Here is a 141631-nt window from a genome sequence, read left to right as displayed (position 1 = left end):
TGTATTGCCCTTATTGTGACTTTGTTCTCAAAGCCTCCTTTCTGAAACTGAGAGGAGACGAAAGAAGCGAAAACCAGATCTGTACTGAACAAGTGAAATTGACTGAAGAATGGAGTCTTAAAATAGAAACTTACATATAGATTAATCAAAACCCTCTATTATTTATCTTGTTCAAAAAAACAATTATTCTACTGTTTAATTTCTTCTGTAGAGGTGTAACCTAGGTTGGGCCACCATGGATTTGCGCTTCCCCTTCTCGCCGGCGGAGGTTGCCAAGGTCCGGACGGTCCAGTTCGGCATTGTCAGCCCCGACGAAATTGTAATTTTCACTAATCTTGATTCATTTTCTTGAATTGTCTAGGTTTATTTTGAGCGAAATTGATTTGGGTTTTGTTTCTTGGTTTCTTGATGTAATTGCAGAGACAAATGTCTGTGGTGCACATTGAGCATGGTGAGACTACGGAGAGAGGGAAACCAAAGCCTGGAGGGTTGAGCGATCCTCGGCTTGGGACGATTGATCGGAAGATGAAGTGTGAGACGTGTATGGCTAACATGGCTGAATGTCCGGGGCATTTTGGTCACCTTGAGCTTGCGAAACCTATGTTTCATATAGGGTTTATGAAACCTGTTCTTAGTATCCTTCGGTGTGTCTGCTTCAATTGCTCGAAAATTCTGGCGGATGAGGTACTTTGATGGACTTCAATTGTTAGGTTGAAAGTTTGTGTACAGTGAAATTGTGTTCTTTGGTTAAGAAGGATTGAATTACTGATCATATGTTTTTCACTACCTGGTTTGAAGTTCATGATGTTAGTTTAGTTATAAGTGGGTAAACCATTAAAATCTGGAGGTTTGAGGTTTGCCAGGGGAGGTTTAGAAACTAGCTGAACAAGTTTCAAAAGCTTTGGTAGAGCAGTATTTTTCTATTACATCAACATGACCCTTTTTAGGAGATAGCTTCTATGTACTTACTAGTTAATCAGTATTTGGTAGTTCAGTGACTTGTATTTTTCTGGAAGGTTGCAAATTTCGTCATGCCTTTTTATTTTTCCTCCTGTTAGAAGGGAGAGAGATGGGATGTTTTTATCTAAAAAGTAGTCAAACTCACTCCCTTTTGATTGTTTATTGAACAGTGAAAATCGGATTATAATTCATGTATAGAGGTGATTCTAAAATTAGACAGCACTTAATGGTCTTACTACATTTCCTTACGGTCTCACTGATGAATGAAGAGGAAAAAACTTGGTCTAATCTTGACGTCTCATAAGGAAGGAAGTGGTCGTGTCTCTTTCCATTATTTCTGATACTCAATGTAGCTTTGGGATGGATACTTGAATCTGTGGGTTTTCTGATTTTGTGCAGGACGATCCCAAATTCAAGCAGGCCATGAGAATCAGGAATCCTAAAAACAGGCTGAGAAAGATGTTGGATGCTTGCAAGAACAAAACAAAATGTGAAGGAGGGGATGAAATTGATGTACAAGGTCATGATACTGAGGAACCTGTCAAGAAGAGTAGAGGTGGCTGTGGTGCACAGCAGCCAAAAATTTCAATAGATGGTATGAAAATGGTTGCTGAATATAAGATGCAAAAGAAAAAAAGTGATGATCCGGAGCAGATGCCAGAACCAGTTGAAAGGAAGCAACAACTCTCTGCTGAAAGGGTATGTGCATGTTTACCTCAGGTGTTCTGATTTGCTTGGGACGACCTCTCATTGGGTGTATTATCATAACCTCATAATGTAGGTGTTGAGCATTCTGAAGCGGGTAAGTGACGAAGACTGCCTCTTGCTTGGCCTAAATCCAGAGTTCGCTCGCCCAGATTGGATGATTCTTCAAGCACTTCCCATACCACCACCACCTGTTCGGCCTTCTGTGATGATGGATACTTCATCAAGGAGTGAGGTATTCATTTTCCTGTTGAGGTTCTAGAGCTTAGTGTACTGTTGCTAAAACTTTTGCTTTATCTCTACTTTCTTCTGTTCTTTAATTCTAGAAAATTGTGCCAGTTGGATTACCTTTTTCTGTTAAAATTTCATGTAGGATGATTTAACACATCAACTGGCCATGATTATTCGTCACAACGAGAATTTGAAGAGGCAGGAAAGGAATGGGGCACCGGCACACATCATTTCGGAGTTTGCACAGTTATTGCAATTTCATATAGCTACGTATTTTGATAATGATCTGCCTGGACAACCAAGAGTATGCTGATTCTCTCTTGAACATCCTTTTCTATAACTGTTAGATCCTTTGAGACTTCAATAAGTTCTAATTACTGGCTTTTACTTATTCTAATTTGCAGGCTACGCAAAGATCAGGTAGACCTATTAAGTCAATATGTAGTAGATTAAAATCAAAGGAAGGTCGGATCAGAGGCAATCTGATGGGCAAAAGAGTAGACTTTTCTGCTCGGACAGTGATTACCCCCGATCCAACTATTAACATTGATCAATTGGGAGTCCCATGGAGTATTGCTCTGAATCTCACTTATCCAGAAACAGTGACACCATATAACATTGAAAGGTGTTTTTTTTTTGTTGTTGTAGAAATGAAACCCCACACTCACCACCCCATTTGAAACAAGAAGGAAATTGAACTATATATGTTTGTGCTGATTGAAGCTGGGTTTTTCACACAGGTTAAAGGAACTTGTTGAATATGGACCTCATCCACCTCCTGGTAAAACCGGGGCCAAGTATATAATTAGGGATGACGGCCAAAGGCTTGATCTTCGATACTTGAAGAAGAGCAGCGATCAGCACCTTGAACTAGGATATAAGGTTTGTTTCTTTCAATTCCAAGTAATTGAGGGGCTTTTGATGTCTGTGTAGCTCCCTAACATCCAATGCTGCCAATGCAGGTTGAGAGGCACTTAAATGATGGGGATTTTGTTCTCTTCAATCGGCAACCCAGTCTACATAAAATGTCTATTATGGGACATAGGATTAAGATCATGCCATATTCAACTTTCCGCTTGAATTTATCTGTCACTTCTCCTTACAATGCTGATTTTGATGGTGACGAAATGAACATGCATGTTCCGCAGTCATTTGAAACCAGAGCAGAGGTGCTGGAGCTTATGATGGTCCCTAAGTGTATTGTTTCACCCCAGGCAAATAGGCCTGTAATGGGTATCGTCCAAGATACCCTTTTAGGTTGCCGCAAAGTTACTAAAAGAGATACCTTTATAGAAAAGGTGAATCTGCATGTGCCATTTCATAATTCTTTATCAAATCTTTCATGATTTTGCATGATCTAGTAAAGAATGCTCACTTTCGGTTTGCAGGATGTCTTTATGAACATCTTAATGTGGTGGGAGGATTTTGATGGGAAAGTACCTGCTCCAGTGATTCTTAAACCAAGGCCACTTTGGACTGGAAAGCAAGTTTTTAACCTCATCATACCAAAACAAATAAATCTTTTAAGATATTCCGCATGGCATAATGATTCAGAAAAAGGATACATAACTCCTGGAGATACTCAAGTTAGAATAGAGAAAGGGGAGTTGCTATCTGGTACTCTTTGCAAAAAGACCCTTGGGACGTCCACTGGAAGTCTGATTCATGTTATATGGTATGCATTTTCAGAATTTTGTATTTCTATAACCCCCCCCCCCCGGGTCTTGACTGCATGCACTCAGGGATGGCTTTATGTGGAACCCTAAATACTTTTCGGACAATAACCGTCTTGTGGCACACTGTGTGGGGCTTGCTTTCCTCCTCCTGTTTATCTGCGGATGCTGTCATTAGTTGAATGTGAGGTGGATGAGATGATAGCTGCAAAACATGGGCTTTATAATTATGTTACAGTAAGCAGAGTCATTGTTATTTTTTCCGTAGTTAACTTTGCCTCTGCAAACAGGGAGGAGGTTGGGCCTGATGCTGCTCGGAAGTTTTTGGGACATACACAGTGGCTGGTTAATTATTGGCTTCTTCAGCAAGCGTTTAGCATCGGAATAGGAGATACAATTGCTGATGCTTCAACCATGGAGAAAATTAATGAAACTATCTCGAATGCAAAAGCCAAAGTCAAAGAACTTATTAAAGCTGCTCAAGAGAAGCTGTTAGAAGCTGAACCGGGGCGAACTATGATGGAATCGTTTGAGAACAGAGTGAACCAGGTACTTTTTGTAAATGGACATCCATCTTTTCCTGTTCCTTTTGTGTGATGACTTTTTAATAATGTTTTCGTCGTAATCTTAGGTGTTAAATAAGGCTCGTGATGATGCTGGAAGCAGTGCAGAGAAGAGTTTATCAGAGAGCAATAATCTTAAAGCTATGGTTACTGCTGGGTCGAAGGGAAGTTTTATCAACATATCTCAAATGACTGCTTGTGTGGGGCAACAGAACGTTGAAGGAAAACGTATTCCATTTGGATTCATAGACCGTACTCTTCCTCATTTTACCAAAGATGATTATGGTCCGGAAAGTCGTGGTTTTGTGGAGAATTCATATCTCCGGGGACTGACCCCGCAAGAGTTCTTCTTCCATGCTATGGGTGGTAGAGAAGGTCTGATTGATACTGCTGTGAAAACTTCTGAGACCGGGTACATTCAGAGGCGGTTAGTGAAAGCCATGGAGGATATCATGGTCAAGTATGATGGCACTGTTAGGAATTCATTGGGGGATGTCATCCAGTTTCTGTATGGGGAAGATGGGATGGATTCTGTTTGGATTGAGACACAGAAGCTGGATTCTCTGAAAGCAAAGAAAGGAACATTTGATGACATGTATGCATATGAGATCGATGATCCTAACTGGAACCCAAGTTACATGTTGCCAGAAGCTGTCGAAGATTTAAAAGGTATTCGGGAGATTCGTAGTGTGTTTGATGCAGAGGTCCAGAAACTTGAAGCTGATAGACATCAGCTTGGGACAGAGATTGCTGTAACGGGTGACAATTCTTGGCCTCTTCCTGTTAACATTCAGAGGCTTGTCTTAAATGCCCAAAAGACATTTAAAATAGATTTCCGGAGGCCCTCTGACATGCATCCTATGGAGATCGTGGAAGCTGTTGATAAGTTACAAGAGAGGCTTAAGGTTGTTCCTGGTGATGATTATCTAAGCATGGAGGCTCAAAAGAATGCTACTCTTTTCTTCAATATCTTGCTCCGTAGTGCCTTGGCTAGTAAAAGGGTTCTGAAGGAGTATAGGCTTAGTCGAGAGGCTTTTGAATGGGTAGTTGGTGAGATAGAGTCTCGCTTCTTGCAATCCCTTGTGGCACCAGGAGAGATGATTGGCTGTGTTGCTGCACAGTCTATTGGTGAACCTGCCACACAGATGACTCTTAATACATTTCATTATGCTGGTGTGAGTGCCAAGAATGTTACTCTTGGTGTGCCAAGGTTGAGGGAGATCATCAATGTTGCCAAGAAAATCAAAACACCTTCTCTTTCTGTGTACTTGAAACCTGAGGTAGGCAAAACAAAAGAGAGGGCCAAAACTGTCCAGTGTGCATTAGAATATACCACTTTGCGGAGTGTTACTCAAGCCACAGAAGTGTGGTATGATCCAGATCCTATGAGCACCCTTATTGAAGAGGATGTTGAATTCGTCAAGTCATACTATGAAATGCCAGATGAAGAGATTGACCCTGACAAAATCTCTCCATGGTTGCTTCGCATAGAGTTAAATCGTGAAATGATGGTGGATAAGAAACTTAGCATGGCTGACATTGCGGAAAAGATCAACCTTGAATTTGATGATGACTTAACCTGTATTTTTAATGATGATAATGCGGAAAAGCTGATCCTTCGAATTCGTATTATGAATGATGAAGCTCCAAAAGGTGAGCTGGATGAATCTGCTGAGGATGATGTATTCCTTAAAAAGATCGAGAGTAACATGCTTACAGAGATGGCTCTCCGGGGTATTCCAGATATTAATAAGGTGTTCATAAAGAATAGTAAGGTGCAGAAGTTTGATGACAATGAAGGATTCAAAGCAGAAAATGAATGGATGTTGGACACTGAAGGTGTAAATCTTTTAGCTGTTATGACACACGAAGATGTGGATGCAAGTAGAACAACAAGTAATCACTTGATTGAAGTTATTGAAGTTCTTGGTATTGAGGCAGTTCGTAGATCACTGCTGGATGAGTTGAGGGTTGTCATATCTTTTGATGGGTCCTATGTGAACTACCGACATTTGGCCATATTGTGTGATACCATGACCTACCGTGGTCATTTAATGGCCATTACTCGTCACGGTATCAACCGGAACGATACTGGTCCCATGATGAGATGCTCGTTCGAGGAGACAGTGGACATTCTTCTCGACGCTGCTGTATTTGCAGAGTCAGATCACCTGAGGGGTGTAACAGAAAATATCATGTTAGGTCAGCTTGCACCAATTGGCACAGGAGGCTGTTCTTTGTACCTCAATGAGGAGATGTTGAAACAAGCTATTGAGATACCATTACCTAGCTACATGGAAGGTGGTCTTGAATTTGGCATGACACCTGGACGTTCACCTATCAGTGGAACCCCGTATCATGATGGAATGATGTCTCCAAATTATTTGCTCAGCCCAAATATGCGGATGTCACCGATTACAGATGCTCAATTTTCTCCTTATGTGGGTGGCATGGCTTTCTCTCCCACTTCATCCCCTGGTTACAGTCCATCATCCCCTGGTTACAGCCCATCATCCCCTGGTTACAGCCCGACCTCTCCAGGATACAGCCCCACTTCCCCCGGTTACAGCCCCACATCTCCTGGTTACAGCCCCACTTCCCCCACTTATAGCCCCAGCTCCCCTGGCTACAGCCCGACAAGTCCAGCATATTCTCCAACCAGTCCTTCATACTCACCCACATCACCCAGTTATAGTCCAACATCTCCAAGCTATAGCCCAACCTCGCCTAGCTATAGCCCAACATCACCTAGCTACAGCCCTACTTCTCCGGCATACAGCCCCACTTCTCCGGCCTACAGCCCCACTTCTCCGGCATACAGCCCCACTTCGCCATCTTACAGCCCCACTTCACCTTCTTACAGCCCCACATCACCTTCATATAGCCCCACCTCACCCTCTTATAGTCCGACTTCTCCATCATATAGTCCGACTTCTCCTGCATACAGTCCTACCTCCCCTGGTTACAGCCCAACATCTCCCAGCTATAGCCCAACATCACCATCCTACAGTCCTACATCACCAAGTTACAATCCCTCGGCGAGATACAGCCCCTCCCTTGCATATTCGCCAACCAGCCCGAAGCTGTCTCCTTCTAGTCCATACAGCCCGTCATCTCCAAGTTACAGGTAAACAACCTTGGTTTGATACATGTGTCTTGGATTCTTCTGCTGAGACAGAAAAGGTTCTTAAGTTGGTTCTGTTTGGTAATAATACAGTGACTTTAGTAGCGCCTTAATCTTCTTAATTAGGTCACTTTACCTAACTTATATCTGGTTTCAGCTTCATAATAACTAGTTAGTTTCTGAAGTTGTTGGGTTTTTGTATTGGTGGATTCCAGACCGGCTCTAGATATATTACTAATGATGTGATTAAATGTGGTCTTGTGTTTGCAGTCCCACATCACCATCGTACTCTCCAACATCTCCATCATATTCTCCTTCAAGCCCAACCTATAGTCCCAGCAGGTAAGTGATGTGCACGGGTTTCTGTATTTGATTTACTGCCTGAAATCTTTGTGGAACTTATATTGTTCCTCCTTTTTAGTTTCAATGCCTTTAGCTGCATGTTGCATTTAATGAGCACTATTACCTGATCTTTTTTGAAATAATTCTCTCTTTTTTTTGCCCCCCCAAATCAGCCCATACAACAACTCAGGTACAAGCCCAGATTATAGTCCCAGTTCTCCCCAGTACAGGTTAGTTGGCTTTTACTTCTCTAGAACGTCTTGCAGTGTGATTTATGTTCGTTTCTAAAATCTATTTTTTCTTCAGTCCAAGTGCAGGGTACTCACCAAGTGCTCCTGGGTATTCACCATCATCTACTAGCCAGTACACCCCACGTGTAAGTGAGAGAGACAACAAGAGTGTCAAAGATGACAAGGCTGGTTGATCATTAGGGAATAAAGTTGTATTTACTTTGCACTTTAATCTTTCAGTGGGGCCTAAACTGGCTTATTAGTCATTACTGTGCTTTCTGAAGGCGTAAGATTGCTGTATAATATTTTTCGAAGAACGCAGGTTTTGTTCTAGTTTCTGGGTTTCTCTCTTCCAGTCTAGAATACTTTGGGATTATATAGATGCAGAAAACGTGGTTCCTACTTTTTAAGTAGTCTGAGAACTTTGGTGTTTTCGAATAAAAGAAGATTCCAATGGTTACTCTTTTACTGTTTCTGATCATTTTATGTATAGACTTGGTCGTCTCTTGTGTTATACTCTGCTGGAGAGAGAGAGTTGTGGGAAGGCACTTTGGTTAAGATAACAAGTGAAAGAACATCCAGATGTAGATGAGAGTGTTGTTTTAGATATACAGATGTTTTTTCTTCTTTTGATTTTCGTGTGGGATAGATAATCTAAACAAGTGTTGTTACTCTAGCCCGGTTAAACTGCTGACCCACATGAAGCAGCAATGCAAGTGTAACAATACATTGTTTGCAAGTTGGAATATATATATGAAATTCGTTGGAATTTGAGTAGTGCCACGTCTCGCGCAATTAGTTGGATTACCTGACTCACGCAGATGCCTAGTTAAATGTAGAATTCTCAAATGAAGTATTACTATTATTTATGTCAAAATCAAAGGCAGTTACGTGGAAAGCGATTATATTGTCTGCTTTAGAATTAAGTGAAGTAACAGGTAACCTGTACTACCAAGAATTGGATTGTGCATATATGTTAATTTTTTATTAGATAGATTGTTCTAATGAACTATTAAGAGACCTGACATGTTTTTTTTTTTTTTGGTTGGAAACATCACTGTTTGCATATAATAACTAAAACTAGGAGAGTAGGAGATGTCGTTGTAACTCTTTAACTGTGGATATTTTGATAAGGTGGACAACCAATCACTGTCTTTCATCATGAATTTTATCACCCAACTGGAGTGACATTATTGTTATCGAGCACCCCCACTAAAATGTGTATTCAAATCAATAATTAATGATGAGCATTCTTGTTTTACGAAAATATTAATATTTTTATTTACACTAATGAACTTGTTCTAATTTACACTTGCGAACAGATGAGATGATTAATAAGCAAAAAAAAAAAAGAAAAAAAAAGAAAAAGGAGTTGTTCTAATTTAACTTTTGGTCTGTAAAGTAGAGGCTTTAAGTGTTGCTATTAGAAATGACAGGAGAAGGGAAGAATATTATCTACTTTACTTGTTAATTCATTTTGGTTTCTGTAAAGCTAATACTTATTTAGCCTCTACACTAATATTTCTTTAGCTACAAGAAAGTTAGCCACACACAAATCTTGATGATCGATCTCCACAAAATTGGTCCAATAGAAAATGTCGGCCGAACCATCTTACGTCAAATATTATCATAAAATCAGTTTCTACAACCACCAAATCAATGATTTTTCTCTCTCTCAAGATGTGCACACCATAAAATTCCAGAAATATACAACTTTTATAAATAAAAATAAAATAAAAATGCGACTTATATGCCTTCTAAATTAACTATGATAATATGCTGCCGTGTGAATTTAGTTTGTTATGTACTCTTATTATTTGTCTAATGAAAAATGTTTTTAGTTTTATCCTTTTAACTTGTCTAGTTAAATATTATAAGAAATCATACTAACATGATATGTGAAGTATTTTTCTTAAAAATTATCATGGACTACTTTAATAAATCAGTAAGTTTTAAGTTTTACTTTACTTGTTAGTCATAAATGCATTTAGTAACTGTATTGTAAAATAAAAAAGGCATGTCCTACCTAAAAATTATAAAATAACGTCTTAATATGTAACTTTAATTACTATAAAAAAATAACGATGATAAAACCTATATACGATTCTTTCTGTGTCATATTACTTTATCTTGTTGATCTCACATACTCCTTAAATTTTTTATTTAATCAAAGGTATATTTTATTAGATTAATTTTGTTAATGACTATTACTATTTTATAGTTATTTAATATTGAAAATAGTACATGAAAAAAGTTTTTCTTTTAAATTAAAAATGAACAAGTAAAATAAATATTATTTTTGATATAAGGGAATAATATGTCGAGATTCTAACATACGATTTTACCTCCCTTTTGCTAAATACAAGAAAAATATTCAGTTCCAAATTTTCAAAATGTGATTTTGACTTTTTTTTTTTTTTAAAAGAAATATTTTCAATTACAAATATACTTTTTTTCCCCAAATAAAATGTCTGCTTGATCCCATTTGTAAATGGTACTCTACTAAATCTTTGGTTATTATTACAAAACATATATAATCTCTACTTTAAATGGCAATACCTTAACAACCTCCACCGCTATGGTGTCTAAAATCTCAGCAAAAGGCAACAACTTGCAGTTATTCATTCATCACAACGTGACCCCACCCCATTTTCTCTTCTGCAATTTCTATCTTCAACACACCCTTTCTTCTACTTCTTCTTCTTCTTCTTCTTCTCTGTGAAGATGGCAGAAAATTCATCTCAGGAAAACTTCATCTGTTTACATGGAGATTTGGAGCTTCACATCATTCAAGCCCGTCATTTACCCAACTTGGACTTAACTTCTGAGCGTATACGCCGGTGCTTCACCGCCTGTGATGTCTGCCGGAAACCTCAAACTGAATCCACTGCCGACGACGGAAACGGCGAACTACCCAATGTGAAAAGCACCGACCAGAAAATCCACCACCGGAGCATAATCACTAGTGACCCATATGTTACTGTGTGTGCACCCCATACCGCTCTTGCCCGTACACGTGTTCTACCCAATTCACAAAACCCTGTTTGGGATGAGCATTTCCGTATCCCTTTAGCACACCCTATGGACTGCTTGGACTTTCGCGTTAAAGATGATGATGTTTTCGGAGCTCAAGTTATGGGTAAAGTTACAATTCCGGCGGAAAAGATAGCCTCCGGTGAGGTGGTTTCCGGCTGGTTTCCCGTAATTGGCGCTTCAGGGAAATCTCCAAAACCCGACACGGCTCTCCGGTTATGGATGAAATTCGTTCCATATGATACAAACCCATTGTATAAGCGAGGAATTGCTTCAGATCCTCAGTATTTAGGGGTAAGGAATTCGTACTTCCCATTGAGAAAAGGGAGTTCAGTGAAGCTATACCAAGATGCTCACGTTAGCGATAAGTTTAAGCTGCCGGAAATCCAGTTGGAAAACAATACAACCTTTGAACACAACAAATGCTGGGAAGATATATGTTATGCAATTACAGAGGCTCATCACTTGATTTACATTGTTGGGTGGTCTGTTTTTCACAAAGTCAAGTTAGTTCGAGAGCCCACCAGGCCATTGCCGCGCGGTGGTGACTTGACACTTGGTGAATTACTTAAATATAAGTCCCAAGAAGGGGTGCGGGTTCTGTTGTTAGTTTGGGATGATAAAACTTCCCATGATAAGTTCTTTATTAACACGGTATGGATATTTAAACTATTACTTACTGATATCTTTGATAAACTATATTGAAGTAATTTTGGATACTTTATTGGCTGTTATTTTAAGTATGTGCTCAGATAGCTGTAAGATAAGAATATTGTCTGAGTGCTGCTAGTTGTTATTATTTTAATGGTGTGCTCAATTTACATTATAATGAATTGTTTTTCTCTATTTGCTTTCAAATGACTGCATCATTAGTTGTAGTTCTTGTTGGTCAATCTCACAATAGTTTGAGATGGCATTGGATGCAGGCGGGAGTAATGGGAACTCACGACGAGGAGACCAGGAAGTTCTTTAAGCATTCCTCTGTAATATGCGTTTTGTCACCACGTTATGCTAGCAGTAAGCTCAGCCTTATCAAGCAACAGGTTAACTTTCATAACCATTGACGCATTTGTTAGATTATATGTACTTTGAGATCTTCTGATCATTGAATTCTCTATGTGCCTGTGAAGTTATTGCCCCTTGAACCATGCCTTCAATAGTTTGCGTTCAGAATAAGGCGTTCCATTTGATGGAGGGTGTTCTTTCTTATGACTTTGTAGAAATATTCTTATAAGTTTGCGGAAGAAAGATAGGGATCAAGGAAGAGCTTGGTCTCATCAGAAAAACATAAATATGAATGCTTGCCTTCTGTGGCTTGACAAAATATTTTCATGAATGAGTGGAATAAAGTACTCCCTCCGTCCCATTTTATATAAGGTACTTTGATTCGACACGGAGTTTAAGAAAGAAAGGAAGACTTTTAAAACTTGTGGTCCAAAATGAATGATAGAAATTTGTGTTGCTGTAAATCATTTCATTAAGGGTAAAATAGATATTTTATAGTTAGATTGTTACTTTATATAGAAATGTGTCATTCTTTTTGGGACTGACTAAAAAGGAAAGTGAGTCATATAAATTGGGACAGAGGGAGTAATATAATTCTTCTAAAGCAGCAGTACTTGAAGTTTTAATGGGCTGTGTGAAGCTATATTTTGTGTGGTCGGCATAAATATTCCCTTCTGAGAGTCTCTTCAATCTTTTTATGAAATATAATATCAATTACGCCAATTTCCTTACCTCGGGATTCTTTATTTCCCCTCTACCAATATTGCAATGAAGTGATTTTGTGACCTGAATATTCTTGCTTCCAGGTAGTTGGAACCATGTTTACACACCATCAGAAGTGTGTTCTGGTTGATACACAGGCACCCGGTAATAATAGAAAAGTAACAGCATTCTTAGGAGGTCTGGATCTCTGCGATGGTCGATATGATACACCTGAACATCGCTTATTCCGTGACCTTGACACTGTATTTAAAGACGACGTTCATCAGCCTACATTTCCTGTGAGTTGTTTTTCTTCTCAATTTTTTTCTGAACAGTTCTGATATCTGTCATATGTCTCTGGGATGATTCTTTACTTTACTTAGTTGATAATTTTCGGGAACTGTGAAGGTGGTTAAGGGATCAGCACTCTTGCGTGTAGATTCACGAAAAACATTTTTACTATTCTTGCTGATTTATTCATTTCTAGAACATTGTTTCTAAGAATTTTATGAAACTTGGGTTATCTTTACTATTCTTGTTGTCAGTATTTTTCTTTTCTACAGTATTTTCAGCATAGTTTTTACTCTTCTATTTGTCAAATCTGTTTATGAAGCCACTTTTCTTGAGCTGAGGGTCTATCCAAAACAACTTCTCTACCTCACACAAGGTAGGGGTAAGTTCTGTGTACACTTCACCCTCCCCAGACCCCACTTGTGGGATCACACTGGGCATGTTGTTGTTGCTACGTTTTTCCTTGCAGAATTTGGAACAACAATGATTGCGTTCAGCAGTCATGGAAATGGGCTTGTGGAATGCGGATCATAGAAATTGGTTGGTTGTGGCAAATGGCTAGTGTAGTTGATGCTGGTGGGATGTTGTGGGCACTAACAACAAAATTATTATACTTAATTATCAAAAAGGGTTACATCACATGTTATTGTGACCAAGTCTTCTAGAAAGAAAGAGTTTTAGGTTTATGTAAAGTATCTAATAAATTCTTCTTCTGAAAATAACAAGTGTTAGTCATCTTTTCATAGTTTGGGAGACAATTTGCTGCTAGATATTTAGTCAGTACCTTTTATCACTCACATGATCTAAATTTTGACGAGCGAAGGGCAGATCTGTAGTTTACAGTGGTCCAAGCTCTCAAGTATGTTGTAGTTAGTTGGGGAGGAAAGCCGGAAAACATATGGTTTGTTCAGGAGATTTATTAGCTGTTTAATAATGAAAGTTGAAGGCTGAACACTGAAACTTATGTCCCTGGATTTTGAATATTTACCTTTCAAACTTAAATATGGTTCTTGACATCCATAATTTTTGTAATTATTTTCCAGAAGTTTTATGAGCTGTTTGATTGCTATTTCTTATTATCATGATTTCTTACCTTGGATGCTTTTTTTGAAAAATTGGAACTTATTTATTCCTGACTCTGTATTGGTCGTGTGTTAGTCATTAGCCTTAATTTAGATAAGCGTATTTCATCTCCAATGTTCAATCTGTAACATGTAAATCTGTTTAGCAATGGAATTATTGAAAATAATTCTTCATTAACAAATAGCTGTATAATACAATATACAAGAACTGTGATAAAATAATTTCCAACATAAACCATGACATAAGAAATTTTGTAGATTATTATCGATATGTTAGTGATTGATTTAATGTATTTCAGCGTTGTTTGCCATAAAATATTTAGTATTTGATAGATATTGAATATTTTTTTAACCCTAACAAGCATGTCTACCGTTATATTTTGTACATTCAACTTTGAACATTCTATTGCAAGTATTGAATAGGGTTATCTAAAAAGTCCCTTAGTAACTTATGTGCAAGGCCCTCGCCTTCTGTCTCAATTGAAATCAAGTTGAATACCAAGCCCATTTTAGCATGTTGCATGTTTACATGCATTCTCTGACCTTTTTCTGTAACATTTTCCTTTCTTTTCATTATTTCTTTTCTGCATTTTTCTCAAAAATAGATTATTCTTTTCTCTGTTTTGATTATTATTTTTTGGTTGCATGCATTAGGCAGGGACCAAGGCTCCAAGGCAACCATGGCATGATTTGCATTGCAGAATTGATGGGCCTGCTGTATATGATGTGCTTATAAACTTTGCTCAACGATGGAGGAAAGCAACAAAGTGGAGGGAATTCAAGTTTTTTAAGAAAACAATGTCCCATTGGCATGATGATGCTATGCTAAAAATTGAGCGTATCTCATGGATACTCAGCCCTGCTTTGGCTGTTTTAAAGGATAGTACTGCAATCCCAGAGGATGATCCTAAACTACATGTATATGGGGAAGATCACTCAGAAAATTGGCATGTACAGGTTGATACTTTTTTGTTTTGTGGATATCTCTGAATAACTTACATCCTTTTCAACTTTCATCCTCATTCTTTTATTGCAGATCTTCCGTTCCATTGATTCTGGTTCGGTGCAGGGATTTCCCAAGACAATTGATGTTGCGCATGCACAGGCAAGGAAACCATAGCCTTTGTTCTATTTTCGAACTTTTGCTAAAGTAGCTGTAATCCGTTAGGAACTCTAGGAAGAAAACTTGTCTTCCCCTCGCACTTCACATTTTCTTTGGCGTTATATCTTTTGCAGAACCTTGTCTGCTCAAAAAATCTGATAGTAGATAAAAGCATTGAAGCCGCATATATTCAGGCAATAAGATCAGCTCAGCATTTCATATATATTGAAAATCAGTATTTTCTTGGATCGTCATACGCTTGGGAATCATACAAAGATGCAGGTCAAATTTTAATCTTCTTGCTATGTTTCTGAATTGCAATGTACAGGATTCCACTCTGTAGCATTGTTTTAATATTGGCTTGGGTTTATATTCTTGTCCATATGAAAAGTGGAAACCTGAATTGTTGCAACTTAATGCATTGAAACACATAGGTAAAACTCAATAGTGCGGTCAGAATATGGTTCGGCAATAGAATATCATCTAAATGACCACTTTGTCACTTGGAATGCATCCCCATTTTAGAAATTTAATAGGATGTTGCTTCAAACTTGGTAAGATTCCAAATTATGCAGCTTCCTAGAAAAAAATGAAATGTTTTTGAGATTGTGCAACCTCCTAAATAAAAATTGTAGCTCCTACATAGTTTTCCTTATATTTCTTTTCGAGATGTACTCATTTCCAACACTCTTGGAGTTGTTACATTGCTTCCTGATTTCATTTGATGTTCACTTGATCAGGAGCTGATCATCTGATACCGATGGAATTGGCACTGAAAATCACTAGTAAAATTAGAGCCAGGGAACGATTTTGTGTATATGTTGTCATGCCCATGTGGCCTGAAGGGGACCCTAAGTCAATCACTGTGCAGGAAATACTCTTCTGGCAGGTAATTTTCGTGAAACTCTTTGATTATGTCTTTTGGATTTTATGAAGAAGATAGGTAGGTTTAAATGAGCAATGATTAGGTGATACTGATACTGGCCATAACAATAAAAAAAATGATTAGGTGATACTGGCCTCAAATAGGCAGCTATATCAAGGCAAGGATACTTTCACAATAGAAATGCCAGCTATCTTGAACAGTTACTGCATCCAAATATCTGAATGTACTAGTCATAAGAGTGTGCATTAGCATAAACAGTGGCCACCTCTTTCTAATATCTATAATCATGCCTATCCAATGGAGAGAGCTTTTCTTTGCTTTAATAGTTGAATGAGAAAATATTCTTATCCTTTAAAATGGTATATTTCCTTCCTTAGACATGGAGGGACAAGCCAGAAAAAGGACATTGAAAAGGGATGTTTATGGGCATTATTGTATGTTTGAGAACCTGACAGAATGAAAAATGAGTGGTGATTTTGATAAAAGACTCTACTTTCCATGACATATTTTCCTTCATGCCTCTCATTGTTATTATATTACTATGCAATTTTGATGATTCAATATGTGATTAACTGAATATTGAAGGAAGAAGCCATCTGAAAAAAGGTATACAAGAAGAAATGAGAAAAGCTTTTTAAGATTTTTGTTTGCTTACGACAGAGCCAGACAATACAGATGATGTATCAAGTTATTGCAACAGAGCTCAAATCGATGCAGATTTTGGACTCACATCCGCAAGATTATTTAAATTTCTACTGCCTTGGTAACCGTGAAGAAATTCCAGGCTCTATTGCTCAATCTTCTGGTAATGGTGATAAGGTAATAGGGAATTTTCTTATTCTTAAAATATTCTTGTAGTGTATATACAGTATTATACACAAATACACTTGGGAGCAACTGAAGCAAAAGCTGCCTTTAATATTGATAAAAATGGGTTCTAGAGTCTTAAAAAATGGCTGACTTTTTAACTTTAAACAATATCAAATTTCCTAAACTCTGCTTGTTTTACGTCTCTCCGAACTCTATATTGGTCGCTCAGTTGGTGAATGATTATTCAAAAGCTTGATTACACAAGTTGTAGCATGCTTTACTATGGACCACTAGTTGGGGTGGGTAAACCATTTATGATAGAGTGAGACTGACTTATAAAGGTGCAATTGAGATGAGTTCTTCAGGTGAACAGAACAGAGTTGTTTCACGAACCACCCACGAACCTAATAGTTGGATCCATGAGGAAATGCCAGTAAGGTAGTAACTGAAGCCTTACTCTAAATATGTCGAGAGGCTGACTGAATCCAATCATATACACCCTGAAATGATACGAAGTTCAATTTTATCAAGTAGCTAACGTAAGCATATGAGTTAGTGCATAGATTTAGGAAACACCAGTGACCAAATCAAATACAGTAAACACAAATTTATTTCGTTGTGAGTTGTCACCCTCTTTGCTTTCTTGTTTTTTGTTTTATTTTGTTTATTTGAATTTGATCAAGCTTGAATACTTTTGTGAGAAGTTTTCTTTGACGTGCAACCAGGTCTCAGACTCATATAAGTTTCAGCGTTTCATGATATATGTTCATGCCAAAGGAATGATAGTGGATGATGAGTATGTTATAGTGGGCTCTGCCAACATAAATCAGAGATCTTTAGCTGGGTCGAAAGATACAGAGATAGCTATGGGTGCCTACCAGCCTCATTATGCATGGACAGAAAAGCAAAGGCATCCACAGGGACAGGTTTGAAAGAAAATCACATAATGCACATACTTTATCTTGAGAAGACACGTTAACCAAACACTGATGTTAACAAAACCGGATACATTTATTTAATTATCTTGTCTTGATCTCCAGATCTACGGATACAGAATGTCCCTGTGGGCAGAGCACCTTGGGAGGATAGAAGAATGTTTCAAGGAACCAGAGGCACTAACATGCGTGAGGAGGGTGAATGAGGTTGCTGAAGGTAACTGGAAGAGTTACACAGCTGAAAATTTCACTCAACTACAAGGACATCTTCTCAAGTATCCAATACATGTAAGCACGGACGGGCAAGTAGGTCCATTACCTGAATTTGAAAATTTCCCAGATGTAGGGGGTAGAATTCTGGGAAATCATGCCCCTACTATCCCAGATATTTTGACCACGTAGTCCTCAATAATTAACACAATTGTGAGTGTTTGGACACTGTAAAAATATGTAGCTGCAAGATCCTTGTTTGTCAGTTTGTACATTTGTTCTATGTTGTACAATACAGGGTGAAAAAACAGGTAGAAATGATTTGATTGTGGGCTTGTATTTCTGCTGGATATTGTGGGTCTCATGGGGACGATAAAGTTGAGATGTTAATTGTTTTGATTCATTTTAGTTCATGTGCTACAATTTTTCTTTTGAAATTCAATTATAATAGTTATAGATGACTATTAATCAATTAACAATCTAATACTTTCTATTAGAAAAAAAATTAATTCATTGATTAGAGAAGTTTCTGAATGCCAATTTCTAGCGTCCCTGATAACTTAGGATTAGTGGTGATAGGACTGTTATTGTGAAAATTAAAGCTATTAATCAAGATCTTCTTGTTTCAGTCGTATGAAATCTTGATTAAATTTGAACTTTTGTGCATTTGAAAATAAAAAATAAAAAAAAAATATATATATATATGACAACTATTGTAAAACATCTATAATTTTTAGACTTTAATTCTCTTTATCCACATATAAAAGAGAATATAATTTGAATAATGCTCCAAGACAAAAGAAATAGATACATCATGAATGTATCCATATTTGGAGTTACCGACGATTTTATTTGATTTTCTTATTTGGTTAACAGAAGCTTAGCATTGCTATACTCGCACCCAAACAAAAAAAAAACTATCCAATATTTTTTTTTTTAATTATTTGATTCAATTAGAAATTGGTTCGGTTTAGAAGAAACGTCCAATTGAGGGGTATACTTATTAAGTATAGTAACATCAAAATTATTTTTAGTTAAATACTAACATAATAATAAAGGACAATTTCAACTACTAATAAATAAAAGTAGAAAATATTCTTGACCGTTTTCCCACACGAAGAAAAATAAATATTTTTTCCTATCTCAAAGGGATTGAAGTGGTGTTATTTCAAAATAAGAGGGCATAACTAAAATTCTGGTTATTACACTAAAAGGTTGAACTCTTTTAACATTTAATTACAGCATCGTTCTTGTCGCGTCAAAATCCGTTTGTCCCTCATATTGGCAATTTAGGGTTCGCTTCCCTCATCTGAAATGGCAAGCCTTGCTCTCTCTAATCTCCCATTATCTTTCTTCAATAATATATATGTGTTTTGCATAATTTCAGAATTTTTTTGACCTAATTAATTGTCGAAACAACAAATTCATCATCTTTATGATTTCTTGCAGGCTGATTCTCCTCGCAAAAGGTACCACTCTCTTTCTTTATGTAACTTTGAGAATTTTCTGTGTATTTGTTGAATCGCCTTGATCCGTCTCAACTTTCGGTAATTGATTTTTTTTTTATTAGGATTTTTTTGTCTGTATTTCGCTGATTGATATTTTCTCTATTCGGTTGTTGGCCTTGTGAAGGGTGAATACATTGTTTTATTCATCAGGCTAGTTGGGATATCTATGTGGCGTAAAGAAATTAATTGGGGTCTGTTTGATTTTGGGGGAGTTCATTTTGATTTGTGTTTTGGAGAGATGTTAATGTGCTAATCTTTTTTAATAGAGAAGTGGTAATGTATGAATCTGGTTTTGGAAGAATTGTTTTTAAGTTTATCATGTAGGGTTAGTTTTCCGTTTGTTTTCTTGGGGAATATCACTGAAGCATAAAACAGTTCTGAGGCTCTCATATGGGTAATTCTGTATAACAAAGTCATTCATCCTATATGTTTCTTATGCAAAGGATAAGGTTTGATTTGAAGCAAAGTTTTCCAGGAACATCCTAATGAAGTGTCCCACTGTATGATCTTCTACTTATTGATAATAATGGTTACGTGCTAAGTCTTTCTTGAGTTAGAAAGTATCGATCAATCTTTATGGATAAGTTTTTGACAATTTTTACAAGTACAATTGTTGAGCATGTTTATGGAGAACACGTTTACATAATCGTACTATCTTAGCGATGCATTTCTGTTTTCTTTTTGTACACAAATAAATCTCCAACGGATTTTCTTTAAGGCACTGTCTTTAGTATATTATTAGTTGACAGAGAAATTTTATGAGCTACATATACTTGATAAAGATGCCATCATTACTCGAGGAACCATCTTTAAAGACATGTGGTTGGTGTTAATGTTTTTTTTGAGGGCTAATAGGACTGAACTGTTTCGATGTTGTATTTTTTGGACTCCCAGGTATTCCCGCTCTCCTTCACCTTGGGAAGAAAAGTCAAGGTCTCGCTCTCGATCCCCAACTAGATCACAGTCAAGGCCAAGAGGAAGATCCAGGTCCAGAAGTCATGGAAGGTATGAGTGGAACTTTAGTTTTACTTCACCTTCTTTATGTTAACAGCTTCGTTTCAGTTTCTCTAATTTTTGCTCCATGACTTGATTAGGGCTGAAGAAACTAATCCCGGAAACACACTCTATGTGACTGGATTATCTTCAAGGGTCACTCAAAGGGATCTTGAAGAGCATTTCTCAAAGGAGGGAAAGGTTGGTTTCTGGTTTACGTATAAGCAAGTTGTTTTCTGGTAATGTTTCTGCCATGATTCGGTGCTCATACGGCATACCAACATTCTCTCTCATTCAAAATCATCCGTATTGTATCTACTCTTTATAATGGAAATTTTTCATTTATGATGATTTTCTCAGAAACATCTAGTTTTCATTTAAGTTTATTGTATGAGCAAGTCTTGTCAATGCATTTGCCAAGATATTGATGTGTTGTGGCATTCTGGCTGGATTCTTTTCTCATTGTTCATACTTTAAAGCTTGCTATTGAAGTTTCTCTTTTACTTTCTTTTGATTAGGTGAAGTCAGCTTTTCTGGTTGTGGAGCCCCGTTCTCGCATCTCTCGTGGTTTTGCTTTCATAACAATGGATAGTCTTGAGGATGCCAATCGCTGCATTAAGCACCTTAATCAGTCCGTCCTTGAAGGCCGGTCCATAACAGTGGAGAAGGTGAGCTATTTATACATTGATTGATGAACCATTGTTCTGTTGGGTTGCTTTTCTTTTTTCTTGACTTGGAGGTTTTCTGATTATATTCAGAAGACATTACGTCAGCTTTGTTGGCAGCAATCAAAGATGATCAGTTCTTCCATTGCAACATTATATTCACTCAGCTTGACCAAATGGCCTGCTAAAACAGCTTTTCACATGCATCTGATCAACTAAACTTAGCAACTATTTTGCCAAACAACTATACAACCTCAGCAAATACTTCAAACTCTCAACTAATCAACGATCATTATCAACAATATAATCAGGCTTTTATGGTATCTCATCCTGGCATTGGTTCTATCTCCATTTTTTAGCTGTTATAAGACGTGCAAAAATATTTAAGCTGCTATCCTGTGTGACTAGTGTCATATCCTACATCTTAGTAATAGACATGGTTATGTGCTTGTGCCACCTTCCTCACCAGTATCTCCAGTTATGCAGAGGTTTTTCGAAGAGACTTACTTTTTTTGGCACAAATTAGTTGAATGTTATGTTCTTCCTTTAGGAGTGCATTTTCTGGTTCTCGTTTGTTTTGGATGTTAACATCATAGGTTAAGATTTCATAGAATTAGAAATATATCTGTTTTTTTGTTGTGAAGAGAACACCCGAGAAAAGCAATTTCATAATCTTCCATTACAAGGAATTCATTCTCTAGAATACATTATCTGGTCGAGATAAGCCATTTGTTCTTGATGTAAATCTCATATGTTCAGATTTCACATATTGAGATGATATATTTTGTTTTTCAGTCTCGTAGAAAACGCCCAAGGACTCCAACACCTGGTCATTATCTTGGGCTTCATCAGAGCGGAAGGGGTGATGGTAAGATTCTGATGCTGTGTAAGTTTCTATTCTATTCATACTGAATTGTGGGAATCTCTAAAGTACTCATTGCTTTGGTCAAAGGTTATCATGGTGATCGTGGTAGGTATCGTGGCCGTGGTGACTATGGGTACCGAAGATCTCCAAGACGCTCTCCATATAGAGGTGGGAGAGATTATTCTCCTAGACGCTCACCTTATGCTGGAAGGTCGAGACGTGCCCGATCCCGGTCATATTCTCCTTATGAAAGGAACTACCCTCGTGGTTATAGATAAGGGGGTTTCACAAGGCACATGCGGTTTCCTCCTCAGCAATGAAAACTGCTTGTAAGGATGTATAAGTTTGATGTGGACTAGTCTTGATGGTGTGTAAGGTGTTAAAGAGTACTGGTTAATGAATGTATGTCTGGTGTATACCTTGAATGTGGATAACCTGTAAGCTTGATGATGTATGTATTCTCTTTCGTTGCTTGTCATTTTGTGGTCTTCATGGACCGTGACATCGTTTACGATATCTGTTGGTTCATTCTTCCGTGTTGTTTAGCAACTTTCTGGCTTGTGGCTTTGTCTGTTACTGTTATTGTCAAGATCCTCTCTTTTCTTTGTGTTGAGCAAATTTTCAACTCAACCCGTAACTTGGATACTAATTTGCTTAATGGTATTTTCTTGAACAAAATGGAGTAGCTGAGTTTCTTAGATATTTGTTGATGACTTGATTTTACAAGATATGACATTCTTGGAGATGAGGCGTGATAAAACACCCATGTTCGTCCAACCCCAACATGACATTTGCCTCATTCTAGTACAGACATAAGGGCCTACGAGCTTATCAAGTTGTTAAAAGTAGGTTCTTTAGTTAATTAAACATCCAACATAGCTACTGAATATTATAGAAAGAGTGACAAATAGATAAGAATTAAGATGACTAGACATCGAACAAGCTTCCAGAAGTCAACAATAATATCCTACATTTTCTAAAGAGCACGTGAAGAGAATGTGCTACAATAATATCCTACATGGACTATTCACTAGTCTTGCTTATATGACTTTTTCTTCTTCTTCTTCCTACATATTGACCTAGTAGTAGCTATTGAAAGAGCTTTGACTAAATTTGTTCAAAAATTTAAAGGAGACCCTTGTGAACTTAAATATTGCTAGCTACTTCAAAATGTTTGAATTTGTGAACAGAAGGGTTAAATAAAAGAAAATTGGAAAAAAGAAATTGAAAGAAATACGAGCGTTAGGAGCACACGATGCACGTTTTGGCGCACTCTTGCCTTTGCTGGATCTTGTGCTCTTCAAGCCAACCATTTCCTTCCACATGTTCTATAACAATTAACAGACAACTACTATTAAGTAATAATGTTTGATGCTTTGATTGATTGAATATAAAGTTTAATTTGAAAAAATAAAGTAATTTAAAATTGAAACTTTAGTGGTTGTTTGTAGAGTATCTTTTATCACCCACGTTAACAAGTTACTACTAAGTACTAAATTCTACTCTACTTTTTTTTTTTTAAAGTTAATTTCAAAAAGAATGAGCAAAATGTTACTTTCAGTTTTAACATGATATGGTTAAGATCATGACATTAAAAATATTTTGGTATATTTAATATAATTTTATTTTAGTATTAAAATATTATTATTTTTTTATTTTCATAAATTTTATGTCAAGTTAAATTAAATTATTCTTTTTGAAATGGATTCGGCATGTGGTGAATGATGATAAAGAAGAGTATTTTGCCAATAACAGGGTAGACCTAAGAGGAACTTATCTTCCTCGACTTTCCTTTTTCCAACACGTTATTTTTTTAATAATAGAAATGAGATAAACGTGAATCTCATTGCCTAGCACAATACTTCAAAAATATGGCATCTCTCAAAATAAAAGTTCAAACATTAAATTTTTAAAAATATTTAGAAATAAAATTTGAATTACTCCTCTATTTTAATTTGTTTATTTTATTTTCTTTTTACTCTATTTTAATAAGAATTTCTCTTTTTTTTTTTTGACATCTCTTTTAATTTCAACTTTTTAAGTAATATACAAAATTAATAAACATTTTGATAGTATATAATACTTATATATTTATATTAATATTAATATAATAAATAAGTAAAAATGAATATTCTACCAACAAGTTCATAATAAAAAACTCTCTCCGTTTAAAAAAGAGTGACCTGATTTGATTTAGCACGGAGTTTAAGAAATTAAAAAAGACTTTTGTATCTTGTGATCTTAAATTAAAGTTATGTCAAATGTACAAAATTACTTTTAATCTTATGATCTTAAACATGCCACGTGAAAAGCTAAAAATAAAATGTTACCAATTTTTTTTTTTATAAACAAATTAAAAAGGGAAGGAGACCGTGGTTACTTTAAAAAATGTAGTAGGTGTTTTTGTATTGGGGAAAAGCAATCTCGTCCTCGTTGTGGAAGTGTAGTATTTTAAAAGCCACTTTAACATCTACGATGCTCCATTCCTTCGCCCAACAAGAAATATTTTTATCTTTTCCCACCTAATTTATTTTATCCCTAAATCCCCCTTTTATCTCCTGTATCTGTAAACCCACATTGAATTTATTGTCTAACAATGCTCGGCGTTGAGTTAAGGATCTCTACCGTCGCCGGAGTTTTGACGGATCTACCGGAAACAAGTCACCGGAGTGCCAGCTGGAGCTGTAACTCCTCGATTCGAAATATCTCATATCATCTCTCTTCCAGAAATAGACATTGTAGAAAGTCTAGATTCATGGTAATCTGTAGCAAGTCATCACGCGGAAGCTTTAATCGGAAATCTAATCAGAGTGATGAACCGGGTGATGATTATATTGAAGCTGTCGTCCTCGTTTCAGGTATTGGAAATTACTGTTTTGCCCTTTCCTCCGATAATTTTTTGTTGAAAAATACTGATGCAGATAATATATTCTTCATGAACATTACTTTGTTGAAATGTATGAGAAAGATCCGATTTTTCTCTCTACAGTTTTACTTTTTTAATCAATGTAGCTCAACTGCTATTAGTAAGTTCAAAAATGGAAAATTGGTAGCTTTGCTGCTCGCTCCACGGACTTTGAACAAGTTGCTTTCCCAGTAACATTTGACGATCCTGTACTAATTTGTTAAAAAAAATCCACTGTTATGGAATGGAAGGACCTAAAATCTATCTTGCTCAGACTCTCCGAAAATGTTGTCGCACCTGTGGATCATCCAAAGGAAACTACTTTTGGAGTATACGATACACACATTTTCAGAGAGTCTGCAACATAGCTTATAATCATTTAAATTTGTATAAAAAATGGCTTGAGATGGGAAACCATGCACTCTACTATAATTTGAGAAACTAAATAAGTCGATCGATAATTTATATCTCGAATACTGAATCAGTTGAGTTCCCTATTTGATTCCTATATTCCATTTTGGTTTAGTCAGGTCTATTTCATGTGCAGATAACTAGTGTAATCCCGACTAGTTGGTATATATGTATATGTGGATTTCTCTGCTGCCATTATGTATCTTTTCTAAGTTGTGACATTGGTCCCGGTAGAATTTTCATATTTTAGATATTTCTGCCTAGTCCTTTTCTATCACCTTTTGGAGGTCTGTTCCAGACATGACCAAACTATCTCAGGCTCTCTCTCTTTATTCTCTACCTGTGCTACTTGCATCTTTTGTTATTATTCTTCTCCAATATTCTACGCTTGCACGTCTGTCTTATTATCCTTATTCATCCATCTTAATATCCATATGTCAATATTTATTCTGTGGATGTGATGGGACATAGGGGCTCAGCACTCAATCTTAATATAATATTGCTGGTCTAGCTACTTATATAAAAATAGCCTCACTTTGTTAGGCATCTTTTTATCGCATGGCCACTCATCCATCTCTAATACTTATCTTAAGTTATGTGTACTTTGAAATCTAATTGCTTAATACATTTTATCTGTAGTCTTTCTTCTGTATATTAGTATTTTCTTCCCTGCATCTGAGGCTAAGCATGTTTACCAATGCTGCAATGACTACAGAGACTATGAAGCACTACAAAATGCATATGGGTGGATTTCAAGAAGAAACAAGATGGCACTCATCTGCTCACCTGATTCCCTCTTCTTTTCACCCTAAGGATCGTATCGCTGATGCATCATCTTTAGGGACAGGATTTCTTCGCCGTTTCAAGAATCCAACTATTTTTCTTAAGATGTCCTGTGATGCAGAATATGTCTTACCAATTATTGTTGGTATGTACTTTTAAATTTCTACTTGGACAACTAACACTGTCTTGTAAACAGTTATCATACTGTTATCATAACTCGTACTACCTGCTACTTCAGGAGAACATGCTGTCGAAAAACTTATAGATTCATTGGATGAGGAGACTGGGGTAATTTTTTTCAAGATTTTGAGAGCGGATTCTCTGATTTACTTTTCCTTATCTTTCTCTTAACATCTCTTTGAGATGCTGATGTTGGGCCTGCTGCAGGATTGCCCCGACGAGTTCCTGCTTTTGAGGAATCTATTGTTGAAATCTGGCTATGAAGTATGTCAATACCACTTTAATCTATTTCATCATATGCATCCTTTTTCAATCTTGATTTTTTAATCATAAATATCAATCTTGATTTTAGTCTTCATGTTTACTTTTAGCTTCTCTTTCTGAATTTGCTACCACATTCCCTGATCACCAGAAACCTTTGGTTTTCAGAAGCATGTCACTCTAAATGTTCATATTTTTTTAGTTTTATATATTCAGATGAAACTTTTAGGAGGCGAACATTTACTCTTTCTGCCTTATCTTTTAGCTGCCAGTTCACGGTACTAATATGCTTTTACCAAGTATCATGAAAAGTTCTTACTGATTGCTCTGACTTGTAACATGGCAAGTGAGCAGGAGGCTACTCTCACTTACTTCTACGTGTTTGTAAGATGTAACACTTCCTTTGGGATGTGATCACCTTTAAATTGGGGAAACAAACACCGCATCTTTAATTATTGTTTGAAGTGCTGGTCTTTCTTTCTTAATTTGGTGATATATCATTTCCAGGTTAAAATGGTGAAGATTACAGAAAGAGTGACTAGTACTTATTTTGCCAGAATATTTTTCCACAAGGTATGGTCAAAATACTTTGTTAGGTAGATTCAAAAATATACTTCTACTTCTGGGATTGCATTTAATCTGAACTTAACATTTTTGATAATACCCAGGCAGGGGAAAAAGATATTTTTAGTGTGGATGCTCGTCCCTCAGATGCCATTAATGTTGCCAGAAGATGTAAGGTATTGTTCTTGTGGGACTTTGAGATTCAAGTGTGATAATGAATTGCTTCATATAAATTGCTTACCATTGTAGAAAGCATTATGTCTCCTGACTGTTTTCCATTTGACCTTTTTGTTTCCTAGCATTCTGAGATGAAAAGATTGATCTCTCTTCCTTGAAACTAGGGTCTATCTGAAACAGCCTCTCTACCTTCCAAGGTAGGGGTAAGGTCTGCATACACACGACCTCCCTAGACCTACTTGTGAGATTACTTGGGAACTTGTGGTAAAGTTGTATGTGTATGATCAACTTCTTTTCAGTTTTAGCTCCTTTAGAATCAGTCTTAATAATCTTACTTGAGCTGTAATGACCTAACTAAAATTTTGAAAGCTGTTATCTGTCTTAATTGAGCTTGTTCTGGTTTGTGCAGGCACCAATATTTGTGAATAAGCAAATTGTCTTGACTGATGCAACAAGAATAGGTTATGGAATGGACCGATCTAGCAGAATTAAGTCCACCTATGATGTATTATTAGATAGGTTCGCCTCTTTTCTCTCCTATGTGCATTTCTTTGGACTTCTTCCAAACTAAAGATTAATTCTTTTTGGTGCAGTGCATCAGATGGCCCCGATTTACTTTCTGAAGAACTTAGTATGCTGAGAAATATGAACTTAGCAGTGAATGAGGAGAGGTACAATGATGCAGGTACATCAAAGTAAACTTGTAATTATGTTGTTGGAAGCATCTGCTATAGTTTTTCTGTAATTAATTTGTTGATACATCACCAATATTTTCTGGTTCCTGCAGCTATGTGGAAGGACAAACTGATGAGACTTCGTGAGTTCCAGACATGAGCTCTACAATCTTTCTCCAGGTACATCTTTCTACTGTTTGATGAAAGAGCTCTTTGATTACATTAATAGTGTCATGGAATGAGCATATTTATATTATGTTGGATTATGGATATAGTATTCATCTGGCTCTTGAAAATTTAACATTATTCTACAATGCACATCTTTCAAGTTTTGCTGCTATTCATTGAAACTCTCTCCTTGTCTTTTCAGAAATAAAATGTAAATATTCCTTCTGGATTGATGGCAGCTATGACACTGCACTGTATTTCAACATCACATTAACAAATGTTTCAAGGAATCAATAATCTTCAGGGAAGTTTGAAAATTATTGGTGTGTACATGTTCCCCTTGTTTTAGAAATCTTGAAAAGTAAATGCCTTACCTACGTTGTGTCAGTTGGGTTTTTATCTAGCTAACCCAACAATGCAACCTCTAGGTAAAAATGTATATAGTTTGATTGTTGTGAAGAATAAATCAACTATGTGAGAATAGCATGTGCACATTCAAGATGAACTCCTTCTGCGCCAACAATAATAGTACTTAAACTATCGAACGAAAAGAGATGAGATCAAGCTTTGAAGTTGGTAGCTGAAAGACAGCTGTCCGTGAAGGTCAGCAAAGACGAGAGTTTGTTTAGCGCAAATCAACAAATATTGCAAAGATGACACGACTTAAAAGCCATGTGGTGATATATTACCATGACACACAGATGGTGTCTTTCCTGTGCCTCTCATCACCACTCATAGATAGTTGTATATAAGTTAATAGAAGGGGCTGGAGTGGCTATGCTCAAGTTATATGTTGTACATTTGATTCCATCCATATTTGCAGCATTTGTTATATCCAGAATATTAGAAGAACTGGAGATTTAGGAATATTTAAGTTAAAGACTGTAAAGTAAGAATTACCGGAAGGGGGTTCCTTGTCAAATTACCTTTCAAGCAATCAGCATCTCCAGTTCTTTTTCTGTAGAAGGCAGATTAGATAAGCTGTTTACACATAGTATATTGTTTTCTTTGCTGTTTTTCTACCAATAAACGCCAACTTCTTGCTCTTTTGTCAATCACTTAGTGCGTCCACTAGTTCAATACATCACTGTATGCACTCATAGTAATGGTGGTAAAATTAGCCCATGAAAACATAATCTTACTTGTGGCAGAAATTTTGTTAAAAGACATTATTTTCATTTGATATGATATATATAACTATAATAAGGAAAGATAATTTTATTAGGTACTACATATTATATAAGAACAAATAAAACAACGAAAATTTAGTAATAGTTGGATGGATTGAGTTATATATGACAGACATTTTAGTCTATTTCAGCACAAATTTGGGTGTGTCAATAATGAGTCTATTTATTAACTTAGATCATTTTCACTTGCCCAAATTCAGCACATTTGACATCTCTAACTCAGATCAAACAATAAGTTTGTTCATGGAGCTAGCTTGCCTCTTGAATTGAATTCAGTTCTTGAGCTTGCAATCGAAACTCTCAAAAAGCAAATCATATAAATTCTTCATTTCACTTTCGCATTTCTGATGTTGACTTTGGTATTGGTATCATATAAATTGGAATTATTGAAGTTGTTTGGTTGTAAAGGATTCTCTAAAAACTCTGCAGCGTCATTCATAGCTGGAAACCTCAATGCCAATGGACTCATCCAAAAATATGAAAATTATTTCCTTCTGGTTTTCGTACACTTATTACTTGCCTTTTAACAACTTTAGAAACTTATTCTTTTTCAAAATTGCCTCTTTGACTCTTTCCGTCGTGTTTCTTTTAGACAATTTGCATGCCCTACCTCTACATGGAGGTAGTGAGAAAGAGATAGTTTCTGTTAGACCGTCGGCTAAGAGTAGAGAATTTCTTATGTTAATTCTAATCAAGAATCTTGTAAAAATTGTGAATGTTTCATATATGTGTCATTATTAGTTGAGGGGAGTATAATGTTTTATTTTACCAAAATTTTCAAAATAGTTTTAATCTTGAGAAATTTATACTCCCAACATTTTAATTAGTATGTAGTTTCTACTTTCTTATTAAGATTTTCATTGAAAAAATATTTTAAAATGGTATAGATATTTCACTTACATATTCAGTTAGACCTTTGTATATCTTTTTTTTTGGCAACAGTAAACGAGCAAGTTTAGATAATACTATCTATCAATGATTATTTGTATAAAATTGGTATATCTATATACTAGCATAATATATTATCTCTGTGGAAAATGATAGAAAAAGATAAAAGAGAATAACGAAATTCATACAATCCTAAAGGAAACTTATTTGTATAAACTAGTACTCAAAAACATGTATACTATATATCCAAGGATATAAGAGCACTCTTGGTGTTATAAGCTGCATTCAAATGAATCTATTACTTTCGGCTCGAACAAAACATATCCAAAATAAAATTTTTAAGAACATATACTTATTAATTCGGAATTATCGACTCTAAATATGGGATTCAACTGATCTAATTTCTAATTTATACCGTATGTGCTTCCAATAATAGCAAATCAATGAGGTAAATATCGTTTAATTCCATTATTATGTATAAACAAAAAATGCCATTATATATACACAAAGAGAGAGAGACAAAAATGATGTATCCTTCAAAAGGTTGAACAATATAATTAACAAGAAATTAATGGCATATATATAGAAATGATGTTCAAATGCTCTTATTGTATCGATGCCAGAAAATTAGCATGATGATACATCTTCGTATGATATATAATCTTGAACGTTTCTCTTTCATCATCACCGATAAATACCCTTTCTTATCAGTATTGTTATTATTAATCAACGTTTGTCTTCCATATCGATGATGATGTTCTTTTGCATGCCTTGGCCTTGATGTTGAAATTGCCCCTCTCTTATTTTCATATGCAGACGTAGATACACATTGACCCATTAAATTTAACCAAAATCAAGTAATAATTCCCAAATATTCAACCCCTCTTTAAGAATTTAATTTTTTTTCTCTCTATCTAGAATTAAAGAGCGCCATTAGAAGAGGATAGAGCAACTTAATTGATCCCTATTTTTGAGCCAACTTTTCAGCAATTTTTGTACTCTTTTTTTTTCTTTTCTCTTCTACGTGTCTTTATATGTAAAAAAAGTATGAGTTTAATATTATTCATATTTAAGTAGGAAAAGCATATAGTGTGTGGGTGGATTTTCTCAAAAAAAATTATAATATAAACGTGTTTAGGAGTATATTTTGTTGTCGTTATCTGAAGCAATTTTATTTATTTTTTATCCACCAGAAACAACATATCGTCCGTTACCGACTATGATTGGGACAACTCAAATGTGTGTTTATGGCTTACGTTTCTGTAGTCACGAGAGGCCTCCAAAAAAATAACTTTTTATTTTTACATTATCAGGTTTAATACTGTATGTAATTTGTTTTATTTTCAAAATTATAATAAATCTTACGTTTAAGATACTTGAAGATATCTAGAACTACAAATCACACACCGTAAGGTACCTTGTTGTGGATATATATACTTTAGATGATTTGACGATGACGATATATATACTTGATGGTGACCATATATATATAAACGCGCAGTGATGATTGATCGAAGGATCGTTTGGTGTGAGGGATAAGAATAAATAGTCCTAGGATAAAACAATAGTCTCGGATTAAATTTTGGTGTCTTGTTTGGGATAACTTATCCAATCATTTATACCATAGTGATGGGATAAGTTATCCCATATACATGGTGAGATAAGTACTAATTCCATGATAACTAATCCTGGCATAACTTGTTCCCAACCAAACAACAATCTACTCTCACGAATATCATTAAGTTGTAAACTTTGAAGTTGAATTAAGATAATTTAAACCAAAAAAAAATGTTGAAAAAAAATAAATAGGGGAGAATTGAAAACCTCGGACAGTGTTTAGGTGGATGGTGTATGTTTATATGAAGGGAAAAGGCATAAATTCACCCTTTAACTTATCTCGAAAAGTCAGTTACACGCTTAAACTATCATGACGATCTATTACACACTTATCTTGATAAAAGTGTAACTAGTATCACCCCATAACTGACGTGGAAATAAAATTAAATAAAAAAGTAAATTAGGCGCGTTTGAGTCAAAAATAAACTCAAAAAAATATTTTTTTGACCCTCATGCACTCCCCTCTATTTCATGCTCATCTTCTCTCATTCTCCTTTAGACTCCTTCATTTTTTTTCTTATCAAAACTCTACAATTTCTCATTCAATTTTATCATTACTTGAGAATTCTCCACTAATTTGTCTCATACTTAATTCAGCAAAGTGATTCACCAAAAATAATAATTTTCTAATCTAAATTTTACACAACCCATTAGCATCAAAAGAACATTAAAGAGTCAAACCCTAAATTCCTAAACATTTATTACCAAGAAAAGTTAATTGCTTCCCACCCCCACTTATCAAGATTATCAAGTTTACACAGCGCTACAAATTTGATAGAACGAGAGTTTGGGTTCAATGATGATTTATACATAGCAAAATCAAAATTGGTTCGACAATATAAAATTGATCAATTTTCTAAACATCTCTGCTACTCCATCGATCTTATTTGTTGCAATAGTTTGTTTGGTATGTTTTATAATCAGAAGAAAGGATTGAAAATGGAATCATTCAGGTAAGAAAAAAGAGAAAAAATAAAGACAAAAATTGTGTCATTCAGGTAAGGAAGAAGAGAGAAGATAGAGGCGGGGGCGGACCTACGTGGTATCGAGGGAGTTCACCGAACCCCCTCGGCAAAAATTACACGATATATATAAGGTAAATTTTCTGTATTTCTGTAGATATATATATTTTGAATCCCCTCAATAACAAAGAGAAATTGATGATGCAGTGACAAATACCCCTGAAATTAAGTTGTACATCACTGGATCGAATCCTAGTGATAGCACTTTATTTTGTTTCTTTTCAGTTTCAGTTTTTTTTAGTTTTTTTTTTTTTTAATTTTCAGTTCTATTTTTCAAGTTTTTTATAGTTTTTTTTTACTTTAAAAAATGTGTTAAAAGTTTGGTTTTAAACCCAAAAGAATTCAAGGTTTCCATTTCTAAAGGCTTATTTACATGTTTATACTTTTATTTTTCGAACCCCCTGAACGAAAATCCTGGGTCCGCCACTGGATAGAGGTAAAATGGTTGGGAAAAAAGTGAAAAATGAAGAGAGAAGATAGAGGCGAAATTGGTTAGGAAAAAAAGTGAAAAAAATTAAAAATTACACGTGTATGCTTTCATAGGATCTGGCAGGCACGTGCATACAACTCTAGTATGTGTGACTGATTTTGTACGTTAGAAGGTGGTATTAGTTACACTTTTAACAAGAATAAGTGTGTAATAGGTCGCCATGATAATTTAAGCGTGTAACTGACTTTTCTAGATAAGTTTAGGGGTGAATTTATGTCCTTTTCCTTATATGAATGATTGATCCTCATGAGTTGTGTATGATTAGGATGAGGAAAAACAAGTACATTAATTAATTAGCAATTATGTATTCTACCAGAAATATGTCCTTTTTTTTTAATATATATAATGCAATTATAAAAGGTTCTTCAAAGCTACTTGTATTTGTGAATATTGAGGGAAATCTGCATGATTGATTATTATTAATTATGTAATTATGGAAGTGATTAACTAATTAGACGCGTGAGTCACTTAAATAAGTCAGTGGTTGGAGCATTAAGTCCTGAATGATGTGTGTGGTATGGGCTATAATTCACAAATATATATATATATATATATATATAATAAAATCATATTTTGTTATGGACTATAGTGAAATGATTGGCTTGGAATAATGCCCCAAACCTATTTAATTAAGGGAAAAATTAGCTATCTAGTCATAATACTTAACATAATTAGTCAAAACAACTACACTTTAAAATATTTATTTAAAATGTCATAATGTCAATATTTTCAAAAATAATTTGTAGAGAAAATGGTCTAAACCCCCCCCAATCTATACCTGAAATCCCAACTACACACTTATTCATTACGGGAGTCCTATTACCCCCCTGAACATTTTAAAAGTATAATATATACCTCCTTAAAAACACACAACCAGATTTATATAAAATTGTGAATTGCACGCGCCTGCCATGTAATATTACCTTTTTTAAAAAAAAAAAATATTTATTCTGCAATTATTTTTCAGTATATTTCCATCTTTCTCTTTTACTTTCCTTTTTCCATTCCTCTTTTTATTTGATTTACTTTCCTTTTTCATTCCTCCTTTTCTTTGATCTTGACAATTGATTTTCCAGATTTGGGGATACATTCTATGACTGCCACCATCTTCTTCGAGCTTCATCGGAGTTATGAACACTAGCAAAATTTTGAAGCTCTCTATTGAAGCAATAATTTAACAATGTTGAGCAACCCATTTCGATTATTGGGTCTTTTTCATTAATGGGTTTGTTACCTAATGATTTCATTGATGAATTCTTCTCCATTGATGGATCTGTTACTTATTGATTTTTTCTCCATTAATGACTCTAAAGTTCGATCCTCTTGACTTTCGATTTCGATTTTGATTTATTGTCAATTTTTCACACTGATGAGATGTGAATTTACTGTGAGAAATTTGTGATTTGAGAATGAAAGTGAACTTAATGATTAGAACTCGGTGAGGGTGGTGACTTGGTGGTGGAGCAAAGCCGCCGCCGATGACTTTCGATTTTGATTTTGAGTTATTGTCAATTTGTCACATTGATGAGAAGTGAATTTGTTGTGAGAAATTTGTGATTTGAGAATGAAAGTTAACTTATTGATGAAAGGTTGGTGAGGGCGGCGATCAGGTGGTGGAGCAGAGTCGCAGGCCGATGTAGCTTTGGTGAAGAGAAGAAGAAAGACGATAAAAATAATTTTTTTAAAAAGAAACATAAAGATTTTTGAAAGAATAAAAAAATAATAATATAAAATTTAAGAAATACTTTTAAAATTAAAGTTTTAATTATTATTTTTACCTCTCACTCTCTCAAAGAGAGTGACTACACTTTCTTTGTCACCTCATCATTCAAGGAGCAAATAATTCTACTTTAAAATAGTGTAAGGGGGTAATAGGACTACCGTAATGAATAAGTGTGTAGTTGAGATTTCGGGTATAGATTGGGAGGGTTTTAGACCATTTTCTCATAATTTGTATCCAGATTTTATTATTTATATTTCTTTTTAATTATCAAAAGAGTCCATCATTGGACCATATTCTAACCAATTAAAAATAAAAAAACAAATACAAAACTACCCATTAGTATTCTTTCCACATCTTACACGTTTCCCACTTTTCACGTTTCTCAGTTAAAGAATTTATTTCTCCCAACCTTTCACGTTCACAGTTTCTCTTTCTTCACATTTTTCTGCTAACCTAGAAACACAAATTATTCAAAGTTCTTATAGATTCTTCAACAAAATCTCTGTATTAATTCAAGGAATTTCTTGGTTGGTAAACAAAATCTCTATATTAATTCAAGAAATTTCTCGATTGGTAAAGGTAATTTCAATTATTCATGTAGATTTCTTTTGATTTGTTTTCAAAATCACGATTATGGTGTATATTTCGGATTGTATATTTTACGGATTTTTCGTCAATTTTTTTGATTTTTATGCGAGTTTGTTTAGATATTCATCTAATATTTATGTATTTCAGATTTTTAGTCTTTTAAACAATTTTTTTCGATTTTTTTTGTGATTTCGTTTTAAAATTTCAGATTTATTAGAATCTACAAATTCATTCATATGTTTATTTTGTTTGATTTTTAATACATTTATATTTGATAATTTTGAAATTTGCTTTTAGGGTTTTAGATTTGGTGTTTTCATATTCACCACGTATTTTGTATTTCGAATTTTTCAACTTTTAAACATTATTATTCGTTTTTTCTGTGAGTTTGTTTTCAGATTCACCAAGTATTTTTTGAGATTTCCCTCTTTTATGTATTTCAGATTTTTCGACTTTAAAACACTATTGTTCAATTTTTTTGTGATTTTATTTTCATATTTGAGATTTAGTAGATTGTAGTAATCTACATTAGCACCCATACATCATATATTGTTTGATTTTTTTATACATTCATATTTAATAATTTCTAATTTTGCTTATAGGGTTACTAATTAATGCACAAGTGAATACGGATTCAGATTCGATTTTGATAAAAAAAATCAGAAACAAAAACATAGAAGAAGAAGAAGAAAGACAGAGTCAAAGAAGAAGGTTGCAAAATTGTATTCATACCACAATTGTATTCATATTAATTTTTGTTTGTCAATTGTTTTTCTTTTACGCATCATTTATATTTTTATTTTAAAACATTGTATTTCTTTTTTAGTCTGTAGTCATTCAAATAGGTATATAATGTATTCGTCACAATTCTATATATTATGATTGAATACATAATTTATAGAATTGTGACGAATACATTATAAGAAGGGAAATAGAAACTTATTGGTATTTATTTTTTTGTTTGAAATAAAAAATCATACTGAAATACAACCTGATATTTGAAATACAAACTTAGTAAGACATATTTTGTATTTTATTTGGCTAAAGCAATATAATTTTTATGAATACATAATATATAAAATTGCGACGAATACATCACAAGAAGGGGAATACAAAATTATTGGTATTCATTCTGCGTTTGATATACAAAATGATATTGAAAAAAACTGAGCCAGAAAATACTTTCTGCAAATTTAAAGTGAAATAATAATATAACAAAATTGGATATTGAAATATAAATACAATTTATTTTGAATACAACTTATTCTATGTATTATGTATTCATCGCAACTGTATTTTTCAATATTATTTCGATTTACAACTAATTTGTATTTATATTTTGGTGTGTACTTCACAACTGCCTTTATTTTTGTACTAGAACTAGAATGCCAAAGAGTTGTATTCATCATAAAACAATACTGTTGACACTCAATTTTGACCGACCTATAATCATTTTCTTGAATTTTTATTCGATTAAATATGTATTTTAATACTTGTTTCTTGTAAAGTTTTATATTTAGTTTTACCCAATTAACTACATATACTTTAGTATGTATAATTTACAAAATTATTATTATTATCCCCTCCTTATATATGTGCATTTGTTTATTTAATTTTTAGTTATAAACACTTGTGATTTTTTCAATGTTATTGTTCATATTATCGTAAATGTTGGTAGTTTATTTTTTACAATAATATAATTATTGATTTAATAATATTTCTTTTACTTAGTAATTTGATAGTTACCCACTTATATATTTTTGGTAGATTTTTATTTAAATTCAATTATCCATATTTGGTACATATTTTAAAATTTAAAATTTTAGTTAAAAACTTTCCATAACCATAGAATCCTCCTACAAATCATAAAATTTACTCTTTTATGGGAAGAATATTATTTCCTCACCCAAAATACTTCCTTGAGATCAGCCTTTTTCTTTTTTTTTTACTTCCCTTCTTCCAACGTCTTTTTTTTTCCTCCATAAAAGGTAGCCTAGTATCAACCAAGATGGGGAGGGATATAGATCATTTTTTAGGCCATACTTGAAAGAAAAGGAAGAAAACTTCAACATTTTTAACCATACTATATCTCCACCAAAACCATGAAAAATCCATGTACCATCGGTTCCCTCAAATCACCCAAAGCCCAAAAGAGTTGTTAGGTCGTGCACCAGAATCCGTTTTGAGAAAAACGGGGCGCGACAAATACCAACAATTTTTGTATTTTAAATTAGTTATACATATCAATAGGTATTTGAATACATTTCGGATGATCGCATATTCAAAGAAGTTCAAACATTTAAATATCCAAAACAAAGGGCATTAGAAATTTTCCAACACTTCCACTCATATAAAATATAAAATACAAACTACAATTTTCAAGAAAATTTTTGAAATTCTTTAGAACAAAGGAAAAAAACGCTAGAAAGAAAAATGACAACATATGCTCTTTCAAAAACGTAACTGATGTTAAATTTTAATTTTTTTTTACCTTTTTTGAAATTTTTTGTTCCATGATTTTCTCTATTCTGTTATTAATTATTTGTATTCTTTCAAATTAATCAAAATAAAACAAATACATAACTCAGCCTTTAACAAACTAAAATATTGACATTTTAAATAAATAGTGAAACTATTGCTAAGGAGTCCCATTAAAAGCTAAAATATTGTTGTTTTGAATATTTTTCCTTTAATTAATATGTAATATTCTGGTCCATGTTGATATATACATAATATTGATATTAAGTACTAATCCTAAGATAAATCAGGTTTAGTCAAGTGGTTTAGCACCTCTATTAAGGTTTGAATCACGTTGAAAAATAAGTATGAATACTATTGATTCTTTTTAGGGTGGGATGGAAAAAAATACAGTACTGATCATATAGCAGTAGCAGGAATGGCATGTCAATTTTTGTTTTTCATTAATGGTTTACTTTATTAGGTGGGCAATTAAATTTGAAAATTCAATCCATGCATTATTTCTCAAATAAAAAGGTTTAAAATGACTCTGAAATTAACTATTTCTTCTGATTTTATTTATTATTATTTGACCTACTCGGTGGATCAGATAAGACTTCTCCATGTCATCAAATCAATTAAATTGGTGCACTATTATATTCATTCTCATGTGTGACCATTCTTATATGATCAGTTGATCTTTTTTTTTTAATTGTACATATAGGGAAGAGGAAGGAGAAAGGAAATTTAAGGATAAATTATAAAGCGGGAATCGAGCATTCAATCAATTAACTGACTTATTAAGTTTTTTTAAATCAATTATTATCGTTTGCAACATATTATTGTGTTTCAATGAAATATACCAAGAAGAATAAAGGGATAAAAATATTTAGTTCTTATTACTTGGACATTGACTTGATAAATATTTAATTTGTATATTTGGGTTGATGAAGAGTTAACATCAGGTGGATTTTTGGAAGTCCCCTCATTTGATTGTTAGCTAACAAACAAATATTTGAAATACTATGTGCAGAATGAAGAGAGAATTCAATAGTTTGCTTTGTCCTTTTATTTCTTCTGTGGGATCCTTTCATATTTGAGCCTCAAAAATTATTGATGCATTGTCAGCTCATCAGTGCTATAAAGACCAATAGTAATATTATGTCACGACATGATGCTTATCTATTTCTTGTTAGCTCACCATATATGTATCTATGTCGGGGATGACAATAAGGCAGAGCGGAGCAGATTAATTTTGTTATCAAAATTAAATATCTTTTTCGATTTAATCCTTTTAAAATCATAGGCAGTTATTTTATTATGATCCAACAATTTGAGACACCAGTTTGTAATTTGGGAACTAACTTATATACTTGAATAATTCAAAAGCCTCTTAAAATTTGCATATATTGAAACTAAAAACAATGGAAATAAGTTTAAAGTGGTAAAAAATATCAAAAATATAATACAAAAATTCACTCTTTTCAAATAACAGGGGACCAATGAAAAACATTAAAATGAACAAACAAATGCAAGATACGTATTATTTGACTAAGTATTTCAATTCTGGTGTCGGTAAATTTATGAGTGTGTATTAAATTTGAAGTTATTTCATCAAAATTAATCTTGCTCTCTCCAATAGTGGATTAATTAAGTTTCACTTCTCGTATGAAAAAAATTAAACATCAGAAAAGTTTTCTAGACTTAGTTACTTCAAATTATCGACCTGTTGTGCAGCAGAAATACATTTTGCAACAAAACTAAAATTTTGAGGTTGCGGTTAAGAAAAACACTTATGCCAGAGAGGTAAGTCGAAAAAATATTGAGGAGAGATTATTAGAGAGGACAAGATACGCTTACAACTTATTGATCGAGGACATAACACTAGATATAAAAAGATATGGAGGTAAATAATTAGAGTAGAATTTTAGTGGGTAGTGGAGTCACGTTTAGTTTCCCGATTGTTAGTATTATTCACATACTATCCATGTTCTTTGATTTTATTATTACTTGCTCTTTTCCTTATGTTGGTATTGACTTATTGTATTTATCATTTATGTGTTGTTGTTATTGTTCTCTTGTATATTACTATATTTTTCTTTCCATACATGATTTTATTATGCTTTACTTTAAGTTGAGGGTCTATCGTAAACAACTTCTCTACCTTCACAAGATATAGGAATAAGGTTGCATACACATCACCCTCCCCAAAGGCCTATACATCGAATATGTTGTTGTTATTAGGTCAAGAAAAATACTTATGCACCTGTGATATTCATAAAAAATCAAATAAAAGCATGATATTAATTTATTTATTTTTCATTAGTCAATCGTATATAGATAATTAAATGTCATTTAGTTTAATATAAACATTGAATAAAATTTTACCTCTGCAGCCAATAAGGTGAGTGGTTGGAATTTTGTCACATCCTATACGTGAATTCAAAAACCCCAAATGAAAGGGCATTTAATTAGTATAGAAACTTAGTAATAGTAGATATCTACAGCACATATTAATTGCTTGAACTGTTTCTCTGTAATATATATGTACCACAATGTTTTAGTGTTTCGAATAAAAATTGTTTGAATTGGCGTGACCATGCCAAATTCTTTTGTATCCATTTAATTTTGGACTAGCTAGAGCAGCATACAGCTTTATCAGTAATTTCGAATTTTAGTTCCATCTTGTACACTTGAAATTTTCCTTCTTCTTCACTGTTTGGATTGAAAGTAGAATTTAAATTTATCCAAGAAAAGAAACAAGGAAAAAAGGAATAATTAATTATGTAGTAGGGTCAGAAATTAAATACTATAATTTTTGAAAAAATTAAAATGATTTGCTAAGAATAGGAATTGGTCCCTAGTGATTCTGAAAAAAGAAGTTGCAAGTTGCCCACTACAGAAATCAAATCTAATATTGGTTGGTTTTATATGCAGAATAGACAGCAAATGTGAAGACTCTCTTAAATGACTCCCATATATCTGAATTTGTCACGAGCATAAGCTTAAAGCATTAAACACACATACACGCTCTCTTGCCAAAAGGTAAATAATTCATCCGAATTCTTTTCGTCAGAAAATTTTAATAAATATTGAATTTTCTTAACTTCTGTGCGAGTTTACTTTCTTATATTTTAAATCCGTTAATGAAGAAAGTAAATAAAACATCCAAATCCTTTTCGTCAAAAAATTCTATTAGATATTAAATTCTCTTGACTTCTATACGAGTTTACTTTCTTATATTTTAAATCAGTTAATGAAGTTTTCTAGAGACGCCACACAATGGCACAACTATAGTACAAATGATTCGCCGTTGATGAAGGAAGAGAAGAAGCTAAGCCGAGATTCCGAAGTAGTTACGTTGTGCTTCTTTGAGTGCAGAGGCGGATCTAGAATGCAGTATGACCTATGTACATGTAGGTTTAGCTATATATACATAAAAGGTGTTAACTGAGCAGGTTAGACTGGATTTAAATAGGTCAACTGAATTGAATTAATAAATAAATTGAATAGAAATAGGCTAAAATGCGGGAATAATTCAACTTGCTCAATTTTTATTAAGTTTTAATTATTTTATTTGTCTATCTTTTATAAATTTCTAGTATACCTAATTAAAAAAATCTTTAACAATATATAACAATCAAATAAAAAAAAAAGATTTTTTGAGGTCAATTTGAACTATATATCAACTTATTTTTTTATGAATCAAAATGAATTAAGATATTTTTTATAAAAAGAAAGCTAATTAAGTTAATAAATAAGTGAATAAAATAGAGTAAATTGTAGGTTTAGCAAACATAAAAATTATATTTGTATGTTATAACTATAGTTTGTATAATTGCGCTCCATAACAAACTTTATATTTACTATGGCTATTAATCTGTATATTTCGGTATACATATACATAAAAATCTATATTTATATATTTCGGTATACAAACTAAAACATAATAATTGTATATAAACAAAATTACAACATATATACAACACATATGTATACTGAATGGGTCTATTTGTATATTTTGGTATACAAATGGGTCCTGCAATTAATTTTTATAGAACACATATGTATATCGAATGGGTCTATTTGTATATTTCGGTAACAAATGGGTCTTGCAATTAATTTTTATACAACACATATGTATACATAATGGGTCTATTTGTATATTTCGGTATACAAATGGGATGACAAAAAACATGGAATATTTGTTGCGAATTACAAATAAAAGAAACTATGGCGATAACATTTAATTTGAATTAATAATTTGCTATTTGATACAATTTTCCTATTATATTTTGATTAACTAAGCTTACATCCTCCACATATACAACTATAAATATATAAATCTGAATTTTGAATTCACCTATGAACTTACGTTAAAGGTAAACTCCAAAAAGGTCGATAAACTTTAATTTGATTCCCTTACTGGGGTGGGGTGTGGCTGGTTAGTTTTACATTAAATATGTGGGATGCCCTATATGCCTATCCATCTCCCCTTCAGTGAATTTATTTATGTATGAGAGAGAGAAAATTAAAGAGAGATTCCCTTTCCCTCTTCTCATTTATGATTCATCCTCACTTGGTTGGTAGCCCTTCAGTATCACCATCATGGGCCATCCTTTTCTTTTCCTCTCAATTAAATTTTTGAAGTTTTTTTTTTTTTTTAATGTTTCTTTTCTCCTGTCTACGTTCGTATCAAAGCTCAATTAAATTAAATTCATGTTAAATAGAACTTCTCATTAAGAATGAAACAACTTTATCGATGTCCTTTTTGTGTTATGTCACCCACTCTTGAGTAACAATTTTACCCCTTTGTACCATTCTATATCTTTTAAACACCTCATGCCCTTTGTACCATACTTTTGCTTATATTAATTTCTAAGATAGTCAATCGATCTCTAGCTAGAATATGTGTAGGGGTCCGTTAAACTCGAACCATATCGATTCTCTAGACTACAAGGACTTCAATTTAGTTTAACGTATATATTATGCATGCAGCTAGCACAGAGCAGTAATTTCCAATGTGAAATAAGTACTTATTGGTTTTGCTTTAAACTTTATAATGAGAAATACTCCCTCTGTTTCAAGTTTTCTGGTCCATGTTGATTCGTGACATTGCTTTTAAAAAGTATTTATATAGTTATTTAATAATAAGATAAAAATAATAAATTTCTCTTAATTTATTAAGACGAACAAGTAAAAAAAATCTATTTTAATATAAGTACTAAATAAAATAAAATGGAATGAATAATGTGAAATAACTATATATTCTTAAAAAATATATCACGATAAATAAGTTGGAGTTGAGATGGAGGGAGTAACTAGGAAGAGGGGATTGATAAGCAAAGTTTCAAGTATAATCGCAACATATATAAGTGAGAATCAAAGACAAATAATCTTAAAGATTTCAAATAATAATTTTACGTTGACTGTTCAACTTCCCAATTAGTTTCCACTTTACTAAAAAGTGAATAGTTATTTTCTCTGTTTTAATTTACGTGATACAATTTTTTTTTTTAAGAAAAAAGTCATTTGGAGTTTGTGTTGTAGTCCTAAAAATATCATATTATTTGATTATAAAACTTTCAAAATTTATAATTTAAATAATTACATATAATATGTTTATCTCGATTAAATTAATAATATAACAACATGTAATAATCGTTTATGTACAGTTGAAGGAGATGGGGAAAGAATATTAATGGAGTTAAATGCAGTGGCCCTGTCCTTGTGCTTTGGTAGTCGCGTTTTTAATGCACTCTACACACACCACCTCTTCTCTCCTTCCTCCTTAAATTTACCCCAAGACATTCCCATCCTTCTACTCAAAATATTCAATCTTTTCTCCCTCTTTTAGGTTTTGAGTTTTTTTTCCTCCGTTCAAATAAATTGGGATCGGCTATATGAATTCTCAGTTTTCACTTATTATTATTTTTCCTCTATGAAACAGTAACTTTGATATTGGCCTGGTTCACTCAGACAACAAAATGAAACTATATTTAAATGGTGGAGTTTCCGTTTTCCGTTTGATTGAGCCGTGCCAATATCTCAGTTTCTCTTTCAGTTTCACTTTCTCTAACCTAATATATATATAAGTGCAGGTAATTATTCGTCATGCACTAATTACCATCTAGGGTTTGTTCCTCTATTTTATAATTGAATCATTAATGGGCTGTGGTGTGGTCAGATGAATAAAATTTCTCCGAGGTCTCTGACTTACGTTCAATTCCTGAAAAATAAAAAAAATGGAATTTGAATCGTAAGTCAGGTACCGAACCGGCTGAAAATGAAAATTTGAATAATTAATTAGTATTGATTATAGTCCATTCTTATATTATTTTTTTTCTTCCTTTTCATGTATGTCTGTCCCAGACTTTGCATTTGGCTAATAATTAAGCATGATAATAAATGAACATTGTGCAATATTTGGTGGATCTATATATGAACGTCCATAGCGTTACAGAGGCTATAACCAGCTTGTTTATATATATATGGTCCATCTTTTTCGTGCGCAAATTAAACAAATATTGTCCTTTTGCTAGGATTAATGAAGAACATACTATTTGTACTTGTGGATTCCATTTTGTAATTTGTGGGGGAATTGAAAAATAAAACGTGTTGGCAACTTAAATTGTTTCTCAAAATTTATGTAAGAACAAATAAGAATGATAGGGAGTATTTGTCTTTTCTATATTTTTCCCTATATATACCTATTTTGTATATTATGCTATCTTCTTTAAATAGATTCATATATTGTTTTACTTGGCAGTGGTGTGAATTATGAGGTTGTGTCTCTTTACTTGTTAGAGTATCTTTCCCTGGAAAGGAAAAGGTAAAAATAAATAAATGTTATAGTTATAGTAGAAATTAATTATATTGGTCACAATCATAATTGTTATTATCACAGGATGACTTGGTTTATTGTCTTCATTTTCATAAAATTAATGCTACTGGTTTTGTATGGCTTAAACAAACCTGCAAAAAAAGTGCATTTGCATGTTCTAATGTCCTTAATTAATTGTTACTAGTATATATGGTTCTTATATATCTGGTTGTTATTCCTATCGGGGCTAGAAGCTTTTTTATGCGTAATGTGTTTAGATGGTTTAAAATTTTAAGTATATGAGTTTTCAATTTAAGTAGGCAATTAGCAAAGCTTTAGTGTGTTCTTTTTTTGCCATTGGACCAATATAGTTTGTTTTGTTACTAAGTTTCCAACACATTTAAGATTTAAGGAAAGTTGTGTTTTTCTTTATTACAATTCCTTCATACTAGTTCTCTAGACTTTGGAAGATTTCATTATGTTCGTGTTTATAATTACTAACGCTTGCTGGTAGCATATTTTGGTCGGTATATTTTTACCAACCTTTAACATAAGACTTTATTTACATAGAAAAAATATTTTTAAAAATTTATTTTCCTCCAATCACAAATAACATACCATATATCTATTAACCTATGCAGTATTTTAACATTAAGTTTTGAATTTGAATTGAATTGCATTAAAATTTATTTAGATAATTAAATTTAAATACACATTTAAATATTAAGATATATATTTAAATTTAAAAACACTTGAATTTTAAAATTTCTACTCCTATTAAGATGTGAATACAATTTTGTGTGAAGTTACCTAACTCATTTGATTGAATATATTTCAATGTACTTGCCATTTGGGCCTATAAAATGCTAGACCAGCCTAACCCACCCCAGGTGGGTCAGAATTAGGACGGGCCTATACAAAACAGATGATGTAAAGGAAAAACTACAGAATATAGCAAAACATCAATATATATTTAAGGTAAATGACTATAGTTCATTCTTTTTATGTTTTATGGATATAATTAAATGTTAAATAGCAAAGTTAATACTACACTCATAATCTGTTTTTTTATTTAAAAAAAGATTATTTATGGATATAAATATTCATTAAATAGCGAAGATAATTTTACATGCTAATTAATACCAGTCAAGCATGCTTTACGGTGCTTTACTCCCATGTTTACCCTCTTTGCTATTTCTCTTTCTTTTCTTTTTTTTTCCGCAAATTTACCACTAGATAGTGTCTAGTGGCCTTTTATTAAACATAAAAATATCAATAGGGATAAGTGCAAGCAAGGGGGGCTAGGCCTTACCTTACTAATCCTAATGAAGTGTCTACTACCTAACAAGCATGAAGAAAATAAGAGCTAGAGAGAACTAAGTATTTTCTGATCACCACAGAGTTTGTAATACACTCCATGATGATATTACAAATGAGGATGCTTAAATAATGTAAAAATATGCCAATCAAGAAGAAAGTTGAGTTATCAGCCTCAAACTTTCTATTGCAAACGCATGAATTAAAAAAGATTGATTGCCCATCAAAAGTAACTTGAAGTATTTTTCTCTTGTCTTCTTCTTCAAACCTATCCAACAACACTTGATAATTCATACTTTCTTTATGGATTTATTGGACCTTGTTGAACCTATTGATACTGTCAAATGGTTCTGCTTTGCCTGTCGCATCGGTAGGTGCCTTGGAACAAACTCCTCAGTCATTTTACCGTCCCAACTATGTTGCCTTCCATGTGTCTTCTTTTTGCTTTTGTTGCTTCTACTTCTTTGTTGCCTAGGTGATATATCTCCTTCCCTAGCCACTCTATCAAAGCACATGTCCAGCATATCTTCCTCATCTTCATCAAGAGAATCCTCGCCAAAATCAAGCATATTGTCTTTCTCATTTTCATCAAGAAAATCCTCGCCCAAATCAATTGTATTTGACACTAAGACCCTTAACGCATTTTTCTTTGCAATCACACATTTAGGCACAAATACGGGAGCTTCTGGACTTAATTTGTTATTCAAAGTAGGTGGTGAGACCTGCTTTTCTTTGATCAAATCGTTGTCATTCTCTGTTAACTTTACTTGTTGTCCAGTAGTCTTCGATAAAGCATCAAAGCTATTCGAACATAATAGGTCTCTTGAGGCATTACTAATATCTTGCCTCTTCTCACTGTCATAAAAATTTCCAGTCGCACCCTTTTCACTACATGGAGAATTATTTTGACTAGTCGGGGAAAGGCTCCAATTACTAGTTGAATTTTTGTGTGCAACCAGTGTCCAATTTTTAGTTGCATTCTTGGTTTCAACTTGCAAAACATGCTGCCCAGAATTTTCAGCATCTTCAACATCAGATGTATCCATTAGTTTGTGTCCTGAATCCATTATTTTTTTGCCTGAACCAACTCGCGGCGCATCAACCCCAACTCTTGGCGTTCCCCTTTTGTTTTTGGTCGTTGTTTGAACACCAATATTACTTGTAACAACATCCATTGAGTGTGCACGATTTTGCTCAGAAGGGACATCAACCAACTGTCGATCTAACAAAGTAGCTTTACTTTGATTGATATCTACAACCTTTCTTTTTTCATTTAGTATTTCTCTTGCATCACCTTGATACTTTTCACTATCAATAGTACCTTTTGTAGCAACTTCAATGGTATCATCAATTTGTTTGTTATTTTGATTTCTTTTTGAGATCAAACGACAACTATCTTCATCATGACCTTGGTGCTTACAATAATTGCAATACAAAGGTAGATTATCATATACAATCTCCTGAAAAACCTCGATCAACTTACCAGATTTTCCATCCACAAACTGCAACCTTATACGATTTGGAAGCTTTTCCATTAGATCAAGTATAACCTTGACCCTAGTTGTGCTAGGTCTTGACTTGATTTGAGTAGCTTTATCTATAGCTATTGGTTTCCCAACTGCCGATGCTATAGACAACAAAGACTTCTTTGCAAACAAATCTGGAGATAAGTTTGGTAAAGAAATCCAAACCACAGCTAACGTCGTTTCCTCCTTAGGATTATATCCAATGGACCATGGAAAAACCCTACATTGGTGCTCCTCTCCATTGTAGAGAAGATAATTAACTGAGCGAGATAATGCTAGTACATAATCTTCATATTGATCAAATCTCAACAAAATTTGTCTTGGAGCAAGTAAGCCAATTAAACAGTTGCCCTTGGTACCAAGATGTTTCGGTAAAATTGACCTTAATACCTTCAAATCTGGCGCACCATGAGATAATTTAAACACCACTGCTTGATGCAATCCCTCTTCAATCATAAAGTCTTGCCTTTCCTCCATTGAAAACGTGATAGTAGGTTCTCCATGAATTATTTCGATTGGTTTTGCGATTGTTTTTGAGTTAATTAGGGCAGATTGTTTAGGATATATAGTATTGGAATTGAAAAGAGTGGCGTATGTGGTGGTTTGGGGTGGTGGGGCGGGCTGGACAGCCTCGAAAGGAGGCCGTCCAGTGGTCGTAGCAGCCATGAGAGCTGCGCAGCTGCTGGCTTAAAACCCTAGGTCAGCCGTCTTTGCTGAGTGCAGAGAAGACTATGTAAACCTCATTTAAGTTATTAATTTTCTGCTCTAGCTACTTTGGGACAAGCTAACTTGAAACAAATAGTTTTGCTATTTCTCTTTCAATTTTCGTGATATATCTTCATCAAATATCCTCTATTTGCATTTTTTCTCATTTATATGAAATTTGTATTTGTATACATCTTGTTGAAAGGTTGATGAGTTCATTAGTTGTATTCATATGTATTACATGAAGAACGTGAGCAAAAAGAGTTTGAGGATTGTCTGATTTTCATTTTTTTATATAGTGAAATACTTATATATTTGGATACTTGTATTGTATTATAATCACTTGTCATTTTTTTGGATTGTCCCAATGTATTGAAATATTAACACTAGTTGAAAGGTTGACCAGGTAATACAAGTATATTTTGATACATAATTAATTATTTTTGTATAAACAAATACTTGAGTTATCAATTTTTATATATATATTTGTAAAAAATAGTAAACATGAGAAAAAAAGATTGAGTTTTGTTGGTGTTTCAATTTTTTATACAGTAATATACTTATATACTTGGATACTCACTTTGTATTATTTTCCATTTTCTTAATTCTGAATTGTCCGCTGTATCTAAATTTTGTTTAATAACATGGGCACTCCTATATGATATAGGTGTATTCATAAGGTAAAATTAGTTGTTAATTTAATATTAGTTATTAATTAAGTATTAATTGGAATCCAAGCGGATAGGGACGTAATCATTAGTTTTTAATTTAATTATGGAAAGTTGAGAGTTTTAGAAACGTAATTAGGAGGCATTCAGTCACTATAACAAGAGATTACCTTATTTAGTGCATTGTAATTATAATTGTATCATTGTATAAAAAAAAAATTGAAAAAAATATAAATATATAGCAAGATTAAGACATAAAATGTAGTCAATTTTTTTTATAAATAGCATACTTATAGCTATTGAACTTCAATAACCCTACAACTATAGTCATTTTTGTAAGTTGCTCAACAAAATAAAAACTTTTACCATTTGCCAAAATAAGGCAAAGTAAGTTACAAAAAATCATTAATCTAGCTTAACTTTACTTCAAGCAATCGCAACATATTCACCAATCACCACCATCAAACACATGAATTCACTTGTGATAAATGTAAATTATTGTACTTTAACATTTACTTGGAAATTTTACACGAATCTCATAGTGTTAAGAGCTAATTACATCATATTCTTACTTTTCAAACCTTTAAATTTAGTGGAATCCGGATACATCCCAAAACGTTTTGATATATCGTGTCCTGATTTCAGATACATCACTCAACGTCCCAATACATCAGTCTCGATTTTAGATACATCATTCAACGTCTCGATACATCTCGTAAAGTGATGTATCCAAGAATAGAAAAGAATAGGTATTTTTGTATTTTTTTCAAATGATAGAAAATCTTAGAAAATATGGTAAAATAAGTTGTATTTTTAGATTATTTTTCCTAACTTGCCTTTCTCTTGGGTCTCAGGGGTCAGCTTCGGCCCAATCTTTGAAGCCGATGAGCCCAATGGGGCTAAGATTAAGAGCCTAACTTCTAAGAGAAAATTTTAGAAATAACAAACATAATAAGACGTAATAAGACTCTATAGCTATAGTTCATAGTCATAGTTTTGTTTGCTATGGAAGCTGATGTTTGTATATTTCTGTCAGTTTGTATATTTGGGTTGCGAATATACAAATATGGTAGGTATATACAAATTATGTATTTATACATTTAAGAATTTTTCAGAACTCCGTTTGTATATTTCGCTTGCCAATATACAAACAGGGTAATTCATTATGATTTTTTCATAAATCGTATACAAATAGATAGGGGTAAGCATATACAAAATTCTGAATTTATACAATCAAGAACCAAATTATACAAATTCTGGATTAATACGAATCAGGCGAATTATACTAATCAAGCAAATAACAAGAATTGGAGAAACTGTAGCCGTGAATTACAATTTTCTTAAACTATAACTATAATACCTAATATATGCTAAATGTTTGCTATTCTGCATAATTTTTCCAACTTCTAAAATGAGCTTAAAAAATCTTAACCCAAACCAACCCCTACGGGCAGGGTTAGGCCGGCATCAAGGATCAAGTCCATTTTGACTGCTATAGACTTAGTCATGAAATTAGTATAATTTTTAGTAATAAACATCTTATGAAGGTAAGTCTTCAAGAAATAATGTCCAATGATCTTGAAAATTGCTGGTCTTGAATTTTTAACCCTCGTTTATTTTCTTGACAAATTTTTAAGGTCAAAAGTCGATAATGTTGTCCAAGAGGCAAAACTTTTTAAACTTGAAGTTTTTCTTGTGAATAAACGTGATAAAAAAATTCAAGATCAACTATTTTCAAAATCGTTCTTATAAATCACCATTTACCTCTTTGTTCTTTGTGGGGGTATACCCATCATAAAAATGATATCTCTCAGCCCAAATGGAATGCCGTTGGGCTACAAGTCCATTAACAATTCAACACTTTTGATGAGTTTCAAGCGTTTTGAGGCGAAATAGTCCGTTACATACAATTTACAAACTTTATTTTTTGTTTTTTCAATTTCTGTTTTTGAAGAATAACAATAATGAATCTTATTTCTTTTTCCATACCAACCATATTTATTTATTGCCACTTAACGTAACTTTAAAATTAGGCGCAGTTGTGACCAAAAAAACAAAAGTTTCACTTGGAGGGTCGAGAATACCTGACTTTATCAATTTATCCAACAAATTGTTTTACACGTTTAATTTCAAATTGGACATACAAGAGAGCATGTATAGGTGGACTAACTTCAGCCAAGATTGGTGTCAAATTGAGAGGATAATACTTTCAGAGGTGGCACTTTTATGACCTCCTCTTTTGTCACCAAACCCCATTATTAATTCCAATAATTTTCAAGTATCCCTTTATAGTCGTATAAAATACTCTATACTATATGCATTTAAAGTTAACGTTGAAAAATGGACTTCTATCAATATTGCTCGCATATGTAAGAATTTTGAAGGATGTATTCTTTTGGGGCGATAATTGGGTGGGTTGAGTTAAGTTTGGACGATTCATAATGGGTTAAGACAATAATAATCAATCGGGTCAAGATTCAACTCTGGTAGTAGGTTATATAACGGATCAAGATCCAACCCAATCCAGTTTTTACTAAACTTAATTGTTTTATTTGTTCTTTTAAACTATTTTAGTACATAATAAAATTTTATTTTTTTATTACGACTATATAACATATCATATTGAAAAACAAGTTTTTAAAAATATTTTGACAGTATTTCTCATGAGCCAATTTGGGTTACATATCAACCCATTTTTTAATGAGTTGAAAAGGATTGAGTTAATGAATGAGCAGATCAATAACCCGTCCAAACTTAAACGGGTTGGACGAATTGAACGAATTGGTTTTTATTTTGTCATCCTTAATATTGTTATATACGTATGTCACTTCTGTTTGATACTCTGGAGTTTATAATTTCTTAGATGTATATAACAGCTTAAACAAAATTCAATAGGTGTTTTTACATCTTTCTTTTTCATTTATTTCTTTCAAAACAATCAGCTATTATATCTATGTGATTTACTTACATGATGAACTAAGTAAATATAACAAAATAATGTAAATATATTCGTATTCGATGAAACTTGAACTTATAATCTCTTAATTGCTAGTTTGGTCAAACTTATCTTAAACAACAATTACGAGAAGCAAAAAATCAAGTTCATTGAGTTCTTGAAATTTGTGAGCAAAATGATTCATCTAAGTACTTATAATTAAAAAAAAAAAAACTATGTTGGATCTTAGCGTTCTAAAAGAGGAAGTAGCTGCATCAACTTAATTAAAAATTAATTGGACAAAAATATCGTATTATATGACGGCTAATAATTGTAATTATAATAATTAGGCTGACCATGTGGGTGAAGACGACTAAAGTAGATAGGCAAAGGATACGATTTCAATTTCTTGATCCATTTTTTCTTCATCTCAATTCTCATGTATTCTAGATTCAATGTATGTTATAAGTAAAAAGATGTCAACGAGTTGCATTAAAATATATATAATTACTTGGTAATGTTGGAACTTGACAAAACTAAAAATAGAGAAGTAGATAGAAACAAAATACTCCACGTTGATGACACATATTCCCATTAAACATGGAAATGGATTTCAAGTCTTAACTAAGAGGTGCAGACAACACATTCATGGCTCATTTTGACTATCTGTTTTGTATGATGACTTTCATCTCACCTTTTAATTACTTCACCTATCATCGTAGAGCTGAATTACATTCTCCCTCTCACATGAATTGATCGAGAGAGATGAACCCGCACCATATTTTTGCTTCTTCTGACAAATAGCTCTCTTTTTTTCCGTAGTTCAGAATTTCCTCTTTATGCCCATATTAAGAAGATTATTTTTCATATTTTTTTGATTTATAATATGTGTTTACTTGGTTTTTTTAGTTTGATCTAAAATAAGTGTTTTTCACATGATTAAAAAGGAATTATTTATTTTCGTTCAAATATACTTATTATTCTCCTATTTATATAAGTGAGTTTTTATGTAATCACAAAATTATATTATAATAGATATTCTCTTTAGTTCTAAAATTAATATGATTGTTGATAAAACAAAAATTCATGTTCAAAATAAATATTTTTTTTTAATTCAAAAATTTATTATTACTTTTTATTTTCAGAATTATCTTTCTTTAGTAGAGTTTTCATCCACTTTTAACCAAATAATGAATATATATACTTTTAAGAAGAGTTTGAAAGAATCAAAACATAGTATTGATAAATAATTTTTTGATTAATGTTCTTAAATATTTTTCTTAAGGAGTGTGTCGAATTTCAATAATTCATTCATTAATTTAATCTAAATAATTAATTATTATGTTTGAACAAATTAATATATATATATATATATATGTTTAACTTCTCTCGAGAACTTAATTAATTACCTTAACAAACTAGTAAAAAAAAACCTAATTGTCCACTTCCATCAGGTAGTCAAACAAACATCATATTGACTTTGAAGATGTAGAAATATATATCTACATCAACTTAATAATTACATCGCACTTTCCTAAAAGAGCACACTAAGTAATATTTTAAGCCATTAGCAAAAGCTTAAAATACAATACACGTCAGAAGATAAAGAAGAGCTTAATTTTATAATCCAATATTAAACATCATTAGCTTAGTTTTATATATAGAAAAAATCAAGAAAGGGTCGTATTTATTGTCAGTAGATTTTTATAATACAATTTGTTGTATGTTACAGTCTAGCGGCTTCGTTTTGCCACAGCAATACCATATGGTTCTTCTGAGCCAAAAGAAGATGATAATACTATTCTTTTATTTTTTATTTTTTTATTATTACTATTATTATATTTTATACTCCATTGTACAAAGTCATACTGACCATAACATGTGGATTCCACCTCATCGCTTTTTGGTTTTATGCTCAACAAATGTTTTTATTTAATAAAGAAAACTATTCCACATAGGTGTTGCTCAAGAATATCTCCACTTGGATGCTGAATATACTTATGATACTCACTATTAAAGTACTATATCACGATTAGAGCCAAGATTTTTATTAAAAATAGTCGATATACATATATACTTGTTCAGAAGGAGTGTCAATTAACGCCTATCGGATAATAATAACTTTGCCATGGGTTATGGTCCATTTATAATCCAACTATTTTAACAAGTAGTAGGGTCATAGTAATTTTTAGATACCAACAATGTATGTCTTTGTAATTTAGCTATAAAGCAAAATAATATGATATTTACTTTTGACAACTTTCATTGGAAAACATTTCTATCATTTTTTAAGATATAATTATTAATTGAAAAATTGTATAAAATAGCAAACTATTAATTCAAATTAAATGTTATAGTATAGTTTATTTTAATTGTAATTCGCAGCAAACATCCCATTTTTTGGATTCGGTATACAATTAGCCATTTTTGATATACAATTAGGCATTTTATACATTTCGGTATAAAATATATAAAATGCGTTTGTGTTTGTATAAAGCGAGAGAAAAGTGTATATACAAATACAAATACATATATTTTCGTCCTATACATTTATAATTATACAAATACAGATCTTATTATACAATTTACAATGTATAAATGAATTTATACAAAACTGAACAATTTTGTATATAAATTGAATGTATCTAGCGAATTATACAAATCAAAAGCTCCATAACAAACATAAAATTTGTTATGAAGCGTAATTATGCAAATTATAGCTATAACATACAAATATAATTTTTATATTTGTTATATGTGAAAGCTGTTCTTTATTAATTCTTCAATCACCTAGATTACATCGATATAGTTACCTTATAAAGTGAATTAATATGAGTATCTATTTTGACCACTTCTATTAGATATAAAAATAATAAATTATTGTGTAGAATAATATATCAATAAAATAAATTGAAAAGGTCTATGAACACAAGGCTCTCATTCTTGCAAGAAAAAAAAGGTAACATAAAAGTCAGAAGTTAATAAAAAGTTCAATGAACAAGAGATATTTAAATTTTAAATTCCTCTACTTCATTCTCAGCTGAAAAAAGAGCTCTTTTGAAAGCAATAATCAATATTATCATCCACAGACATATAAAATAACTAAAATAGATTGATTTGTATTTTTAAAAATTTCTTATTAATATTCGATATCTATATTAAATATTAAAAATATAGATATCAAAATTAAAATTCAAATTTGAGAAATAAATCTTAATAATCCACCACAATCCGCATTGATCTGATCCCCACAAGAGGATAAGCTCATGAAGAAATGTGGAGCCACTGTTTGTTACCATGGGAGAAAAGAGATGCATACTTTTTTCTTCTTTTCCTATCCTATATGCCATCTTCGTAAGCACTAATAAGTTTCCGCACCCAATTTATAACTAGAAAACGGAATCTTCTCATTCTCTCTCCTCCATCTTTTCCCCTAAAAAAATTTGTCCCCTTTCTCGTATTTACCATCAAATCAACTACAAATCCATTCCTTCTGTTCATCATTAAAATTTTCTCTAAATTATGGAAACTACTTTCTTTTGCTACTCTACAGTTACTTGCAACTTTTTCCCCTTGTAATCCATTACAAAGAGGAGGAGATTTTGTAAATTCTGTAATTTTGTATTTGTGAATGGCGATGGACGACAACGAGAGTTGCGGAAGCAGAGCGATGGAGCCATTGTCGCCGAAGCAAAATCGGCTACAGAGGCAGAAGAATGAAGTGTTTAACCAAGTGCTTAGTAGACTCCAGGATTTGAATCTCGAAGAGGTTAAACTCCCTGGCTTTGAAGACCAGCTTTGGCTTCACTTTAATCGCCTCCCTGTTCGGTTAACTTCATAAACCCTATCTTTCCTCATTTTTCGTTTTGTTTTTTACATTTACACTGGTTAATTGAGTAATTGATCCGTTTTCTGTCTCGAAAGTTAAAGTTTTGAAGTTTTTTGGTACTGAATTTGGGTGCGTGCAGTTATGCATCGGATGTAAATGTGGAAAGAGCAGAAGATGTGCTCATGCACAAGAGGTTGCTGGACATAGCGGAGGATCCTGAGAATAGACCTGCCTTTGATGTCCGCCTTGTGCAGGTTATACTCTTATCTGCTTTTCGTGCATTTTGATGTGTGTTTGCCTTGTAGATGCTTTTTTCTCTTGATAACTCTGAATATGACATTTGAAAAACTTCTTCATATGTATGACAAGGAGGAATCTCTAAGTTGCTCTTTTTCTCTTGATAACTCTGAAAACCCATGCCAAGTTGATATGACATTAGAAAAACTTCTCCCTGTGTATGACAAGGAAGAATCTCTAATTTGATCGTAGCTGAATAAGTTGGGGATTTGATTCAACACGTAAGATGTTCCCAAGAAGCACAGGATCTGTTATTTGATTGCTTTCACAGTACTCGAGAGCAGTTGCAAAAACTAGTAGATTTGTCAATAATATTGTCAAGGCATATTTTATTTCTTTCATCCATCCCATACTTCTCTTTCATGCTACCTTAGGTAGGGCATGGAGAACTTTCTTTAGTGCTGTTCATTTTTACATTTGTTACACTCTTCAATGACCCAAATTAAAACCATTTAAAACATTTCTCTTATTCTGATAGGCTTCAGTTGACACGTCTAAGGGGATAGAAGTTTGAGTTCCAAGTAGAAAGAGAAGACGCTGGAAGCTAAAAGATAAATGTTATAAAATTATGGATGTGAGATCATAGAAGATTTTAGATGGTCATATTCTGCAGAAAATGCAAGATGGACTCATTGAGGACAAAAAGGAAGAAGATTTGAAATGTTCATGTTGAAAACATAAATAAGTTAACAACGATGTTTCTTCTCTATCAAGTTAAGCTTTTAAATCAAGGAAAATTTCCTGAGTTTGAGTCTTATTGTCACCAACAATCAAAAAGATTCTTCACATACTTACCTCATGAAAAAGTCAAGATGAATGCAAGTGGGCATGTTGAGAACATAATTTAGTAAATGAAAGTGTCATTTCTAACAAATTAAGATTTTGGATAAAGTGGCCACATAATTCAACAGTTTACATTCAACAGAGAGTGCAAGTAGGACTCATAAAGGATAAGAAGGATAAGAACTACTTGAGATTGGAGACGAGTTAGACTTATAATCACATGGAGGGAAATTGTACCTATAGACTTACAATTTCTGATTTCTCTGAATCATGTGGATGAAGCTAAGGATAGAACACAATGAAAGCAAAAGGATCCGTATCTGTGATACTAATTTGTTAGAAGTAAAATTTAGTTTTTTTTTATCTTCAGCTTGCATTAGTGTTCGTGTTTGGTAGGAGTATTTTTATTCTGGTCAGCGACTTATTCTTGGTGCCAATGTAGAGAGTTGTTAATCTCATAACCAGTTGTGTTTGTAACAGTAATATAAAAATATGGATGCTCATTATAGAATAGGTATACTGGATTGACTTGTTTGAAGAAAGTTAAATGGATATCATATTTGTAAATAAGTACTCATAGGAGATGTGCTGTAATCTTAAAACAAGAGATCACCTTAATATACACAAACTTATTTGTTGGTTCACCTTAGGCACATCTCCATTGATGGCAATAGGGTGTTATGCAAAGAGCAAGGTGCCTATTGAAGGTAATGAGGATAAGATAAAATTGGTCGTTCTTAGTATAGAGGCTATAAGCCTTTGTGATTTTGTGGGTGATGGATTGGCAATATGGGAAGTCGAATGGGTTCTTAAGTTTTGTAACTAGACCATACATCTAAAGGCATGAATACTTTGAGAAGAGAATTTGGGATTGACATTTACTCATTCCCTTTAGATCATATGAGATGTTTAAGAGGGAATGAATTATACGTAAACCTACAGTAAAAGCGATTTTGATATCTCCTCTATATTCTAAGACAACTTTGTATTGAAGAAATTTAGATCTATAGGCCATTCTTTTCTGAGAAAAGAATTTTTTAATTAAATGTTAGCAAATCAATGGACTAGCTATTTATATAAAGGAATTAACATATTGGCTATAAATGACTAACCAGTCAAATATTTGAGCATGTAATAATCCGTGACCAGCTTTGACTGTGGTTGAAACAGTTGCACCATAACAGGATCCAATTGGATATATCTTGTAAGTCCTGGGAAATCTTGGAAAATAATGTAGAAAGGATAGTCTCTTAGTATATATTCATGTACTAATATTGGAATATATATTGTAAACCAACAGAAAAGAGAATGCAAGTCATGGCCTGGCCTAAGACAAGTACTTTATAATTCAAGAGATTCTTGTTACATGCATGTTCACACATTAAGTTCATAATGCAGGTTCATCCTATGTACACTGGAGCATCAACCAATACTGTTGATGTAGATCCTTCAGTTAATGAAGAAATCCCAAGGTATGCTCTTTAGTTTAAGCATTAAAGTTTTTCTTTTTTCAGTATAACTTCTTTCTGTATATTACTTTTGCACATTTGATTTTTCTCTGTTGTGCTTCCTAAGTCATTTAATTTTATGTGCTTCCATATTGTCCCTCTCCAGCATTCATCCTCCTCCAACTTTTGGTTCATCACCCAATCTTCAAGGCCTTGAAATTCATGATGATAAAGCTCATGTAAATCATGGAGATAGTGATATCAATTCAACTTCACGGACAACCAGGTTGAATTGCCTTAATTCTTGAGTTGAAGATGATAAGATTCATGATACTAGTTTGGCTTCATAGCTTTGATATAGAGTGTATTTATTGTTCACAAAGTATTTCTAGTTGACTTTTCTTTCTTATGAGCCAAATGATTTTGTGCAGGCCAATGCATGAGATTACTTTTTCAACAATTGACAAGCCAAAAACGCTCACTCAGGTGCCTCATTATTTTAGGAATCCTCCTCCCTTTTTGTTCATAAATACATCTCTTATCTTCTCATAATCAAACAAAGACAGTAGTTTCATGAATTTATCTTATGCAGAGCTAGTGCGAATTTAACCGGAAATAAAGCTAATCCCCTAGAATTCCTGTTGTGTGTGGATATTATGAGTCCAATATTTGACAGGAAATAAGGTTAAACCCCTTGAATTCCTGTTGTGGATACCTGTCATAGGACTCGCTTCTAATAACTGAAGATAGCCTCATTCTAGATTAATAAGCAAGGATAGAATGACCTTTAGCTAAGTCAGTGAGCTGATATTGTATGGTGTTTGATTTCTATTTCTCAAGTGCATAGTATAGGATAAGCATCTTAGTGAAGATAAAATTTGATAGAGAAGACTACTTGATCACCCCCCCACACCCAAGAAAAAGGTGATAGAAGACTACACTGAAGGGGAAACAGAGGATAATAAGGAAAAGTTGTTTTTATGGACCCACAGATTGATTCTTTGATTAACTTCTGCACCTGAGAGATAAGGGTGGGGTTAGTCAGTTAATACCTAGCTTTGAAGAATATTTTTCTCAACTTTTCTGATACAATGCTGTTCCAAAGTTAATATATGAAATTCTTTATGTAAACGCTCTGTAGTTGTACCTACAAAATCTAACAGTCTCCTTAAAATATTGAGACAGTTTACCTGGACCAAAATCTTTATCTTTTATTTGCTTTCTGTCTAGTGCAATTTAAGCTTATATAACTGATTATATTATTCATATCTGTTCAGTCCTGGAATTTATGTAACTTCATTAATCTGCAGATTCTGCCATATTTTCAGAGTTCATCTGCAGATTCTGCCATATTTTCAGAGTTCTATCAAACATATTATCTTACCATGTTAACTTTGTTCTTATCTTCTTTACTTGCATTGATGTCCATCCTGGATTTCCAGTTGACCAATATAATTTCTGAGATTGGTCTGAACATTGAAGAGGCTCATGTTTTTTCAACTACTGACGGTTTCTCCTTGGATGTCTTTGTGGTTGATGGATGGCCATATGAGGTACAGTATTAATGTTCCTCTCAAGATATAACGAAACGCTTACTAGCAGTTTACCAGTCGTTTCTTAGCTTTAATTCATCTTTTCTTGTTAACAAGGGTAACTTTTGAAACTATGTTCCTTGATCATCTAGTAGATTGTTTGTTAGTTTTATGCCTGTTTTTTCGTCCTCATGTCCCAGTATATATGGCTCCCCTCAATTTTGGACAACCTGAAATATTTGACACCGTATCATTCCTATACATCTTTCAATAACTCAAACTCATTAAACTTCTAAACTCTGAATTGTGATGTGATTTCTTTTTCCATCAAACGTTTAAACCAATTTTGCGGCCATACCTTAGTATATATTCTTCTTCTGTTAGTAATATAGTAATATATATCAAATTAAAATCTATGATATGTCCACTGTAAAATGTCGTTATATACTATGAGATGGTGGGGATGAACAACTTTAGTGCTGATAACTTTCTCATTCTAGTCATATTTTTCAACTAGATATATTTTCGCTTAATAGGATGCTCAAACCTTGAGATGTTATCGGGTGAATTGAGGATGTAGTATATTTTTACAATGAAAGTTTGGAAATTTAACCCCTCATTGTTCTTCTTGAAGTTCTTCTTTTCCCTTTTGCGGTAATTTACTTTTATACTTATTCATCTGTGTTTGGAATTCTAGGAGACGGAGTTGCTTAAGAGTGAGGTGCAAAAGGAAATTATGAGGAGCAAGGTAGATATTATTCTGGCAGCTTAATGTGGACAGGACTGGCACTCAAAATTATTTTCTTAATATGATTTATGTGGCTCTATCTTCGTTTGGGAAAAGGAACATGCCGATCCTTCTGTATTTTCTTCATAATGGTGCTATGCAATTTATAGTTAATGTATGGTGTCCACTTTTAAAAATACTCAAAATAGATATCCAATGAATTTCTCAAACATGGGGGATCGCTTGCTAGTCTGATGCTTTCCGTGAGTAAGAAAGCATACTTAACAATTGTGTTAATATTCCAGACAATTTATTGAAGAGAGTTGTTGTTTCTACTAGAGTAATGCTGTAAATGCTCTGTTGCTAACTCTCCCTGAATTAGTTTCAGTAATTGCAGCAACAGCTATAGCTCAAGTAAGTATTAACATCAACTGACATTATGGTTCATATATGTATTTGATGTGCCTCAAGTTATAAAAACTTATTCCAGGAGGCCAAAATAAACAATTAAGAAACTTAGTAACTGTCTCATGACAGTTACACATGTATTGGGTGGTTTTTTCTGTATAAATAGGGGCAGGGCAGTTAAAACAAGGGTATTCAGAAAATAAAGAAAAGGGAATTCTGGGAGAGTTTCTTGCCTCTCGAATGTCTAGAAAGGTTGTGATCTTTATGATTATATAACTAAAGTTCATTATTGTCTTAGGATGTGATTTATTATGTCAGTAGTGTACTCGTGATTGTTTTGTTTTCAGACTTCTTGTTGTAATATCAGTGAATCTAGTGTGAAACAACAATATTTGTTCCTTTATTTTCTATTTTAGCAGTAAAGTCTATCAAATTGGTATCAGAGCAGTAACGTTTAGGGATGGTGAGTAGAATGGAGGGATGAGTCGAACAAGTGGAGACAAATTTGATAGGGGTAAGAGAAGATGTCAGAAAACTGGAAGGATGGTTTCAAGAAATGACAGAGACTCTTGCGAGAATTGAAGCACAAGAGAGAACTATGATGGCAGAAGCATCCCCTTCTCAAACCAGATCTGTCGGAAACCAAGAAGAGGGAAGCAATGTCAACTGGGCTGGAGAAAAAGATGGGAAGAAGTTTCGGAAACTACGACTACCAGTTTTCGAAGGAGAGGATCCTTTGGGATGGATTTTCAGAGTGGAGCGATATTTTGCCGTGAATGAAATCTCTGAAGCGGAAAGATTACAGGCAGCAAGTGTTTGTTTGGGAAAAGCCTTAAATTGGTATTATTGGATGGAATCTCGGCAACAAATGTTAACCTGGGAAGACTTCAAAAGAGAGTTGTTGAACCGATTTTATCATTCTCAAAAAATCAACCAATATGATGTCTTAATGGGGTTGAAGCAGGTTAGCACATTTACCGTGTTTCGTGAAGAATTTGAAAAGGTGTCAGCATCTATGAAGGAGGCATCTGATGGAATGTTATCTGGAGTGTTTTTAAATGGGCTGAAAGAGGAAATTCGGGCAGAAGTGATGTTGTTACAGGCTCAAACATTGAGGGAGATAATGGAGATGGCTCAAAAGGTGGAGGATCGAAATTATGTTTTGTAGCAAGTACAAGGTTTTAAATTTGAATCAGGCAAAGGAGGTGCAAGCAATAAACCAGTTGGGTTTAGACCCAATTATCACCAAGTTGCAAACATTCTTGAATCTCGTGACTTAAGAGCCGGAGTAGCAAGTCGTAACACTGATTCACTAGTGCATACTGCCACAAAGTCAACTAGCTTCAACGGGACTGCAGTAGCAAAGTCTGAAAGACAATTCAAAAGGTTGTCTGATTCAAAATTTGCCCGAAAAAGAGAGTTAGGGTTATGTTTCAGATGTGATGAAAAATTTGGCCCTAATCATCGTTGTAAAAATAGGCAGCTTAACCTATTGATTGTTTCAGAGGCACCCAACACAGATGAAGATGAAATAGAGGAATTCTTTGAGTCTACCAGAGAAGAGGTAGCTGAAGGGGAAATGAAAGGTACTATGATGGTGTTGAATATGAATTCAGTTGTGGGCCTTACAAGAGGTAGAACAATGAAACTTGTGGGGAAGATTCATGGGCACGACGTGATAATTTTGGTTGATAGTGGAGCTACCCATAATTTTATATCATCCACCCTCGCTCATCATCTGCAATTACCTATTAAGAAGACTAAAGGATTTGAAGTAACAATTGGTAATGGACAGCAGGTTAGTGGGAGTGAAGTATGCAAAGAGGTAAGGATAGATGTGCAAGGAGTCCAAATCAACCAACAATATTTTCTATTTGAATTGAGGGGAACTGGTGTGGTATTAGGGATGGAATGGTTGGCCACATTAGGAGAGATGAGGGTGAATTGGAACCTTCTTACCATGAAATTCAAAGATGCAAGAAGATTGGTGTCGCTTCGAGGTGATCCAGCCATGGTTCGAACAGTAGTGTCACTCAAAGCCATGACCAATTTGTTAAAGAAAGGAAACCAAGGATTTCTGGTCGAGTTGAATCAGGTAACAATAACTGAAGATGAGGCAGCTATAACATCAAAGGAGATTGAAAAGTTATTATATGATTATCTAGAAGTAAGTGAGTAGGCCTTAGGCCTACCACCACGTCGTTCTTGGGATCATGCTAATACTCTTTAATCTGGAGCACAACCACCAAACATTCGTCCATATCGATATCCTCATTCTCAAAAAGCAGAGATCGAGCGTTTGGTCAAAGAGATGTTGGCTGCTGGAATCATTAAAACTAGTACTAGTCCATATTCTAGTCCAGTATTACTGGTTAAGAAGAAGGATGGAAGTTGGCAATTTTGCGTGGATTATCGGGCTCTTAATGATATCACGATCCCCGACAAATTTCCAATCCCATGCATTGATGAGTTACTTGATGAGCTAGGGGGAGCCACCATATTTTCCAAGTTGGATCTTAAGTCAGGTTATCATAAAATTCGCATTCAAGCTGGAGATGAAGCAAAAACAGCCTTCCGCACTCATGAGGGACATTATGAGTTTATGGTCATGCCATTTGGTTTGACCAATGCACCCTCAACTTTTCAATCACTGATGAGTGATATTTTCAGGGATCATTTGCGGAAATTTATTTTAGTATTCTTTGATGATATTTTGATTTACAATAAGGATTATGCTTCACATCTGGGGCATTTGAAGGTTGTTTTGGATATTCTCAAAGAGAATTAGTTGGTAATCAACAAGAAGAAATGCACGTTTGGTCAGCTTAAACTTGAATATTTGGGTCATATCATCTCCTCTGAAGGAGTGCAGGCTGACCCCTCCAAGATTGACAGTATGATATCTTGGCCAAGTCCTAGAGATATAAAGTCTTTGCGGGGATTTTTGGGACTCACGGGATATTACAGAAAATTTGTCAAAGATTATGGTAAGATTGCTGCCCCTTTAACTGATTTACTAAAAAAAGATGCCTTTTCATGGGGAGAACGCGCTCAACAAACTTTTGAGGCATTGAAGTTGGCTATGACTCAAGTGCCTGTTTTAGCAATGCCAAACTTTTCTCAATCCTTTGTAATTAAAGCTGATGCTTCGGGATTTGGTGTTGGTGCAGTTTTGATGCAAAATGGTAAACCTATTTCCTATTTCAGTCGAATGCTTTCTTCCAGAGCGAGACAATGTTCGGTATATGAACGAGAGCTAATGGCCATCGTGTTGGCTGTCAAGAGATGGAATCACTATTTGCTAGGCCATCATTTCATCATTAAAACTGACCAAAAAGCCCTTAAATTTTTGCTAGGACAGAGGGTTATGGATGAGAATCAACAGAAATGGGTTTCCAAGCTCATGGGTTATAAGTTTGAGATCAAGTACAAACCGGGTGTTGAAAATGGAGTGATTGATGCTTTGTCAAGACGCGGGGAATCTTCAGAGTTATATGCGTTTTCAATTTGGTAATATAAAGACAAGGAGGAATGGGACCAGGAAGTACAACGAGACACCAAAATGGCTTCTATTTTGCAAAAGTCAATTTCAGGACAACAATCAGATGACAACTACAGCTTGAAGAATGGATGTCTACTATATAAAGGACGCTTGGTTTTGCCAAAAGGATCATCTCGAATACCTGGGCTATTGAAAGAGTTTCATTCTTCTCCTATTGGGAAGGTATGAAGAGGGATGTGCAAGACTTTGTTGCTAGGTGTGAAATTTGTCAAAAGAACAAGTCTTAAACTTTGAGTCCTGCGGGGTTACTCCAACCTTTGCCTATACCTCATCATGTGTGGGAGGATGTAACTATGGACTTCATTACTGGACTTCCTAAATCCCATAGGTTTGATAGTATTTTGGTTGTAGTGGATCATCTTACTAAGTATGCACATTTTATTCCACTTTCACACCCTTTTAATGCGAAAGATGTGGCAGCTGTTTTCATTAAGGAAGTGGTTAAATTGCATGGATTTCCCAAGTCTATTGTGTCTGATCGTGACCGTGTGTTCATAAGCCAATTTTGGAAGGAACTATTAAAGCTAGCAGGCACTACCTTACGGTATAGCTCTTCCTATCATCCAGAAACTGATGGGCAAACAGAAGTGGTGAATAGAAGTTTGGAGACATATCTCCGTTGTATGGCAGGAGAAAATCCTAAGGAATGGTCCCACTGGTTATCTTGGTTATCTTGGGCTGAGTATTGGTTTAATACATCCTTTAACAGATCAGCAGGTATGACACCCTTTAAAGCATTATACGGAAGGGATCCATCATCAATTTTTCACATGGATGACACTACTTCAGCGGTGGAAGAAGTAAATGAGCAGGTGCGCACTAGAAATCTGATCTTAACCGAACTCAAAGAACATTTGTTGCAAGCACAACAAAGAATGATGAATCAAGCTGATCGACATCGTAGAGAACTGACTTTTGAGATTGGTGAAATGGTATATCTCAAACTTTGGCCCTACAAACTACGTTTTTTGGCTAAGAAGATCAATGAAAAACTTAGTCCCCGCTTTTATAGTCCTTACAGGATTCTGGAAAAGATTGGTCCCGTAGCTTATCGGTTGGAGTTACCAGTTGGAGCACGCATTCATTCAGTGTCTCATGTTTCACAGTTGAGAAAATGTTTGCTTCCAACTACTTCTGCTCAAAACCTACCTCCATTTCTTACCCAAGAATTGGAGCTTCAAGTTGAGCCTGAGGCAGTGAGACAAATCCGAAGCTAATCAATGGTAAATTGGAAGTGCTAATCAAGTGGAAGAACCTATCAGAATTTGAGAATACTTGGGAGGAATATGCAATCATCGATCAACAATTTCCAGACTTTCACCTTGAGGACAATGTGATTCTTATAGGGAAGGGTAATGATGTGCCTCAAGTTATAAAAACTTATTCCAGGAGGCCAAAATAAACAATTAAGAAACTTAGTAACTGTCATGAGACAGTTACACATGTATTGGGTGGTTTTTTCTGTATAAATAGGGGCAGGGCAGTTAAAACAAGGATATTCAGAAAATAAAGAAAAGGGAATTCTAGGAGAGTTTCTAGCCTTTCGAATGTCTAGAAAGGTTGTGATCTTTATGATTATATAACTAAAGTTCATTATTGTCTTAGGATGTGATTTATTATGTCAGTAGTGTACTCGTGATTGTTTTGTTTTCAGACTTCTTGTTGTAATATCAGTGAATCTAGTGTGAAACAGCAGTATTTGTTCCTTTATTTTCTATTTCAGCAGTAAAGTCTATCAGTATTGCATAGCAGATTTTTAGAAGTCATGCAGATATCCTCTAACATCCTGCTTTACTTCGCATAATAGAGATCCTAAGGTTACATCTGAAAAAAGAAATATGAATCCTCACAGGAAATTTTAAAGCTCAACTTAATTATTACTTGACAACTTGGGCTTGGATGCCTGACATAATCATAGGTTGGTAGGATACTTATGTTATGTTAAATGGGGTTGTAAGAAAATAAAATTAACCAAGTATTACTGTTGTTGATTTCTATGACTGGCTCGACTTTTTCAGCAACTGGTACACCGTTATCTCTTCAATTTTCTCCTGTTTCTTATGTGAAATATGCATGAGATTTTGGTTATAAAATGATAGAAGGCATCAAAACAATAACTACGCCTCAATCCAGTCAAGTTGGGGTCAGTTGTATGAATCACTAATCCTATATTTAAGCTCATCTTAAATCAAAGTTGTCAAAATAAAAATAAAAAGTACTAAAAATTCACTATTTTTCCTTCTAGCATAAGCCTTTGACACGACTTAAGGACTCCTAAATCATAGGAGGGTAAACTTTAGTAACTGACTAAAACATATTTCCAACTGAACCTACTAATTGTAGGTTCAAATTTGAACAAGTTTTCTTGTTATATTGTCTTCTAGATTTTGATTATCATATTAGACAGATGATCTCAGTGCTTTGTCTTCTGGTAATGTTTTTCAGGAGCAGCCACAGGTCCTGCCTCCAATCAATGAGCCAGGTCAAACATCTGAATCAGTCTCCGATAGTGTAAAAATACCTACTGATGGATCAGATGACTGGGAAATTGACATCCGCCTGCTGAAATTTGAAAACAAAGTAGCATCTGGGTCATTTGGAGATCTGTATGAGCCAACAATCCATATCTTGATTTCTAGTTGAGTTTGTTGAGTCAGTGGATTTATACCGTGTCTTTTCAGGTATAAAGGCACATACTGTAGCCAGGAAGTGGCTATAAAAGTTCTCAAGCCTGAAAATTTGAATATGGATATGGTAAAAGAGTTCTCTCAGGAGGTCTTTATCATGAGGTGTGTCTGTTGTACTATCATGGTTGATAATCTCTTTCAGCATAACTTAGAGAATCTTTCCATACTTAAAAGTCTATCTGAGGATTGTTTTTTTTTACTCCTAGATAGAGTCGTACTCTATTGAAAAAAAATGTTCTGTGCCACTAGAGAATTTCTTACAATATTTTACTCCTGCGGTTAAATTGAATGTCCTGTTTCCTTTATACTTTGTTGAGTCACTAGGTATTTCTTCTATATGTGGAATTTGGCTATTTTTTATTTTTTTTAGTGGCATTAGGCTATTTGGATGAAAAAGCTGGATCATACATAATGCAAGGGACTAGGTTCTCCCAAAACACACTTAAAAGTCTTGGAAAAACTACAAATTTAAACATTAGTGGATATGTGAATTTGAATTTTATTACTAAAATTGTTTTATCAGTCTAGCTTCCTATTTCCTATTTCCTGTTTCTTACTTTCTTTGATCAAGTTTTGAGATCTTGTCTCACTATGTTTTAGGAAAATTCGGCACAAAAATGTTGTTCAATTTATAGGGGCATGCACACGACCTCCGAACCTGTGCATCGTGACAGGTATATTTCAAGATTTTATATATTTAAAGTGAACTTCTAGGTCGGTTAATAAATTGGAGAAACTGTTTGTTCTCTGTTGATTACTGTTACATAATGTTTGCCGGCAGATCCATAGTGTTTTATATGCAGAGGTGTGCTTTTATTCATTTTCCAAATTTTGAATTTTCTCCTCACACTACTGCACTTGAATGGCAGCTTATTTTTGTAACTTTTTGGTGTACATCTATGCTTCTTCATCATGTTAATGACAAGGTGCATCTGATAATTTTATTGATCAGAGTTCATGACCAGAGGAAGCATCTATACTTTTTTGCACAAGCAAAGAGGTGCTTTTAAGCTTCCTACTCTCCTGAAGGTTGCAATTGATGTTTCTAAGGGAATGAGCTATCTGCATCAAAATAACATAATTCATCGGGATCTGAAGACTGCCAATCTTCTGATGGATGAACATGGAGTAAGTCAGAGCTGTACTGCAACTGTTTCAAAAAGTTTGTCTAGAGTATTATTTTTCTAGAGTCTAGTGTATTATTTCATCTGCGACTAAGCTATCCTAAAACCAGTACATGCATTCTCATGCAAAAATTTGGGTGCAATTAAACATGAAGGCAATTCAAGGTTAATATGCAAACACTGAGATCTGTATGGCTTAGAAGTCCAAGGTTTTTCATTGCTCAGGGCCCTTTTAATAGGTTATTTGAAGTGTCTAATTATATGGATGATATCTTCTGAAAACTATTTTAAGAGAAAGAACCATAATCTGTGATTGGACTGCAGTATTGAAACCTTTAGAAGAAATGCCAAATAAAGTCGATGGAAAAGTTCATTTGCAGGGTCCACTTATTCATTGAATCCTATAAAAAGAATATCTATGAGTAATAGTAGCAGCATTAAAGCTTGATCAGTTGCAATTTAATTTGGTTCATATTTTGAAAAATGTGAATGTCCAAAATAGTACATTGTTTCTTGTTAATTTCTACATCACCAGTTTTTGCATTTCCAAGGAAATGCATTGATGAACTTTGCTTAATCACACAGCAACACCTAAACTGCTGCTGGGCGGAGTTACTTCCCACGTTATTTTCTTTGTTTACAGAATGTTCACTCTAACTATAAGATCCATCCTCTCCTTAACAGGTTGTTAAGGTTGGTGACTTTGGGGTTGCTAGAGTGCAGACTCAAACTGGGGTGATGACTGCAGAAACTGGAACGTATAGATGGATGGCTCCTGAGGTGCAGAAGATCTGAACTAATTTTATGCAGATTTTACTGCAATATCCTCAATCCAGTTGAAATTCATGATTCCAAGTTCTTTGATTTTCTTGATGACAGATATGCATGATTGCTCCACTAATTTTCCGTTTATCCTCGTGCTTAGATTTTGTTGCCACCATAAAATAACTGCAATAGTTCCCTTCGAGCTGGTTTGGGACTAGTGCTTTGGGATACACCTCAAGCATCTTGTGTGGTTTAAGCACGAGGTGCTTTTAATATGTGTGATTCTCTCTGACTTTTGCAATTTTATCCTTGTACTTGGATTTTGTTTCCACACTCAGTAAAGTGTGGTTGTCACATTCTCACTTTCATGCAGTTGTGAGTTGTGACTTGTGTTTCTGTGTTCACCTTGATGCATCTTGGATACTTTAAGCACACGGAGCTTTCGATAACCTTCTACGAGGGTTACTTTACGTAGGTTGTCATTGGTAATATGCATTGCAGGATTCCTCTACAGTATACCATGCAGATACATTCGATTCTGCAATATTAAGTATTAAAATATGAACCTCTTGGTGTAATGGTTTTGACTTATTTTCCTCTTAATACTACAACATTCTCTTACATTATCCCCGTCATTTCTATCCCAGTTTTGTGCTTAACCATCCTGCAGCATGCAAGTCTCGGTCTTAAAATGGTTTTTATTTGTTGAAGGTGATTGAACACAAACCGTACGACCACAAAGCTGATGTTTTCAGCTTTGGTATAGTGATGTGGGAACTTCTGACTGGCGAAGTAAGTCTCTGTGTTGCATCTATTTATGTTCATGTGTTAGCTGCTTGACACCTCAACTAACGTTCATGTACTGTGATGGGGCAGATTCCATATGCGTACTTAACACCATTACAAGCAGCAATAGGTGTGGTGCAACAGGTAGTATAAAGTCCACTGTCATCATCAGTACTTGTGATATCTTCCCCAGTTAAACCAACACCTCACATTTGGTTTGACATGGTTATCAGGGTCTACGGCCAACAATTCCTAAGAGCACTCATCCAAAGCTTGCTGAACTTCTTGAAAAATGCTGGCAGCAAGACCCAACTCAGAGACCAGATTTCTCGGAGATTTTGGATATTCTGAAGCAACTAACTAGGGAGGTAGGCATTTGTATTAAATTAGCTTGGTTTTATTTAAGTTTGTTCATTCCTTTGAACCTAGTTTTGTATGCTTGAAAAAACAGGTTGGAGATGATGGAGAGGACAGACACAAAGACAAATCAATCGGTAGCTTTTTTTCGTCTCTTAGAAAGGGCAATCACTGAGAATTTACTAAAGAGATGAGGGTGATCGGCCTTCAGCTTTTGTCTCGGTGTACAGATTCTCAGATGACCAGACTTGATCTGATTAGTTTTTGAAAATCACGGTTTTTATCTAATGTCGCTTGGCATTCTTTTACTATTCCTAATTTAGTCAGGGGTGCAAGCTGGTGAGTAAAGCTTTGGCAACTCTGTACAGAATAACTGTGAATTTGCGCAAGTTCTAATTCCTAACCCTTTTTGTACCTTTCTTATTGAGAATTTTTATCCTCTTTATCTGGTTCTAGCTACCAGATCATTGCTTCCGAATTGATGTTCAACCAAGATGTCTATAAAAAATAACCATTGTCACAAAGAATTGAGTAAACCACCCCTGACTAGCTTTCAATGTATAGATAGATAGATACCTCTGCAATTGAATTGAAGTGAAATTTGAGGTTCATAGAGTCTAGGTGTATAATTTGAAAAGAAATAACGATGAAAACAAATACTAGCTTTTTTGGTACTAAGAGATGGAAAAGAATCAACTGTTAGCAAGACATAAAGAAACAAGAATAGAAGAAAATTAGATCATATTACAACGTAACCACATACACACATAGTATATGTACTTTAGAAGAACATTCATATCTTTCAGATAATCGACATATTCTTCAAAAGCTTAGAAAAATCAAACCTATAAGATCTATATAAATCTAAAAGAAAATACCATATGCAAGTACAACACTGGAAACATTTGTTAGTTGCAATACCAAGTTCTAAACAAGAAATAGACGTACAAAATTACAAGTCATGTTCAGGCACTCTGACTCAGTAATTCCTTCCATCCTATGATCTGATTCCCCTATAATTAATTTTCGTTGAATTGCATCTGAAAATTGGTCAAGAATTTAACTTCTATACGTACTTTGACGGTGCAGAATATTTTTTTTACACTATTAAAAAGATTTTTTATCAACGGTCATTGCACTTGCTGAGGAGTTGCCTAGCTCGGACAGTAACCTGCAATCGTGCAAGGGCGTGCATGCAATGCAGAGCTATCCGTGCTTGTCTTCTCACACATGCCCCTCGTACCACTGCTTGAAGCCTCACAAGGCTTTTCAGTGCCTTAAACGCCCGTCTAGCCTAAAATATTGAATCAACAACACATGTATTAGCAAATGTTCACTACTAAAAAAATCACTATTTCCCATTGAAAAATGTTCAATGATTATTTCCACAGATATTTTGATTGAATCGATGTGAAAGAAAAGTAGTATTGTAATTATTGTTTCATATGGAAAAGTAAGGAAGCTTTTCAGTATTTCAACGAGAATTTGTTTTCCACCATGCATTTTTTCAGTGAGCTGATTTGGTGGGAAAATCATGTTCTATTAGCACAATTTTCACCGATTAGCGGTGAGAAAAAATAATTGTTTCTAGTAGTGAGTAATGTCAAATTAAAGATAACTGACTAAAATTGGTAGAACTTACAAGATGTCCCCTAAAATGAGATTGGATAGTAATAGCAGCCATATCCTCTTTCGACATAAAATAGATGTGCCCATTATTTTTCTTTGTAGATGACCGTCCATTGGCGCTGCTAGTCCTATTGGTAATTGTGTTGTTATGAAGAACAATGATATTTTTATGTGGAGGAGATGACCTGAATAGTTTCTTTCTGATATTACCAAACCAATTCTTCTTGGACATCCTCATCTTTGATACTACTAATTAGTAATATTTTTGTCAAAACTCAATTCTGGTAGAGCTACTGAATTGGACAGATTTTATGTGTGTTGTACTAACATTGTGGAAATAAGGAAGCGTGGGCAACATGTTTGTTATTAAAGTAAGAGAATGGAAAAATAGGTCTACTAGAACGTGGCAAGATGAAATTGATTTTGTGTAACTTTTAAGTATTTCAAAGGACCATTCTTCCACCAGGGCAGGGGCCACTAATATTAGGACATGGCTTGAACATATACCAACTAATATTTGTACAAAGTCAAAGAAGATAAACATAAAACTAAAAAAAGATTTAGTTTATATACGCTAACGTCAATATAATTAAACATGTTAATATGTTATAATAGACTGATATAATTACTATTTTTAGCAAGTTATCAATTAATAGTTATCTTAGATTTTAACATGTAAATTACATTATATGTGTTGATTGTGTAAATATTTTTCACACCAGAGAATTCAAATTTGCAAATGCATAACCATTCTTTTTAATCATATTTCCATCCGGTTGTTATTCGTTAGGATTCCTTAATTTAAGAATGAGATTATTTAATTTTCCTTGTGTGTTGATCAATTAGACCACCTAATCTATATGTACCTACCGTCTACTTATTTATCTTTGTTTTCAATCCAAAGCAAGGAAGTAAAATAAAGCTGGCTTGTCAGTTTTCCTTGTTTAGAATTAATCCCAAGAACATATAACTATACAAGTGTTTATATCATCCCCTCTGTTCCAAATTATTTAACCGCTTTTTGTTACTTCGATATTAAATCTCTCGTAATAGTTAAATTCATTTTTCGAATTAGATATTCAATAATAATTTTTACAAGTTTCCAAGTTTCGTTGGAAATTTTTTGCAATAGTATTTATAAAGTGTCCCTCATAAGTTAGGAAGTGCTCTCTTCTTTTTTTTTTTTTTTTTTAAATTCCACCCATTGTCCAGAGCCCGCATTAGAGCTCCGACTAAATCTCACTGAGTTCTTTACGAAAGCAAACATTGCAACCATTTTGGGAGAGGGGGGAAGTCATCAGATGAGAGGCATTTCAGGCCAATATTATTTATTACAGCAGAATTAGAAGAACAATATTTACATATATTGCTTGCAATACAGATTCTCCCACATCGGATATCACCTAATATAAATTACTATACAAAAGATCTTGCAAGTTACTTCTTGAACTTTCTGCCACATTTTGATGTGATGAACGGGAATTGATTTCGCCATGTTGACTACTGGTTATTATATTCATAAGTAATTAAGATGGTGTACTTATTTATTAATCTACCCTTTTATATGTGAGTAAATAAAAGGCAATTAATGCTTTATATTCAAGACTCAATCGGAAGTCCACTCTTTGTCCAAGCAGCATATCCACCAGCAATGTCAGTCACCCCAGTAAATCCCTGCACAATATATAGCACGTAATTAACTAGTAGCGTACGTAGGACTTTATGTCAACATAATTCACAATTCAATCCGTAGAGGCTCGACTATATTTTTTGGCCCAATATTACTTTCATTTTCAAGAATTTTCTATTCTAAAGCTGTAGTATGTAAGGGACTTACAGCAGCAAGAAGTTCAGTTGCAGCCATAAATGATCTCTTACCCAACTGGCATCCCTGTATAATGCGAAGTCAACAAAAGATTTTACTAAGCAAAAAGAAATTGACATCTTAACTCGTGAAATTGAAGCTTATATTATTAAAATAAAATTAATACTAGTAGTTTTGTGGACTTACAACTATAATTTCATCATCCTTCCCAAAATGTTCCAACACTTCCTCCAAGAAATTGGGGTTCTTTATCATCCCTGCACCAAATATACAGAGCTAAAGAATACTATACTAGCAGAGTGCTAAAAACTACTACTGTAGATTTGGGTATTTTGGACTTTGGTAACACTATCTATTAAGAATATATAAGGTTCAATGATGTGAAATTTACCCCTTAAAATGTCAATACACTGATTATATTTCTTACTTAGGAGTTACCAATAAAAATTATGAATGTGAGGGGATGGAGGTAATGATAGAGCAAAACATAACATAAAAAAAAATTGAACTTGAATTGGTGGGGTGCGCCAGGCCCGTGCAGTAGTGCAACGCATGGGCGACGCGCAAGAGCCCAGGCAGCAAGCTACCTTAATGGACTCTCCCCCTTAAAAAATTGAGTTAATATCGTGTGGACCAATGGCCCACATATCAGATATTAAACTGATAAGAACAGATACTACACTTGATCTTAGCCAAAAGGCCGAGAAAGGTATGCTTTGTCCAGTGTAAGTGACTGACTTTTATTACAAAACACTTGCGTTCGAGTCCTGCTTTGGCTTCCGATGTGGGAAACTTAAATACAACTCAAAGAAGAACAGATACTTGGACTAAAAAAATGAGATGCACTTGCATAAAAACATTATCGTGAAAAACAAATGAAACTTCAGAGAGTACTCTTTGTTCATATTTGAACACATTTCATGCAAATTCTGGTCTCTAGCTCTTCCTTTTCTTAAGTGAACTTTAAACAACTCTTTTCTGGTTTTTAGTCCTTAATATGTACTTGGACATGAATGGAGTGATATACAGAAAAAATAGTATTTAAAGTTGAAGTTAAAAAGGGGTATTTGAAAGTAAAAATTGTGTTCAAACATGCAATTAACTTGAAAAAAATACTAGCAACACTTATCTTCAAAGACTAACCAAAAATCGCTCTTATGTACAACCAAACAATATAATGACTTTAATTAAGTTGGTTTGAAGCTTTAGTTGTGTATGAGTTATGTTTTCCAAGTTGCCAAGATATTTTCAAAGGAATAAAAATGGAACAAGAGAATTGTAACACAGTCATGGATATATAATTAAATAACCCTCCGTCTATGAGCAAGTAAGAAAATTGAAAGAGAAGTAAGATGAACAAAATACATTTTACATGTAAACTTGAAAACACACGGCAAGGAGAAACCAGGCGAACTAGCTAGTAACTGCCACCATTTCAATTTTTGAGAACTCAATAACAATTGTAGAAAACGATCTATAGTGCATGGTTGCCACTTGGAAATAAAGAGGACACTTGTAAACAAATAAATTGAAAAACTTAAATATTGTTATTAACGAGAACTCAGAAAAAGTGAGTACTATTGAATTACTAATGATCGAACCTGATCCAATTCTAAGCATGTAGGGAATGTTTATGGCCCCAGCAGCATGCCCATCACTGAACTCTTCAGCAGTTCTGCACAAAAAAAATTGTTAAAAGATTGAATCTTCCATACTAATGATTGATAAAAAAATTTGGACATATAATCTTTAAAAAATTGAAAAATAATTTATATGTTTAGAAACTACATGGCAAGAAATAGTATGTCACACAATGCTTGTTTGACTCTCAAAATTCGAACTACGTTACATAAATTGGAACAGAGAAAGCTGCATAAATTTGCATTACCTGACATCTAAATAACGATGGCCAGCTTGAAGCAATTCCAGTGCAACTCGAACAGGAACAGAAGTAGGAACAGTGGAGTTCTGCACTTTCTCTCCAACTGTTGCCATCCAGCTACAAATATTGTTTGTTCAAACACCCATTTTGAAACCAAAAACAGAGAACTAACATAAAACAGGGGATATAGATATACTCAAAAACCCACCTAAAACTCGGATTTCTATTGCTAGTACCAATGTCACGTCTTTTTTTAGGCTGAAATTGAGACCTTGCCATTGGAATTAACGAAACCGATCCATTGATCCTGCTGTTACATAGCATTCAAATCATAAAACAGAGTAAAAAACAGAAACATAAAACAACCATTGGAAAAAAAAAATGAAATTAATCAAAAGATTTCAACTTTTCAATGCATATAAATATACCTGTGTGCCAAATTCTTGGTACCATGGAACTCAAGAAGTGAAAATGAGGTTGAATGAAGGGAAATAGTTCTCATGATTGTTTGTTCCTATTTTTGTTGCCTCTGAATTTCAATAGAATATATGGAAGTTCTTGAATTATTGTGTTGATGGTGAGAAATGAAAGAGAGATTGATATTTAAGGGTGAAGACAAGGCATGGACAAGACTGGAGGAAACAACATGGGTCTTTTAAGTGTATGGATAGATAGACACGTAAAGAAGAATTATGTATGTAGATTTTTGTGAATCCCAATTTTGCACAACTTGTAATTCAGATAATTCACAAAATGATGCGAGAGTGACTTGGATTATCCTATGGTTGGATAAGTTCCAAATGGACCTACTTTTTTTTTTTGTCTGCAGTCTAAACCTCCTTTTATCCACAAGCACACTTTTCAATGTCCTTAATATTATTACTGACTTCTCGACCAGTTACATATTGTCATATTCATAAATCATAATGAGTAACAAAATGTCTTGTTAAAGATTCTTCTAATAATTTTATATGTATATTGTATGTGATTGCACTCCCAGAATGATAATTTTGATGATAAAAAAAAGAGTTCGAGGATGCTTGGTCAATGCTATAAGTATTGGGCTTGAATAGTGATGCCACCACCCCAGTCCCCATATGCAAAGGCGTATCCAGGATTTCGGCTAGATGGGTGCACGATTACGAAAAAATATATTTTAAATATAAATTTGATCAATTTGACTTTTAGTTTGTATATGAACCATTAAATTTTAAAAATTATAGGTTCAAAATGTATAATACTACTAGTTTTAAATTTTAATATACACATTTGATTTAATTATATAAAAAATTTACAATGTTAAATTTTTTAGGAATTTTCAATGTAACACACTTGAAAATTTTGAATGATTAAAGAAAAAAAACAAAAGTAAAATTAGTTGAAACGTCAAAAGTGTAACCGATAACCACTTGAAAAGGTATTACTCACAGAGACAAGATAGATATAAGATTTAAATTTATATCCTTACTTAGAAAGGTGCACCCAATCATCATCGCATTATTATATAATATACTTTGAACATGGGTTCACACATCTATATTTAAATATTTTTTTAAAAATATAACATTACTACACATGATCTAGAGAGGGGAGCATGGGTTCACGTGAACCCACGGCACCCCCTCTAGATACGCATCTGCCCATATGTCCTGAAGTTGAGTATTTGAGCAATCTCATTGAATGATTTTGCACAGGTAGGGGTGTGAGGGGTTAGGTTGAAATTGGAGATATTAAAATGGGTTGAAATAGAAATTAAGTTGGGTTTTGATCCGCCCAAGTTCACAATTCGAATTTCAGCTCAAGATTTTATTTTTTAAAAGTAACAAATGAATAGATAAATCCTAAAAGATGTTAAATGTATAATAATTCATACAATTAATATAGGAACATATCTTAGTAAAGAGTTTTAAAACGGGTTGAAATTGAAGATTCTCTTAAAATGGGTTAGGCTTGAATGGATTGAGATTGAACTCAATTCAAATTATCTTGAGCCCAACCCTTAAAATTCTGGACGGATTGGACAGGTTACCTATGTTTGGGTTCATTTTTGACACCCTAGTAACAGGGATGAGTCATCCCAATATTTTTAGAAGCTTAATTGTGTTCACCTGGTTGTTTTAACACTAGGATCAAAAACTTGTGTAGATATAATTTGGTGGATATTCGTTTTCTTTATTTGGTTTTATCAAATGTAAATTTGATTTTTCGATTTTGAAAACTGTGCACTAAATACCAAATAAGATAAGTTGGGTTTGATTTTTTCCATACGATTTAGTTCGCTGATTCTGAAACGTTTTTACCTGTCCAAATGAAAAATAAAATGAGCACCAAATTATCAAAGTATAAGACCAAATTTTTATACTTTTAGACCAAACATGCATCAATTAGATACAACGTTTCTTATATTAGATGCAATTTCGGTCTTTTTTTTTAAAAAAAATATGAATTAATTTGTGGCAACTAAAGAGTAAAGAGAGTAACAAAATGGATCAAAAGGTTTCGGGCCAAAATTAAATATAATTTAGATTTTAAAATATTTTCTAAAATTCTAATTAATAAAAAATTATTTTTTCGATGCATCGAAGAACACCATTACTCTAGATCAAAAAATTGAAATTCCAAAAAGAAAAAAAAAAAAACTGAAACTGAACCAAAAAACCGTTAATTTGATTTGGTCCAAAAATTTTATTTTTCGGTAGTTAGGCCCACCCATCATTTAAGTAGCTTGGGAATTTTGTTATAAGGATATTGAAGATTTATAAAATGCAGATTTCTAGACTTCTGTCCAGAATCAATTTGTATTTAGGGATGGCTAATTTATTTAATGTTGTTTAATAGGAGAGGTCGGACACGATGTCTATTACTCCATATGTTTTCTCTTATTGGATAATATATACAGGTACCAATTATGGCATTTACTACCTCAATTACTAAAAATTGTTAGAACATGACGTATCCAACACTTAATTTAGGTTCTTAATTTTCGACTTCTCACAAACTACCCCATAATACATTTAGAAATTTGGTCACACGTGTAATTCCAAATTATGTGCATTACATCATTGAGATATTGTCCCTAATTACTTGTCCACTTTTGAATTGGCACACCTATTAAGAAAATAATTAATGACATAGTGAGTTTACCATTTTACCCCTATTAATTATGAAGTGGATGAAAAGTTCTACATTTTTCAAAATAATTAGTCATTTAATTGAGGGTACAATAGGTAAAAAAAAATTTGTTCTTTCTTAATTTGTCAAAATGGACAAGTAATTAGGGACAACTATAAAAGAAAAAGTGAACAAGTAATTAAAAACAGAGAGAGTATTAAATACGGAAAATTACCTACTTAAGCAAATATATACTACTTTATTATTGGTTATAGCTATAGTTTCTGAAAATTACAGCTCACCTCTAACATTAAGTTACAATTACGTGGCACGACTGTTTAGTTTTGTATAAACGTGTACGCTATCTCTCTTCCTACATACAAGTTCATTCCTTCTCTCTCTTCATAATCCATTACCTTATTTTCTCCTTTAATCACTCAAAATAAATTGATTTCAAAATTTAAAATTTTCATCCAATCCTTCTCAAATCGTGCTACCAGATTTTTAGGGTTACTATTATGCGATTTTACTTTCTTCCTACATTTTTTTAAAAATAATATGTATATTATAATTTGTATAAACTCTTAAACTTCGAATCTCCATATGTACTCATTTTTTGTATAAATGCATTCTTGTATATATGCCTTTTCAAATTATATATTTTTGATGCTTATGTTTGTATACATTATAACGAATTGTCTAGTATTACTATAATTATACAATTTTAGAATTTATGTTATATCGGAAAGGAAATTCGATTTTAGGTATTCAAATTGTATATTTGTATATTTTTTGTCCTTGTTTTGGGATTTCTTTCTCAGTTGTACTCGAAATTATATATTGTTATTTGAATTGTATATATTATGATGTTTTGTGTTTTGTGTTTTGTATAAACTATATTGACTTGTTTAGTTTTATAATAGTTATACAATTCCAGAATTTACATTACTTAGGAAAATAAGGCTGATTTTATGTAGGTGCCCTTTTTATGTATCCAAATTATATATTTGTAAATATTTTTGTCATTGATTTGGGATTTTTGTTACAATGTATCAAATTTGTATAAATTCATAATTGTATTCTGTAATTTAAATTGTATATTTCTATATTTGTTGTCATTGTATTCAGATTGTATCTTGTATAATTCATTTTTATATAATTTATTATGAATTACAGTTTATTGTCAAACAAGCTTAAATATAGGTAGACCAGGTATACATTAATAATGCTACCCTTGAAGTGTGTAATGGAAGAATATGCAATTGCGCAACGATTTCAGTTTAAAACAATTTCAAAGTACGTATAACATTGTATAAGTTTGTATAACAAAGTGTGATTACTGGATTGTTGCTACGAAGGAATTGTGGTGTATTTGGTATGAAGTCTAACGATTTAATATTCTTTGAAAAGAAGCGAATTATACAAACGATCATTCCTATAGCAACTAAAAATATAGCTACAGTCAGTAATTATTAAAACTGTAGTTAAGGAGAATAATCATTTTAATTATGATAGCTATTTCCGTAAGTTGCCCTATTAAACATAATCGAAAATCAACTGAACACTTAGACAAGACTTAATAGGAAAGACAAAGAAAAAAACTGGAATTGGTGGGGTGCGCCAGGCCCGTGAAGTAGTGCAACGCGCAAGAGCCCAGGCAGCAAGCTACCTTAATGAGTTCTTCCGCTTTAAAAAATTGAGTTCATATCATATAAGTCGTTGACCTACACATCAGATATTAAACTGATAAGAACAGATACTACACTTGATCTTAGCCAAAAGGCTGAGAAAGGTATGCTTGACTTTGTGTAAACAGGTTATTTTTATTACAAGCACTTGCTCTCTAACGAACGACGTGGGTAATCAATGTAGATTGTAAGCAGATTCAACTTCGAGAAAGACTAGAAAGTTATTAGGCTTCTGCTATTATACCAATGAGCATCGCCAAAATATGAGATGCAGTTTTTTTTGTAGCAAGAACCTCCTTGAGTTGGAGATGGATTTGGCTGGCATGACGACCCTTACCAATATATTTCTATGCAAAAAGGATAACAAAAGAAGGACATTGAGCATTGTCACTATGACAAATAATATTCATTCCTGTACAAATGTTAATACTCCCTCCGAACAAGTCTACCGGAAGAATTACCTAATAGATGGAACTTTTACAAAAACAAGGCGGGTGCCTCTATAGAGCCCAAAAAGTTATTTACTATGTATAGACTATCCATCAAAAGTTAAACTATTCTCTTTGGCCTATTTTGAAAGTTAAATAAGATACTTGTAAGTTGATTTCTATCTTAATTTACCTTTCTAGTGCAATTTTTGAGATATATTTATTTACAACAACTGGAAAATTGCATCTGATAAAATTCAAGAATCTATTTGAATTGTGTTGACATGAATATCACTTCTATTTGCTTGAACAATTAAACCACGTATGAATCAAACCTAAGAATTAAATGAAAGTGAAATTGTATCCGTGTGAACACATTTATAGATTCTCCATCTTATATCCAAATTCAAACGAGAATGATTTTTCGTTTGGGAACAACCAGGGCAAACTTGCCAATACATGTTTGTAAAATGATTGGCATTATTGTATTTTTACTTTAGAGTAACAATTCCAAAATCTGCATTACTACTATCAGCGCTTAGCTTACTAATCTCAGCATACAGTTTCATACACAAATGGAAATAAGAAATTTTCACTTGAATTGGTGGGGTGCGCCAGGCCCGTGCAGTAGTGCAACACATGGGCGACGCGCAAGAGCCCAGGTAGCAAGCTACCTTAGTGGACTCTTCCCCTTAAAAAATTGAGTTAATATCGTGTGAACCAATGGCTCACATATCAGATATTAAACTGATAAGAACAGATACTACACTTGATCTTAGCCAAAAGGCCGAGAAAGGTATGCTTTGTCCAGTGTAAGTGACTGGATTTTATTACAAAACACTTGCGTTCAAGTCCTGCTTTTGCCTTCGATGTGGGAAACTAATATACAGACATAAGAAAAATAAAAGAAACTTGAACTTGAAAAAGATGAGACGCACTCACTTGAAAACATTAAAGTTTGAAAATAAATGAAACTTCAAAGAGTACTCTTTATTAATATTTGCTCACATTTCATGCAAATTCTGGTCTAGCTCTTCTGTTTCTTAAGTGAACTTTTAACAACTTTTTTTTCTTTCTGGTTTTAGTCCTTAAAAAAACTTGATAGTCACTTGGATATGAATTGAGTGAAATTCAAAAAAAAATGAAATACTGAAGTTGAAAAAAGGTATTTAGAAGTTGAAAATATATTTTACTTCAATAAATAAATAAATTTTGTTAGTAAGCAAGGAAATCACTTGAAAAACTCATCTTCAAAAACTAACCAAAAATCATTCTAGTTTACAACCAAAATGTTCTTTAAGTTGATTTGAAGCTTTAGTTGTTTTAGTTGTGTATGAGTTATGTTTTCTAAGTACCAAGATATGTTCAAACAAAATCTAAGGAATAGAACGGAATAAGAGAATTGTTACAAAGTTTTATATACATAATTAAACTCACTTATGATTATCTTTTAAAAGAATTGTGGCAACCAATGAGTTTACAAGGTCGCCTTCCTTCTTGATAATTAAGTAATTTTGGGGAAAATGTACATCACTTGGCAAGTCGTCATCCTAAACTATATAATTTATTGATTGAATACCACCAACTTTTTTTCACAAGAAAAATCAAGATTTGGAGCAACGACACTTGTAACATGAAGGTGAACAACACTGTTTGAGCATGAAATACTATTTTATTATTCTTGTAATGCAACTATACTTGTAAACACAAAATTTATGTAAAGTTTTAAATAATATTGACTTGAAGATGTATTTTCAAAGTGAAATGTTGATTTACACTTGCAAATCTTTAACTTTCACAAGTTCTTTTCTCAAGTTCAGTTCAGGTTCCAACACATACACTCTCACAAACTTCAATTGAAATCAGACCTTGATCCGAAAATTGAAGTGACTCAAAATTAGCGAGGAACAATATTCTCTACTAATTTGTCCATAAATATTCATAAATACTTAAAGCATTTAATCTTAATTGAAATATTGAAAATATTTTGAATGTAAGTAAAATATTAATTTCAACTCAAAAAACCTTTAAATATTCACAATGTTTTTATTTCAACTTAAGTTATAAACAATAACATACTTAACATAATCTCACAGGTGAAGTCTATACACAAACTTTATTCCTAGAGAGATAGAAATATTATTTTTTATAGATCCTCGTGTCAAAAAATTAAGTTACATCTAAATAATAAACAGTAATAACTACGTATTTCACTTGCTTTCCTATTGAACTCTAGCCCAAAAATGTTAAAGGCTTACTAAAAAGCTTACCAAGGGATGTTTTTTTGTGTAAAATAAGCCAGAGCCCAAAATTTGTTCCGGTCCAAATCTATATTCAGTAACGAGCAACATTTTCCGCACCTCAATTAACGACCAACAACCACCGCAGAGCTAGTCAAACCACCACTACTCACGGCGGGTGGTATCCAATTCTGAGCTGATGGCCAGTATCATCGGCGTAGCATCTTCTCCTTTTCCCACCCAGACCTCTCATCTCCTTCCATCTCGCTCTAATTCCATATCTTCTCTCATTCAGCTCAAGGTACAGTTACTCTTCATCTCTTGAAGATTCACTTTTTTTCTTCTCAAATATTGACATTTTCATTGCTTGATTCTTAAAGAGAGATTCGGTTCGGCGATTGTTGTTGCTTCGAGTGAACTGCTCATCAAGACAGGTCGGAGATGCAGAGACAGAATCAGAATCTAAGGTGGTATTGCCAGATACTTCTGCTGATACAGGCATTTCAGCATACAATTGGTGTGCAGCACTTGGAGGGATTGGGTTTCTTGAGACTTCTTACTTGACGTTCCTCAAGTTCACTAACTCTGAAGCATTTTGTCCTGTTGGTGATGGTGCCAGCTGTGGCAACATCCTCAACAGCAGCTACTCAGCTGTATTTGGTAATATCCCATGCTATTTTTTCAACTTTCTACTTTAGGACTATCTTTGTAACCTTCTATAAGTATCCAAAGTTTTGTTAAAAGAAACAGATTTTAATATGAAAATATTAACACATCTGTACAAGTAAAATTGGTGGGAACCTGAAGAAGTGATTGGATACAATTACATTTAGGAGTTTGGCAAAGTCTTACCATTTCACGCCTCTCTTTTATGATTAGCCTCTTGTTTGATTCTCTTTATGAATTATGTACTTACCAGACATAATAATCTTTATCCCTATTTCACCAATTGAGTGTCTTATTTTGACTAAGAAGTTGAAGAAGCCCTTTTTAAGTATTTTAGTGAAGAACACATAATTCTACCTTCACGAGGTAGGAGTAAGGTCTGGTGTACACGGTACACCACCCTCCCCAGACCGCACTTGGGATTACATTAGGTAATGTTGTTGTATAGAAGACCATGTAATGCAATAGGATTGCTTTATCTGTTTGTAAGAAAAAATTGTTTGGAAGAACAAATAGAGGAATACATCTATTTATGTAGTATAATATCTCTGCAAACATATCCTTTGTAATGAAACAGACAGACTAAGATGACAATGGTAAAGCTTCCATTTACTGATGGTGATAGTAAATTTGTTGTATTGCTAGTAATCATCGTAAATTGATTAGTTCTATATGGGTTGTCAAGCTGGCGTAACCTTCCTCCTTTATCCGGGCCTGGAATTAGATATAGATCAAGCTCACACAATCGGAGTTTCCCCGGGGATAACCCCATCCCAATACTACTCTAGCCAAAGCATGTTAACTTTGCAGTTCATATAGCTGACCCAACTAATTAGGAAAACTTAGATGTCGCTATTGTTGTACATGGAGATAGTAAGTTTTGCTTGTTAAAAATATTAATTTAGGACATAAAATGAAGTTAATTCCAAGAAACCTTACTAAATACAAGAGGTTATTAGCTGAAGGAATCTATTGTTAATTAGACCAGCATATGTTGATAATAGCCTTTTTTTTAAGTTACATAATCTTCGGTTGTCTTCAAATGAGACTCTGTAAGGTAGATAGTTTGTATTATCAATGAATGGGATGCCTAGAAATGCAATTGGGCTGAGAAACCTGTGCCGTACCCAATTCGCCTCCATAAGGTCACCATCATTTCCACCAATACCACTTCCAGTATTCATTGATGAATCAAAGGACTTTTCCCCTATCTCAGTGTTACAATAAGCCGGCACACATTGATTGCACTGAGGTTACAAAAACTCCAGCGTGGAGCCAGAATTAGAAAAACCAATATCAATTGGTCCAACATACTTGACATGAAGATGTTGACAGTAAACATTGCTGTAAGTTGCAGCTCTTTTATCTCATAGTGGTGAGGCCCCAACATAAACCAATTCCTGGAAGTAACAACACCTAATCCTCGTACTGATGTGGCTCTAATTGCTCGTAAATCTCTCATATACTTTATGTGCATAGTGTGCATAACACAGAGGTGAATTGTTCGACCTTTATCTTATCCAAAAAAATAAAAAATAAACACTGGGGTGAATTGTTCAGGGCATACTTGGGTCAGTTATGGGCTGGGATAGATTATCTTTGCAGCTGCCCATCCCATTGGACCTGTTACATCTGTTTGATTCCTAGTCCTTGGAAGTTTGTTGAATACCTACCCTATCTGATTTCTTCTTCTAACAAAATGTTTTAACTCCTTTTGATGGTAAATCATATCACAGAGGAGGTAGCACATTGTATTATATAGTTTATTTTGTTGTCAGACTTAATAACAAATGCAGTGCTAATTTTGTTACATTGTAAGTTGTATTTATTTGATTTGAAAGACAGAGATTGGAAAATCAATAAATTGAAGGCAGTATGTCCCTTAAATTGCAGGTAATATGTTTGGAAAGAGATTCAGTTTTCATCCTTTTTCATTTGCCAGGTGTTCCTCTTCCATTGATTGGTATGGTTGCTTATGGAGTAGTTGCAATACTTGGGATACAATTGGGCCAGAAAAGCAGGCCTCTTGGAATTGGTGAAGCTAATGGGCGTTTGGTTTTACTTGGAACAACTACTTCCATGGCAGCTGCCAGTGCATACTTCTTGTACATCCTAAGCACAAAATTCACTGGGGAATTTTGTCCATACTGTTTAGCTTCTGTCCTGTTGTCATTTAGTTTGTTCGTCAGCAGTATAAAGGTTATCTCCACTACAGAGAACATTGTTTGTTTAGCTTCTATTGCTATATGCAATGCTAATGACAAAGATATTTCTTTTGTATACAGGGTTTGGGGTTTCAAGAGGTGCAAAAAGATGTGGGTATACAGTTACTTATTGTTCTCTTGGTGGTTTCTACCCTAAACAATTCATACAGTGACTCTCAGCCTACAAACACAGGGTAAAGAATCCGTACACATTCACACATTATAGGATGATATTAGGCAAAGCGTCTTGGATTGAAAGGACAATAGGCAAGAGTTCCCTTTTCTTGCATTAAGTAGTGAATGTTTGATTGGCATTGATTACAGAGATAATCACATTAACTTATATGAAAACCTCCATGAATTATTTAAGCTACAAGCTTAAAGCAAGTAAGAGAAGCTTGTTTCAGTTTCTAGGTTTAGCAGTAACAAGATATCTTGGTTAATTTAAGATAGAAAAGCTCTTGATGTATAGTCATTTAGTCACAGGTAAAGCTCTAGATCATCTTAAATGTATAGTTGGTGAAAAGATCATGCACGTTATTCCAGAGAACAATTACTCAAAATCCTTTTCCCATCTTTTGCAGTTCTTCTATGGCTGAGATGGAATACTTTACAACAGAGATCACATCAGAGTCTACACCTTTTGCTATATCCCTAGCAAAACACCTGCGTTCAATTGGGGCAAAAATGTATGGGGCTTTCTGGTGTTCTCACTGCCAGGAACAAAAGCAGGTTCTCTTTCTTTTGCAAATGTGCTTTCTTAGTACTGCATTTTGATGGGTTTCTCAAAAAACAAAAAACTGCATATGAAAATGATAGTTTTTCTAAAATTATTTCCATTTTGGTTGCCTCAATGGCATAGTGACATCATTTCAGTAGGCAAAAAATTTTTGGTGAGATTCAGAGAAAGAAAAACTTGTTTGCCCCCAAGGCCTAGCTCAAGTGGCAAAAGGTGGAGGATTTGTGGCTTAGGTCATAGGTTCAAGCCCCACACCATGCAAAGCGAAGCCTGGTATTTAAGTGGAGAAGGGTAGAGGGGCGGGCCCATTATCCACCGAGTTTAGAAGGCTGCGATTGGTCCAAAGGGCGGGTCACAGACGGATTTCTCGGTTATCAAAAAAAAAAAAAAAATTTGTTTACATAGAAAATGGGAAAGAAAAATCTTTCCCCATTATCAAATCTGGCATGATGTAGGTAGGGTGAAGCGTGGATGTTGATTAGGCTCCAGCCACGTTGTCTGATTTCTACATTCCTAAAGTAACATTCTATAAGGGAAAAGACAACATGATATGGGTAGGGAAGAATATGAATGTGCATCAACTACTATTGGGTTGAATATTAACGTCTTCCATAAATAAGTAAGAGCATCATTAAAGGGAAAAACAGAGACCCTTATATTTCCTTCTTTCATATGCTGGTGCTGGAATTTGGCTAAGAGCTTCAGTGGATTTATCCTTAGAGTTCAGAAGCAGATTCCCAGAGTTCTGACCCGAACTGTTTGTCAATATTGCAATTTGCAACTAATCTTTAAGAGTATAAAAAAAGGCCGTAGAGTTCCCACTAAAAATTCTGATTTGCATCATGCACTTAGCAGTATAGGTAAGAGTTGCTTGTATTCTGTACTAAATTGGTTTATTTCTTGTGTCACTGCAACAAGATGTTTGGACGAGAAGCAGCAAAGTTACTAGACTATGTAGAATGCTTTCCTTATGGACTTAAGAAGGGAACTTACATGATCGATGCATGTCAAGAAGCAAAACTCGAAGGGTTCCCTACATGGGTGATCAATGGGGAGGTGAGCAAGAACCTTCTTTATGCTAGAAAAATCTTTTGTAACCTATACAAAGGCACCAGTTATTCACACCTTCGATAAGAAAATGAACATCTTGCTGTTTGAACCTCTAGCTTTCTTTTCCAAATTCCATTGAGGGACCTTAAAACTATAATATTGTGGCAGGTTCTTAGCGGAGAGAAGAAGCTTTCGGAGCTGGCTGCACTGTCTGGTTTCGATATGAAAGAAGAACTTACTGAGGCTAAATGAGCTCTGTTGACCAACAGTCACATATTCTTAGGATATCGAAGTTTATGAATTTTTATAACTGCCCTCTGGTATTTACTTAGTTTCATAATGTAATTATCTTCTTATGTTAGTAAAACTGAATAGATAGTATGATAAAGTGAAGGATCCGAGTGGATCGTCTTCTGAGTATATATATCAAGCAAATCCTATTACCCACAATTATTTGAATGTTGTGGTACTGTTTTCTTCTAATGTTGTACGTGTCCAACTTCCCCCTGAAAGTCTATTTCTCTTCTTTTTTTTTCTATGCCAAACTTTGCCGATAACTTTTCCCTAATCTGAACCCATTGTGACGACAATTGACAACAATCTAATGGCAAGAGTAACCTGAAGATGAAAAAGTATCTCGTGACTATTCTTTTTGTATGTATGTAAGAGTGATTGTATCCCATAATGTGAATGATCAACTCTTGAAATGAATTTCCCTGTTTAATTTCCTATTTTACAAATGCTGTCTAAAGTGAAGACGATACAGATTGAAGGAGTAGAGATGTATATAATCTAAATTCTATTTTATATTACAGGAGGAACTGACTTTCCTAAATTGGAAATCTTTTCTCTAGACTTATCAATACAAGTATTCATTATTTTGTGATCAAGAACGTCAATTGGAAGTTTGGAACAATAGCTTCTTTTTAAATGCAATCAATTCTTATTTTAAAATTTCAATAATCGTGATAGAACACATAATTGAATGTTGAGTTTAATACTCTAGTCAATATAAGTTAAACAAAACTGAATGTTTAATAAAAATTACTTTTGAACATGGAAACCCCCAAATTAAAAACTAGCTTGATTTAGTTCAAAATTAACTTGCTTTATTTAAAAAACGATTGATGTTTGACTCTATTCAAGATCCAAACTGTAAATTTTTTATATTTAGTGAAATTTAATTCTTGATAATTGTATAAATAATTGTACAAAATTGTGGTAAGTCATAATCTTTTAGTACTTTTTAAGAAAAATAAATAAATAAAAAGCTGAAGTACTTGTAACTACTTCCTCTGTTGTTTTGGCTATTGAGCGATCAGTTCCTGAATGATGGTGACTGTAAATCTGAAGTCGCTGCTGATATTCTCAGCATTTCTTAGGCTGTTTTTGATAATTTACGGAGAATGGCAAGATACCCATATGGAGGTTCGATACACAGATGTGGACTATCTTGTTTTCTCAGATGCAGCTGCTTTAGTTGCTGCCGGAAAATCCCCTTATCAAAGATCTACATATCGTTACTCACCCTTGATTGCTTTTCTTCTTGTGCCCAATTCTTTCATTCATCCTTCTTGGGGAAAGTTTATCTTCTCCGCTTCAGGTAAAATTTCCCCTTTCTCTTCTCCTTGTTTCTTTTCTTTCTTTGTTCCTCAATTTTTTGGGTTCTTTTTATTCCCGTTGAATGCTGAAGAAGTCTGAGCTTCACAATTTTCGTATGATTTGTGTTTATTATTTGTTAGAACAGACAGATACATGAACGATTAATTTTGTATTAAGCTCTTGTTAGGTTCTAATTTCAAGACAATGCAAAGGTTCCATTTTTAATCTACTCATTTGGAATTCTTGTTTTCCCTCATACAAATGCTCCTTGTATGTGGTTTCCAAGAGATTTCTGCAGCTCTCTCTGCTTAGGTTTCATTGGCAATCTTTGGGGTTGTTGTGGATGTATAACTAAAGACTGGATGAATTGTTGATTGGGACTTGAACTTGTAGATGATCAATCTAAGAGTAGACAAATAGCTTTTGAACTTGCACCTTTGTATGTGGGTTTGTTGTCTCTTCTTATTGCAAAAAATGCATAATTGATATTCTTAGAAGACATCTTAATTATGTTTCCAAAACAGATATGCTTAGTGAAACTTACATTGAGTTCGTGCGGCAGATCTTCTCGTGGGATTTCTTATCAACGCCATTCTAAAGCTAAGAGGGGTGCCTGAGAAATTATGCACCTATTCAGTGATGGTATGGCTTTTGAATCCATTTACCTTTACCATTGGAACTCGTGGGAATTGTGAGCCCATCATCTGCGCCATAATCCTTTGGATTATTCTATGTCTAATGAATGGTAAAACTTCCAGTACCTTTTGGTTACATTTTATATAGTTATGTTGAGAACTTACTCCTAAATTTTTCTTTTTCATTGTAAGTTAACTTCCCTACTGTTACTTTCTCTGTTATTATCTCGTTCAAAATGGTTCCTGTCTCCTTCTTAATCTACCTTAATTATCATTGGGGCAATGTAAATGACTGTAAAGAGGGGACATATGGAAGGGGAAGTATTTAGGAGAATCATGATTTAAGTGATGGAACTGGTTGAAAAGAAGCTTTTCTCATTGAACACCGGTCAAGATTGAGTCTTCCTCCCACTCCTCCACAGGGTTAGGTGTATAGTGGCCCAACCCAAACTATCGGACAGTGAATGAGGTTTTTAGCAACCAATCAGTGTAAGCTGAATATTGTTCTTTTACTTGGTTTCTCCAATAAAGCATGAAACAAGATTTTCCCTGAATCTACCTCTGTTTCTTTTCATAGTATTATGCAATTTGAAGTTATAGTGAGCCTCTAGTTTAAAGGGAAAGTAGAATCCAAGAATGTTAACTCTGGAACTTTATAGGGTTTAGCAACAAACTCTTTTTAATTGAGAATTTTTCCAAGAATCCTCCGATATTTTGGGTCAGATAACTGTATTTCCACTTGGGTTAGTGGGAACTGTGGCTTCATTTTTTCTTTGGAAGTTATAAATCTTCACGCTCTATTGATTTTGGTGATGTTTCCCTGATCAGGTCGTTTAGTACAAGCTGCATTTTGGTATGGGCTTGTCGTCCACATGAGGATCTATCCAATAATTTATGCTCTTCCAATCATTTTAGTTCTTGATCCCCTGTTCTTCCAGTATGGTACAAAACCTGCTCTTGTGAATTGGAGTTCTAGAAAAAGCAAGTCACAGCAGACTTCCAGCTGTAAAAAGCTTATGGATCCTTGTTGTATATGCAACTTTTTAACAAGCCTTTTTACCTGGAGGAGGATAATGTTTGGGCTTATTTCTGGAGCTTTGTTCTTTCTCCTTACCGGGATTTTCTTCTTTTTATATGGCTGGGACTTCTTGCATGAAGCACTGCTCTATCATCTCACACGTACAGACCCGAGGCACAATTTTTCAATTTATTTCTACCATATATATCTGCACTATGAACACGAGTTATCAAACTTGGAAAAGCTCGTCTCATTTCTGCCTCAGATTATGGTGCAGCTAGTTCTTGTTTTCCGCTTTGTGCAGGATTTTCCCTTTTGCTTCTTTGTGCAGACTGTGGCATTTGTCGCATTTAACAAGGTTTGTCGGCAATGCTTGATTATTTTTTATGTTGAGAATCAGTGAATATTAGCTTGATTTTCCTTTAGCAAGATAACGTTCTTTTCCTTTGACAGGTTATGACTGCTCAATACTTTGTTTGGTTCTTCTGTCTCTTGCCGCTAATCCTGCCATGGACCAACATGAAGCTCAGAGGAAAAGGATTGGTCTGCATCTTGCTGTGGATGGCAGCTCAGGGCCACTGGTTATTGTGGGGTTATTTGCTTGAATTCAAAGGAAAGAATGTCTTTCTTCAACTCTGGGTGGCAGGTTTGCTATTCTTGGCTGCAAATACTTTCGTTCTTATCAATATTATCCAGCAACACACATATAGTCCAGTCTTCCAACAGTCATCTCGTGCCGCTTCAAAGAAACATGTCAAACAGAGATGAGGAATCAGATGATATACCTCCTAATTCAATGGGGGAGGAATTTTCGAGCTAGTAGTGTATTTTGCCATGTTCGGAACTTGTAGAGCCTTTCATCATCAGGCAAAGCACTTGGCTTTTTCATAGCTCCAAAAGGAGTGCTGCTTAAAAATACCTTCACTAAAGATGTAGCAAGAGATCGTAATGACGTTATTTTTTCAAGTTTTGGTCGTTTTGCTTGGTGCATACTTCACTATGATAGCAATTTACAATTGTTTATTGCGATTTTGTTGCATTTGGTATAGTTGAGGTTCTATTAATTCAGTTAACTTCTCATTTTAGTTTGATTTTAATTTCACACCTTTGCTAGAGTTAGTTAGCCAGCTAGAGGAGTGATGCCACATCCTTTCCATCTGCAAAGCTTGCTTAAATATCACTGTAAAGCCAATATGATTAGTATAATAAAGATATCTCTTTTGTTGTTCCTTTCATTTACCATTTATTCCGTTTTCTTTCAATGTCCAGTTTCTCTTCTCCTTTGTTTTCATTTCCTGTTACCTTGTTTTCTAGAGTAATTCCTTGTGTCTCGTTTGCTACCAATTATATCAGAGCATATTTGGGGAGATTCCGCGATATATACCCAGTGTAGCTCATTATCAAATTCCATATGCAAATTTCTCCGTCAATGCCGTGTATGGACTGAAATGATCATCATATGCTTACGAGCAATTAACTCCAGATGCTACTGCAATCCTTGAGGATTATAATGTTAACTGGAGTAGGGGTGTATGTTGTTTTTTTAGTTTGATAGTGCATACAATAATAACGATGGATGAGGTCGACATATAGCCTATTAGCCAGTGTCAACTTCACTCAGTGATAATTGTACTAGCATAGGTGCCTTAGAAGTTACAAGTTAAGCTTATTACGGTGCACACCTGTTATAAATATTGCAATGAAAACCCTTTTCACAAGTTCTACGTTATTATTACTTGTTCAACTGTGGTTCATTTGCTTACTCTATACTTCTATTATTACTACTAAAAATAATTTTAGACTAGAATTAGAGGGCTTAACCCAGAAGGGAAGCCCTTTCAAAAATTCTCAATGGCCAAGGCAGAACCCAGGCCAAAGAGGGGGTTTGGAAATAGTTTTCAACCAGCAATAGACGCGCCTCGGTTAGAACCTCCCTAGCTGCGTCATTGCCCCAAGCGCAAAGATAATTTTCCCTGTTACCTGCTATCTATTATTATATGCCTCGTTTCTGGAACGTTGTCTTGATGTGTCCGATGTGGGAGATAATTAGTGGTTACCATAAGCCATATAGGTACACCAAAGTTAATAGAAAAGGTTAGTGAACCCATGACTATCTGCACTAAGATAGTCGTCATTTTTTTAATTGGAAACACAAACTAAACGTCAAGTAGTTTTACCTTGACGGTAAACTGGAATTTAAAAGATAAGGATTATAAATTAGATCCAAATTTGCATCTGTAACTCTGAATTTTGAATAGTAGACTTGTTTGGAAGGTTGATAGTTATCTATATTATGTTGTTAGTTAAAATACAATATTTATTTTAACTGCTACTTAAATTAAATTGTATCGTTAACTATGAAATGGTGTTTTTTATATTTTCTCATTTTATCTTATTTATTACTCATTTTATTCTTCACTCTAAACTTTTGTAATAGCTCTACTCCACACTCTACATTAATTTTCTTGTGGATTCATTCTTCAAATTGTTCAAGTGTGACATTATATAATGGCACATTTTATTCAAATATTATATTTATCAAAATAATTTAATACAATATAATATGATACGTGAAACAAACAACCATCCAAACAAGGTGTTACTATATAGCTCCAGCTCGGCAAACTTGGACTCATGAAATTTCCCGTAAACATACAAAAAATAAAATAAAAAATCATACCAAACAAATTTTATGTAATAAACTCGACTTAAAAAGGGGGTTTAAGTTTGAACCTTCTAGCCCTTTGATTGAGAGATCTCCCGTTCAAAGTTGTCAATCTTGGACAAAGAAGGGAACCCGTGCACGAGAGCATCATGAAAATATTGTAACCTAGTTGTATTATATTTATTTTTTGTATTTATAAACCAAAATTGACTACTTATTCTAACTTCTCATTTGATGAAATAAAGATAGAACAAGAGGGCTCTAAAAATAATCGTGCTAAAGCAGTATTTGCCAATTTGGTTATGATTAATTCCATATGGTTGAAAATATTCCAATATGTTAATTTGATGTTTCATCATTTTCCATTTCTTATGTAGTAGGGCTTTCTGGCTTCTTTTTTAAAACTATATCTATTAGAATAACGTATTAGAAAATGCAGGTTAATTAGGGACCAAGACTAATAATGTACAATCATTATCTTCAATAAAAGTGGTCAACAACGTACTAAAGGTAGGGAAATTAGTGCTTACTTTTACTAATTTATTTATTTTTTTGGCATATGCTTCAACTTTTCTGTCTTTTCTTTTTCTTCTAATTGAATTTCCTTCTCTTGACTTGAATTATTCAAACATAATAGCTTATTCAACTTGCTAGTGCCTTAATTTGAATATAAATCAACTTGCTTGGCAATTGGCATGGATCATTTCTCTAATGCAATTTACAACATCATTAATTATCTCTAAAGAAGCCGGCCCTATATAAATAAACTTTATGCTAACGGTGTTAATGTACCTTTATATATACTACTATCAAACAAATTATGCTTCAAATCTAAAATCAATTATTGATTATTAGCTATATTAAATCCTCACACTAAAAGAAAACCAATAATTATCATTATTAAAGTTGAGACAATATTTTTTAAAAAATTCTTAATCAATAACAATCGATTTAATATGTTCGTTCTTACCTCATTTTTACCCTAAAATGAAAACCAGATGATTGACTGAGCCCATGGATTGTGATCTTGGCTGACACATTAGCCTTTTAGATTACTGTGATAATTCATGAAAAAAATCAAGGAGAAGTATGGTGGATGATTTTCTTTTTTTTTTTTGGTTTTCATCCAGTGTCCGATATCCACATTGGAGTCCGATTAAATTTGGATTCGAGTTGGAAAGTCCCACATTGAGGGTAAAGTGCTCTCTAACAAAGGTGACTCCGTATCGAGTGATTTTCTTTCATTGGTTTAGTACAATACTATGGGCAAATTACATACCACTCGCATAAAGTTTTTTGCAACATTTACTTAATTATTATACCTACTTCCAAATAATACAAAAGCGTTTATTATTTTATTAGTTTTATTTAACAAATTTCTATTATTAAATGGAATAGGCTGCAAAGAATACCGTAGATTGTGCCAATCGGATGATTAAAAAAAGAAAAGAAATTTAGCACATACGTTTGAGACGGTGGCCAATCCTTCTTTTGTAATTTTATTGGTGAAGATTATTTTATACATCATACTTTATTCGGAAAAGGGTCAAAATTGCCCATGAACTATGCAAAATAGACCACTTATACCCTCTATTATATTTTGGGATCAAAAATACCCCGCAGTTATCTCAAGAGACCACAAATACCCTCAAGAGTTAACATTCCATTTTTTTAGTGACGTGGCAAGCCACATGGGACTAATCCCTCCACCTAAGCATTGCCAACTAAGATTCACTACAAAAGAACTTGATTTTTAGTGGCGACAAAGTCGCCACAAAATCCCAAAATATTGCCACTAAAGGTTATGAGTGATTTTTAGTGGCGACTAAGGCTCTAACAACCATTCACTAGTAAAACCTATTTTTTCAACAAAGAAATATGATAATTAATTTTCGATTGCAACCTAATTTTCTAAAATAAATAACTTGCAATATCCATATTAAAAACATCCAACATTCTTACGAAAAATAATCAAAATTACTTCTCGATTCAAATCTCCTACTATATATATATAATGCATCATTGTACATTTTATACATTTACATATGACATAAAAATAAAACATATTGTGTCTTCAAACTCCTACTTAATCGATATCATATTTGGTTTTTTAAAAACAATGAAGAGAAAACGCAAAATTAGAATTTAGTGTTAAAAACTTTTAGTGACGATTTTCTGGGCTTTTGTGGCGACTGTTGTTGCCGCTAAAGGTCTAGTTCTTTTGTAGTGAATCCTAGTTGGCAACGCTTAGGTGGAAGGATTAGTCCCACGTGGCTTGCCAAGTCAACAAAAATTTGGGGTGTTAACTCTTAAGGGTATTTGTGGTCTCTTAGGATAACAACAAGGGCATTTTTGATCCCAAAATGTAACGAAGGGTATAAATGGTCTGTTTCATATAATTCGGGGATAATTTTGACCCTTTTCCGTACTTTATTTCAAGAAAATTAATTAAAAAGTTTGAACAATAGGCCTCCTTCTAATGCTATTCTAAGATTGTTCTTCTAATGCTATTCTAAGATTGTTTGTTTTATATGTGATATAATAATTATGAGTGCGTGCTTTATTATTATTTCATTATTAACATGAGAGTTGTTTCACCAATTAGTCAAGTGGCCTATGATTATTTAGATGCTATATGATTAAATATAGAATTACTTTCTCCGATTATTTTCACTTGTTACTTTTTTTTTTTTTAAATTATTTTTATTTGTTATTTTGACATATCAAGAAAAGACTTTCTCATGTTTTACTCTTAACATTAAATATTCATTTTTTAAATTATTTTTTAAAACTTAGTACTAATATTATTTAATAAGGATAATTTAATAAAATATTTATATCAATAGTTATTTCCTTAATGAGTTGTCAAGTCAAACATTAACAAATAAACATAAATCGAGGGAGTAGCAATTGTGTGGGGGCAATAACAAAAACCTAACAAAAAAGCAGATCAGACTACAAGACATGGTTAAAACAGAAATGCTTGCGGCGGCCCGAGAAATTTGGGATGAACCATCGGCTCGACTAAAGTTACTTCCTCTATTTCATATCAATTGATTTTTTTAGGATTTTACATTGTTCAAAGTTCATAATACATAAACATGACTCTTAACTTGACTTCAACGGACAACTGTGTCCTCCAACTTTGAGTGTGCACAACTAGGTACTTGAACTTGTATAAACTTGAACAAGTAGACACTCATGTCCTATATGACATAATACACATAGGACACAAAATTGTCATTTAGGACGAATGTGTCCATTTGCTCACTTTTATACAAGTTTAAGTCTACTTGTACACATCCAAAGTTAAAGGTCATAGTTGTCAGACGTCAGCTGATGCCAAGTTAAAGAGTCATATTTATGTATTATGCCTTCAAGATATATATTTGAATTTTTTTTCATATTTGCCCTCTTATTTATTGCATTTTATATTTTCTAAGATATAAATTACACTAAAATATTTATGATTCCACAAAGGACAATATTAAAACTTTATGGTTTAAATTATATCCTTGATTGTTTTTCTTAATAAATGTACATTGCTTTACAAACTCAATTAATATAGAATAGAGGGAATATTTCATAACTGAGCAACTTACAAATCCTTCTCTCTCTAGGTATTTTATAGTCCAAAATCATCATAATGATTCTCGAGGAGATCAACAATCAATTCCGGATTTTGCAATGACCTTCTTTCAATTAGCCTTAAGGCAAGCGTTCTAAAACTGTAGTCATTCCACATTGAAGCGACCGATTTTTGGAACTATAGTAAAATCTCACTAAATTAAAATTCGTAAAAGTAATAATCTCTTTAAGATAATATTTTCTCCGGTCTTGACTTGTGTCAATAAAAAAAATTACTCATTTCGATAGGATAAAAAAATAATATATTTTTAGAAGACCTCTATATAAATATATGGTTCTATTAATATTATAAATTAATAATTATTTAAAAATATAAACATATATTAGACCATTTAGTGAAATATAATTTTATTGTGCTTTATTTTTTGTTAAAATTTAAATCTAGTTGAGGTTCATCTCAAACTTTTCTTATTGCATCCGAAAATTTCGATGTTGCCACGACTGTAAATCTTTTTTAGTGCATGTGGAATGATTTTTTTGGTACTCACATAATGCTTTTTTGGTTTGTAATGGTTGATTTTATGATACATTTTAAATGAGAAGCAAATTTTTTAATATGATTTCAAGAAATTTCCTATGTTGCTTATATAATTTATTATCTCATTATTATACATAGAATGTTTTTAGTAAAGATATAATAAATAATATTTGATTATTAAGAAACAATGAATATTATATCTAATGAATTCATTTTTACGATAAATCATTGAATTATTAAATTTATTTTACAATGAATCATTTAACCAAAAGAAATATTATAATGAATCATACACATGCATTGTACTTTATGTATAATGAAAAAATATTTTTTATAAGAATTAAATAAATATGAGACATAATTTAGTAAGATACAATAGTTTTGATGCATTCATTGTATTTTATGTACAATAAATTTATTTTTTATGTGAATCAATAAATATGATACATAAATTAGTAAGATACAATGATTTTAATGTAATCAAAATTATCCTCATTAAATTTCAAAATACTCTTTAAATTAAGAAATATTAATTTATTAATTAAATAATACCTCTACAAAATAATAATATTTCATGATCCAAAAGAGTCTTTTAAGAAGATAAAAAGGCATGAGAAAATCACAAAAGTCAGTCTAGTAGCCTCTTTTATCTTTAACAATTTATAGTTTTGTATTGGTGTAAAATTAATACTTAAGAAATAAACTTAATTACTGTTAACTAAACCAATAATTTTTTCGATTAACGAGAATTGTGTTATCTAATATGATTATACATTAATACCCTCTAGAAATAATCGACTGTAATAATAGTAGGGAATAAAGAAGAAAAAAAAGATAATAGAGCGCAAGCGCAAAAGGAAGATAAAAAAAGAAAGGGCAAATAATTGATCCAAAATCCGAAAGAAAGGGTCCCATGAGATCACGGGGAGTGTCTCAATGATAAACACAAGGAAACAAATTCGGTCCCACCTACAAAATGGAAGATCCTTACGAATATTCCCCTAATATTCCTCTCCTCCTTCCTAAATGGATAACATTTCTCTTTCCTTCCACCGCCCATCTTCTCCTTTCCTCATTCGCTATATAAATCCTCTCCGGCCTTCTTTCTTTCTCATATCTCATCCTAAACGTAACGTTTTACTTTTGCAACAATCTCTAATCGAAATTCAAAAAACCATGTTTACAGAAGTTGAACAAGAACAGCTTATTGAGAAACTCGAAATCTTCAAGATCCAAGGCAGAGATAAACGTGGCCGCAAAATTTTGCGCATCATCGGAAAATTCTTTCCTGGTAAGCAATTTTTTTTAATGTATATATATATATATTTCGTTTTCTTGATTATTCCTGTTGAGTTTTTGGTCTGAATTGTGGATTTGTTTTTGTTTGTGGATTATCAGCTAGAAATCTGAGTGTTGAAGTAGTGAACAAGTATTTAGCGGAGAAGATCTTTCCAGAACTTGAGAAAAGGCCGTTCGCCGTGGTGTATGTTCACACCGATGTGGAGAAAAGCGAGAATTTTCCCGGAGTGTCAGCTTTACGATCGTTCTACGATGCGATTCCGGTGAAAGTCCGAGAGAATCTGGAGGCTGTTTACTTTCTTCACCCTGGCCTTCAAGCCAGGCTCTTCCTTGCCACATTTGGTCGCTTCATCTTCAGCGGAGGGTAAGAATGTCAATTCCAAAGATACAATACTTTTTTTTTTTGAAAACCTATTTTAGAATTGACAGGGGAGAAATCTAATTGGGAGTTATGTGCACAGGTTATATGGGAAATTGAGGTATGTGAGCAGGGTTGATTATCTGTGGGAACATGTGAGGAGGAATGAGATTGGGATGCCGGAATTTGTGTACGATCATGATGAAGATCTTGAGTACCGTCCGATGATGGACTATGGCCTGGAGAGTGATCATGCCAGGGTCTATGGTGATGCGCCTGCAGTAGACTCACCTGTTACAATGTACTCCATGAGATGCATCTCATAAGATAATTGGAAGCCTTTTGCAGTCTTTTCGGTTCATAGTTAGATGTGTAGGAACCTTGTGGCTTTCTTCTTTTTTCTTCCTCCATCTGATGAAATTTTTTTGGTCTGTATATACGATTAGATGGAGGTTAGCAACTAGCAAGCACTTCTTTTTCTTCTTCTTCTTGTTATATAGTAATAGTACAAAGGTTATCAACTTTGAAAGCATTGATGGTTTCCAATCTGAAAAATCCTGGAATGATGTTTTTTCCTTCTCTAAGATGAATATACTTCATGAAGAATTTTGTGGTGTTGCTGATCAAGAAAATAAAATGTTGAAGTAGAAGAATCATAAGACTGGGTGAGGATACATAGTGCTTCACCTCTTCCCGTGAATAATATGATTAGCAAATCAAAATCATATTTTGGGTGGGGGGTGATATGAGAACCACATTTCTGGGTAGATATGTCGTGTTGTACAAAATGAAGATAGACTTGTGTAATATGAACAAACCAACAAATTGATCATATTGTTGATAATTTGTTTTATCATAATAAATTATTGTAAAGACGAAAAAGGTGAAACAAATTTATCTGGATTTGATTTGAAAGATAATCTGATTCCGAGTTCAAGTCCTCTTGATCTTGACAAATAGAATCGGAGTGACCAAGGATCGGCTCTTAGATTATATCCTCTCTCGGGTTAGTACGAAGGATTTTGTGCTTGTGGCAAAGCGTGCAAGTGGGTGAATGCATCACCAGCCAAGCTAGTCACTTGGAACGGGATTAGTAATAAGAGTACACGAACTAAGGAATTTGTGCTCTCAACGAAGTGGGTGAACACTTGGAACATAGAGGTATTCACTGATCGAAGTTGAAATTTATATTTGTAAGAATTCTATAGTTCTCCGTTAAAACTGATTCTTCTTCTTTCGTTCTTTCTTTATCTTTTGGTTTCTTGCACTATTGTGTGTTCATCTTTTAGTTTCCTGCCTCATTGATTCATTGTGTATTAAAATAGCATGTTATTGGGATTTCTAGCGGCATACCCGCTTTTCCCCTCTCTGCAGACTCAACCTCATTTATTGTTTTGAAGGCAAAAAAGGACTCAACTACTTGAGACCATGATTTTAATCTTCATAATCAATAACAATCTAGAGGCAGTAAAGAATAATGCGTTGAACTGTAGCATTAGATATATTCCCCAAATGTTAATTTCTGCAGAGAATTTGTTCTGTAGTCTCTCACAAGGTAAAAGGGAAACATGTGAATGTGTTTAGTTATAGCATGAGATACTCCAAATGTTAATTTCTCCGGAGAATTTGTTCTGAAACCTTTTCACAGGATAAGAGGGAAACATGTGAACACTAATGAGTTTGGTGAGAAGAATCAATGGAGTTGTATTAGGCATAGTGCATGTTTTTGGGGCACTCTTTTTCTGGGGCATTAAAGCACAAACTTTTGTGTTAAAAAAGGAATAAAGACATGTAATTTTCAGAGCGTGCAGCTCAACACTAGTGTTTCTGTAGAAGTCCATTCATGTATGTAACCTTCTAGGTTTGCCCCTGCCAAAAAATGGTTGCACTTAACCACAAATGAAAATGTTTAATTCAATTCGAATGACTTCGTCTAGAATTTACTGAAGAAGCAGTGACATACAATATTTTTCACTTTTCAAGATTCAATCTAACACATAAAATGGATCATAAGAGTACATTTAACCATGGCATTGGAGAAAATCTCAGCTGAGCCAGCTAGGAGGTGGCCAGAAAAAATCAGTGTAACCAGGGAAACATGCCATTGGCCCGATAAACGCGTTCTCCATGTCAAATCCCCCAAAGTGAGTAGTCTTTTTCATGTTTTAGTGCATCCCAAAAATCATGGAGATCTCCATCCCCAGCTTTCCTGAATTGACCTGTGAAGTAAATTAAATTTCCTCTACACCCTGGAAAATCTTTAGCAGACACACAGTAGGACCAGTAAGATGCATAGTCTCCGACAAATATGACTTGGTCATTCAAGCTTGTAACTTCCTTCCAACAATGCTCCTCTTCCTCAAGTTAATACACTCTGAATCTAACTGCCATATCGCACTCTGGTTCCTTTGCATTATCATCAGAGGTTGCAGCATGTTGTTCAGCGTAATTTGTTTGCTCTGATGGTTTCTCCGAGTACCTGTCCACTAGAAATAGATCTGCATCCCCTGATGATTTCACCAAGTATGACCGGTGGTTATGAAAGTAACCATTCCTGTTTGGATGAAACAGAGGATCTGTAACTAGACTCACTTTCGAAGAAGAATCCACCATAACCCCTCGCCCATATTGATCAATAGCGAACCATTTCTCCTTATACTTCACCACATCATGATAAAAAGGCTTGTTCAGGTTATGGCCTCTAAGAAGACTATCCATCATATAATTTAAGATAACTATCCCTCTTGTATTACTTGTAAATAAAGACACTTTTCCACTCCCAAGAATAGCAGTTGCTTTCGGATTACGTCCGTCAGAGGATTGGCGGAGAGTGGAAAGATGAACAACTTTGCCAATAAGACAGCGATTTGTATCTGCACGCAACATCAAGGAAGATTTATGCAGTATAGAGACGCGAAATTTGTTCAAATTAATTTCTCTTGGAAACAAGTTTGATGGTGATGAGGAGATAGGAATAGGACTTCCAGTGACCGGGTTCAATAGGCGGAGTTGGCTTTGGCCGTCTCCTTTGAATTGTTCCGCCACAGCTATCAAATAACTGGTGGGTGATGGTGTGGATGATGAAGGTGGAAGTTGTTGAAGATCAAGCCGGAAAACTAATCTTCTGATGTATTTACTATGAGGCTTTTTACTGGGAATGTATTTAGGGACAATTGAGAGTCTTGTATGAGGGGGGAATGGAACTGCGGATCTCCAAGAGGTACAAACAGCACGAAAATGACCAACTTGAAATGAGTATTTGAGGCACTTGCTGATCTTAACAAGTAGTTCTTCAGGAAGATCATCCCATACGGGCCAAGAATATATGTTCTTGGTCTTCTTCTCTTTCATCTTCAGCAAAAATTGCAAGTTAAATGTAGTTGAAGAGGTTGTTTAATAGTAATGGACTTGAATATCACAGTACTTGGAGATGGTTTTAATCTTAATGGTTTGTTTGGGAACTAGTTATTCCAGGAACTATTCTTGGATTAGTTATTCCATCACTATGGTATAAATAGTTGGATAAGTTATTCCAAACATGTTAACCAAACAAGATATCTAAATTTTATCCCAAGACTATTTATTTTTATCCTAGGACTTTTTATTTTTATTCCTCACACCAGGGTCGTTTGGTTGGGAACAAGTTATCCCAGGATTAATTATTCTGGAGTTAGCTATCATGAGATAACTTATTCCACCATGTATATGGGATAACTTATCCCATCATTATGATATACATGGTGGGATAAGTTATCTCAACCATGACAACCAAACAAGAAACAAAAATTTATCCCATCACTATAATTTTCTTATCATATCGCTATTTATAGTCCAGTCCATGACATGACAGTACTGAAGCAGCTAGGTTTTGGTTGAGATAAAAATGGAATAGAGACATGAAACTTTTGGAGTACACAGCTCAACTATACTTTTTTTATGGAAGTCCATTAACACTTTTTTTGAAACGTAAAGCTACCTAGTTTCCTTAATACAGAGGGAATTAATACCTACTATCACATTATCTCAAGAACTATATATCAAGGAGGAGCATCTTTGTTTTATTTTTTACTTAATAATTAAAGGATAGTCATATACCACTAAAACTCATGTCCCACCTTATGAGTTATGAGGAACACTTTTTTTACAACATTTTTTTTCCAGCAAATGCCCCACATTTGAAAAATGAAGAGGGTTAACCATTTCAACTTAATTAAAGGATAATCATATACTCCCTCCGTCCCATTTTATATGTCATATTTTTACTTTGCACTTGCATTAAGAAATAATGTAACTTTACCTTTCTATCCTTATTTAATGTTTTCTTATTTCAACTTTATTAATAAATGTCAAGATTAATTAACTATTCTATCAAGGGTATAATAGGCAAAATATGGTAATTTATGCATAAATTTTATAAAATGACAAGTATTGTGGTTCAACTATTTATAGAAAGGAATGACATATAAAATGGGACGGAGGAAGTATATGCCAGTGTTTCCTAATTGCCCTATATACATTGATAGCAACTCATTTCAACTTTCTCAAATCGAAGGAAATCAGAGTCTCTCGTGTGCGGTCTTCTTGCTTTACTATCAAAGAGACTTGGTGCAACGAAGTGAATGAGATTACTCGGAGTGTTAACACAAATGAGCCCTACAGTGTAAACTCAAATTAGTAGACTTTTAATATGAATATTGAACATACGATGAAAAAACAAAAAAAATTGTTTTTGACTTTATTCCCTTTTTTGGAAAGGTTTGTGATGTTTGTATTTAATCTTTAGCACAAAAAAAGATGCAGTTTGCAGATTACATTAGATAAATTAAACTGTATTTTGTTTGGGGTTTGGTTTGAGTTAATTGAAAGATATAAATTTTTTGTTTTACATTTTTTTTAAAAAATAACTTATTTAATCTTTAATTCTTTATACATGGAGTCTACTATTTTCTATAGGAGTAACTTTCACATATAACAAACATAAAAATCATATTTGTATGTTATAGCTATAGTTTGCATAATTGCGCTTCATAGCAAATTTTATGTTTGATATGGAACTTTTGATTTGTATAATTCGCTAGATACATCTAATTTTATACAAATTATTTAGTTTTATATAAATTCATTTATACATTATAATTTGTATAATAAGATTTGTATTTGTATAATTATAAGTGTATAAGACGAAAATATATATATTTGTATTTGTATATATATTTACTCTCGCTTTATACAAACACAAACACATTTTATATCGAAATGTATAAAATGGCTAATTATACACCGAAAATGGCTAATTGTGTACCGAATCAAATGACAAAAAAAAAGGGATGTTTGCTGCGAATTACAAATAAAATAAACTATGACTATACCATTTCATTTGAATTAATAGTTTGTTATTTCATACAATTTTATATTCTTGTTAGCATGTTGCATTATGCTTAACCCTGAGGGGTAGCTCAGCTGGTAAAGGCCTGGGACAAAGTCCTTCAGGTCGCCGGTTCGAGCCCCAGCAGGGCCACTGGAGGCATTACAAACTGGCCGCGTCTCCAGGGCCCCGTGGAACTAACCGTGGTGGACCCGCCTTGAAACAGCGGGACCCGATGGGTACAGCTAGTCGGGTTCGCAAAGCGATGCCCGGAAACCACGGTAAAAAAAAAATAAAAAAATGTTGCATTATGCTTTTTAGGAGACTAGAGGGTATTAAAATTATCTCATCAAATACGTATTTGTATAATTATTTTATCGAATATTATTTCAATCATATGAATTGAATTTAGAAAACATATTTAAAAAATCGACAATTACTATTTTATTTCAATAATTGATATTTTTTTAGTTAGTCAAATATAACTTTTTGATACCAATTTTCTTTTTAAAAAAAATTATAACTATTTGATTATATCATACTTATATTATCTTTTGTGATCTAATCAAATATCAAAAAATAAAATCAAATTAAATTTATTTTCACTCAAATCAAATAACATTTTTCAAACATTAGTAACCGAAGGTAAATCATGCAACATCAAACTGAGAAACTGATTACAAACCTTAAATAATGTGTACTATTTAGCTTATAAATTATTTTGCACGCAGGGACGCAGTCTCCCAAATCATTTCATTTGGGATGACACGGATGGCCCGGGATCGATCCCCCAATGTCTTCTGAGTCGAGCCTGTCGCATAGGGCTTGTCTAGTGCGGTTTACATTTCCTGTGTGGTTTGCAGGCTATTACACAGTAAGGGTTTACCCACTGCGCACAAAGTGATCACCACAGAATGCTTACCCGAAGGGCAGATGCTATGATAGAGGTTATAGCTACTGCGGGTTATCCTGAATTCCAAAAAATAAAATAAAAAATGAGAAAATAAAAGTTCCCCTAATTGGCAAATCAGAACAGAACCCCAATTCCAAATCTCTCATCTTCATCTGCTCACTGTCACTGTTGCCTCACTGCCGGCGGTGGAGTCTCCGGTAAAATTTTTGCCAATCTCATACTCATCTTCTCTGCTCCTATGTTATTCCGTTCATAAATAATTTCTACATTCGTTTTTGATGCTCGTATTTTTTGTTAGCAGAAAAATTTAGTGAAATTCTTTACAGATTAAGTACTGATGGTATTTCTTAGCTGGACGCGTCCATCTCCTGAAGAGCAGAAAGCATGTATCAACAAGTAATGAATGCCCAGAACTTATTACTGGCTTCGTTCCAATTTATTTGTCTTATCTTGCTTTTTAATCCGTTTAAAAACGATTCTAGACCACTTGGTACATTCTGCGTATTTTAGTTTAAGATTAAACTTTGTGCCAAGTCAAAATCAGATAAACAAATTGAAATAGAGTGAGTATTATTTATTTCCCTTTCTATTGGTTTAATTGAGGATTTCCTCTGTAACAGGTCTGGTTCCTTTAACTATGATAATAGATTTAGAGGAGCTACTGATAAACCTGCTCCTCTACTTAAGCAAGACAGGGAGCTTGCAAAGAATGGTTTCTCTGTTAATTGTGCTCGTGTATTAGTCGGTTCAGGCCGTGAGACTTTTGAGAAGGGAAAAGCTGCCCTTCAAAATTGGAGGTTTGGTATATCAGTTATTTATGCAGAAATATCATGCGATCAATGGTCTGATTATGTACCAAACCAACTTTGCAGGCATTTTGGATTGAATTGGGCATTTGTTGATCCAAAAGCTCCAATTCAAAGTGGGACAAAGTTCTGTGTTTGTGTGAAGGAGTTCTTCCCGTGGCTTATGATGCCTCTACAGGTGGTTTATGTCACCGAGAACAAGAACTCGAAAAAGGGTGCTTCATTTAGTTTTGGCAGTGGAACTCTCCAAGGACATTTGCTGGTCAGTTTGCTCTCCTTTGTTGCAATTGTTTGTTTTGCAATATACCTTTCAACTGTTTAGGTTTTCTGGTTATGATATCATTAGGTTCATTTCACTCTAGCTATATAAAATAAGCATTAAGGATTTAAGATTCTGTTTCAATTACAAGCTGCTAAGCCAGCCATTGCAAAAGGTTAATAATGGCGGTGGTAGTGTCTAACTCTAACACAATGCTTACAAGAATGATAATGTTATGTCCTATTTTCCTTGTTTGAAGTTTTAAGTTTACCATCACATCTTAGACCTATCATTTTTCCTTTATATTGCTGCATGTAAAACTTGACAATATATGAGTTTGTGATACCTAGTGTTTGAGCAGGCTGGTGAAGAACGTTTTTCAATAGCATTGGATGAAAATGATCTAGTTTGGTACGAGATACTTTCCTTCTCGAAGCCTGCACATCTGCTGTCACTCTTTGGATACCCTTATGTTCTTCTCAGGCAAAAATACTTTGCTCATCATTCAGGAATTGCGGTGAAGAAACATTTATCTGCTTAAAACATGTGGGGCTATAACTGTGTGTAAAAAAAATGCTCTTCATTGTAGACAGGAAATCTTAGTTGTAAAAGATTCCCATCCATAGTTATATTGGGTCTTGATTTCATGTTTTTTTCTTTGCATTATATGCACGACCTAGTTACTAATAATGCAATTCTAGTCCTTGTTAAAGAAAATGTAATTGTAGTCCAATAGCTGGATAATCAGTGTGATATAATTAAGTGAATGCATAGAAGAAAAACTATGCATAAGAATCAAATAGCGAGAATCATTTCAAGAAAGGGTCATTCCATTCTATGTATATTTCTCTACTTTTCCATCTTCCTTTGAATAGCTGTTATTCTTGTTCTGGTGGACCTACAGAAAGTGCGAATGTGAGTTCCTTATACACGGGACATTTAATTACAGTCGTTTCTTAGGCCTCTCACCTTCCTCCCCCACCCAGAAGAAGGAAAAAAACCAAATGGTCATGTTCATCTGCTTTCTTCTTCATGACTCAAAAGAGAAAAATGCAACACATACTCTTATTTTGCTCTCAATTATCTCACAATCAAGATTCTATAAGACGCATAATTTGTTGCTACCGTGTTAAAAGGTCTATACAAGTTCCTAGAATTGTGACCATCGTGCACCTTGTTTGAGCTTTTCTTCAGCTAGCTCAGGTTTTATACTTTGAAGATCTGACGGAGGTTTCGCTTGTCCAAGGGGTAGCTTTTAGGAAGGGGAAGTTACGTGGGAAATAGTTAAGGAAATATTTATAGTAATTTTAGGGGATACTAGTGTATTATTTGAAGCTAACCACGAAAATATTGAAACCACAGCTGATAGTTCCATCATTGGTATGTCATACAGTCGATGGTGAGAAATTCGGAGAAGTCACTGGAACTCACTTTTGCGATTATTTCTTGAAACGTTCAGTTGTAATACTTTAAAAAGTGGTAAAGATAAATGTAAGTTCTAAGTAGAATGGGCTATATACCTAAATTGATAGTTGACCATAGAGGGAGAGAAGGGCAGGACTGAGAGCAGGAGTGCTGCACGGAAACTGATTAAGTTGGGGCTTGCACTTGTGTGTCTGAGCTGTGGAGGAAGAAGCGGTATGAGTTTGTGAAAGAAATTGTATAATCCTCTGATCTCTTTGTAAACTCTAAGTTTTTCAAGCTCATTCTTATCTCGATCTTTAGTTACTTGTTATTTCAATATTTTCCATTGTACGTACTTCAATAATTGAAGTATTGCCATTGTAATTTGGCTATTATAAATAAGACAGACTATAGATTACTAATAGCCACTAATCTATAGTATGTCCTATTACTATAACACAAAAGAAGCAAAAGCAATAACAGTTTCAATCTCCAACTATTAGGTTTTTTTCCTCATTGAGATTTTGATATACAATTTACTCATAAACATATACAAACTGCTATACATCATATTATTTATACAAACGGATATACTTTAACTACAATTTTTTTGTAAACTCGATTTAATTATTCATATACAATGAGTCATATTTTTTTTTGTCAAAAAGATGAAATGTCATATTAGGTAACGAATTCTAATTAAATATAATAACAATGAATTAAGGGATCTTTTTCCTTTTTGTAACTAAAATTGTTGCATTATTTAAGAGAACTTAATAAACAATTTGTATAATCAATCAAGAAAATAAAAATATACAAACGCAAATCAATTTAGTCATTAAAACTATAGCTATGTAAATTTTCAAACTCTAGCCATTAATTAACACAAAAGAAGCAAAAGCAATACCAAACAAAGTTTCTAAAATGTTCTGTTCATTAACCATTAACTAAGACAAAGGAAGCAAAAGCAAATTAGAGGTGAAACGACAAATTAGAAAGAGCAGAGAGCAAATGGATTCCTGCATCTCTTCCTCATGACTTGATCTCGCTTGCTGTCTCATCCTTGTTTATTTATAGATAATAACGACTCTGCAATTTCCTGTAATTGAGAAGATTTGCATTTTATGGACAAGTTAGCCAAACACTTCTAAAAAATGGAACAACTTTGAAGACTTACATGAACATGTGGATGAGGCTGATCCTCAACGTTAAGCCAAGATGGCGGTGGCCATAAAATTTCTGCATAATCAAGGAATGATAACAGCGATCCAAGTTTACCATCTTCTATGGTAAACACACAGGTGTTATCATCAAATACTCCTTTGTATCTATCTACCGCTTGTTCCTCTCTAACACCACCTGATTTGCTAGTAGAAGCATTAATCCTGTGATCACCATTGCTAATACTGGTGCTGATCACACCACCACCACCTGATTTGCTACCAGATTCATTAGTCTTGTCATCATAATTGCTAATAGGGTAGCTAATCACATCATCATCATCAAGAGGGCAACAACAACCACACATACCAAAATCATCGTCACTGTCTTCATCGTCAAAATACATCGACCCCTTTACATAGTAAATGCAGTTTCCTCTACCGTACTTATCACCAAAATCACGCGACGAAACAGAGAAGCAACAGTCATTAACAGCAAAGAAAATTCGATCACCCAAAGTATGCACTTCAATCCACTCATATTGTTTTTCATCCAATCGGTAAATTTTAATTTCACGGCTGGCATCCTTACCGAAATCTGAACTATAATCAACCAAAAACAACTGCCCTCCTGATTCCACCAGTCGTTTCTTCCTCTTACCACCACCGGAAAATCTGGAAGCCACCGTCTCATTAAACGAGGAATCAAATTTCATGGTCTCACCATAAAATCTGGAAGCCACCGTCGTCTCATTAAACGAGGAATCAAATTTCATGGTCTCACCATATCGATCAACAGCATGAAAATTCCCCTTATACACAATGATATCATCAATGTAAGAACTATAATTTTTTATCTTAGTCCACTTGTCATTCCCAGACTTCAAATAACATAACCGATTATCACGATCAATGGCCATTAAAGAAAAACTATCCTTCTCACTCCCTGCATTGTGGTTCATAAGAAGCAAAATTTTCCTAACATAACCGACATCATAACCACTGAACAAAGGTTTCGAGGGAATGTAGTACTGCACATGATAAGATTTGCAAACGTGAGAAACGCGAAAGTCCAGTAAATTCAATACCTTAGGCATATGATTCTGTATTTCCCTGCCTGTCAGTGGATTCAAAACCTTCAATTTTCCATCTGCTGTTTTTATAACCTGGATCAACCATCCTTTACAAGGCGAATCAATTGAATCTCCGTCAAGTGGTTGTAAAACGTAAACAGTGCTTTCGATGAGATAGTAACCAGGCCTCCCTTTATAAATGTTACGGTCATCGAGAGGGAAGGGGATTTCAACAGGAAAATGAGGAACGGTTTTGAAAGGAGCAAGTGAGGAACGCCATGTTGTGCAGACAGAACGGAAGTGAAGAACGTCAATTTGAGTGTCCAGGCAACTACCGATCCTCTCGGCGAGTTCTTTCGGAATATCAGACCAGGGAACGTACCTTCCACTGCCCACAGTTTGCTGCTCCATCAGAGCTTGGATGATAAATTAAAGCCCTAGTATTGCTGCTATATATTTTGGGGCAGGCGGAGAGAAACCGTGAACCGCTTGGGATCCACTATAACAGTTGTCAACCGAGCGCGGATTCTGCGCATCCGTTATTATTTTGGCAATAAATTTATATCCAGCTGGTAATTTTGGAAAATACGTCCTTTTTCTTCTTTGTCTACTACTCCCTCCGTCCCTATTTACTTGTCCATATTTCCTTTTTTAGTTGTCCCTATTTAGTTGTCTATTTTGACAAATCAAGAAAGGACAACAAATTTTTTCCTATTATACCATTATTTACACTTCTTGAAAATTGTAAAAGTGTATGTTGTTTCCCTCCAATTTATTTCACTTGAATTCAAATAAGTGATTGTAATTTTGAAGTGAAAAGTTGTCATAAGGGTAAAATTGTAACTTCACTGTGCTAATCATTGTTGTCTTAATCTGTGTGCCATTTCTAAAGTGGACAACTAAAAAGGGACGGAGGGAGTATCTCCGCTTCCAGCCAAACTTTTGATCTGTGGGTAACAAAACTGTTTCCCAAAGTTATAATTTTTTTAATTTTTTTTTTTGAGAAAATACATTATTTTTAAAAAGTTTAGTCTAACATAAATCATCAAATTGTTTTTTCAAAACTATTTTTAGAAAAACATTTTTTCGAAATAATCTATTAAACGTTTGGCCAATAGAGTATAAATTATTTTTTCTATGTGAATTGTTTTTTCCAAACTATTTTTAGAAAAACATTTTTTGAAATAATCTACTAAACGTTTGGCCAATAGAGTATAGATTTCTTTACTATGTGCACTCCAAAGGCAGTACGTTTGTGCTTTATTTAAAAAAAGACAAATAGGTCTCATCTTGCATTTATGTCCTTCAAAGACATTTAAACTTGTATAAAGTTAAATAAACACATGTATTCCACACATGATGCATCGTAGTGATCTATGTATATTATGTTTTGTCGGACTCATGCTTTTATTTTTTCAACTTTATACAAGTTTAAGTGTCTATTTATGCATAGACAAAACATAAATGTAAAATGAGGACAAATTGAATAACACATTTATATATTATGCCTTATAAATGATAAAATTACTTAATGGAAACAATCATGATATATCTAATTCAGTATGATATTTATTTGTACATAGAGTTTTAATATTTAATTATAATTTTATATATATATATTATGAATATTTGGTCCAAATAAGAATTTGCTGCTTCATAATCCATTTACTAATCAAATTAATCTTATCCTGATCGGTTAAAATTTGTACATCCATATTTTTTAAAAACTCATCATCAAATACTAATTGTTGTTTAAAAATATATATTTTTTTAAAAATAATTAGTTATAGATACACTAATTTTTCACCAAAAGTGAAAAGTACTTTTTGAAAAAAATATTTGTTAAAAAAGATAATTTAAAAGCTTGACATTAGGTCGAAGGCAATAAATAGATTAGTTTGGGCTATTAGCCTATTAATTATTCATTTTACTCCCTCAGTTAATAGATTAGTTTGGGCTATTAGCCTATTAATTATTCATTTTACTCCCTTAGTTTCTTTTTAGTTGTGTGACATTTTTCGAGAGTTAATTTGACTAATTTTTAAAGATATATTAAATTATATTTGATATTTTAAAATATAATTTTAGATATTAAAAAATTAATCAATTTTTTTTTCATATCAATATAATGAAAAAATACATGTTAAAATGTTTGTAAAAATTGACACTTGTGGTCTGCGCATAGTAGAATGATTACCACCAAATCAAAGACAGTAGTAACACAAGAATCAAATTGAAGTCAAACATAAATTAAAGTAAAATGACAAAGATTAATTGGAGTAGGACCTGCATCGATATGTCTCTTCATGAATTAATCCTTCTGCCTCTTCCTTGTATGTAAATAAAATAATCACGACTCAGCAACTTCCTTTTTTTCTTTTTTGTTTGTTTCTTTTTTTGAGAACCTTCCTGTATGATTTCTGATTAAGCCAAGATGGTGGTGGCAAGAAAAATATCTGCATATTCAAGGTAGAATAACAGTGGTATAACCAGGTTTAACAGCAGTAAGCACACCCGTGTTATGACCCTGTAATCCTTCATATTTATGTACCAGTTCTGCACTAATATCACCTGATGTTCTATAATAACTCACGCTACAATGACTACCTATAGGATAGCCAAAAGATATTTGACTAAAATTATTGATGCTACGATAGTCATCAAAACTATGTATATGACGTTATTATTCCAATTAACCCAAAACTTACTATCATACTTCCGCAACATGTTAATATATGCAGATCCATTTGTATAATAAATGCAATTCCCTCGGCACTGATCACCAAAGTCTTTTGAGAAACTGAGAAACAACAGTCGTCACCAACAAAGAAAATACGATCAACCAATTTATACACACGAGTCCACTCATGCTTTTGTTTATCTAGCCAATATATTCTAATCCTATCGACATCATTGGGATCAGAGTTATATGAACTCATATCAACAAGAAACAATTGACCACTTGATTCCACAAGTCGTTCTTCTTCATACGTCTAACAGCAACCCTCATATTGTGCAACCTGGAAGCGACCTTGGTCTCATTAAGCGAGTAATCAAATTTTATGGTCTCACCATCTAGATCGACAGCATAAAAATTCCCTTTATACACAATGATGTCGAGAATTGACTTGCAACTGTCATCTCTTAACGTAGTCCATTTCTCGTCCCCTGACTTAAAGTGACAAAACTCACCCTTATTATGATGAATTGCCATTAGAGAAAAACAATTGTGGGTAGAAACTAGCAAAATTTTACTAACAAGATCACCTACATCGTGATTAGCTGGGAAACTCGAAGTATTGCACACTATAAGATTTGCAAACTTGAGAAACGCGGAAGTCTAGCTAGTAGATTCAATACCTTATTAGGCACATCCTCTGGCGTAACGTCCATTGCTTTGTGGCATAGTGGATTCAGAACCCGCAATTTTCCATCTGCTGTTTGCATAACCTTGACCAACCAGCCAGATCTAGAAGACGAAGACGAAGGCTTATTAGTATCAATGGGTTGAATGAGATAAACTGTGCTATCGATTAAATAAAATTCAGGATTGCTTCCAAAAGTGTCCGTGTCGTTGGGGATGATGGGGACTTGCAATTTGAGAGGTAAAGAAGGAAAGTTTTTGAAAGGAGGAATTGCTGAACGCCATGTTGTGCAGACTGAACGAAGGCAAAGGACGTCAATTTGTGTGCTACCGGGGCAACTGTCGATCTTCTCGACAAGTTCTTTAGGAAGATCGGCCCAGGGGGTGACACTTCCACTGTCCATGATCGGCTGCTCTCCGCGTAGGAATTCAGTGAAGAGTATAGTAAGTAGCTTTAGGGCTCTGTCTATAGTAGGACCTAAATTGATGAGGATACAGGCATCCTTAAAAATAAGTTATATTAAGTTAAGAACTTTAGAAAAGTGAAAACTACACAAATTGACTCTTTAAGCAAAAGTATTTACCTAAATTGGATCCAGCCCAATATATTTACCTTAATTAGACCTATGACCTAAACTATTTACTGCGTAGACGGTAGAACTTTAGAGAAGGAAAACTACACAAATTTACCTCTTTAAACAAAGTATTTGTTGGGTTTTAAAGGTGTGAACAGGAAATAAAGGGTTGTGACTCTCCTGAAGAGTTGTGACTATGTTGAAAGGTTGTGAACTTTATGAAAGGTTGTGTCCTTTCTAAAGGATTATGACCGTTTGAAAGGTTATGCCTTTTCCAAAGTGTTGTGACCTTTCTGAAAGGTTGTCTTCTTTCCAAAGAGTTGTGACCTTTACCCTTTGTTGGCTATAAGTAGAGATGTTTTCTCTCATTTTTCGGTATCAAATTCTTCCCTTCTTTTGCATACATTTCTTACGAAACAAAATCGATCGATCGTGTCTGTGTGTGATTTGTTGCTGTCATTTTGAGTTCGTTGAAATTATCGAAGTTTGAGGTACCGCTACTTCTTTAATGGTTAATCCATTTTATCTTGGGAGGAATTAATCTGCAACCTCGGGTACTTGAGGGGATTAAATTTCTTAAGGACACACAGTGAGTTCTGTGGACTCGGATAGTTCTTTGTGTTTTTCTTTTCATCTTTTATTATTTCTAGTTTGCTAATCTGAATACAGGAGATAACAGTATTTACCTAAATTGAACTAAACCCAATATATTTACCTTGATTAGACCTATAACCTAAACTATTTACCTAACTGCCCCTTCTTCATCCTTCGTACCATTGGAATAGATATATATTATGATGATATTTGTATTTGGGGAGTACAAGTGTTCTTTCCCCTTTAGAAAATGACTTCTTTCCGTAGGTAAGAGAAGTCATGCTCTATTTGTTTTTATTAAATTAAGACGTCTGAAGAGATTGCATTCAATTATTATTTTTCAAGTGAAACTCGTAAAACGCTAACTAGCTTGATAGGAAAAATAAGATTGATGTAAGAATTGAGAGATAGGAATGAATATTGTGTAACCTGTAAGTGATTGGTAAAGTTATTGGTGAGATTAGTTATGAGTTCTGATGCAAATGTATTGCAGTTCAAACGAAATTGGTTGAAGAAAAATCATTGCTTCCCAGTTCCCACACTTATAAGGTAGGCATTCGGTCGGTTCAATTTGAGAAATTTGGTTTTTTGGATTTTGATTTGATGAAAATGTTAATCGCAATCAAACCAAAATAAATTTGATTTATTCTATTTTTGTATTATTGAGGGGAAACTAAGTAAATATTCTATAAAAGCAAAATAATTATAAACATATACACCTTTATATTTATACCCCACGAAATAGTTACACTATATATCCCCAATTAATTTACTGATATTGATTTAGTATTGTGTTGGTATCATTAAGGGAGAAGGACGACAGTTTCCGTATTATAATTCAAAGGTAACTTGTTCACCGACCAAACAAGTTATATTAGGTAAGTTTTGCGAATAAATATATTCTGCTTCCCCTTTTCTTTTTAGTTTATAACCCAAAAAAAGACACTATATATTCTCATTTAAATTAACATATAATCTATAGGTATAATACACGCATAAATGTGTCATTTAATTTGATCTTATCTCATAGTTATGCCCTTCAACTTTGAGTGTGCATTTAAGCTAGTATAAAGTTGAACAAGTAGACACATGAACACCCTATGTGACATAATACATGTAGGACTCAAATTCGCATGCATGTAGGATGTTCATATCTATATATTCAAGTGTCTACTTGCATACTCAAAGTTGAAGGAAATAAATGTAAGTGTTAAGGCTAAGTTAAAGAGCATTATGCCTAATTTATACCTAAAAAAATTCTTACTAGTAAAATTTATTTTAGACCACACAAGTTTCAAAAGTTTTTATTTCTCATATTATTGGGACACAAAGGGAGTATTTCACTTGCAATACTATTCCTCTCATCAATCTTTTTCATATTTCACTAGTATTTCAAATGTTCATTTAGCATCTGCAAATAGCACCATAAAAGGCACCAAATAAATGTTATAAAGTATTAATTTAGTTCTTCATAATATTTGACATATTGGTTTCTTAGCAGTAGAACACATGGTCCATAGAACAAGGATTCTTTTTTAACAAGAAAACTAAGCAGGAAAGCGATAAAACAGACCAAATATATATCGGAAGTAACAATGGTTTTTAATTACAATATCAGACAAAAGGCCATGTATTATTTTTACAAAGAGGAACAAAATAATATAACCCCCTTTTAATTAGACCATAATCAATTTTATTGATAATTGATGAACGTTCCGTTCAAATTAACTAGCTGTTACCCCCTCATAGCAGTTTTATTTCATTGTTTTTGGTCACATTTAATATAGTTCATAGTTTCAGTGTTGAATAGTTGCCAATGTAGTGAAGTTGATGGGCGTCACAAATTCCTGCCCAGTTGCATAAAGAAGAGACAAAGCAGCCATTTCAGATGCTTTCTGAGTTGGGTGAAACCAATCCCAGAACAAGTATTCATCGCGCTTTTTGCAAACATCAGAATTTTGAGTACATTTATAGCCTCCTTTGTAAGGTCCCGTACCACAGCATGCTGCTTCAACTTCTACGAAACCTATACAATTATTCAACTAATTAATTTCAAATATCAATCCATTCATGCCTAATCTTTATAATATTTACCTGATGCAACTGGATTATCAATAACACCCGTGGTCATCAAGAAATAATTTCCAAGTGAAAAGTTCATTCCTGGATTTGCTGAGCTGAAATCTTGCAGCAAACTGAGTGTTGTGTTAAAAAATATTTGAGCATAACCATTAAGTGTCTCGTTACAGGCACCACCAGGTGTTACAGCACGTATACCCGGAAGACATCCAATCGTTGGAATCCCACAAATTCCAAATTTCCTTGCACCTAGATTATATAAATTCTGCATTTTAAAAAAGAATCTTTCAACTTTTCATTTATTTGTACAAGGAAACAGAACCTTATAATACTAGCTCTAGTTAAATTGAGATCTAGATAGGAACGAATATTGTAACCTGTAAGTGAATGGTAAAAGTATCGCTGAGATCAGCGATGAGTTCAGGTGTAGATATATTGTAATTGAAACGAAATTGATCGAAGAAATCATTGCTTCCCACACTTAGAAAGTAGAACGCGTTTGCAATCAGTTTTGAGCCTTTCACATCTCCCAATATTTGTGTAATGTTCCCACATACTGTTTGGAATTGTTCTATTTGTCGAGTAAGTGATGTAACATTATGCTGCAACAATATAGATTATTAAATTAATCAACTATCATCAGCATTTAATTATATAAATACATCTGTACAAGAATACTATATCTTTGTCTCAATTTATGTACTGTCACATAAATTGAGACAAAAAGAGAGTATATATTAAGAGTAATTTTGAGATCTCACAAATCCTTGATTTCCAGTATCATCAAGAATGCCAGATCCTGCTGATGCAAAGTTGACACCACGAAGTATGCCACTCTTGAATGTTGACTGTTTCTGAACTAAGGCTAAAAACGCTGGCGGGCTTTCTGTATAATCACCCAAATGCCTCGCTAAACAATCATCATGCATTAATTTCCTTGTTAGATATATAGTCTAATTCTAAAGTATATCGATGTATAATAGTAATAACTATATCTAAGCCTTGTTTTAAAAATCTAATAAGATCACAAACACAGGTGAATATAATTATATTGACACGGGACATTATATTTATTGAATATACGTAGGTACCGATGAAATCTGCTGGGTTATAGCCATTGCTAAATCTTCCTGTAGCAACGTGGTGTGGATAATCAATTCCGTAGTAAGGATTGTTAGCTGTAGCAAGACTTCCATGTAAATAATTATTAGTTCCAACATCTACGGTTGAATCGCCAAATACAAAAATAGCTGGTACATCTGCCATGACGATCAACTTATAATTATTTGATGACCAAATAATAACATGTAACATGAAAATCATAACGCTATATCGTAACAGAATATTTCCCAGCTGCACCATTTTTGAGAGCTTAAAGTTTTTGTATGTTTGTTTTCGTTTCTCAGTTCAGTATCTTGCTACATCTCAGAACTTATTTATAAGTAAGTCTTGGAAAAAATGGACGAGAGCAAAAGGTTAAAAATTGCCGTAATATTGCACATGGAAGAATCTTATAAGTTATGATATCATCAACCTAGGCCAGTTGGTTTAATTTACCTCGCTAAAATTTACATTGTATAAACTATACTTCAGAATTTATGATCTCACTTTAATTAGGGACACTAGAACATATGTATGCAATAAAGTTGATTAATTTCTTTTTTTCCTCACTAGTAACTTCATTCATATATGCAGTATTTGTTCCACCTATAGTGTTTTTGATGTGCTAATATTAAAATCAATAATTTTTAAATATATATTATACTAGTGTATGTAAAGAATTAAAATAAAGTTTTATACTGATACAATTAATTTACTTTAAAAATCATAAAAGATAAGCTATGAAAAATCAATTAAATATATCTATATTTTGTAACAATTATTATTCCAAGTTATCTATAAGGTACGTATTCTTTAATTGAAATTATTAGTTTTTTACATCAATATTTTTTTAATTTGGACTTCTTTCTCCACTTTGTTATAACTTCATCACTACTTACTTTCTAGTATTCGTCTGTTCACCAACCTAAAGAATTATCATATCAAAATTACTAAACAATAATTTTTTTATTATTAAAATTAGAAAACAAAATAAGGTAAGAAAGAAGATACATTTAAAAATACACAAAAAAAGAACAAAAAGGAGGATTAGCTATGCAGGAAAAATTTGAAAAAATGGCATGCACAAATTCCTAATTCTTTCTAGTTATGCTTAGCTTATATGCAAAAATAAGAGTATATTTCATATTTCAAATAAATACTACATTCAAAATACAAACTTCTAAGAATGAAGAGTCATTGTAATTAAGAGGATTAAGAATGTGACTTTGATATTTAGACATTTGTACATTATGACACAAAATAATGAATATTAATCATAGAAAATGATAAGACAATCAAAAATAAATTAAAGTTATTGAGACATTTATTTTTATAATAAGTTCAATAATAAGTAGAATGAAAAAGAAAGAAAAAATCACCAAAGTAAAGAGAGAAAATACCACACTATTCATAGATAAACTTTTAAGAATCGCCATTTTCCCCCCAGAAAAATCAACACATTATTTTAAAAGAAGACGAAGTTAACATTTACTCTATATAAAAAAGAAATGAAAATTATAGAAGTATACAATTTATGACTTTAATTAACCTAAAATCAATATATTTATATATAATTACATAAAGAGTTTTTAAATTACATAGATAACAAAATAATAATAATTTTTTATTTAAATGTATTTTTTCTTTCGATTTTCTCTCTCCTTTTCGGTTTACTATTTGATGTCTTTTAATTACGTGTCTTTTTATGTGGAGCATAATCAGGGTATTTAATATTATCAACTTTATCTCTCCTAAACAGTCCCATGTATACATGTTTATTACTTTATGATATATTTACTTTTCATGGGTTAATGACTGTTTTATTGGGATCTTAATTATTTGCTTCCTTTTTTGGTAAAACCTTTCATGTTTTCAACAAAGATGGTGTACTTATCTATGTGATTCATAGTTCCAAGTTAAAACTTAATTTCTAACGCCTAACCATCCATCTTCTTCTTATCAGAATCTAAACTTTCATCTTTCTCTGTTCTTATCGTTTGAAGAACAAAATTTACTAAATTAGCTCTTCTTTTACAACCGTCTTATCGTTTGAAGAACTAATAATTTGCTAAATTTTGCAGAATGCATTTACTACATCCATATATTTAAACATCTTGGTAGTTACATTGACGCCGATTGATGGCACACAACTAAGTTTTTGATACACTCTAGTAAGTGACCAACTTTTCCACCAATTACTGTATTAATAATAAATTGGCATACTTATAGTAATTCACACTAATAGGTGTACCAAATAATTTATTATACCAATAAACATATCATAAGTATTCTGACATTTAAGGTATTACAATTTAGACCAAAAAATACACCAACACATACCACCAATTCATAGAATCAACTATTCCAGCATAAGTACCAGATCACATACCAATCAACATATTACCAATTTTTCAATTTATTATATACATTAGTTCAGATAATTAAAATACACCAAAAATGTACCAAAATATTACTAATTTTCAATTTATTATATACACCAATTCAGATAAACAAAATACACCAAATAATGTACCAAAATATTTTTTTTATTGTATTTTATATACCAAATAATACAACTAAATACACAAATACATGCCTACAATCTTATTTGCAGTTGGTATGTGTACACCATACCACATATCAAAAGTAACTATTGATACAATCTGTTAACATACGCCACTCAACGTACCAATTTAAACACACAATTTATGATTTTATTTTAAGTCGTTGCATTAATCAATTAAACCTAAAATTTTCAAAAAAAAAAAAAGCCTTTCAACACATCAGATTACAATAAAAATCATATGAAGTTGTTGTAATTACAACAAAATCGTTAACATAAAACAACGAATCAATACCCAAAAGAATAAAAATCCAGATGGTGTGAAAAACTCAATATTATTCCACAAACAATTGGTAAATTTTAATATTTATTTAATAATTAAACCTGCATATTGATGCTCCAGAACATCAAACAAATCATATGAATTTACATTCCACCAAAATCGACAAAATAAACCAAAAGAATAACTACAAAAACGATTAAAATCGATATGTTGTGAAAAATCAAATACAACCACGAAAATAAACACCATATGCATTTTGGATTGTCGATCTTAGTAGAGAAGGGGAGTTTTATTTTTGTATGAAACCTCTCTTTATGGGAAATAATATTTAACAAATTAGAGTAAATCAGGGAAGGTAAAATAATTGGAGAAATTTAAGGGATACATGATATTTGTGGCTGACTTGGTAAACGTTTTTTTTTAAATAAAAATTCTAGTTTTGAAAAAAAAAATTGCTATATAATTGAAAAAAAAGTATTGCTATATTGGGGTAATTGAAGACTTTAGGTTGTATATTTAAGTTTTTTGCCCAAAAAAGAATTATATATGTAACACTCCAAACTTTATCAATCAATATTGTTCTTGGAGAATACATACCTTATATTTGAAAAATAACTAATTGAAATTGTTAAAAATAAGCAACAATAAGTGTACTATCTCTCTATATTCTAAATCATTCAAACTTCAATTCCATCAAACTAATCTGATCATCGCTCTTGATGAAACTTTCACCGCCACTAAATTTCTTCGTCATTTGTCAAACTTGTACAAAACTAATCCGACACTGTCATAAAAAAATCTCTTCACCTTGATGACCTCGTGCTTGGCTACTATGACACAAAAAGAAATTATGTAAAACATATCTATGATCTTCATGAACATGTGGTGGCCATGCATATTTTCGCATCACTTTTTCTATGTTCTCTCTTTTAGTAGTTATTAAATACATGATCAATGAAGAAAATTCAAACAAAAGAGAAAAAATATATTAATAAAAAGGGAAAAGGGTCTGAAAAATACTCCAACTTTGGCTGAAATTGTTGTTACGATACCAAACTTTATGGAGGACCTTTTACCCCATGTACTATTTAATAGTGTATTTTAAAGGTATATATGTGCCCACGTGGACACATTACTATTTAAAATGATGCAATATTTATGATGTCCACGTAGGCACATATATACCTTTAAAATACACTATTAAATAATACAGGGGGTAAAAGGTCCTTTCCAAAGTTTGGTATCATAACATCGATTTCGACCAAGGTTAGAGTATTTTTCAGACTCTTTTCCCTAATAAAAAAGAAGAAGGAAAACATGAAAATGAAAATCAAACAACTCCATATATGATTGTTATTTACAGATTGTTTGAGTCATAAGAATTAGATAGAAGGAAGTTGAGAAGACATGTTATTTAAGTGGAGAATGCAAAAAGATAGAGGTTTTTTTTGTAACCCATGAATTATAATTGAATATAATAAATATAATATATTTTAAAATTATTAAACAAATAATTAATGCAAAAAATGAAAGAAGAAAATTAAAAAAAATAAAATAGTTTTCTAGGTGCCACATCACTTTTTTTAATCTAGCTTTATATATATACTAGTAAAGAAAGCCCGGGCAGTATTGTTATTCTCTCCGTCTCATATTAAATGAGAATCTTACTAAAAATATTTTTTTCATATTATTTGAGCACTTATTAAATTAGGATAGAATTAATTATTTTCCATTTTACCCCTACAATTAATATGACCATTCCTATATTGTATGTGTATTTTTTGTAACTCATTTCAATGTGCATTGATATAAACAAAGGGCAAAATGGTGAAGTCTTCCAATGTATTGATGATTTCTTAATCACCGTGTAAAGTTGAAAGTGTCCATCTAATATGAGACGGAGGGATTATAGTTTATGTATTGTTATAAAATTAGTAAAGATTGTTATAATATATTTTGCTCATAAGTGAGCTAATATAGAAACTTATTTTTCATTTGTCTTTTTAATTTCAATTTTAAATAGCAAATAAATGTAGCGATAAGATTGAGAGTAGAAATGAAACATATCTTTGTAAATTTAAGTAAAAATAAACAGAGTAGAAGTAACATTAGGGTTATCAATAGGACGATTCATTCGGTTATTTTTAAAAAAATTATATCATTCAATTTTTGGGCTATTTTATAATGTATAACCAAAATTAAAATTTTAAAATCATCCCAATCCTAATTTATGTGACACAAGCAATACAAAAATTAGTCTTTTTTTGTTGTCTTGTAGATATTTTAAGTTATTATTTATTGTAAATTATGGTACGTTTTATTAAAGTTTTGAATAACATATGTTACTTTTTATGTTTGAGAGTTAAACCAACTTTTTTTTATATGTCTTTTAATTTTATACTCCGTATGTGTTTTGTCCTTTTCCATTTTCAAAAACTAATACTCTCTCCGTCCCATATTAGATGAGAATCTTACTAAAAATATTTTTTTCATATTATTTGAGCACTTATTAAATTAGGATAGAATTAATTAATTCTTTTCCATTTTACCCCTACAATTAATATGACCATTCCTATATTGTATGTGTATTTTTTGTAACTCATTTCAATGTGCATTGATATAAACAAAGGGCAAAATGGCGAAGTCTTCCAATGTATTAATGATTTCTTAATCACCGTGTAAAGTTGGAAGTGCCCATCTAATATGGGACGGAGGGAGTATAATTTATGTATTGTTATAAAATTAGTAAAGATTGTTATAATATATTTTGCTCATAAGTGAGCTAATATAGAAACTTATTTGTCATTTGTCTTTTTAATTTCAATTTTAAATAGCAAATAAATGTAGCGATAAGATTGAGGGTAGAAATGAAGCATATCTTTCTAAATTTAAGTAAAAATAAACAGAGTAGAAGTAACATTAGGGTTATCGATAGGACGATTCATTCGGTTATTTTTAAAAAAATCATATCATTCAATTTTTGGGCTATTTTATAATGTATAACCAAAATTAAAATTTTAAAATCATCCCAATCCTAATTTATGTGACAGAAGCAGTACAAAAATTAGTCTTTTTTTTGTCTTGTAGATATTTTAAGTTATTATTTATTGTAAATTATAGTACTTTTTATTAAAGTTTTTAATAACTTATGTTACTTTTTATGTTTGAGAGTTAAACCAACTTTTTTTTATGTCTTTTAATTTTATATGTGTTTTGTCCTTTTTCATTTTCCAAAAATAATACTCTCTCTATTTTATTTTATATGTCATTTCTTTTTATAAATATATTGGTCCCTCTTCTTATTGGAACACATGTTGAGTTGTTGTGGTTGGTTATTCCCTCTTCTTATATAGTAAAATATATATATATGATTTGTTTCGAACAAATTTCACTCATAAACTAATTATAAGGAGGTGAATAATCAAGATACTTCTGCACAATATTCACATTTGAAAACGGACGATAAACTAGCATAGGGATATTAGTTCATTGAATAAGAATATTAATTAATCAGGTAACGTTTTACTAAACTACCAAACAAAGAAGATCCATCTAGAGTTAATTAGTTGTCGTCGCGGCGACATGAACAAAATGGAGTTAATTATTAATTAATTACTTCTCTAAACGAGTATCGCTTCTAGTCTAGATAAAAAAAAATCAAAACAATGTACATCCTTTTCAGTTTTACTATGAGTATATTCCCTTTTAGCTAATCATCATGTCCAGATCAATAAAATCTAGTAGCTAATATGAATATCCTCCACAAATTGCATCTTTTTATTTTATTAGTTTCTTAATTAAAGCAGACCATCATAAAAACATGTGTCAAATTAATGTGAAGCTAAGATCCGTTTTTTCATCATTGGCAAGTCAAAAGATAATAGTCCATTGCACTTTGGTGGAGCAACATTTACAAACACCAAAGAAAAGGACAAGCAATTTGATAAGCTCTAGATCGATTAATTAGGCGCATGTAAGAATACATTTGTCAAAATTACTACTACACTAAATTAGATTTTCCAATTAAAAAATTGATTACTTGAAGTTGCCCTTTCCAAAATAAGAGAGAAGAGATGAATTGATTGAGTTAGCATGTTCGAATTGTGATTTCATCCTTAAATATTTTATCGGACATTCAATTTCCATCATGTAGTTTAAAATATATTTAACTTGTAGATAATTTTTAAGCAATAATCATGTATTTAAATACCCGTTTTTCTTGATGGACAAAATCTATCTTGTATGAAATTTTATGTGTTGATTTAGAGGAGCTTTTGGTTTGGGATGCACCAACCCTTACAAAAAGGACGCCTAACGTTACTAGGGAAAAAAAAAAACTATTTTTATGCAAAAGGAAGTGTTTAATTAAGTATATGATTGAGTGCCATTGAACATGCAAATCGACACTATAAATATGGTAAAAACTAAATCGACATAACTTATCTATATCTTCTAAGTAACAAAATAGAATAACTAAAAATAAAATCACAATAAATAAACAAATTAATAACTACTACATACATCACCAATTAATTAGTTTAAACATCTTATTAGAGGGAAATTCAAGCTTAGAATTTATGTCAACTTTATATATACATGTATGAAGTTAGGCTTTATAAACATGCAATCAACATCATCTCCGTATATTTAAAGCTTTTAATCTCATAAATCTAAAAATGATTTTGAAGCAACTCACAAAATATTTATGAATCACATCTCCTTAATCTATATATTTTACATTTTAACAAATGAAATTGAAATACTTTAATTAAAGTCTCTGATATTTAAGATAATTTCTCTATTTTACTTAATACAAAAATTGTGAAGTCGACTTTTGAGTATATTTCTTGCTAACATAACTCTTAAAAATACTGTGAAGTGATTAATCAAACTCAAACTCTTTTTTTAATACTAAACAAAAGGATTATTTCAATTAATTTAACCAAATACAAATTATATTGCTCTAAAATAATTTTTTTCTATAGGTCCATTTGAAAATAGTAATTCATTCCAAAATTAGCAAAATTTGGGAGTTTGGCACGAGAAAAAAAAATACCCCTAAATAAGTGAGGGCCAAGTGTTACATTTTGAAAAGTGAAGGGGTTGATTCGTTATTTCAGTAGCTTTGCTCCAAACGTCGGGCAAATTCTGGACCGAACCCAAAGTCTTTCTCTCTCTACATTATCTCTCTAGATTTGTTGTTTTCAAGTTTCAACTCTCCGATAAGTTCAGACTAAACTGAAAAACACTTGGTTCCTGCAACTGATTATTAAGGCCGCCGCGTAAATTGTATACTCGGAGACGGCGGGGAATGTGTATTGAGAAACAAGTGTTATCTAGTGAATGAATTTTTCAAAGAAGGTGAAATGGGAGCATTATGCGCTGGCCACTCACGCGACACCTTGGATCGTTTCTCCGACCGATGTCTCCACGTTTCCCCATGTCTCTCCGATCCCGGTATCAACTTTTTCATCTATTCTATCGTCGTAGTTTAATTTTAATGTTTTAAACCTTACTCTTTTTTTTTTGGTTGTTGGGTTGATTAATTTTAGCTCGGAGATCCACTTGTTGCTTGAGAATAGCGTTGGTGATGCTGCACTTGATCTATCTGGGCGTTCTATTTGTCTTTGACAAAGATTTGATTCATAAAACTAAAGAAGAGCCATGGTATTTGCTCTTACTTTACTTATTGGGGAAAAAGTTGTCTTTATTTTTCTTCAGAATTAGCAGGAGCCAAGTGTTCACCTATGAGGGAATTGATGATGGGAGAGCAAAACTAAAAATTCAGTGCAAACAATGAGTCTTTGTTCACCTAGTAATTTGCTCTCGCTTTACTTTATTGTTTGGTTCGCCTAATTCATCAGTAACTAACTTATGAAGGAATTAGTCGTCATGTTATATTTTAGCTACAACCACAATACAGTGCATTAAATAAAAAAGATAGAATCTTAAGTTATGCAGCAACGTCTTTCAGCTTGGTAGAGAAATTTGTTCAATGCCTGTATTATGGTTCTTGCTGAAGTGCACCCCCTCTTCTGTTTTATGTGATGTACTATTTACTCTTTAGTCTATCTAAAAATAATGAAAGCCTTTCTATATTTGGATAATCTGACCAAAAAGAAAAACAATACTCCAATTAGATATAATCCTTTTCAAATTAGTCCCCAATTCAAAAGGAAAATGATGGAGTTGGAATAAAGTGGTCCTATCTTGATCATTTTTAATGCTTTTGTAGAGATTCTACTTTTACTTGGGTGTTTTTGGTAAAACTGCTGATACCCTCTTCCTTGCCTTCAAGGTACACAACTGTCTATTTGATTCTGTTTGCTGCTACACTGGTTCAATACTTCATCACTTCAGGTTCTTCTCCTGGGTAATTTCATGCACACTCTTTACTTTCTAATTTACAGGCCATTGTTATTCTTTATGCGCTTCAGTGCTACTTCTCTGAAGAGCCAGTAAAGTTGCATTGTGTGATCAGTATAATTTTTTATTGAACATGTAGCTATGTTGTTGATGCAATGAGGGCTGTCAATGAGGCAGATGCATCACGTAATAGGGCATCAATTACCTCAAAGTAAGAGAATTTCCTTTCTGGTTATTTACATGGAAAGTAAATTACTGGATTCTCTTGCCATATCTGTGAAATATCAAAGTGTAAATATGTGGAGTGTTCTGCAGAATTATCTAATTGCTACTATTTTCTGCCTATTGTGATGTAAAATGATCAAGCAAAGACAGCCTGCTTCAAGCAAAAACGGCGATGTAGTTATTGCAATCGACAGGAACCAGGTGGGAAGTAATCTTCAAGGCCGTGGTACGATAGCGTGGACAAAGCTAGTGATGGATATGTATCCCAGTGGAACATCTCTTAGGTAGGAATGACTTGAATAATACCTTGTTTATGCTTTTCCTTTTGTCTATAAAGCATCTGCATTGTTTTCAGCCTATTTTGCAGCCTTTACCGTAGTGCTATTTGGTTCATCTAGTTTCATCTTACATGTTGGTTCAGTTTGACTTAAATTGTTTATGGAACAAGAAAAGATTTGATTCAATCATTCGAAATCTGCTGTTTTGGGTTGTCTTTCTTGTTGGACTGGGAGGATATAGGCATATAACCCCCCCTCCCCCCCCTTAAAGATTAGGATATTGGGAGCACCTTATGGTGATGACAAAGTTGTTTCCACTCATTATCAATTTCACAAGTGATGCTTATATAACTATGAGATTTAGATGAAAAAATGTCAATAGTTTTAGATATAGAAAGCATCTCAGCATCAGAAGGTACCCCCAACTGGCTAAATGGTATATTGCGATGATTTGGCTAACTGCAGCATGCAGTAGATTTTATATAGAGGGGAGAAGCTGTAACAACCCTGTATGATTTCCCAAGAATGTTCAGAAATTTGTAATTTTTCGTTCGATAACAAAGGAAGTTGAAATATAATGAAAATTTCTGCTGAGATGTGTTATTATTGAATCATTTCATGGCATAGCTAATAGTCATGTAATGCAAGTGCCTCCAGCATCAAGTTTGGTCTTCTCCCTCTCAAAATACCTTTATAAACTGGATTATGATCTGAAACTAGATGACATTATTTTATTTTATTTTGATGACAAGGGAAACCCGCAGCCGCTACCCTTTGGGTGCGCACAGGGTAAAACCCCTGCTCCTATGCAATAGCTCGCAAACCACATAGGAGAGGTAACCCGCACTAGACAAGCCTGGTGCGACGAGCTCAACCCAGAAGGCAAAGAAACTAGATGACATTATTAGGAAGCCAGTCATCAGTTATCACATGAATTTATGCCTAATAACCCATGCTTGCTTGTTTATTACTTTTGGAAGTAGTTAGAGATGCATTGTGAATACTTAATGCTTAGCTAGTGGAAAATGTTGGGATAGGCTTCTCCACTATGAATTCATCCTGGCTGTCCTTGATGAAGAGTTTAGATTCTTTTTGGGGTTTATGATAAACTTGAATTCTAATAGTGATTAATTCAGTTGCTAGGGATATATTAACCATGTGAGTCTAGGCCCATGGGCTTTAGTCTTATGGTAAGATTACAATATATGATCTGTGGGTTAGTCCCTCGTTACAAGTTCAAATCATGCCTCAGACAAAATCCTGGTATTTAAATGGAGAACAGGGTGGATCCATTATCCACCGAGGAACCTTGTGCCATTGGTCCCTGAAGATTTCTGTGTTAGAAAAAAAGAAAATGACCATGTTAATTTAGATTTACTTTTTTCTTTCCCATATTCTTTCCCCTTACACCACTTTTGGATAGAAGTATGACTCTGTTGATTCTGTAGTTATAGATTGCATGATTCAATTTGCCAAAGCATCAGTTCCCTTGCTAACTCATTTTTGTTCTCTTTTCCAGAGGTGTGACTTGCAGTAACTGTAATGTTGTGCAGGTAAAAATTTCTCCTTTCTGGCTTTCATTTGTTTGCAGAACAAACATTTTGGTACTTCTGATGATACTTAGTGATTATAGGAGTATTTTAGGATTAGCCAAACTAGTGACGTGATTTGAGAGCCAAATACTGACTACACCTAGATTTGGAAGGCAATGAGGCAAACTTGTGACAGCAATTTGGTGCTAATATTTTCTTGTGTTGTGCCTCAATTAACCCTTCTCATTGAAATGAGGTTGAGGACAGATATATATTCAATTGTTTCAAACGGTTTATGACCTTTTGATTTCTGATTTATAAATCAACTATTGTGCTTATCCTAATATTAGCTCACTTATTTATCCAATAAGTTTATGGTTGCCATTTGCCAAAGTTTACTTATGTCAGAAGAACCAATTTCTATAATGGACCTTATACAGTGACTCCTGTCTTGTTAAGTGCCTAGAGCTTATACTTCCACTAGTCTAAATTTGTCTGTTATGTCAACAACGTTTGATTTTTACTCTGCTTGATTTGCAGCCTCCACGCGCTAAACATTGTCATGATTGTGACAAATGTGTTCTTCAATTTGATCATCATTGTGTTTGGCTTGGAACATGCATAGGACAGGGTAATCACTGCGCTTTTTGGTGAGCATCCATGCTACTAAGTTGATGCACCAACAATGTGTTTATCTTGCTCGCAGTTTGGTGAAATTTTTCTTGCGATTTAATTGAAATCGTTTATTTGTACCTTCAGAAAAACTAAATGAAAGAAGCCTTGTTGTGTATAAAATTGGATAAAGATTTATTTCTATGATGGTTTCCACATGTTATTTTGGAGCTAAAGTGGAAGTTTGATGTGGAAACCATGTGGATTTAATATGATTAGGACATGTCAAATTGGAGATTTATGTCCTAGATGTAGATGTTATTTCAGAAAATGATACTAATATAGTTATCTCGCTAATTAATGAATATAAAGCCTCATTCGAGGTTCTTGCTTTCATGAAGAGGCTTCAATTTTAGCTTGAATCGTTCGAAACATATCCGTGTCAGCATAGTTTATCAGTTCGAGAAACCTATAAGAGGATGTTGGTTCATTTTAAAGATCATTGCGAAAATATATTGAACCAGTTATCTGGGCTTGGGATATATGTGTACTTCGATGTGTCTAATTCAATATTATAAGTTTTGTATAACTGACATGATCATTGTTCTACTCTTAAGAGCACAATGAAGACACTATTTAGTAGGGGGCTTGTCATATTGTACTTTCCTGTAATTTTATGTATTTTTCTTCATCTATAAACATGCATGAAGCATGTCAGGGTGCTTGATTTTCCTGAACTTTTAACTGGTAATAGCTACTTTGTATTACATGTCAGGGTGCATGTGCACTGCATGTTTTTTCTTTTTAGGGTTTCAAGTAATTGGTCTTGGTAAGGTTATTTATTTTCCCAAGTATAACAGGTGGTACATTTGTGGAGAAACAGCCTTATCCCTTTGGACGGGCACGTTATATATTCAATTTTTGAAGTCTGATATATCAAAGCCTTGGTATGTACTTTTCATGATGCTTTATCATTTAAGAGCTTTTCTGCTTAGCCTCTGATTCTGCCCTTAGTATGTTTCTCCTCTGCTCCTTACTAATATCTTCCTTCCCAGAAGAAAATAAAGATGGAGGTTCTGGGGGGAGAACTGGAGATGGACAATATGCACCCCAATAAAAAAAACTAAGGGAGATGTAAACTGCTCAGTTTTCATACCCAAACTTATAATAAGAAGATGTTAATTCATTTGCTTTAGTTGGCAAAAGGCAAGCTTGCACATATTGGAATATTTTACTTGCTGTTTGAAAAATCATATCGTCTTCTGAGAAATTAGAAGCTTGAAGAGAGTCAATACCACTACCCTTATTGGATCTTATACAACCATGACTTGTAAGCTATTGTGATTGTCCTAAGATGGCAGTTGAAGACTTATCCTGAAAAATTAGATGACTATCTTATATTGGCTGTCAGCATAGCGTAACCCATATTCTATTATCTAGATAGGACCATCCATACAAAGCTCATAGGTGGAATATACACTACCTTGATTTTTAAAAATTGCTGACAAGTACAGCAGTTAGTGTGAAAGCAGCAAGGGAGCTGCATCTGGTTCCGACTTCAGATTGGGCTCCCTTAAAATGCCTGAGTATGAGCTCTACTTTGGTTGTATAGGTTGCAAAAACCAAACTTCAATAGATAAAATAACAGTGGGAAACAGTAGTTAAAGAAGGGGCCTGCATCCTCATGACAAGATGGTACTGACATGATTGATATTTTTGCTTCTGTTTTCATGTTTTTGTTGAATCTGCACATATCCTTCTATAAAAGAACAAGCCTTGTGAAATTCATCCAGTTTAAATCTTTAGATGAATCTGAAGTGAAATGCTATAATGGCTTTGTTGCAGGTGGTTATATGCAATTATGATCTTGCTGCTTGCTACTCTGTTTTTCTGCCTCATCTTCCTTCTCCTCCTCCTACTTTTTCATAGGTAAGATTTCTCTTTGCTAAAGATGGACTTCATTTAGCATTGCCTAGCACAGTAATTTTGTATTTGTTGGAAGTTTGTTAGATTTATGTTCTTAAAATTATATGCGTTGGTCCTTCTAAAAATAAGGTTATATGAGATTCTGGAACCTCTGTTTGGTCAGCAGAGTTGATAATTCTGGGAAAGGATGTAATCATTTCTGTAAGATAATAAATATCTCGTGTAAAAAAAAGATTTAAGTGTAAGATGCTTGGTTACCTCCTTTCAGTCTTGTGAAGGAGGTAGAAACATACTAGAGCTAAGCTATGCAAACTTCATAACTTGCGAGTGAAAGCCTGTTATTTGTGCCTATATTATTCCCCATACTTCTCTTAAACCTGTAGCTAAACTGTCTGAACTCATGTTTGTTGAATCAGCTACCTAATTTTGACAAATCAGACCACTTATGAGCTTGTGAGACGACGGCGCATCCAATATTTGAGGTTGGTTATATCCTTCCAATTCTTGTGTAATATTATTTACTGGGTAGTGGCAGAGATGTCTATGTTGTTGCTTTGAGCTGGATGATATGATTAAAAACATTGGACAATGTTAGTTGCAGATATGGTCAACATCTTTGAGTGATTAATTGATATCTCAAAAACAAATGGAACATGTATTCTCATCAGGAATTTGTCTCGTCTTTAAGCTCAAGTTTAAACTTGCTTTAATTTGCAGGAACATTCCTGAAAGAGTGTATCCATTTAGTAGAGGAGCATGCAGAAATTTGTATGAGTTTTGCTGTGCCCGGCGTAGCAAATATAGGATGGAACCACTGCCAACAGGACAAGAACTTGAAGATAAGTTGAGACCCTACACATGCTCAGATGTTTTATCCTGTCGGTGTTGCTGTTGATCACTTGTGTTGTATCCTAATACTAGACATTGGACTCCGGCTAGCACGACCTCAATATATGTTACTCTTTCTCTCTTAATTTATGCGACTACATATAGAATTTGGAGAGTCATTTTAATTTGTTAATTATTGTAATTTACATTATTGTTAGTATCATTTTCAAATGATATATGTTACTTTCTCTATACCAATTTATGTGACATTGATATAATTTTAAAAGTCAACCGCGTTTTATGTCTTCTAAATATTTTAAGTTGTTAATTATTGTGATTTATAGTATCGTTTATTTAATTTTAAAATATTATATGTTACTTCTTTTTTCTCAATTTATGTGACACTAGTAAAATTTTGAAAGTCTATCAATCTTTTTATTTATCTTTTAAATACTTTAAGTTGCTAATTACTATTTACAATTTCTCTTACGTAACTTTTAAATAATATATATTATTCTCTTTGTCCCAATATATGTGGCACAAATGAAATTTTAAAAATATTTCAAGTTGTATAGTATTTTTTACGCCATTTGCAAATAATACATGTTAATTTCGTTGTCCCAATTTATATGGCATTGATATAATTTGTAAAGTCAAATAATTTCTTTATATATCTTATAATTATTGTGATTTATAATATTTTTTACGTAATTTTTCAATTTATAAAAAAAAATTAAAACGAGAAAATCATAAAAAAAATATTAATTAAGTAAAATGATCCTACAAGTACATGCCAAGCAAGCATGTTGACCTATTCACAAAATTAAATGATGTTTACATTTTGTATATATTTTAAATTTTAAATTATGAAATTTAATTATTATTTTCTATTTTTTAAAAGCTCGAGCTAGTATTACATAAAGCTAATGCATGCATTATTTTTTCTAAGACACTCTACTATAGGTTGAGGCTTGAAAGTATAAGGATTGTCTTTGAACTTGAATCAAGAGGATCATTTTTCCTCTATGAACCTTTGTGTTTAGAAAGGAAGAGTGGAAATGAAAGACGAGACAATATTTTCAGCATCATGCTAAATTACAATTAGTGTGGCAAAAGCTCATGATTATGAGATAAATGAATCTTAAGTTGTGGCTTACAAAGGCGAGGCCAGAATGCTATGCAAAATTGATTTCCTCAAAACTAGCTATTTCTTACAAGCCGACGAGAAAAACTCAAGAGGGAAGAAAGAATTGGCTAATAAAATTATGCTAACCATATCTGGATGTGCATTGTGAATTGAGAGCTGTACAGACGATCACTTTCCACTACTCTTCCACTTTTTGATGGGAAGATGGTGACTTTTCTCCGAGGGGGGTGAAATCCACCCTCTGTGGGTCGCAACACTGAAATAGATGTTTCACGTTCATCATCCTTATACTCCTTGTCAACTGTTAAAGGTTTTAGCTCAAAGGTCCCTTTGGTAAAACCTCTAGCAACCTGGTTAATCACAGCTTACAGAAATCAGCAAATACAGAATAAAAGTGATATTTGTTATGAAAATGAACAAAATGGTTAAGCATACCTTTAGAAGAAGCCAAACTTTGAGAGAACTACTCAAGATAGCTAGCCTTGTCCTCTTTCCTGAAGTTAAATAGTTAGACATGTACTGATCAACCCTGAGAATAAATCTGGGCCAAGACTTGGGGTTTTCAGGGTCTGCCTTCAGATCCGTAGTGGACTGCAACACAAGAAACAAGAATTAGTTTTTGGGAAAGCGGTCATTATCTCGAATCATGTTGAACTATATTCAGAAAGATCCAAAAGAAGAGGAGGAGAAATGGAGACCAAGTGGTAAGAATGGATTAGCTTGCTAAAGAACCAAAAGATTTTGGATCAACCTTTTTGCAGCTTAACAGATGAGGAGGAGATAAAAACCCAAGAAGATAACCTTGGAAAGGCATCTCAAGAGTAGTTAGTTTACTTACTAGCAACCGGCAAATTTCACGTTCAATCTTAGAGTATGCAGTCGCTAAAGCTTCCACTCTCCCTGTACCATGACAGCACATACATGGTTCACTGATCATGAATGTCACACTAGGTCGAACCTGTCAGGTATAAGATGAAATGACCAACCATGATTAATTAGACATTTCCAGTAGTGTAGTTATGACAGAGAAATTCAGCACCAAATAACATACTCTTTTCCTGGTAATCTCCATAAGCCCATGTCTGGACAATTCAGACACCTTAACTGTTGATCGATCTCTCTCAACAGCCTTCTTGACCTCCTCATAGACCAATCTCTTATTTGCTGGAAAACAAAATAAAAGAAAAAACTTTCAAACAATTGCATAACATATGTTCATACAGGTATACATGTTATGTAAGTACATCTGTACCAAATAAAAAGAGGACTACATCTTCAAAATGTATTGTTGACTTCAAGATATCATGTTACAAATCATATGGTATGAGCTTAGTGTCTAATACAGTTTAGAGAGAGGCATAGTAGGCTGGCGCTGATTATGAAACTTTCAGTCTGATTACATGCCGGTTTTAGATGATGAACAGTAGGTGTTATGTACAATAAGTAATGTCGTTTAGTTACCAAGCATTCGACAAGGTTAACTTCAATTTTAGATTTACATAGAAGACCATAATATAAATTTATGTCTCTTCTCTTTTCTTTCTTATTTTCAGTAGTAATCCCGTTTAAACAAAATATTTTGCATCAATACCACATAAAGACCACACACATCATAATTTTAGAAGAACATTGAGTTTTGTGCTGAGAATTTAAAGGTTGAACTCATCAAATTAAGTCTTGGATCCACACATAGAGAGGAGGGGAGTGGGCGGAGAGAGGGTTGTTTACTTACAATCATCCAACATATCTATGAAATCCACCACAATAATGCCACCAATATCTCTCAGCCTTATTTCCCTAGCAATCTGAGAATAATTTTCAGTATATACTTAATGACCACAATTATCAGAAAAAATTAAAAAAGGGAATCTGCCGTAAACAATAAACTTAACATATAGAAAGAAAACCAATGCAATCCTATGTTGTCTTTATCAACAAAAAAGATCCAATGTTGTGTTGTCGTACATTTCAGTAACTAGCTCGGGGTCTCAGATAAAAGGTTCAAATCTAACCAGAAACACCTAATGAAGCTAGAAGTGCAGTATTTCTTTGAATTAGAATGATGAATACTTGCTTATGGTTAAAGCAAAAATGAGTACATAACATCTCATTTGGATTGGTTTCTGCCGTCTTCCTTCTCCTTTAAAAATGTGTGTAATTCTGCAGCCCAGGCTGACTGCTAAATTGGATCAAATTAACGCGACTTAAATAGAGGTGCATAAAAGCAACCACAGATTACCCCGTTGCTTTGGTCTAGTGGTAAGAGCGCAATGTGTGATGTGTGGGTTAGACACACGTGAAGAGCTCGAACCTTCCTATGACAAAAGCGTGGTATTTAACTGAAGAAAGGTAGAGAGCGGGCACATTATCCACATAGCCCTCTATGTCTTGGTTATCCCCTCCAAGAAAAAAGAAGAAGATGTTTAGCACGTAATTGAGACATGCTATGTCCAAACCAATAGCAGATTAAAACAGCAACATGGACATGATACCCTGTGTAGTTTCTGTTTTTAAACAAGAATTAATTCTCCATAGAAGACGCATCAACAGAATATTCTTCTGTTCTGGGATCTGACAAGATACTACTAAGCTACAAACGAGGCCTTGTCTACCACAGGAAAAAAGAGAAGCAGTGTAGCTTGTCAAGAGAAATGTTTTAGTGTTGGATTGAAGTATTTCCATCAAACACTAAGCATCTTCTAATTCATTAAAAAGGATCTTCTAAGCATATCCTAGTTTGTTTTCTGATAACCAACTTTCTCAGGTGTAGAAAAACTACGCTCTTGGAATACAATGTGTAATCAAAACAGATGCAGGTCTACATACTTGTCTAGCAGCTGCGAGGTTAACGTTGAGAATAGCCATCTCTTGTGAAGTCCCTTGACCAAGCACACAATGTCCACCATTTACATCGATGGAGACTAAAGCCTCTGTCTGTTCGATCACTAGATAACCTCCATTATCAAGGGGAACCCTGCAAATTTTATAAATCAAAGGATTAAGGAGGAATATCAATGAAACAGGAAACATGATTCACGAGAAGTTAAAATACATGTCATAAAAGACATAAAGCTAAAAGAAAGTAATAGAAAGAAACTAAGTGATCTCCACCTTTTGCTGAGAATGTTGTTTATTTCTTCTTCAATGTTGTATTCATCAAACAGGGGAGTTCTTGTACCATGCAACTCAACTCTTTCACAAAGATTAGGTGCCATTTCTTGAAGATAGTTTGTAACCTGAACAGAGTCCAATATATCTATATTAGGGTACACCATAATTTAAAAAATTCCTCAACAAATTCTAGCCCACAGGTTGTGGAACACTATACCGCGACTATTTGGTGTATGACAAGATCTCCAAAATAACTTTTGCAGAGTTGGAATAAAAGAGGACACAAAAAGGCGACAAAAGTTGTGGTACACTATACCGCGACTATATGCTGAACTGTGTGAAACAAAAGAAATCAGGACACTTAAAGTCAAAAAGGAAAATATTTGTAACTTAAAGCACAGATGCCCTTTTAGTTTAAAGACGAAAATCAATGTCCTCAGTTCTATTCACAAGTAGGTAATGTACTGAGATGCATATTGCAGTGCTACTCATCATTGCACTCTGGGCGCTATTCTTAAACAAGCTAATTTTACTTCTTAAATGTTTCATTAACTTGGGTTTAATTTGATCCAAGATAATCTCATTCATAGCCAGTATATGCAAATCTTTATGCCAAAAACCACTCACTATTGCAAGTGCTTATCAAAAACCGCTCCCATGTGAAAAATCAACCTAGAGGAACATTAAAGCTCGAGAAAGACATGCAATCATGCTTGTAGGTCAAAAATCTTTTCATTCCATTGACTGATAACTGGCTAAGTCCATACCTCATGATATGTCCTTGGAGAATCAACCACCAAACTCTTCACCTGAACATCAATGCTAGAGTAAGAAAGTATAATTGTGTTTTCATGCTAATTTGAGAAAGCCCATGAACAGAAGTTGCCTAAAAAATGAAGAACTGAACAAATTATGAAGTAATGACCCGAGAATGAGCAGCAGAGAGCAGACCTTATCGCTAAAATAATCTTGAACAACAGAAAGTGTTTGGCCCATTGCCTGGTGAAGCATAACAGGAACTGCTCCATCAACACCTTCATCTGCGGCAAGAGCTGCAGACTTTGCATGCTCAATTATACTTTTCCAAGTTGAAAGCAACCCTTCCAAGTCTTTCTGCAATTCATTTAGTGAATGACCAGCTGCAACTGTCCTTACTGTAAGACCATATCCTTGAGGCTGTAAAGTTTTTGCAATGACCCTTAAACGCGTGCGCTCAACACCAGCAATCTTCTTTGAAATACCTATCGTGTTGCCGCGAGGAGCTAAAACCTGGGAAGAGGAGAACCAATTAGATTGGGTTTTCTAATAATGGACTTTCAGCTGTGAGACACAGAATACATGATCATGAAACATGTAATACCCAGAATCTGCTCCTTAATTTCGGATAAGCAGTCAGTGTTGGGCCCTTCGTACCCAATCCTTCTTTAACAACTTGCACAATTATTTTAGTGCCTTTTCGGACCTGGACCCACTTGCTTTCATCTCTTTGTGAAACTTTCTTACCATTCATAGCATGCTCAATAGTTGGATTCTGCCCTCGGTACCCAATTCCACTGGATTCTTCTGGATATTTCTCTGAATGAGTATCAAGCCCATGCTCAGTTACACTACCATTACAATTTTCTGCAAGGACTTCTAAAATATCACAAGTATCACCACTTTCATGGTCCCCAAACTCACTGTCCATGTATTCCATGGATTCATCCTCTATATCAGCATCATCAATCTCATCCGCCTCCACTTCTTCTAAAGTGGATTTATTTCTAGGAAGACCTAGGTTCTCTTCAAGCATGTCAACAGCAGCACCATTAATTACCTTTTCCCTTGAATCATGACAAAATGGAGGGAAAATAAATGGTTCTCTGTTGGGCTTTATATCCATAAAGGAGGGTCTAGAAGTGCCAATATTTACAAATGCACCACCCATGTGTGGAGCTAATTTTGTAACTACTCCTAGATATACACTATCGCACTGCACGTTATTTTTCACTGGTTCCAGCAGCAGTTCAACCAGTTTCTCATTTTCTAAAACAGCAATTCTTTGCACAGTACAAACCGAAGAGTTAATCAGAATAATTGTTGTGAAAGAGTCTTCCTTGGAAATAGCATCACATTGATCAACATCCAACAGCTTCTCAGGTATTTGTTCATGTTGATTGCTAGATGAAGGTTGAGCTAACTGTTCAAGTTGATCGCTAAATGGAGGTTGAGCTTCATCCTTATTATCTGACTGTTCAACTTCACAGTCATAAGGAGCCATCTCAGCATCAAAACTAGGAGATGACGTACATGCTTGCAATAGCCAGGGCTCCTCTACATGGGCATATGTTGTGCACAAGGTTCCTGATGAAGCATCATTAGCATTGACCTGATACTTGGACCATAAAGTCTCACTAAGTGTGGACTGATTTAAGAATCCTGATTCTAAATTTTCACAGTCAAGACCCTCAACAATCTTGTCGTCACAAATGACATCACCAGAAGCATCAGACTCTGCCAAATGATGAAGAAGCAGGGAAGACTCGCATAACCATGGCTCCTCAATGATCAAAGGTTCGGTTGAAATACTTTTGCCACAATCTGAAGCTGTATCAATCTCATCTGAGAAAAAACTATCCTCATCTATAAAGTCACTAAAGACCTGCTTTAGGATGGAAGAATTGCTGTTCAAGCATTTCACAGTAACATTCCCATCTGCATTTCACTGGAAGCATTTAATATCCAAAATAATGCATAAATTAGAAAACTACAAAGAGTATAACTGTCCACAGAAATATTGTCATAAAAGTAATACCTCTAGTGCGAGCTGGAATGAATAGACGGATAGCTATAGACCTTTCTACTAGCCAGGATCCAAACATGCTACCCAAAGGCATCCTTGTATGAGATTTAATCCATAAGTTCCTTGGGAAAAGTTTTCCTCTTTGTTTAGAAGGTACTAACACAGGGACATCATGCCTAGCTTTGCATAAAGCAACAGATGAAGTCAACATATCTCCCTTCACAGAAGAGTTGCAGCTCAAATGTCCTGAATGCAGTATCTGCTAAGAACAACATGAGCACAGCGCACTAGATAATGAACAAAGTATCTAGTAAATTCTCAAATCATTTATCAGAAGATATAAACCTTGAGCTTAACATAGCTAGCTCCTAAGGTGATTCTTGTCTAAAACCATATAAGGAGATCAAGTACCTCATCCAAAACCGATGGGGGATATCTAACACCCCCTCCCTCCCCTGGCATGCCCAGGACTGGGCATCTTGAGCGTGTGGAATATAATATGGGGGTCCAACATCAGCTAAACTAAGAATTGTAGATTTGATATCAATCTCTATAAAATAGATTAGATTAGGTAGATATTATTCTATTCTTTTTCCTTTTCAACAAGAATAGACATAGCTAAAAGGAAAATTTTGAAATTTTCTTTCCCTGTGACTATTTTAATGGTATATGATAGATTGAGATGGTTACCTTTGACGTCTCCCATAGGCTAGAGAGTTCAGTACAAGACAAGAGAATAACCATCTCCAGAAATGGACCATCCACTGAATCAACTTCTCCAACTCAACGCACCTCAAATGATACTTCCAATTCAACAAATGAAATGCTTGAGAAATCATAATGCGCTGCATCAAGCAGCCATAATAAAACTTAACAACCAAGCGTCTGAACCGATTCTGAAAACACAAGGAAAAAGAAAAGAACTCCATTAAGAACAGAGGATGTTAACTCAGCACAGCTAAATTACCCCAAAATCAGAAACATCATCTTGCACTTTACAAAAGACATACGTGACCCATGAATGGACTAATTCATATCCTTTCTTGATTTTGTTGTCAAGAACTAACTTTTAAATAGCAGAAGTGGAGGGAACTCTTCTAAACAAGCGAATGTAATATGCCAATAGCTTCAAATAAAGTATCCAATCACAATTGCATTCAATAAAGAATCCCCAAACAATCTTTTCTTGAATTTCTACCGCCACCCACCCCCGTCGGCCAGCCCACAAGAAAATTGAGCAACCCCAGAAAAAAAAAAAGAATGAAGGGAAAGACAACATAAGCATTCAATAGCATAAACACAGAAAAATTGAAGTACAAGACTTGAAGGAAACCAAGCAGCAAGTTTATTCGTCCGAAAACTAAAGTCTTGCAACTGATAGAGGAGAAGTTAAGATTATGGAATGAATGGGAAGTAGCAGATAGAAAGAGAGAAGATAAAGAAAATAACCTGATAGAGCTATTGAGCAATAAAGAAGAAGAGGAACATACCTGTGTTATCTAGTACTACCTCGGACAGCAAAGAGAACGGCTAACTCTGGTTCTTGAAAGATAAGGAGCCACTCCTTCCCATTTTCTACGGGGTTTTCAATTTCTCTTTTATTTTCTTTTCTTTCTTCCCCTTTTAAAGGAAAAAAAGAAGAAGGGTATATTGTAACTATTCTTTGTGGATAATTATATTCGAAATATGAATCAAATGAAAGGGGATTATAATGTAGAGAATTGAACCATCATCAATAACGTGAGAGTTCAGGTAATCAACCACCTAAGCTGAGAGTATGTCATTATTTTTATTATTAGGTTGGTTGTATGGGAGTTAAATTGAGAGT

At 33.6% G+C, this 141631-nt stretch overlaps 16 protein-coding genes, 3 non-coding genes and 2 pseudogenes across 22 annotated transcripts; 10 read left to right on the top strand and 11 right to left on the bottom strand.

Moving 5' to 3' along the window:
- The first annotated feature begins 23 nt into the window (after positions 1 to 23).
- LOC125822784 (DNA-directed RNA polymerase II subunit RPB1) lies at positions 24 to 8230 on the top strand. 2 transcript variants are annotated; one of them, XM_049502241.1, is made up of 14 exons: positions 24 to 319; positions 421 to 684; positions 1360 to 1659; positions 1742 to 1900; positions 2039 to 2200; positions 2301 to 2521; positions 2637 to 2778; positions 2859 to 3194; positions 3285 to 3571; positions 3860 to 4118; positions 4201 to 7259; positions 7527 to 7598; positions 7772 to 7828; positions 7905 to 8230. In XM_049502241.1, exons 1-14 carry the CDS (start codon positions 236 to 238, stop codon positions 8020 to 8022), a joined length of 5520 nt encoding a protein of 1839 aa, XP_049358198.1. In that variant the 5' UTR covers positions 24 to 235; the 3' UTR covers positions 8023 to 8230. The 2 variants fall into 2 exon arrangements, with proteins under 2 accessions (XP_049358198.1, XP_049358199.1); XM_049502242.1 differs by having other exon boundaries at positions 421 to 687; positions 1363 to 1659.
- Positions 8231 to 10534: 2304 nt separating this feature from the next.
- On the top strand, positions 10535 to 18252 carry LOC125822836 (phospholipase D delta). Its single transcript, XM_049502294.1, has 10 exons — positions 10535 to 11515; positions 11788 to 11904; positions 12673 to 12867; positions 14596 to 14898; positions 14978 to 15046; positions 15178 to 15325; positions 15784 to 15932; positions 16590 to 16748; positions 17465 to 17665; positions 17780 to 18252. Exons 1-10 carry the CDS (start codon positions 10553 to 10555, stop codon positions 18074 to 18076), a joined length of 2601 nt encoding a protein of 866 aa, XP_049358251.1. The 5' UTR covers positions 10535 to 10552; the 3' UTR covers positions 18077 to 18252.
- A 1042-nt stretch (positions 18253 to 19294) lies between these two features.
- LOC125821919 (serine/arginine-rich splicing factor SR45a) lies at positions 19295 to 22265 on the top strand (the record flags this gene model as incomplete). The annotated part of the gene is given in 7 exon segments (XM_049501278.1): positions 19295 to 19353; positions 20287 to 20397; positions 20487 to 20586; positions 20904 to 21053; positions 21846 to 21918; positions 22003 to 22121; positions 22123 to 22265. Coding segments are annotated over 7 exon segments (738 nt in total), but the record flags the coding sequence as incomplete, so codon positions are not given.
- A 2188-nt stretch (positions 22266 to 24453) lies between these two features.
- On the top strand, positions 24454 to 28878 carry LOC125822832 (bifunctional nuclease 2). The gene is made up of 9 exons (XM_049502291.1): positions 24454 to 24773; positions 25947 to 26159; positions 26253 to 26458; positions 26963 to 27028; positions 27124 to 27195; positions 27606 to 27715; positions 27790 to 27881; positions 27984 to 28050; positions 28241 to 28878. Exons 3-8 carry the CDS (start codon positions 26378 to 26380, stop codon positions 28028 to 28030), a joined length of 468 nt encoding a protein of 155 aa, XP_049358248.1. The 5' UTR covers positions 24454 to 24773; positions 25947 to 26159; positions 26253 to 26377; the 3' UTR covers positions 28031 to 28050; positions 28241 to 28878.
- Positions 28879 to 55228: 26350 nt separating this feature from the next.
- LOC125822793 (serine/threonine-protein kinase STY17-like) lies at positions 55229 to 70700 on the top strand. Its single transcript, XM_049502255.1, has 16 exons — positions 55229 to 55815; positions 55956 to 56070; positions 58295 to 58368; positions 58511 to 58630; positions 58776 to 58830; positions 59787 to 59897; positions 60574 to 60624; positions 67019 to 67179; positions 67255 to 67362; positions 67861 to 67934; positions 68213 to 68388; positions 69069 to 69164; positions 69861 to 69941; positions 70026 to 70079; positions 70169 to 70303; positions 70387 to 70700. Exons 1-16 carry the CDS (start codon positions 55619 to 55621, stop codon positions 70465 to 70467), a joined length of 1689 nt encoding a protein of 562 aa, XP_049358212.1. The 5' UTR covers positions 55229 to 55618; the 3' UTR covers positions 70468 to 70700.
- Positions 70701 to 71400: 700 nt separating this feature from the next.
- Positions 71401 to 72161, bottom strand: LOC125822833 (protein IQ-DOMAIN 20). Its single transcript, XM_049502292.1, has 2 exons — positions 71935 to 72161; positions 71401 to 71586 (listed from the first exon to the last, which is right to left on the bottom strand). Exons 1-2 carry the CDS (start codon positions 72157 to 72159, stop codon positions 71416 to 71418), a joined length of 396 nt encoding a protein of 131 aa, XP_049358249.1. The 5' UTR covers positions 72160 to 72161; the 3' UTR covers positions 71401 to 71415.
- A 1058-nt stretch (positions 72162 to 73219) lies between these two features.
- On the bottom strand, positions 73220 to 102552 carry LOC125822831 (thiosulfate sulfurtransferase 16, chloroplastic). The gene is made up of 8 exons (XM_049502290.1): positions 102544 to 102552; positions 76057 to 76144; positions 75837 to 75938; positions 75635 to 75745; positions 75348 to 75421; positions 73933 to 74003; positions 73759 to 73812; positions 73220 to 73595 (listed from the first exon to the last, which is right to left on the bottom strand). The coding sequence occupies exons 2-8, from the start codon at positions 76128 to 76130 to the stop codon at positions 73521 to 73523; spliced, it is 561 nt and encodes a 186-aa protein (XP_049358247.1). The 5' UTR covers positions 76131 to 76144; positions 102544 to 102552; the 3' UTR covers positions 73220 to 73520.
- LOC125823018 (U2 spliceosomal RNA) lies at positions 74264 to 74459 on the bottom strand. Its single transcript, XR_007442682.1, has one exon. It is a non-coding gene; the product is annotated as a U2 spliceosomal RNA (small nuclear RNA).
- Positions 80350 to 80535, bottom strand: LOC125823020 (U2 spliceosomal RNA; annotated as a pseudogene).
- LOC125823006 (U2 spliceosomal RNA) lies at positions 81460 to 81655 on the bottom strand. Its single transcript, XR_007442672.1, has one exon. It is a non-coding gene; the product is annotated as a U2 spliceosomal RNA (small nuclear RNA).
- Positions 83104 to 88205, top strand: LOC125822809 (thiol-disulfide oxidoreductase LTO1). Its single transcript, XM_049502268.1, has 7 exons — positions 83104 to 83396; positions 83476 to 83755; positions 85704 to 85960; positions 86047 to 86159; positions 86550 to 86697; positions 87623 to 87760; positions 87923 to 88205. Exons 1-7 carry the CDS (start codon positions 83295 to 83297, stop codon positions 88004 to 88006), a joined length of 1122 nt encoding a protein of 373 aa, XP_049358225.1. The 5' UTR covers positions 83104 to 83294; the 3' UTR covers positions 88007 to 88205.
- On the top strand, positions 88890 to 91899 carry LOC125822800 (GPI mannosyltransferase 1). Its single transcript, XM_049502263.1, has 4 exons — positions 88890 to 89357; positions 89919 to 90101; positions 90820 to 91367; positions 91463 to 91899. Exons 1-4 carry the CDS (start codon positions 89084 to 89086, stop codon positions 91775 to 91777), a joined length of 1320 nt encoding a protein of 439 aa, XP_049358220.1. The 5' UTR covers positions 88890 to 89083; the 3' UTR covers positions 91778 to 91899.
- Positions 92823 to 92974, bottom strand: LOC125823008 (U4 spliceosomal RNA). The gene has a single exon (XR_007442674.1). It is a non-coding gene; the product is annotated as a U4 spliceosomal RNA (small nuclear RNA).
- On the top strand, positions 98858 to 99989 carry LOC125822830 (uncharacterized). The gene is made up of 3 exons (XM_049502289.1): positions 98858 to 99091; positions 99199 to 99463; positions 99561 to 99989. The coding sequence occupies exons 1-3, from the start codon at positions 98977 to 98979 to the stop codon at positions 99781 to 99783; spliced, it is 603 nt and encodes a 200-aa protein (XP_049358246.1). The 5' UTR covers positions 98858 to 98976; the 3' UTR covers positions 99784 to 99989.
- On the bottom strand, positions 101449 to 102833 carry LOC125822805 (F-box protein SKIP23-like; annotated as a pseudogene).
- Positions 102834 to 105836: 3003 nt separating this feature from the next.
- Positions 105837 to 107643, top strand: LOC125822829 (UPF0548 protein At2g17695). Its single transcript, XM_049502288.1, has 4 exons — positions 105837 to 106131; positions 106356 to 106532; positions 106608 to 106803; positions 107162 to 107643. Exons 1-4 carry the CDS (start codon positions 106073 to 106075, stop codon positions 107339 to 107341), a joined length of 612 nt encoding a protein of 203 aa, XP_049358245.1. The 5' UTR covers positions 105837 to 106072; the 3' UTR covers positions 107342 to 107643.
- A 1477-nt stretch (positions 107644 to 109120) lies between these two features.
- On the bottom strand, positions 109121 to 110972 carry LOC125822795 (F-box protein At2g17036). The gene is made up of 2 exons (XM_049502258.1): positions 109382 to 110972; positions 109121 to 109303 (listed from the first exon to the last, which is right to left on the bottom strand). Exons 1-2 carry the CDS (start codon positions 110846 to 110848, stop codon positions 109262 to 109264), a joined length of 1509 nt encoding a protein of 502 aa, XP_049358215.1. The 5' UTR covers positions 110849 to 110972; the 3' UTR covers positions 109121 to 109261.
- A 2400-nt stretch (positions 110973 to 113372) lies between these two features.
- On the bottom strand, positions 113373 to 114205 carry LOC125821918 (F-box protein At2g17036-like). Its single transcript, XM_049501277.1, has 2 exons — positions 113798 to 114205; positions 113373 to 113609 (listed from the first exon to the last, which is right to left on the bottom strand). Exons 1-2 carry the CDS (start codon positions 114203 to 114205, stop codon positions 113373 to 113375), a joined length of 645 nt encoding a protein of 214 aa, XP_049357234.1.
- A 2561-nt stretch (positions 114206 to 116766) lies between these two features.
- LOC125821914 (GDSL esterase/lipase At5g33370-like) lies at positions 116767 to 118315 on the bottom strand. The gene is made up of 5 exons (XM_049501272.1): positions 118141 to 118315; positions 117811 to 117935; positions 117427 to 117651; positions 117065 to 117314; positions 116767 to 116996 (listed from the first exon to the last, which is right to left on the bottom strand). The coding sequence occupies exons 1-5, from the start codon at positions 118313 to 118315 to the stop codon at positions 116767 to 116769; spliced, it is 1005 nt and encodes a 334-aa protein (XP_049357229.1).
- A 7793-nt stretch (positions 118316 to 126108) lies between these two features.
- Positions 126109 to 133015, top strand: LOC125822812 (protein S-acyltransferase 10). The gene is made up of 11 exons (XM_049502272.1): positions 126109 to 126453; positions 126549 to 126663; positions 127295 to 127369; positions 127502 to 127573; positions 127734 to 127871; positions 129385 to 129418; positions 129938 to 130047; positions 130870 to 130956; positions 131855 to 131938; positions 132352 to 132417; positions 132653 to 133015. Exons 1-11 carry the CDS (start codon positions 126363 to 126365, stop codon positions 132828 to 132830), a joined length of 1050 nt encoding a protein of 349 aa, XP_049358229.1. The 5' UTR covers positions 126109 to 126362; the 3' UTR covers positions 132831 to 133015.
- A 921-nt stretch (positions 133016 to 133936) lies between these two features.
- On the bottom strand, positions 133937 to 141407 carry LOC125822785 (ribonuclease E/G-like protein, chloroplastic). 3 transcript variants are annotated; one of them, XM_049502245.1, is made up of 13 exons: positions 141313 to 141407; positions 140494 to 140699; positions 139816 to 140062; positions 138382 to 139715; positions 137973 to 138290; positions 137789 to 137830; positions 137022 to 137146; positions 136737 to 136884; positions 135643 to 135715; positions 134962 to 135074; positions 134749 to 134868; positions 134346 to 134501; positions 133937 to 134260 (listed from the first exon to the last, which is right to left on the bottom strand). In XM_049502245.1, the coding sequence occupies exons 2-13, from the start codon at positions 140545 to 140547 to the stop codon at positions 134027 to 134029; spliced, it is 2964 nt and encodes a 987-aa protein (XP_049358202.1). In that variant the 5' UTR covers positions 140548 to 140699; positions 141313 to 141407; the 3' UTR covers positions 133937 to 134026. The 3 variants fall into 3 exon arrangements, with proteins under 3 accessions (XP_049358202.1, XP_049358200.1, XP_049358203.1); XM_049502243.1 differs by having other exon boundaries at positions 139816 to 140065; positions 141313 to 141395; XM_049502246.1 differs by lacking the exons at positions 140494 to 140699; positions 141313 to 141407 and having other exon boundaries at positions 138382 to 139725; positions 139816 to 140042.
- Positions 141408 to 141631: the final 224 nt, after the last annotated feature.

The sequence above is a fragment of the Solanum verrucosum genome, unplaced genomic scaffold (genome assembly GCF_900185275.1).
Source record: "Solanum verrucosum unplaced genomic scaffold, falcon-dt-bn FXZP01000103.1, whole genome shotgun sequence".
In the NCBI taxonomy this organism is placed as follows: domain Eukaryota; kingdom Viridiplantae; phylum Streptophyta; class Magnoliopsida; order Solanales; family Solanaceae; genus Solanum; species Solanum verrucosum.
This window is presented reverse-complemented; position numbering and strand designations above follow the sequence as displayed.

Bases quoted from the DNA above. Each gene is read 5' to 3' on its own strand.
- LOC125822784 (XM_049502241.1), top strand. From the start codon at position 236: ATGGATTTGCGCTTCCCCTTCTCGCCGGCGGAGGTTGCCAAGGTCCGG. The intron at 685-1,359 runs GTACTTTGATGG...GATTTTGTGCAG, and splicing joins CGAAAATTCTGGCGGATGAG to GACGATCCCAAATTCAAGCA. The intron at 4,119-4,200 runs GTACTTTTTGTA...TCGTAATCTTAG, and splicing joins TTGAGAACAGAGTGAACCAG to GTGTTAAATAAGGCTCGTGA.
- LOC125822836 (XM_049502294.1), top strand. From the start codon at position 10,553: ATGGCAGAAAATTCATCTCAGGAAAACTTCATCTGTTTACATGGAGAT. The intron at 11,516-11,787 runs GTATGGATATTT...CATTGGATGCAG, and splicing joins ATAAGTTCTTTATTAACACG to GCGGGAGTAATGGGAACTCA. The intron at 15,933-16,589 runs GTAATTTTCGTG...TGCTTACGACAG, and splicing joins AGGAAATACTCTTCTGGCAG to AGCCAGACAATACAGATGAT.
- LOC125822832 (XM_049502291.1), top strand. From the start codon at position 26,378: ATGCTGATGTTGGGCCTGCTGCAGGATTGCCCCGACGAGTTCCTGCTT. The intron at 27,196-27,605 runs GTATTGTTCTTG...TGGTTTGTGCAG, and splicing joins ATGTTGCCAGAAGATGTAAG to GCACCAATATTTGTGAATAA. The intron at 27,716-27,789 runs GTTCGCCTCTTT...TTTTTGGTGCAG, and splicing joins TATGATGTATTATTAGATAG to TGCATCAGATGGCCCCGATT.
- LOC125822793 (XM_049502255.1), top strand. From the start codon at position 55,619: ATGGCGATGGACGACAACGAGAGTTGCGGAAGCAGAGCGATGGAGCCA. The intron at 59,898-60,573 runs GTACAGTATTAA...TTGGAATTCTAG, and splicing joins TTGATGGATGGCCATATGAG to GAGACGGAGTTGCTTAAGAG. The intron at 70,080-70,168 runs GTAGTATAAAGT...CATGGTTATCAG, and splicing joins CAATAGGTGTGGTGCAACAG to GGTCTACGGCCAACAATTCC.
- LOC125822833 (XM_049502292.1), bottom strand. From the start codon at position 72,159: ATGAGGATGTCCAAGAAGAATTGGTTTGGTAATATCAGAAAGAAACTA. The intron at 71,587-71,934 runs GTAAGTTCTACC...TCAATATTTTAG, and splicing joins CTCATTTTAGGGGACATCTT to GCTAGACGGGCGTTTAAGGC.
- LOC125822831 (XM_049502290.1), bottom strand. From the start codon at position 76,130: ATGAGAACTATTTCCCTTCATTCAACCTCATTTTCACTTCTTGAGTTC. The intron at 74,004-75,347 runs GTTCGATCATTA...TATTTGGTGCAG, and splicing joins CATGCTTAGAATTGGATCAG to GGATGATAAAGAACCCCAAT. The intron at 73,596-73,758 runs GTAAGTCCCTTA...TATATTGTGCAG, and splicing joins CAACTGAACTTCTTGCTGCT to GGATTTACTGGGGTGACTGA.
- LOC125822809 (XM_049502268.1), top strand. From the start codon at position 83,295: ATGGCCAGTATCATCGGCGTAGCATCTTCTCCTTTTCCCACCCAGACC. The intron at 83,397-83,475 runs GTACAGTTACTC...TGATTCTTAAAG, and splicing joins CTTCTCTCATTCAGCTCAAG to AGAGATTCGGTTCGGCGATT. The intron at 85,961-86,046 runs GTTATCTCCACT...TTTTGTATACAG, and splicing joins TGTTCGTCAGCAGTATAAAG to GGTTTGGGGTTTCAAGAGGT.
- LOC125822800 (XM_049502263.1), top strand. From the start codon at position 89,084: ATGATGGTGACTGTAAATCTGAAGTCGCTGCTGATATTCTCAGCATTT. The intron at 89,358-89,918 runs GTAAAATTTCCC...TTCGTGCGGCAG, and splicing joins GTTTATCTTCTCCGCTTCAG to ATCTTCTCGTGGGATTTCTT. The intron at 90,102-90,819 runs GTAAAACTTCCA...TTCCCTGATCAG, and splicing joins TATTCTATGTCTAATGAATG to GTCGTTTAGTACAAGCTGCA.
- LOC125822830 (XM_049502289.1), top strand. From the start codon at position 98,977: ATGTTTACAGAAGTTGAACAAGAACAGCTTATTGAGAAACTCGAAATC. The intron at 99,092-99,198 runs GTAAGCAATTTT...GTGGATTATCAG, and splicing joins CATCGGAAAATTCTTTCCTG to CTAGAAATCTGAGTGTTGAA. The intron at 99,464-99,560 runs GTAAGAATGTCA...TTATGTGCACAG, and splicing joins CGCTTCATCTTCAGCGGAGG to GTTATATGGGAAATTGAGGT.
- LOC125822829 (XM_049502288.1), top strand. From the start codon at position 106,073: ATGGTATTTCTTAGCTGGACGCGTCCATCTCCTGAAGAGCAGAAAGCA. The intron at 106,132-106,355 runs GTAATGAATGCC...CCTCTGTAACAG, and splicing joins CAGAAAGCATGTATCAACAA to GTCTGGTTCCTTTAACTATG. The intron at 106,533-106,607 runs GTTTGGTATATC...CCAACTTTGCAG, and splicing joins GCTGCCCTTCAAAATTGGAG to GCATTTTGGATTGAATTGGG.
- LOC125822795 (XM_049502258.1), bottom strand. From the start codon at position 110,848: ATGGAGCAGCAAACTGTGGGCAGTGGAAGGTACGTTCCCTGGTCTGAT. The intron at 109,304-109,381 runs GTAAGTCTTCAA...TCTCAATTACAG, and splicing joins AGCCTCATCCACATGTTCAT to GAAATTGCAGAGTCGTTATT.
- LOC125821918 (XM_049501277.1), bottom strand. From the start codon at position 114,205: ATGGACAGTGGAAGTGTCACCCCCTGGGCCGATCTTCCTAAAGAACTT. The intron at 113,610-113,797 runs GTATTGAATCTA...TGTCACTTTAAG, and splicing joins CAGAGGATGTGCCTAATAAG to TCAGGGGACGAGAAATGGAC.
- LOC125821914 (XM_049501272.1), bottom strand. From the start codon at position 118,315: ATGGCAGATGTACCAGCTATTTTTGTATTTGGCGATTCAACCGTAGAT. The intron at 117,652-117,810 runs GTGAGATCTCAA...ATATTGTTGCAG, and splicing joins ATACTGGAAATCAAGGATTT to CATAATGTTACATCACTTAC. The intron at 116,997-117,064 runs GTAAATATTATA...ATAATTGTATAG, and splicing joins TGATAATCCAGTTGCATCAG to GTTTCGTAGAAGTTGAAGCA.
- LOC125822812 (XM_049502272.1), top strand. From the start codon at position 126,363: ATGGGAGCATTATGCGCTGGCCACTCACGCGACACCTTGGATCGTTTC. The intron at 127,574-127,733 runs GTAAGAGAATTT...GATCAAGCAAAG, and splicing joins AGGGCATCAATTACCTCAAA to ACAGCCTGCTTCAAGCAAAA. The intron at 131,939-132,351 runs GTAAGATTTCTC...TTGTTGAATCAG, and splicing joins CTCCTCCTACTTTTTCATAG to CTACCTAATTTTGACAAATC.
- LOC125822785 (XM_049502243.1), bottom strand. From the start codon at position 140,547: ATGGTTATTCTCTTGTCTTGTACTGAACTCTCTAGCCTATGGGAGACG. The intron at 139,716-139,815 runs GTATTACTTTTA...AGTGAAATGCAG, and splicing joins CATTCCAGCTCGCACTAGAG to ATGGGAATGTTACTGTGAAA. The intron at 134,869-134,961 runs GTATGTTATTTG...TATACCTGACAG, and splicing joins TGGAGATTACCAGGAAAAGA to GTTCGACCTAGTGTGACATT.